Source organism: Mytilus galloprovincialis, chromosome 3, assembly GCF_965363235.1.
Source record: "Mytilus galloprovincialis chromosome 3, xbMytGall1.hap1.1, whole genome shotgun sequence".
In the NCBI taxonomy this organism is placed as follows: domain Eukaryota; kingdom Metazoa; phylum Mollusca; class Bivalvia; order Mytilida; family Mytilidae; genus Mytilus; species Mytilus galloprovincialis.
In genome coordinates, this window is record NC_134840.1 from 26,319,295 (window position 1) to 26,463,473 (window position 144,179).

Sequence of the window (144,179 nt, forward strand, 5' to 3'; positions counted from 1 at the left end):
TTTTTCTGAGTTATCATGTATTAGTTTGTGATTAGGTCAATTCAAGGGGAACCATTAGTGGTAGGCCAATGTCAATTGGTATTCAGTTGTATAAGCATTGGCACATTTCATTTCCATGGAGAATATTTGGCCTCACCCCTCAGTCACAGTCTAATGACTTTGAAACTTATCTTAGTTTACATGTATTAGTTTGTGATTAGATCAGTTTAAGATGAACTGCTAATGTTAAGTCAATGATATTTGGTATGCAAATTTATTGGCATTTGCAAGTATTGTTTCCATGGAGATTAAATAGCCCCACCCCCTCTTATTGACTTTGAAACTTTTCTATAGTTTACAAGTTAATGTTTGTATTTAGATTTGGGAATGACTTATTATAAGTCAATGGTCATGATGGTATTTGGTATGCAGTTGTATAAGCATTGGCACATCTCATTTACATGGAGATTGTTTAGCCATGTAACTCCGTCATGGTTCATTTACTTTGAAAATTTTCATAAATTGTGTAAGATGTTAAAGTATTGCTATTTTGATTTCAGCATTTGCATAATCAAAATTACAAAAAGGCGAGACATATCTCTGTGATAACAGTTTATAATGTTCTGAAGTAGATGGTTTTTGTCGAATGGTGAGCCCTCTACTACAATCCTGAATGTGTGAGTTTTCCCATTCCATTCTTTCTTCTGTATGAATTCATCTGGTGGTTTCAATTTTTAACTCACCTGACCCAGTTGTGAGCTTTTCTTATCACTTTGCATTAACTGTTACAAAATTTTTCTTCCCTGAATTTATTGGGAAATATTTAACGAAACTTGGTCACAATCATCATTCGGGGTATTTAGTTTGAAAAATGTGTCCAATGACCGTGCCTACCAACGAAGATGGCTGACCAGCTAAAAACAGAAGATGGGGATAAAACGCAAGTTTTGTCTTTTATTGTGAAAACTTATAAAAAGAGAAAATCTTAAATCGGTAAAAATGTTATGACAGTATGTTTAGCACTACCACTAGTCTATTTATATCAAAACTATGTGACAGCTTTTTGTAGGAGTTAATGCCCTTAAATGACAAATTTTACTATTTTTGTCGCAGAAAGCTAATCATAGGGATAGTGATCCAGCGGTGTTAGCTAACTTCATAAAAGCTTTATATTTTAGAAGGTGGAAGACCTGGATGCTTCATATTTTGTATATAGATGATTTATGACACGAAGTTTCCATCTGTCACATGTCCATTGTCCTTGACCTCATTTTCATGGTTCAGTGACTACTTGAAAAAAAGCTTTCTCTTATTATGAGTAATTGGATAACTACATTTGGTATGTGTGTACCTTGCAAGGTCCTCATGCCCTTCACAGTTTTCACTTGATCTTGACCTCATTTCACGGATCAGTGAACAAGGTTAAATTTTGGTGGTCATGTCCATATCTCGGATACTATAAGTAATAGATCTAGTATATTTGGTGTATGGAAGGATTTTAAGGTGCACATGTCCAACTGGCAGGTGTCATCTGACCTTGACCTCATTTTCATGGTTCAATGGTTATAGTTAAGTTTTTGTGTTTTGGTCTGTTTTTCTTATGCTGTATGCAATCAGTGTACTATATTTGGTGTATGGAACGATTGAAAGGTGGATGTGTCCAACTGGCAGGTGTCATCTGACCTTGACCTCATCTTTATGGTTCAGTGGTCAAAGTTATGTTTTTGAGTTTTGGTCTTTTTTTCTAAACTATATATGCAATAGGTGAACTATATTTGGTGTATGGAAATATTTCATAATGTACATATCAGTCTCACAGTATTTGTTTGTCCTTGACCTCATTTTCATGGTTCATTGCTCAGTGTTAAGTTGATGTGTCTATTTTTCCTGAACTGTAAGCAATAGGTCAACTTAATCTGTTGTATCTAAGGATTGTAAGCTGTACATGTCTGCCTTGCATGGCTCATCAGACCTACACCTCATTTTCATGCATCATTTGTCAATGTTAAAGTTTTCTTGGTTAAGTCTGTTTCTAAGAAAAAATAAGCAATAGGTTAACTTTATTTAGTGTATTAAATGATTGTTAGATGTACATGTATTTTTCGTTTGGTTTATATGACCTTGACCTCATTTTCTTAGATCCTGTTAAGTTTATGTAATAGTTGACTGTTGTAGTAAAGCTTTCTATTTAGGACTATCAACATAATATCAATGGTTAGTAAAGAAGGCGAGACATTTCAGCGTGTGCAGTTTTGTTTTTAGTTTTGCCTATTATTTTTGAAAACTGTTATAGAAAAGACTGCATTGTTGAAATCATCAGTCAGAAACTTAAATAGGCAAAAATTATCGACAATGCCACATCTACAATTAAGACTGGAGGAAAATAGTTCGATGACTCCTGATTGTAGTTATTTTTCTTTAATGACAATTTTGACCATTTTTCACGTTTAGACTTACATGATAAAAATTATAATAGATAAATAGACACTTTAAATCTCAAAAATCATCATAAAGCCAACATCTACTCATCAAGTATTTTGTCAATTATAAATGGCATAAGAACTTAATGAAAAATTAAAATTTCATACAAAATTCATGAAAAAGAGATTGGAAGTCCAGTTGTGAATTAACCCCATCATGAAGAGTAACAGTTCTTTATGCTTCTATGTATAAACCCCTGAAATTTAACAACATGGAATCAAATAAATTCTACAAAATGGCGTATAAAAATAAGAAGATGGGGTATGATTGGCAATGAGACAAATCTGCACAAGAGACCAAAATGACATAGAAGTTAACAACTATATCATATATAGGTCACTGTACAGCCTTCAAAAATGAACAAAAACCATAGTCAGCTATTAATGCCCTGAAATGACAATTCCAACTAGAAAACTAGAACAGTTTGAATCATGCACAAAATAGGTAAATAAGACAATGACAAATATTCCTACCAAGTGTGAAAGCCTTTTGTCAAATAGTTGCGGAGTAATTTGGTGCATTGGATGGAAGAACAAACAGGCAGACAAAGTCTTTGATTAAAATTATTTTAAAATTGCCTCTCTAAAAAAAATAACCAGATGAAAATCACACAGCATATAAATATTGTACAAATTACCCATAATGTGTACAAGTTTTAGTTTACTTGAACAGTAAAATGTTTGATTGCAGAAAAAAAGAAATGCATATACAACTGCAAATAACCTATTGAACTATACAATGAAACAAGCAATAAATAATAATCTTTTTTAATAAAATATTAACAAGTCCATCCTTTAAATCCTTCTTGATCTATTATACAAGGTAGTTTTAACATGGGTAAATGTGGGGCAAAGATGACTTCTAAGTCTCTAACACATGTTTCAAATCCACCAATCACCAAATTGTTTATGAAATGTTTTGGAATTGTCACATGCTGGTTAGTTCTAGTCAAGGTTATCCTAGTAGTCACTTGATTGGACCATGTAAGACCCAGGGATGGAATATGCTTTCTGTGCCTGTCTTTAACATCCATTGAATCTGTTACCTGTGATTAATGAAGCAATAAAGCAAATTAATACATTTAAATATAATGGTTTTCATTTCATATTTAGTATTACCACAGTTAGTATTCTCTTAATTTATTCTTTACCTATTAATATCTGAAACTTTGAACAGTAAAAATGATCAGCAACAAAGATCTTCAAATAAGTATTTGACACTGTCATACATGTTAACAACTATATGTCACTGTACAGCCTTCGACAATGAAAAAAATGAGGCAAAAAAAGGGCCAGACATGAAAAATATAAAAAAAAAAAAGCAAGACCCTCACTGGTAGTAAAGGTTGTTTAAACTTCCACTCGTTGTCAAATTTGTCAAATATATAACTATCAAAATGAAATACGAAGGGCCTGACTTATGTAAAAACAAGGTAAAATATTGAAATCTAAAACTTTACAATATACACATCAGTATTCCACAAAATAAAAACAAATATGGTGGTTACATTTGAGATGTTAACTTGCCTGATTCACACATACTACAGGAATATTATACTGGTTACTGAGCTGATGTAAACAAGCCCCCATGGATGCAAGGTCTTTTGATCTCTGAACCATATCTTTTTGGTCGTATTCACATCTGAACAGACTAGCAACTGAATCAACAACTACTAGTTTAATATCTCCTTTGGAAAGCAATATAGGTAATCTCTTTTGAATGCAGTATTTCAATCCACTCTAGAAAACAAAACAGACAGCATAAACAAATATTAGCTAATATTTTACATTTACATAAAATGTATGGAATGTCTACCGTTATTACACTTCCACGTTAGGTAGCAATAAACAGTTAGGAAAAAATATAAAAAGTTTCCCTCATAAATTTTACCATCCTCTTTTCATTGCTTTCTTGCACTTTTAAGCTTACTGTTTGTGTCATATATGTGCATATGTATGTAATCAGAATCTTCCATAGATTTTATATCCAGTGTAAAATGATAAAATATAATTTCTTTTGGGTGTATCCATGGCAAAAATCTGCATTTATTTGCTATAAAAAATTGCAAAAAGGGGGGAAAAGATGTCACATATTTCCCCAAAATTTGGCCAAAAGTAGAATTTCAATCGTTTGAAGCCATACCTTTTCTGAAACTGTTTACATATATCTTTCAATAAATCCAATGAAAATCATATGTATTTCGTCTCATTTTTTTGTAAAATTGTGTGAAAAACTTTGTGTAGAAAAATAGTGTTTGTAAACATTACATTAATTTCTGGACCGATAGCCGGTCTAGCTTAATGAAAATACGGAGAGTCAAACAGAAAATAGCCCATAAAACATGTAAAAAATAATCTTGATGTTCTTATAAACCATCTTTGAAGGCTAAATTAGTACGCAGCTGTCTAAAAAGGAATTTTATTACACAATAACTTTCATATTTGAAAAAATCCACCTGGGCCAAAATGCGAAACTAAACTCCTAACTGGGTATTGCTACCTTAATAGTAAAATTTTTTTTCAAATTCTCCCTTTTAACTAAATTTCTGTGTTCTGCTAGCTAGAACGAGTAAAATACCCTTTTATTTTTGAAAATTGGTTGAGTAATGAATATTTTATGAAGGTTAGCAGTTGACACTGAAACGCGACAACAACTGATTGAAAGAGCGGTGCCAAGTCAAAGTGTAAAATCTCATTTCTACCTCAATTTTTGGCAAAACCTTAATAAATGTACCTCTTTTGTCAGTTTTTTAATGTTGAAAATCCTAATAAGATCTCTAATGATGCAAAATTGTACAAAATTTAGCAATTTCAAGCACAAAAATGTTAATCTTTATGTTTATTGAGGGTGGTAAAGGGGGGGGGTGCTTGCACGAAAAAAACGTGAAATAAGACATAATTTCCCGTTGAACGTGAAATAATTTCTGTAATGAACGTTGCACAAAAAAATAAATACTTTTATTTGAACCTTTTGTGACCTTCTTGTATATATTAACTCTTTGTTTTACTTGATATTCCCGATTTAGTATACTCATTTATGATATAATTGGTTTACGGCTTTTAAAAAAGTATTTCTTGACAATCCCTGCCAAGTGTTTGAATTTTATTTGAAAAATACCGAGCACGCAAAATAAGACTTTGAAAATCACGATGCACGTAAAATTAAATAAGCAGAACACGTTGAACGAGGCACCCGTCTTGCACGACTGTACGTCAAATAAAAAAGTAAAAACACGTTGAACGTGAAATAAAAAACGGCGATCACGTTGCACGAAAATAACCCTTTACCACCCTCTTTATTGCATACCAAAGACTTGATTAAAAAACTTAGTAATAGGGAACCATTTTTTACAGCTGAATCAACTAAACATTTAAAATATGTCAAAATGTAACATGAAATCTTGATAAAAATAATAATTTGGTACATACGCAAGAAAAAATACAAAGCGTTTAATACTTAGGCTACTACATAAAGCGCAATCCTTCAGAAGCAAGGGTTAAGCCAATAGAATACAAAAATAAGCCTTACAAGTGTCAAAATGTCTAATTTTGGTTGTTAAGGACTGTTAACAATGAAATTGACATGTATTGTCCTTCTTAAACACTCAATTCCCTCAGAAGTTGATTTAGAATCTATATATCAATGGATTTGTTGTATGAAAAGTCTTAAATTATACAATTCTGAGCCTGGTAAGTATGCCATAAGATAGCAATAAACAGTTAGGAAAAAATATAAAAATTTTCCCTCATAAATTTTCCCATCCCCTTTTCATTGCTTTCTTGCACTATTAAGCTTACTGTTTGTGTCATATATGTGCATATGCATGTAATCAGAATCTTCCATAGTTTTTATATCCAGTATATAAAATGGTAAAATATAATTACTTTTGGGTGTATCCATGGCAACAATCTGCATTTATTAGCTATAAAATATTGCAAAAAGGGGGGAAAAGATGTCACATATTTCCCCAAAATTTGGCCAAAAGTAGAATTTCAATCGTTTGAAGCCATACCTTTTCTGAAACTGTTTACATATATCTTTCAATAAATCGAATGAAAACCATATGTATTTGGTCTCATTTTTTTGTAAAATTGTGTGAAAAACTTTGTGTAGAAAAAAAGTGTTTGTAAACATTACATTAATTTCTGGATCGATGGCCAGTCTAGCTCAGGGGTCACCACACTTCAAAATTATAGGGAGAAGTCACTTCTCCCTGGCAGCCAAACAGGGAGAAGTGAAGACCCAACAGGGAGACTTCAGGGAAAATCGACAGATCGCGTTTATACTTTTTATGAATAAAATATTCTAAGAATCTACACCTTTTTGTTACTTTTCTAATCATTTTTGCATGACAATTGCTAAGGAAGTACGTGTAAGTCCTTGTCTTGCCATGCGTGTAGTCTGAAATACTTTTTTATTTACATGTGTACCTATGCAAATTGACATTGTCATAAAAAATCATGACATAAGGACCATAAGTTAATGGCATAAGAGCTATGTTTATTCTGGTAGGTCTAAATGAATTGAAGATTTGACATGGATCAAATTATGCTGCATTTCAAAGACTTTAAAATTAAACCAAGTCCAAGAACCTTTTAAAACAAAAATAATAATCAATTATGAAAAGTTAAAATACGGTTTCACTGTCTTTCATAGCTAAAATCATGATTCAAAAATGTATCTGTTCTTAAAATAATATTTTATAAGAATTCAGAGAGAAAACTGTTTGACATGTGTTGAACAGTTGAAAACGTAAAATAAACTGTTAATTTCAAATCGTGTACATGTAATCGCACACGTTTGCAGTATTTTTAGCTATAATAATACGGAGAGTCAAACAGAAAATAGCCCATAAAACATGTAAAAAATAATCTTAATGTTCTTATAAACCATCTTTGAAGGCTAAATTAGTATGCAGCTGTCTAAAAAGGAATTTTATTACACAATAACTTTCATATTTGAAAAATCCACCTGGGCCAAAATGCTAAACTAAACTCCTAACTGTGTATTGCTACCTTAGCAATCTATATTATGTTGTTTTTTTTGTATGTGTATTTTTTTTTATGAGTTGGATGTTGATTGCTGATTGCTGATGTGAGGCATTTTTTTGGAAAATAAAAAAATAAGATTGGTTATAATTGCCAATGAAACAACTCTCAACCAGAGACCAAATGCCATAGTACTGTTTCCATTCTATGTACAACTAAATGGGACTATACAGCTGTAATAGTATTTCCTTCCTCTTTTCATTTTAAGAAGCTTCTGTGGTTTAACAGAGTTCAACATAAATATTAGTTCAATTGCCATGAACAAATGAAATGTCACAATCAGGTGACTATAAGCTAGCTGTACTTTGCCTATGTGGCAATTAAATAATCACTTCAGAAATATAGAAAAATAACCAAAATGCATTGTTTTAGGTTGCATTTCTGTAAATATTGACAATGCAATTTCCCATAGGAACTCCTTTTACGGCTAAAACTGTACCACTTTTACTATGAAGTTTTGAAAAAAATCTTATCCTAGAATTGAAAGTTCATATGCACTACAATTTTTTTCAAAGGTCAAAATATAGGGCTGTGGGGCATATTTTCAACGTTTATATGCCCTGAACTTTCAGAGTTTAAACTAACACTAATTTTCTTAACTACCCCTACCTCGAATGAAGGGTTACCACAGATTTCAATGTAAACAATATGCACATTATATTTACTGGTAACATTCCCAAGTTATGTCTCTATGAGATGGAACACAGAGAGCATAACTGGGAACCAGTATGTAAACAAAATTAATTTTCTATGAATATTCTAAATCTCTCCAAAAGAGGCGTGGTTTGAGAAACAGCTGTATTTACAAAGTGCAACCTTTAACATATTGATTCACGTGCATTCTTTCTCACACAGATCTATCTGAAGGCAGATTCTGGAAAAAATAATCTAGAAGTTTCTTGAAAACAGAAAACTGATATCAATAACATTTTTTTTATCAGAAATTTAAATTTGGACAAGCTGTTTTCCATTTTTAACAAGTAAAATTTTGTGGTCATTTGCCAGAAGGAGAAGTTGATTTTAAAAGTTATGTCAACCCTGTTTTCATAAATCAAACTGTGATACATGTACTTACAATATCAGAAATATGTTCTATGAATATGTTGTCTCCATACTGTATTTTGTTTGACAATGAATTCACTTTAAGATTGAAATATTGGATCATCTGATGAAGACGTTTGTTTGGGAACACATCTTCTGTACAAATATAGGCTGCCCCTGAAACATATTATAAGTGTAAAATATAGGATATTTAATGAAAATAAAAGATAGTGTTTCAAACAAATTAACATATCAAATATTGACTGCTTGACTATAATTAATATGTATGTACTGAATAGCTAATTAAATCCTGGAAACATCTATCTAATAACCGAGCTAATCATAGTGACCGCCTTATATTTATGTTTGACCGAAATGATAATTGACCTATTCTGCATAGTGACTGAGGAGCACATCTAATACTGAAATCTTAACTAAACCACTACATACCTGTCAACTGACCCGTATTCCACGGGTGTGACATGAGATTTTTCACAATTCTGAGGGATCACCGGGACAACTGCCGGGTCATTCAATAACCCGAGAATAACGAAAATTACCCGTTTTGACCTGGATTTCTTATCCTAGAGATTGATTTCATAAGTGATTTTCTTCTGAAATACCGGCAAATTCGTAATTCTTTCATGAACAGGAAGTTCAGCTACATGTAGCTGTGTAAACTGTCAAATTTAGTGACCCATTATGTGCATGGCTTCACTTGACAGCTTTGGTGTCAACACACCGTTAATAACACCAATTACCTTAGCTTTAAGTCGTAAATAATTTGTGTACAACGTAGTTACTTCCCCTTTTTTGTCACCATTAAAATTGTTCCTTATATTTACGTTTTTGGGGGTAAAAAAGATTAAATCTTGTACAAAAAGAATTCAAATACATATTAAAATATTACTTTTCATTATTTTCATACCTTTATACAATTATAAAATATGTAGTTGAAAATTATTTTTTCATCTATACTTCCTTTAACTGTTTAACTTTATTTTACTATACTGTAATTTCAAGACATGGGTGTTCAATCAGATGTTTAAGGGCTAAAAAGCCAGTTATTGACTTCACATAGTTCCAATTGAAGAATAAAAAATTAGCAATGATGTTTGAGGTTGAAGTCAATATCATGCATGTAATGGATAATCAAATGTATTACATCCCAGCTCCTTTGTTCTAACAGGGGTGATCTGAGCCGGATCACCCCAACCAGATCACCCCAGTTTGAGTTTCTTTGTTATGCATGCTATCCTTTGTTCTGTAACATTTTGGCGGGAATGTCAAATCCACTATAAAACTTATAATTAAATATACAATTATACGGAAAAGACTATCTATCAAAATTCACGTAGAAAAAATCCAGTGTATATGCTGGGATTCGAACTCAAGACCTTTAGCATATCAAGCCACGACACAACCACTACACCAGGATAACTGGATACGTTCAATTAGTTTAACCTACTTAAAGGAAGCAAGATATTTTTATAAGTGGGGCGAGTTGGCAGACCTTTATTCAGTGGGGTTTAAACCCTTTTCGTTAATAAGTGAGTTGTCAGTGATTGTTCAGTTTGATTTTACACTTTTTCAAAAGTGGGGCGAATCGGTAAACAAGAGTGGGGCGATTTTTTCATAAAGTGGCGATATAGGTTGGGCCGATTGGCCAGTGGGGCGAGTTGACATTGTTTGACATCTACTCATCGTGTTCGGGGGTCAAAAAGGGTATAAATCATATAGTAATGTATAAAGTATATTATAATGGTTGTGTGGCGTTCTAAACTAGATTTTATGAATTGTAAATGATTTTTCATCTAATCTAAAACAGCTGGGATGTAAAATAGTTATCCCACTCGGACTTGGTGTGTCAGTGTAAGATCACCCTCTGGCCTCCGGCCATCGGGGTGATCTTACACTGACACACCGCGTCATCGTGGGATAACTATTAAGTACATTGTATGAAGATCAATAAGAAAAGGAAATGAGGCAGTGTTACACAAATTTATCAAAAGCTTTTAAAAGTGCAATGACAAATTTTAGATTACTTAAACAAGTGAACATGTTTTGGAAACTTTGAATTATAAGAAAAATGTCCCCTAAATACTGAAATTCAGCTCGAAAAAGGATTATGACCTGAGATTTCATTCTTCAATGCAGGTCATGACCTGCATTATCATTGTCACAGGTTGACAGGTATGCTACTAGAGAATGAAATTGAGGTCAAATGCCATGCCATGTCAGGTGAACACTTGTATACTTCTCAAAACCTAAGTAATTGAAAGTGAGGCAAATCTATATATATGCTTCTAATAATAGAACAGCATCCTGCAATTACACTGAAGGGATGAGTAAATGTTAATTTCTGTTCACTTAAAAACACTTTTGAGTATTGCCTCTAGATGTCCTCGTTTAATTCCTATGAGAAGGTAACACCTTCCGAAATGAAAGCTGATTTTTTTTTTTATCAATTATAGTTAGAGAAGGAGATAAGGCGTCTGCCCAATGCTAGGCAGTGTTGTCATAAGAGAAATAAAAAGTACGCTCAGATGAAGTAAAGAATCAGATGTACCCGAACATTGTTAGGTTGATTTTCAAGGCACTTTAAATATATAAGACCCCTTTACCAAGAATTTTTTTATATACACACATATAAAAATATGCGTTTTTTATATAATGAAATCATAGGTACACCACCTTGAATTACTGTACATTTAATGTTGCCTTATCTTACCTCCACTCAATCCTCAAAGAGTAAATGGCAGCTGTACATTTAATATTGCCTACACTTACCTCCACTCAATCCTCCAAGAGTAAATGACAGCTGTACATTTAATATTGCCTACACTTACCTCCACTCAATCCTCCAAGAGTAAATGACAGCTGTACATTTAATATTGCCTAATCTTACCTTCAAGAGTAAATGGCAGCTGTACATTAAATATTGCCTACACTTACCTCCACTCAATCCCCTAAGAGTAAATGGCAGCTGTTCATTTAATATTGCCTACACTTACCTCCACTCAATCCTCCAAGAGCAAATGACAGCTGTACATTTAATATTGCCTACACTTACCTCCACTCAATCCTCCAAGAGTAAATGACAGCTGTACATTTAATATTGCCTACACTTACCTCCACTCAATCCTCCAAGAGTAAATGGCAGCTGTACATTTAATGTTGCCTAATCTTACCTCCAAGAGTAAATGGCAGCTGTACATTAAATATTGCCTACACCTACCTCCACTCAATCCCCAAAGAGTAAATGGCAGCTGTACATTTAATGTTGCCTTATCTTACCTCCACTCAATTCTCCAAGAGTAAATGACAGCTGTACATTGAATATTGCCTACACTTACCTCCACTCAATCCTCCAAGAGTAAATGACAGCTGTACATTAAATATTGCCTACACTTACCTCCACTCAATCCTCCAAGAGTAAATGGCAGCTGTACATTTAATATTGCCTACACTTACCTCCACTCAATCCCCCAAGAGTAAATGGCAGCTGTACATTTAATGTTGCCATATCTTACCTCCACTCAATCCTCCAAGAGTAAATGGCAGCTGTACATTTAATATTGCCTACACTTACCTCCACTCAATCCTCCAAGAGTAAATGGCAGCTGTACATTTAATGTTGCCTAATCTTACCTCCAAGAGTAAATGGCAGCTGTACATTAAATACTGCCTACTCTTACCTCCACTCAATCCCCCAAGAATAAATGGCAGCTGTACATTTAATGTTGCCTACACTTACCTCCACTCAATCCTCCAAGAGTAAATGGCAGCTGTACATTTAATGTTGCCTAATCTTACCTCCAAGAGTAAATGGCAGCTGTACATTAAATACTGCCTACTCTTACCTCCACTCAATCCCCCAAGAATAAATGGCAGCTGTACATTTAATGTTGCCTTATCTTACCTCCACTCAATCCTCCAAGAGTAAATGACAGTTGTACATTTAATATTGCCTACACTTACCTCCAGTCAATCCTCCAAGAGTAAATGACAGCTGTACATTAAATATTGCCTATACTTACCTCCACTCAATCCTCCAAGAGTAAATGACAGCTGTACATTTAATATTGCCTACACTTACCTCCACTCAATCCCCTAAGAGTAAATGGCAGCTGTACATTTAATATTGCCTACACTTACCTCCACTCAATCCTCGGCTGTCTGTCACTTAAAAGTGAAAAATTCCAGAACTTATAGTTTGATGCAAGAGCAAATGACAGCTGTACATCTAATATTGCCTACACTTACCTCCACTCAATCCTCCAAGAGTAAATGGCAGCTGTACATTTAATATTGCCTACACTTACCTCCACTCAATCCTCCAAGAGTAAATGGCAGCTGTACATTTAATGTTGCCTAATCTTACCTCCAAGAGTAAATGGCAGCTGTACATTAAATATTGCCTACTCTTACCTCCACTCAATCCCCCAAGAATAAATGGCAGCTGTACATTTAATGTTGCCTTATCTTACCTCCACTCAATCCTCCAAGAGTAAATGACAGCTGTACATTTAATATTGCCTACACTTACCTCCAGTCAATCATCCAAGAGTAAATGACAGCTGTACATTAAATATTGCCTACACTTACCTCCACTCAATCCTCCAAGAGTAAATGACAGCTGTACATTTAATATTGCCTACACTTACCTCCACTCAATCCTCCAAGAGTAAATGGCAGCTGTACATTTAATATTGCCTACACTTACCTCCACTCAATCCTCCAAGAGTAAATGGCAGCTGTACATTCAAACAAAGCTGTAGACACAGCTGAGTTTTACCAGCAGAGCTCTCCCCTGATATTTCAGTTATACCATGAGACAAAAGTCCACCACGTAAAGCTTCGTCAATGGATTTACATCCAGTTGTCAATTTCTTCAATGACAGCTGACTAGGACATTTTTCTTCCCATATGTCCAAAGCTAGTAGGCAGAAAAATAGATCAGATTACAGAATTGGATGAATATCAGAATTTCAAATGAAAGAAATGTTTTCACCTGGTTTTTACTGATTTATAATAATGACTGAACGTCTATGAGAACTCTTTTTTGTCAATTTAACTTAGTCATTGCAATTATACAACCAGAGGCTCATTTAGGGGTGTGCCCCCCCCCCCCCCCCCCCCCTTTTGTTGGAAAATTTTGGTTGGTTATATAGGGAATCACTGAAGCGTGACAGAACGGGCCCCCTCTTAGGCAGTCAGTGGGCCCCCACTTATGAAAATTTCTGGATCCGCAGGTGACAACAGAATAAAGATATAAGAATAGATATATCTTTAAAAATAGTTTGAAAACTGAACTTATCTTTAGATTGAAAATGAAAACATGAACCATAACATGTCAGAGGTCATATATGAATTAAAAAATATTTCATTTACTGTAAATTACTGTAATATTTGAAAAATACAATTGGGTTATTATAATAAAAACTTGCATTCTGATTATTGATACATAGATCATGTGGACCAACATACATATTTTCCTGCAATCACAATAACGAAATTCACATTTTTATTTATTTTTATAAAATCTCAAATATAAATGAATGCAATATTTTCTGAATATACAGTCATTGACAGTAATGCAAGCAAAAACCAAAATTATCCAAATTAACAAAACAAGAACCGATATTGAATTTACCAAAGGATGTACATGTAAACCCAGGCCCATCATTTCCATTATCTCCCCTTTAACATGTTGTGGGATCATGAAATCTTTGCACAATGTAAAATCAAAGATAAACCACATGCTGCATTAATTGTTCACCTGAAACACAAGGCAGTTTAGGAACTGCTCTAGCAACTGCTTTCTTTAGTAATGACACATCTCCTGAACTTAGTCCTGTTGACCTTTGAATATCTGGATTGGACAGACTCAAAACAGTTTCAAACTTTTTTATATTTGCTGAAATGAACAAAAAAGATAACAATAAACAAGGAGATAATTTATACATTTGTACCTACAATCCCAATTTAAAATATTGTACATTTTAAAGACATTTATATTGACTGTGTTGTTAGAAATATACATACAAATGAAATACACTTTGATTTATGTTTTAGTAATTTATCAAGATAATATTGTGTTAGCTTGTAAAACTGAAATTTAAAAAATACCAATCTTACAAATGTACATTTGTAACTGCATATTGATAAAAAAAAATCACCAATTTTTGGAGTTCCAAATATTCTGATTTTTCACATTCTAAGTTTTCATGTACACTGGTCTCCTGTTGCAGTCTTAACAATTAACTGCAAGGCCCATTGCCCAGGCTTGTAAACTCTACAAGCTAACAGAATCCAACTTAAATTCTTTTTTAAATTGAGTTTCAGGCTTGTTGACTCAAAAGTTAATCCTGAAGGCTGCTCGTCACGTGAAAAATTCATGTGAAATATTGTCTTTTCATGAATATAACAATATAAAAGTCTCTTTGTGCAAGTTAAAAATTTTAAAGATAAATATTTCTTACTATAAAGTGGACGTCTTTATACGATTTTTTAAACAATCTTAAGAAAAGTTGTCTCAATTGTTTGTACAAGTCATTACGATCTTCTCGATCTATACACATTCAATGTTTACATTGGGATAAGGTCCATTTGATTTTGGTAAGCAACTTAATCATAAAAGTGTCAATCTTTGCTGCAAAACAATACTCATAGTTTGTTTTATGTTAATATATCTTATTCATTCTTTGACTGTTTATAGATCTTTATAAATATACTGTTATGTATGTGTTTTTATATTCTGCCAAAAGCTCCAGTCTACAGTCACAGCAATTTTAAAATTGAGGAATAAAGTTGTGCACCCCAAAACTGTTGATACATGGGTGTTGCTAAACGGCGGAAACGGAAAACAGAACGGAATACGGAACGGAAAACGGAAACAGAAAGAATTAACATCTGTTCTTTTTGGTTATTCTATCTACATATATATGCATGTTTTATAAAGTATAACACAATATGTTACATGAAAGAAAAACAGAGGAATAAATTTAAAATAAAAGATTTTAAAGCATAAATATAAAAAAAGGAGATGTGATAGGATTGCCAATGAGACAACTCTCCACAAGAGACCAAATGACACAGACATTAAAAAAACTATAGGTTTCTGTACGACCTTCAATAATGTGCAAAGCCCATATCGCATAGTCAGCTATAAAAGACCCCGAAAAGACAAATGTAAAACATTTCAAACGAGAAATCTAACGGCCTAATTTATGTACAAAAAAATGAACGAAAAAACAAATATGAAATACATCAACAAACGACAACCAATGAATTACAGGCTCATGACTTGGTTCAGGCACATACATACAGAATGTGGCGGGGATAAACATGTTAGCGGGATCCCAATCCTCCCTCTAAAGAATTGAAATAATTAGCAGTACCGTGACATGATGAGACTTTTTTTGATATATATTTGATAAGGTCATGCTCATGCGTATGACGTTCATACGATTCAGTATAGTCTGGGTATTGGCTTCGATTCTATAGATAGGCTGTGAAGTAATAAACTTTTGAGGAAATGCTTTTCATGGTTTTTTCTTTGATTTTTTTTTACTTGCTTTGAATCAAGATTAATGGAAAGAAAACGTAAAAAGAACCCTAATGGGTCAATGGTGTATGGACAACAAACCGATAAGGAAACCCGGGAATTAGAATAGAAATTTTATTCTTATATAAAAATTGACAAAATCACTCACTATACAAGGACTTTCTTACCCGATACAATACTGAAGTACTCTGTTTGGTATTAAGATACTAACACGATACCGAATGGAATATCTCCCATTTTTTAATAATTTAGCACACTGGTACTTTCAATCGGGTTACAACGGAATATGAAAGAAAAAATAGTGGGTCATCAATTTTTTGTAATTCTGAGATAAGAAAACATCAACTTTGTCGACAAATTCACTTAGATAAATAGGGAAAATGTCTTTTTTTTTAATTAAGATTTTTTAATGGATGGCTATGTTCTTATACACGGGAAAAGACTAGAATAAAAACTGTAATACTTATTTTTATGTTAAAGTTGGCAAAATCACTCACTCATAATACAAAACCAATCTCACCCGATTACTATACTGAGGTACACTGTTTGGTATTATTAGAAGCCTATATGGATATACGATTTGCACAGTGCCTTAACCAAGTAAGTTGTAGTCATGTCCTAGTGAAGGGTTTTCAAAATCAATTTGTCCACACTGCTTTAAATATCATGCCGCTTGCCTTAAGTCTTCTCTGAAAATTCAATCATTCTCAAGTAGCCGTGAATTTAATTTCATAATATTACAATTGAAAATAGTGTCACTCATTTAGTGTGCTGTTTTACTATAGTTGAAAACATTTCAAGATAGGCGAAAGATACCAAAGGGACATTCAAAACTCAAGTCAAAAATAAATGGACAAAGTCTTTACTAAAAAGGAAAAAAAAAGACAAAAAGACAAAAAGACATTAGACAAACACGAGTACACAAAACACAACATATAAACTAAAGCTGAGCAACTCGAACCGCCATCAAAAACTGTGGATGATCTCAGTTGCTCCTGAATAGTAAACAGATCCAGCTTCACATGTGACACCCGTTAACATAGAAATTAATTTTTATTCATTCACACTAAAGGAATGTTGAAATTTAAAAGTTACTTTTATTCATATTGGTAGTTTTTAAATATTTTGATGCTATGTCAAGACAACTGAAAACTCATTCTTCTCTATCAATTTTCAAACATCCGATTATCCAAGATATAATTGATATCATTTACTAAATAACACCTGACCCAGATCAGTTCCTTGAGATACCCCAGAATCAACTGCCTGTTGGACCTTGTTGGTGTTGTCCAATTTACCACGACGCTTTGCTTGCGGGAAACATAGGAATGAGTAAACATAACATTGTGTATTACCAGGTTTCCTATAACTGTTAAATTTCGATTTTAGTAATTTATATGGGGCTTTTTCAAAATATAACATACATATATCTGTAACATGTTCATGTATCCTTATCGATGTTTTAGCACATAGTTGCAAATGCGATATTTACGTAAAGCAATGATGATATTATAAAAATCTAGCCGGTTACGTATTTTGTTGGAGTATACTATATGTTAGGGCATCTTACAGAAAATGTATTTTTGAGATACTTAGCGCAAATGCACAAATGTCTGTTGTTTTACTTTTACAAGGTATTAAGCTGGTGTTGATGATTGATAAAAAAATTGGTGAATAATGACATGATAGCCGCTTATTCATTATATATTGTTTAGACATCCTATGGCTTATTTCCGTTGGCCTTCTTATATTTGATGTTTTGTGTCCAAATTGGATATTCTATTTCTTTTCTCGACCATACTAAAGTTATTGTGTCTTTGCATTTTTGATGGAACGGTACATATTTAGTTGATGTCTAAAGACTTCTTAGTTGATACAATTATGGTGAATTGTTCATTCAATGTTGCTGCTCTGTCATGGTCGTTTTCTGCTAGTATGCCTGGTTTAATCTTTAGTGGTGGTATATTTTGAGTTTTTATTTATTTGACCTGGCCCTACAATTTGAGCTTTTCTCGTCTTTGTTAACCTTTCCAAAAATCATCTCTGAAACTATTAGGCCTAATGTTATCGAACACATTTTAGAAAGTCGTCTGACAGTTTTTGTCAACTTGGCAACAATATATTATCATTGACGTTTCTAGTTCAGCAAGTGTGTTTGATAACATGACTAAAATTAAAGCATAGGGATAAAATACAAGTGCTGTATTTTGAAAACCGCTATGAATAGCGAAAACCTGATGTGAAAAACATGTTTAGAATGATGGGCTCTACCTTATTTCCCTTCACGTCAAAACGGTCAAATGATTTCTTGTAGGAGTTTTTGCCTTTATATGACGATTTTCACCACTTTCCATGTTTGCCTATTATATTGAAATATATATAATAAATCGATAGAAATTTTTAATAGCAAAAATTACCAAAACGACAAGGTCAACATGTCCGACCGTGCAAGGGCTGTATAGCCATTCAAGGTCGTTAAAAACTTCCATTTGTTGTTGTATCATGTCCGACAAAATCTTTAGTTGACTCGTTATTGGATTGATTGATTTGATTTTTGGTGTTTTAACGCCACTTTTAAGCACCGTACTTAGGCTATTTCGTGGCGGCCAGTTTTTATTGGTGGCGGAAGCCGGAGTGCCCGAGAAACCACTGACCTTCGATAGGAAACTGACAATCCTAGTCTATTAAGATTGGAGTGGAGTGCACCCGCATGAGCGGGGTTCTAGCTCACAACCTCAGTGTTGACTGGCTAGTGATGACAGTAGTAACTACTTAGATCACTCGGCCCTTAAAGGACGACTTTTTTTTATCCTCTTTGTGTTTAGAGTTTTCATCAACTATTCAAGTCTATAATGTTGGAGAGTTCCCATTGTTTAAGATGCACATAGACCTAGATTAGTGGCACGTGCTTCTATAGCCTCTTGTATATTTTAGCTGCTATTTATTTAAAACAACTGTTTACTATTTTCTTTGATATCTAGCTACTATCCTATTGTCAACATAATTGTTGTGTCATTTCGTTATTTCAGTCTTTATTGATTTTCTTAGTTCTTTCCCCCCTTAAATTCCGTCCATATTAATATTTCTTTCCGTTTCCGTTCCGTTTTCCGTTTCCGCCGTTTAGCAACACCCTTGATACATGAAACGTGATTTTTTTTATATACTTATATTAATAGTCTTTTTTTCTTCGCTGTGAATACCACTGTCACTCTAATAAAATTATAATCAATTTAACTATTGTCAGTTTATTGTCTTAATTTTGTATACATGGTATATAACCATGTAAATGTGTTTGTGCTAATAAATATTTTTCTGTTGTCTATATAAATTTATTAAAGTTTGTTATGTCCCAGAAGACCCTTTATATCAGTGGCGAATCAATTTTCATAAGTGGGGGCCCACTGACGGACCTAAGAGGGGGCCCGCTCCAGTGATTCCCTATATAAGCAACCAAATTTTTTTCCCAAAAAGGGGGGGGGCCCGGGCCCCCTGGGCCCCCCCCTAAATCCGCCTCTGTATATTTTTAAGGTCAATGAGTAAAGGTTATGATAACTGTCACAGTAATTGTTGATAAAATTTTGGTTTCTGAATAGTTTAAAATTTGAGTGTGTGTCTCCTCCTCTAGAAATTTTAAACTGACTTAAAATAAAATCTCTTAAAAAACATATTAACCTTTTATCAATGCATGAGTAATTCTTGGATTAATGTCTAGTTGTGACAGTTGTTCTGACATTTACTGACAGTATTTTAGAAAATACAAACTCAACATTTCCCGCCAAAACCATATTTAACTTCCGTTTCCGTTTCGAAACGTAAACATTGATTTTCATTTGAGACTTTTGAAACGACAGAAATACAAACCATGTCATGCCAGCTCTCTGTATTTGCTCATTTCCAAGAAGTCTCATCACTAAGAGAATATCTCTTCCCCTGCTTAAAAGATGAATCGACACAGAAAAGTAACAGTGGTGGTGAGACTGTTTTGTAAAAAAAAGGGGGGTGGGTACATTCGTAGGTATCACCTCGGGTCCGTTTGCCCATAGACGGTTTGTCCTGTTCGACTACATTTTAAATAAGAAAATATGTTCGTGTAATTAAAATCGTGAATTTATGAGAGAAAAAAAAAACCAACATTTTAGATTTATGTCCACAGGCACTTGTTTCTATCCATTGGACTGTTGGAAGACCCACTATCAGCGTATATTTAAATATACGTTGATAGTGGGTCTTCCAATGGATAGAAACAAGTTTAAATATACGTTGATAGTGGGTCTTCCAATGGATAGAAACAAGTGCAAATATACGTTGATAGTGGGTCTTCCAATGGATAGAAACAAGTGCCTGTGTTTATGTCCAGTAATCTGACTGACCTAGAATTGGTATGGTATTGTTACGGTTTAGGAAGTAATCTGTAGGTTTGTACATACAACCCTTTCTGGCTACTCACTTCTACTTTCGCGTTCATCGTTTACTGTTAGCCAACACGTATACAGACATTTGATGAACATTGTGTATACTTTCATATTGTTATTCTATGTAAATATTGTTAGTAAGGTAACCGGGGCCAATACATGTTGAGTAAGCTTAGATAAGTCCTGTTTGTCCATTTCCCAACTCGACAGAATGTCAACATTCTGATTTTTGCTGGTATGCCTTCCTACGACGTTGAAGGAAGGCCTCTAAAAAATAATTTCTCATAATAATTTGTACTTCATGTCGAGCTGATTGGCATCAATGTATTTCTTGCCATTAGTCTGCCAATTCCTGCTATTGACCCTGCAATCAGAGATCCCAATAAGCTGTCTCCCTTAAACGCAGACTAAAAATGTTCCAAATCACCAACAATAAAATTGCCATTCCATAGGATGACATCCAACATTTTGTCCAAATTGAAAGCAAACCAAACACAACTAGTGAGTGCTTCAAGGAAAAACTCACCAGAGAAATTCTCCTTGATACTTACCCATACCTACATGCATAATTCATAATTTGTTTTTATCTTATTATCTATTATGAAAATAACAATCTTTTAATTCAAAGTTAAACTACTGTAACTATTGTTAGAACAAACAATCCCTGATTGCGAATAAAAGAAAAAAAACACATCAAACAGTTTACTTTCACATCTTGATTCCATTGATCTCATTTCTAACCAAAACTAATGGGGATATGGTACATGTATGATGGTCAGATGACAACTATCCAAAAGCCCAAAGGACAATGAATAAGGTTCCTGAACATGATTACGTGTTTAGCATAACCAATGCAAGGATATTAATACTTTTGAAATCTTTTTCCTGGCTGCAAACCTTAAAGGTCCTTTTCAATAATTTTTAATTACAATATTTATTATTTATATTGTAGCATCATGATTATACAACACAACAAACAAAAAAGAATATTATTTATGGGTAAATGGACGTGGGCATAAAAGATACAGTAAATGGGCAAACTGACCACAGTTCCCAAGGCGAACAAGTAAAATCTCATTCCTGCTTGTCATAGAATTGATAAAACTTAGGAAAATGATATGTTTTACATTTCACAGAAACATATATAGATTATGTTTTCTTATTGGAGTAAAATGTCAAAGTTGTTGATAAGAAAGGTTTTAGTAAAGGTCTCTATAAACACATTAATTTGCTATCTTTGTGTAAACGGTTTTACATTTACATCCTTCTCTAGGCATTTACAAATTCATGTATTGAAACTATAATGTTATATGTTTGTAGGAAATGATGCCTGGACTGAGGATTGGAGTTGGAATGAAGATGAACAGATGGAACAAGATGACTCGGACTCATCTCAGTCAACCGAGGAGAATAAACACAACTGGCTACAGGATTGTCTCATATCCATCTCACCTGCTAATGATCTCATGGCTGTGTCATATGGTGACAAACTTGTCCTGCTCTCACGTATGTAGTCTTTACCTGTCATCAAATTATGAACCTTAACTTTATGCTTAGAAAATACAATTAGAAATAATTATTAAGAAGGTAAACAGCAAAAATAAATTGGGCTCCAGTAGGGTATCTCTTTAATTTAAACATATGTTATTCGCTCAAAGCAAAAAGGATCAGACACAAGTGAAGTAAAACATACTTATAAAATCTTCTCCACAATACAATATATATAACAGTACAAATTGAACTTGATCATGCATTGTATAATATAAATAACATAAATATTACTAAACTATACGGAAAAAAGAAGAGGGAATGAAGGGTATCTCTTAGATCATAGTCAAAAACTCTTTCAGGTCATCAACTCACTTTAAAGCAAATTTGAAAACAACAGCACATAACAAATAAAAAAAAAAAAATATATTAGGTCAAAGGTACCTTAAAATGAGATGCCAGGTTGCAAGGTTGGTGTGAATCCTTTAAAGGTGGCAGATTGGATTTGACCATGTTGGAGCCACATAAATGCTTTTAAATGGGAGTTTATCTAACTCAAATTTTGTTTTTTGTTTTAAAAGTTATATCTGTTTGTTGCACGATTTAATCATGTTTATAGTGAAATGTTGTTTCAAGATTTGAATTGTACAAATGTACATACATAATAATTGTTAATATGAACACACTAAACAATTCCTAAATTGAAGTATCCCTGCATATTAAAGGTAACATTTTTTTTTTGAGTACATGTATTCAAAAATGAACAAAATTTTATACAAATGCCAGTGCTTTCCTCAATTTTAAAGTGAATATGAGCATACTAAATTGTAAAGTACAATTTATCACATTACAAATGTATAAAGTATTTGGACTTTATTAAGTTGTAATACTTAATTTATTTTTGCACAACAATTTAATTTACATGAACACACCAACAGTGACTTCTGTGCTTGCTTAAACCCTTCCCTGTTTTTTTTTTTCATTTAATTTTGTAGTAACTTTTTCTTCATGACTTTAATATATTTAACAGAAAAATGGGATCCTGGTGACACAGAATCAGAGACCAAGTTTTCTATGAAGTATAAAGAAAGTTTGAAACAAGATGAAGGGTATGTATTAGATCATGTAGTTTTTTCCTTTGTCATGTTATCAAACATGTAAAAAAAAATTGAAGGCTGAAGGAAAAGCTAAATATTGGTGGTTAATACAAGCATACAGCCCGTAACAGAGAAATGATCGAATTGATGTTTCTTTACCGTCAAAATTAGCTACGTTATCGACAAACTTAATTGAGTAGTGACCGAACTATTGGTACTTTAACGTTAAAAAGATTGACAATGCTGACAAACTTTCATGTGTCGATAATCAAGTTTAATACCGATAATATTGAAAATAATTCTAATAATATGAAACAAAATATGTCCATGCACCATTTCGATTGGGTGAAAAGTAGTCATTTCTTCAAAGTCAGAACAGAAAAAAAAAGATTTATGGAAGGACGTCTTGATAGTACTATTTCCTTTACAATTTTACCCAAAACTAAAAGAAATATACTGGTAAACAATTAAAAAGGAGTTTGATAGGAATGATGTCCTTTATTTTTCGGACTAAAATGTGTACCGTATGTGCGATGGATTTGAATTCAATCAATAACTTTAAAATGTTTTCTCATATGTATACACAAAAGGGAGGACTGGTATTTGTACTTCTGTTAGAATATGTCTTCGTCCGTTTCACATGCCAAACTTTTTTCCAGTACAGTTTAAACGGGAAAATTTTGTTGAGATTTTTTTTTAATATGACAAAATAACGAGCAAAACTATTTCTTGCAATGGCACACACAGAGAATATTTTTTTTAATTAAAAATCAGTAGAAAAAAAATTCTCCAAAATATACCATGGCCAGGACCTGACAGTTTTTAGCAGTGTACAAATGAAAATCGTCCTGAAAACTGCGCTTGCTGTCATTTTGATGGATCATGCAACATTTCACCTATTACCCATAAACAATATAGGTTCTCACTTACTAAAAAAAGTTCTAAAAGATAATTTCAAATCAGAGTAAACATATTAACTTCCTTATATCCAGTCGAATTTGTCTATAGGTTACACAAAGCTGGTTCTTAAAACGTTTGTATCAGGGAAAACATTTTTCTTTGACTTTTAAAACATGTAGGGGAAACGGATTTCCTAACCATTCACATATAATATTTCGTTTTTCTGATTTTTTGTTCGATAACGTAAATTATACGACTTTTTTATGACTACGTGAACTTGTGCCATTTATTTTTGCTGGTCTTTAGGGAGACAATTTACAATTGTGCAGTGAACGGAGGCACTTATACATAACCTTATAATTCTGTTTGGAAACAAAAATAAATTCCCAATATATAAATATACATGTATGAATATACATGTATTATATGTCGTGTACATGATTGGATTTTGTAGATATAACTACCGCACAGAAAAAGGGTGGAATCTCACTCCTTCTGAAAAGCTCTAAATCGCCCCAACGTGTACATACGTTTGGTCATCAAGAGATTCTGGTTTCTCTTTTTGTGTGTCATAAACATTCAATTCGGATTTGAATTTAATTTACCGAAACATTTCCGTACATTAAATCTTAGGACGGTCAGAACATTTTAAGGACGCAACAGATCGAAGTACAATTTTAAGTAGTACATAGATGTGCAATAATTCAGCTTCCTGTACATGTTCATGAAGTTCTAAATTTTGAATGTTGATTTTTTTTAAAAACACCATTTTTTTACAATAAAAAATCTCAAAATGTCCGTTAACAATGAAAAAGTTTGACCATGAAAAATCACATATCTAAGAAAAGCAGTCATTTAATTGATTATAAGAAAGTTTCAGTACATCATGTCAAATTTCTTTAATTTGAGAGTTTTCCTTTAGTTACAAATGCAGCTCCATGCCTGATGGTGAAATAAAAATGAATGTCTCAGAAAGTGGTGAATTGGTTTCCATAAATGACAGATGAATCGGGCCAAGCTTAGTAACTTACAGTAAACAGACTACTGTAACATTGACGCACTCGTCGAACTGTTTAAAAGATTTGTGTTTATGACCAAAAATTTACATACAACTTCATTTATAAATTAATCTGAATTTCATAGCGGTGGTCACAATAATGAAAGTTATAAAAAAAAATCTATAACCAGCAGATCTATACTTCTATAAAGAAAGTATTCTTGTACAAAAGAGTATTTATTATAAAATGGTCCTAACTATAGAATAGATAGTTTACCACAGAAATCTTAAACGTAAGTTTCGACAATTTTAAACAGAAGAGATTTGAAAATAAATTTAACTTTAAATAAACACTGAAATAATTTTAATACCTCAAAGGTGTAAAGAATAAACCAACAATCTCAATCTTTAAAAGTGTCTTCATTGCACTAACCGACGAGTTCATGTTTACAGTTGAAACAGTGGATGTGACTCCAATAAATTCATTATCATTGTAGTCATGAATATTTATCGCTTATATTAAATTGATAAAGATTTTATCGAGGTCGCACCAACTGTTTCTACAGCTAAGATCAGTTACATGTAACATGATCTCGTCGATTCGCACGACGAAGCCACTGTTTATGACAGAACACACATTCTAGATTATGTATTTTTGTTTCCGTCAGTTCGAAAGTATTTGATTATTTCAACTCCTTTGTATTTCATAATATGTGTCATGAACAAAGACATATGTTCGATTGAATAATGATTTCCTCGTAACAAATGATAGAAATTTCGGGGATCCCGTATTTGATCCTTTACCGTGAAAATGCCAATGACAGAGGTTGATTATAAAACATGTTTTACTGTGTTAAAAAAACTTTGACTTAAACAATGAAAACTTACACGTTGGACATGAAATATTTTGTTGATGAAGAAAATTAAATTATGTCACTTCTGAAATAAGTTTGTTGATAACGTAACTTAATCTGACGGTAAAGAAACGCGAATTCGATCTCTACTCTGTTACGGGCTGTATCTATATATTTTATATATGATATATGTGTCAAATACTTATTAGTTTGAGTTGTATGTTAAGTTTATCATTCACATGTTTTGCAATAGTTTAACGACTTTATCATGTCTTACTGTAGGACTATTTTGTTTTATATTTTTATTATAGGGAAACCATAACAGCTGTTTTGTGTTTGCCATTAGCCTCTCAGAAAAGGTAATGAAAATTGTCTTTTCCTAAGTTAAAATATTACAATGCTTTCTATGATTATATAGATAATCTCTATATGAGATCTAAAGTAGAGTATTTGGTGTTAAAAAAATAGATTCCTCAATATGTTAATGTGCTTGTAGTTGTAGTTAAAATTACTCACCATATAATGATAGACTTTGAAAGCTTTTTTAACCAGATTTCCAAAGAAAAAAAATCGGTTATTAATTTAAGGGCGGATGGGCAACCAACCTTGAGGCTGTTAAACAGTTTTTGTGCGTAAACTCATGAACCGTTCAACCAAAGCTTTTCAAATTTTGATATGTTGTTTCTGATGACAAAATGGAGGCCAAGTTCAATATTGTCGATTTTCACTTTCACTGTTCAGGAGTTATATATGGTCTTCAAGATTGAAAAAATGGTGTTTTCTTTCTTGTCTGTACTTTGACTCATGAACCATTCCTCTAAAACTTTACAAAATTTCAATATGTTGTTACTGATGACAAAATGGAGGTCAAGTTAAATATTGATGATTGTCACTTTTACTGTTCAGGAGTTATATATGGTCATTGTGATATTGAAAAATGCCTGGACACAAATAAACGTTGAAAAATCCGGTTTGCTGTCACTGACAACCTGGCCCTCTTGTTGCTTTTTTTGTTGGTAAACATGGTTAATTTGAAATGTCTTCTTTATCTGTAGAAGTACACAGGGAGCTCCAGACTGGACATGTATTATAGTAGGATTTTCCACTGGGTACATCAGGATTTATACTGAGGTAAAATTGGGGTATTGATTTATATGTTGTTGGATTATCCTTTAAAACATATAAATCTTCATTCATTCATTCATTTCTTTATTTCCTCTATCAAGAGGTTCAATGAACAACATATATGTTAACAAATTAAATTACAAAAGTTTACAAAACAAGCAACACAATACAATATTACAATATTTACAATAACTATAGCATATTACCAAAAGAACGTTTTAAGAAAATTGCTCTCACTAACGACAGTTCATGTACTAGCACGCTACTGTATCATCCTTCTCGTTACTCTGCTAAACTCAGCAACACAGAGTGCAACGTGTATGTGGCACAAACTAAAAAAACTGTCAGTGTCGATATTAACTGTTGTTATGTGCTTGCCCAAAGGAATACAGTATAACTGTTCATCATCGTATGAATACAGTTCGACAAATAATTGCAATGGAAAACTTTCAATAATGAAATCCCACTATGTATCTCTGATTGATTGAGTACCACAACAACTACAACTTGCATGTACGTATATATCTAGAAATGGTATGTGGCATAGCTGGGAAGTGCTTCCCATGTAATTAGGGATGTCAGTTAGTAATTTTGTTATGAAGTATGCGTTTATGATTTCTCTTGATGATCTTGCGCTTTTCCAGAAATCTGGGACTTTAACTGAGAGGTGAATATTTCTAAAACGAGAAAAGTTATTGTCATTCTGTATACGACTAGTCCATTCATCAGTTTTTAGTTTGTCTACCGTATTATTTACTATAATTTTCCAAGATTGCTTTTAGGGAAAACTCCATCTCGCATAAAGATTATCACATATTCATGAAGATAATATTTGTATAAGATATCCATAATTTCTTGAATGAACCCATAATGTTTACGTTCAGTGTCAATAAAATAAGAGTACAGGCGCAAAAGAAATATTTTTTTCGTCAGGAAATTACCATTAAGGCTACAAAGCTTTTGTAAGAAATATTATTAGTTACACAGTGTGTAATTGTCCTAATACGAGAATTTATCGGGTCAATAAAATTCATATCAGGTGAGGCGAAGCCAAACCCAATATGAATTTAATTGACCCGATAAATTCCGTATTAGGACAATTGAACACTGTGTAACGAATTTATCCTGATTTTGTTATATTATATATTATTATATTTAAATTCAATATAAGGACAATATCAACCTAATATATTTTAGATATTTAATCTAAAACTGTGAAAAATTAAAATATTAGGACTATGAAGCAACTCATTTTTAAATTTTTTTTTATTAGGTCAATGGTATAAGGGAGATAATTCCTATTGACGTAATAAAAAATTGTACTGAAATTTATTAGGACAAGATCAGCCAATCAAATTGCGAGAAATTACTCTAAATCAGGATAAAACTTCTTTATCTCTATAATATTTCCACATTACTCTATGGATATCTTCAGAATATCAACCTAGGTAAAACTGATATTATGAAAATGGTCATTGGGTGAATAAGAATTTTATAAATTTTACCTTTTTACACATGTATATGCTCAGAAAAATTTGTTAGATAATTTTCATTGGAGCAATCTTGATAGGTTCCCTGGATTTATCTATATATACATGTATAAACACAAGGATAAATTTTCATGCTTATGTGAGAATTTGTCATGGCTTGGTGTCACTTTTTGTTGTCTGACATATCTTTTATAAAATGTTTTCTCTGTAAACCCTTAGTCAGCCTGAATCAAAGTTGGGCACAATAATATTTTTTGGTACATGTACCTGATAAAATTAATAGCATGCCTGCCAACTGAAAAACTTGACTAAAAGTATTTTAAATTAACCACAGGGTATGCCACAATTTTTCTCGTATATAAAAAAAATTTAAAACAAGGAGTTGAAAAAAAAATAGACAAGAATTCAGAAAGTTAAGATCTACAATTAATTTATTTGACTGAGCTTTCTAATCATAGGTTTTCTAATACTTCTCAAATGTAAATCTATATAATTATTTGTTATTTTATTCATATTTCCAGGAATTGATATTCAGATAACTAAATGTTATTATGTTTTCAGACTGGTACCTTGCTTTTATCCCAGTTATTGCATACAGAACCAGTTCAAAAGATCAAGTGTAGGACTTACGAACCACCAAGATACCTTGGCCTTTCTGAACAGGTGCAGAATTACATTAAGCAGAGTATACTATTCAACTACTAGTATTCAAAACAAAAGCTGAAAAATTAAACAGATACTGTATTAGAAATGGAAATAGTCTTTCTGTAGCAAGATTTAAAAAGAAAGGAAAAACAGTATAAACTTGAATCTAGAGTGGATTAAAAGCCAGTCATATGAACTTTATTTCGGACATTAAAAGACAATTTCAATTGGAATATGCAGTTTTTAATGATTGATAATTTTTAACCGAATTTTTGTGACAAAAATGGTGGTTATTGATTTGGGGATGTACGGCGGTCAGGCGGGCGGCAACCAAATGTTGTACGTGCTTTTACTCATAAACCGTTCATCCAAAGCTTTTAAAATTTTAATATGTTGTTACTGACAACAAAATGAAGGTCAAGTTCAAGAATGAAGATTTTGACTTTTACCACTCAGGAGTAATGGTTCTTGAAAGATTGAAAAATGGTGTTTCTAGTCGTGTCCGTGCATTTAGGCATGAACTGTTCAACCAGAGCTTCCCAAATTTTAATATTTTGTTACTGATGACAAAATGGAGGTCAAGTTCAAGAATGACGATTTTGACTTTTACCGTTCAGGAGTTATGGTTCTTGAAAGATTGAAAAATGAGGTTTCTAGTCGTGTCCGTGCATTTACGCATGAACTGTTTAACCAAAGCTTCCCAAATTTTAATATGTTACTGATGACAAAATAGAGGTCAAGTTCAAGAATGACGATGTTGTTGCCTTTACTCATGAACCATTCAACCTAAGCTCTTTCAAATTTTAATATGTTGATACTGATGACAAAATTGAGGTCAAATTTGATATTCACTTTCACCTTTCATCAGTTATGGCTCTTGTGATATTGCCAGGACACAAATAAATGTTAATAAATCCGGTTTGCTGTCATTGTGACAGCCTCTTGTTGTTATTAAGACTCCAAATTGTTGATTGATAATGATAAGAATTAGTCAGCTATTGTTTTATAACCTGCAAACAATGTTTAATGTGGTGGTATTGGTATAAAGGACTCTGTCTACACTGCATTTTTATCTACAAATAATCAATCATATCTGTTAGTCTATGCTATACCCATTGCTCATCAACTTCCTGTTAATACTTATAGTGGTGGTATCATTTAATTTGTAAGCAATAGTAGTTCTCATTTAACTTATGTATAGATGGTGTTTTATCAATGTTCATTAGCATATTAAATTTATGTGTTACTGTTATATACGATTATTTCAGCATGAGGAACTTATAATACTGTTCAGAAAGGCCCTTGTGACTGTAGATGGTTTCAGTCTTTACCAGTCACTAAGAGCTTGTAGGAATCAAGTGGCCAGAGGTAAATTAATACTGTAATACACATTTATTTTCATTCTTTCTTGTACCATACTCATATGAGACTATATTATAAAATATGGATGATCTCATCAGCTTTCAGAAGTAAGTAACAAATTGCTTAGTTGTATACCTCTCATTTTCTTTACTTGCATATTGATATAAAAAATAAGGAGATATGGTATGAGATAACTATCGTCCAGAGTTCAAATAAAGTGGATGAAAGCAATTTTACTAGTAACCATAAGGCCCTCAACAATGAGAAAAACCCATTCCGTATAGTCTGTTATAAAAGGTAGTAACATGAAAAATGTGATACAATCAAACAAAAAGTTTTTCTTACACTAGAAGAAAATCAGCTATTTGTAATTTGTCTTTCATAGTACATGACTGAAGGAACAGAAACATTAATGAAAGAATCAAGTTTTAATTTTGATTTTTACTACTGGCCTTAAAAGAAAATTACATATGCTGAGAAAAGTTTTTGTATAGAAATATTGATTATAATCTCATTCTGTTGTACATTATTTTAGCTACAGCAGGAGATACATCCATACAGCCACCACCTCTAGCTTACAAAAAATGGGGATTACAGGGACAAGAAAGAATCCAGGATTGTTGTACATGTGGTAGGTTTATGTATAGATTGTCTGGTTTTCTACACATTGATATCGTAAAATATCAGTCGCGAGCCACAATGTAAACCTTTTTGGCGAGTGAGCACAGCGAACAACCTAAAAAGTTGCACTTTGTGTCGAGTGGCTGATATTTTATGATATCTATACGAAGAAAACCAGATTATCTGTTTATCGTTCAATATTTCTGGTCTTTTCCCTCTTCATAAGACAGTTTTATGCTTGACGAAAGCTTGATAACGTCTCCTCTCGCATTGTGACGTCACTGATAACTTCTCCTCTCACATTGTGACGTCGCTGATAACGCCTAGTCTTGTTTTGATATGAGAATTACAGAGCGAGAGCAGGGTGATATAGGCGTAGGGAAGGACGATAATTATAGATTATCGTTGATCATCTCAACGAGATTGATTTTCTCGCTTGAGCTGGTACAGCGAAAGTGAGAAAAGCAATCAAGTTGAGATGACCAATGATAATCTGTTTATCGCTATTTTACCTATGACGACGTTGTCAATTTCATGTCAATTTTGTTAGCAACGCCACATGGCCTCCTTAGTTTCTAGCAATAATTTTTCATCTCAAACGAGAAGCATGATATGAAAATTATCACAAAAAAAGATCAAAAGAAAAATGCACAAAATAGCGATAATAAAAAATATCATCATTACAGGATAGGTCTATCAAATTAATACATTGGTGGTACACTAGAACCTCTTTTTTATTTCGCACGTCATTCATGAAACATTTCTACATGTTGGGAGAAGAAAAGCATAAACTAGATCATTTCCATACCATACAAGTTATTTGGATTTCATTTACAGTACTGCTATTCAGAATTATTAATATAAACTATTTTATTGCAGTATTTATAAAAAAAATTATAAAACTAGAATGAAAGATGCTTAAAAATATCTTTTATATTTACTGTAGTATGTTATGAAACTGTTTAATACTGTCTATAAAAATGCTAAATGAGAGTTTATGCATAATTTTGTCTGAAAACATGTTTCTGTGAAGGTGATAGACCTAGTAACTTCAAATGTTTATATTTTAAACATTCTCTTCATTTTTAATAAAAATTCTCTTCTTTTTCAGGTATTGATACTCCTAATCCATTTGATCAGATGAAATCTGCTGCAATGACAGCACCTAATGCTACATTAAGACCTGCCCCACCAACTTCTGCCAAATACATTACGTCTGGTGTTAGCCATTATGTTGGAGTGTATAATGCTGTTGAGGTATCTATTGATAAAAAGGGGAATTGATGGGTGAATATCTATGTAGATATTTGGTTTGCACCTACCTAAATGTATCATGTTTACTTTATTAAGGGTTTGAGAAGTTTACAAAGGGGCTATCATTTACTTGCCATATTTAACCAATGTTAACCATTTCAGTTTCCAGTATCAATTAACTAAAATAACCCAAATGTTAGAAAGGGATGTTCAAAACTAATACAAAAATGTAACAAAGCCTAAATTGAAAGTTTTCTGCTAATGTATTAATGTTTCTTTGATATATTTTTTGACTTGGTACAAGGCGCTGAAATGAAATATTACCAGCAACCTATATATTTATTTATAATTTTGTAACTTATATTTTGTTAAAAACTTTCAAATTCCTGTTATTTCTTCAACTCTGTGTGATTGTTCATTAACCGAACCTCATTGTTTCTTGATTTTGAACCTTTTGAAGAATAGCAGTTATAAAGAAATGCTTGGTATTCTTTTATCACAAGATGTCCATTTGAAGAGGTCACAATCCAAAATGATTGAAAGGAGGTTAGGAGTGAGCGGCCCTACTAAAACAAAAAAAAAAAAGACATTTTTTTTAAATTTTGAATATGAATTAAAGCAGTTGTTTGTTAAATTTCAGAGAGACAGTAACCTTAAAACACATACAGAAAGACATCACCAAACAGGTTTTTTCAAAATAGAAAATTTCTCACACCAAATCACCCTTTCTATGGACAACTTCTGAATGAATGTAACAGGGACAGTCAAATATCTGACAACAAACCAAGTTCTCAATAGAGAAAAGTATGAAAAACAGTGACAATGGCTAGTTTAGTTCCTAACATTCAACACTAGCATACAATGAGGGGTTAACAAGTTTTGTGAGTAAACCATCTTAAGTTATAGAAATGAAATAACATAAAACTAAATGAGTGATAAAAATTTGAATTACAGGGCAGTACACAGCCCATATTATCAGAAGTTGCCTTTGCTGTTGCAAGCAAACTGAAGTCTGCCTTAATGTCAGCTGCAAGGTAAGAATACAAATGTCTTATACCAGGGTAGTCTACTTTAATTTTCATATTAAGATTAATAAGGGAGTTAATTTTATTTATTGATCAAACAATTTATTTGAGATATAAACAAAAATTTTAAGTAGGATATGCGTTTACTTTTCTACATTGGCTAGAGGTATAGGGGGAGGGTTGAGATATCACAAACATGTTTAACCCCGCCGCATTTTTGCGCCTGTCCCAAGTCAGGAGCCTCTGGCCTTTGTTAGTCTTGTATTATATTAATTTTAGTTTCTTGTGTACAATTTGGAAATTAGTATGGCATTCATTATCACTGAACTAGTATATATTTGTTTAGGGGCCAGCTGAAGGACGCCTCCGGGTGCGGGAATTTCTCGCTACATTGAAGACCTGTTGGTGACCTTCTGCTGTTGTTTTTTTCAATGGTCGGGTTGTTGTCTCTTTGGCACATTCCCAATTTCCATTCTCAATTTTATGTATAGTATTCCTTACTATTGTAAATTCCTAATGTGAGCATTTATTTTTGCGATGCCTTGACCACTGTCAAAAATCAGAAATCTTATTAATGTGATTTGCAAAAATTTTATGAAGGTTAATATTATGAATGTAAGTTTTTATAATTGCAAACCTGATCCTCTTGCATTTTCCCCATTAATACAAAATTTCTATATTTTCTGAATTGATATTAATTATTTCATACATTAAGCAAAACAATATGAAAATAGAATACACACCAGACAAAACATTTTTTTTTAATTTATTTTCAATTTTAATGATGATCTTTTAATTTTATTTACATATTGTCAGTTGTGAGTATTTCCTTCTTGGGCCAGTCATTTTAAAACATAAAAATACAACTATATACACAATGCCAACATAAATATAAATGTTTGTGTTAGATAAATAAGACCTAATTGTTAAAATGTTTTCTTAATGTTTGTATAAATGTTTTTAAAACAGTGGCTGGTTAGGATTTGGACAGAAACAGAAAGAAGAGGATAGAAGCAAACCAAAAATTGAACCTGTTACTCCATTAAATATGAGGTAAATTAAGTATTGTTAGTGTTCCCCTGATGATTTAGATGTGAGATACAACATTAACAAGAGTTGTTTATGTATGAACTTTGCATGAAATATAACTATGCATTCTAATGTCACATACTGGGAAAATAGCTTACTTACAAAAGGGCGACAATTTCATGAATTTCATCAGTAATTAGATCCTTGCATTTTAATACAAAAAAAAATATTTTCATTTATTATTTTCAAAGACAGAAATGAATTAAACTTATATGTTACATGTATATATTGAATGTCAAGAGACATGAATACTGACCTTGAAGTTGATAAAAGTTTATCATTAGAATAATGTTTTCCATGACTATGACATCAATTAGTGCACCTGTCAAACTAATTAAAGTATACACGAAAGATCAATAAAAGGTTCAAACTATTTTATATTAAATTCATTAAAAGCTAATTTGTGATTTAGTATACTTCATCTCCCTGTAATTAACATGTATTTGAAGTGTTAATTTCTTTTATGATACCAAAAGGAACATTTCTGCAGAACAAATTTGGTCATTACATTTCTTATGATTTTTTTTTGTTTTGTCAGCTTTGGTTTACCAGATAGGCTTCGAAATGGTGATTCAATCCACTTATCTCCTAACAATAACTATGCTGCTACAACAGATAATTTTGGTCGAGTTATTCTGATAGATATAGACAGAGGAACAGCCATCAGAATGTGGAAAGGTAGTCATAATGTAGAATAAGTACTAATTTATCTGGGAAATTAATTGTGTATTGGTACTGTAGCATTTTATTTTGAATAAAATGTTATGTCTTGTCACAAAGTAGTAATAGTTAGTCCTTGCATTCTTAATTCTAATACATCTTAGATTTTTGTTAAACAAAATGACTTATTTTACAAATAAATAGATAAAGATAGAGTGTTTAGATATTAAATGTGTTGAGTGAAATCCAATTGATTTGGATAAGAACTAATTGTATTTTCAAAAACTGATAATGTTACTAAAAGCATGTTATATACAATTGATTTAATTTATATGCTCATTGTAATATACATATTTAATCATCCACATGCAGAAACTTTGGTATAGAAATATGACTAAATAGTGGAACACATTTTAGTGTTAATCTCGTGATCACATTTTGGTTTTGAAGTGCTTTGATTTCCCGGTAGTTTACAATGATATTTTCGGACACTCTTCATAATCAGGATGACAGTATAAAAAAGTATTCAGTCATAAAATTAGATATCAATGATAGATACTTAAAGCTATTATGACACATTTTTTTAATGACTTAACTGTTGGGGACAGTAGCCATTGTCATTTTTCTATTTAGGTTACAGAGATGCACAGTTAGGATGGGTACAAGTGAAGGAAGATTTACAACATGGAGAAACACCACAGCAAAGAAGAGTAGCTCAATTTCTTATCATTTATGCTCCAAGGAGGGGAATCTTAGAGGTATAAGTAAAATGTGTAGACACATTTCATACAGCTGTATTACATCTGGTGTAAACATTTGCCACTGTTAAAGTTTATCAGCTTAATCATAGAACTTTTATGAAATTTTGAGCTATGAATGGTATTCCTCTAATTACGGGGTGATAAAATATTTGAACATTCTTTTGAATTATTTAGTGCATTATAATTAATTTATTAACCAACTAAGTACATTATTGCCAAAAATGACTGTTTATTAAAAATATTTTATTTTCTGTAATGGGCCTGTTTTTGTCAAGCGTGCAACTTTTGTTGGAGAAAGCTTGACATAAGGATAGTGATCCGGCGGCAGCGGCGTTAGCTCTCTTCTTAAAAGCTTTATATTTTAGAAGGTGGAAGACCTGGATGCTTCATACTTTGTATATAGATGCCTCATGTTACAAACTTTCCATCAGTCACATGTCCAATGTCCTTGACCTCATTTTCATGGTTCCATGACTTCTTGAAAAAAAAGTTAAGATTTTTTGTAATGTTAAATTCTCTCTTATTATAAGTAATTGGATAACTATATTTGGTATGTGCATACCTTGCAAGGTCCTCATGCCCGTCAGACAGTTTTCACTTGACCTCGACCTCATTTCATGGATCAGTGAACAAGGTTAAGTTTTGGTGGTCAAGTCCATATCTCAGATACTATAAGCAATAGGTCTAGTATATTTGGTGTATGGAAGGACTGTAAGGTGTACATGTTCAACTGGCAGGTGTCATCTGACCTTGACCTCATTTTTATGGTTCAGTGGTTATAGTTAAGTTTTTGTGTTTTTATCTGTTTTTCTTATACTATATGCAATAGGTCTACTATATTTGGTGTATGGAATGATTGTAAGGTGTACGTGTCTAGCTGACAGGTGTCATCTGACCTTAACCTCATTTTCATGGTTCAGTGGTCAAAGTTAAGTTTTTGAGTTTTGGTCTATTTTTCTAATATTTTATGCATTAGGTCAACTATATTTAGTGTATGGAAATATTTTATGATCTATATGTCTGTTACACAGGTTTTATTTGACCTTGACCTCATTTTCACGGTCCATTGCTAAGTGTTAAGTGTTTGTGTTTTGGTCTGTTTTTCTTAATTTATAAGCAATAAGTCAACTATATTTGTTGTATTGAAGAATTGTTACCTGTATATGTCTGCCTGGCATAGTTCATCTGACCTTGACCTCATATTCATGGTTCATTGATCAATGTTTTGTTTATTTAGTTAATGTTGAGTTTATGTGACAGTTGTAATAAAGCTTTATATTTAGGTCTATCAACATATTATCAATGATTAGTAAAGAAGGCGAGACATTTCAGCGTGTGCACTCTTGTTCTGTAATGGCCCTGTTTTTTTCTGTAGTGGCCCTGTTTTTCTGTAATTGCCTTGTTTTTCTGTAATGGCCCTGTTTTTCTGTAATGGCCCTGTATTAATGCCCAGATTGTCTGTATTAAACCCAGTTAGGATTTTTAATAAAGTTAATAAAATTAAGTTGTAAAGAGTATAATACCTTTTTGTATTTTATTTAATTGAGTAACCAGCAACCAACAATAAAGAACCATATTTATTCACTGTTCATCCTGTTTTTCAACACATAACTTCTTTCAACTTCATATCTTGGTTATTTGGTATATTTAAAGCTTTATCATGGTGAAGTACAAATTATTTTTTTCAAACTTAAATGTCATTAAAAGAGTACATCAAGTTGGCAGCAACACATACACTTTTATCAGTTGGTTAATAAATGTATTAAGAAATGGGTGTTTTTATAATGGCCCTGTTATATGTCCTCGGTCAGTAATAATGGCCTCGGATGTCTGTAATGGCCCTCAGCGTTGCCTCAGGCCATTACAGACTTCCTCGACCATTATTACAGACCTTGAACATTTAACAGTGCCATTATAAAAACACCCATTCATTAATACTATAGTATTAAAACACCTCACAGTCTAACCTAAAGTTTGTATTATAAGGTATGGACGGCAGGAAATGGTCCACGTATTGCAGCCTTCAATGTGAGTAAGTCATGTCAGCTGATCTGTCCAGGATATGGATACCTGGGATTGAATAATGTGACAAGTAGAGGAATAAAGACAAGATCATTCCAGTGTGCTCTCATTGACCCAGCTGGTACTATTAAAACACTAGATGTACCATTCCACTTAGCACTTAGGTAAATATATATAGATTTTTACATTGGTATCAGATTTATCAAATCCAGATAATTGAATTGTTAAATTTTAAAGTCACAAGTAAGAAAGAATCTAATGATTATCAACAAAAATCTCCTGAATGTCTAGCACATTCCATAAATTTGATAATATCATAATGTTCTCTGCAAGAACATTTCAATTCATCCAGTGGACAGATAAAGGTTAAATGGCCCTTCATGTCTGCTAACCATCTACTTTGATCTTTAGCAACCACATGTTGATAAAATTTGTTCATACAACTGTTCTATAAAGATTCCAGCAAGTTAAGAATTACCTTGTTATCATAATTCTAAATGATATTTTTTAACTCAATATTTTTCATGTTGTGAGCATACTGTCTAATTTTAAATTCCCTATATGCAAAATGATTTAGTAGAGTTCTGAAATTAACTTAAGGCTGTTCCAGAAAGTTTCATTATATAGATTATATCATTTCAGTGATAAAAACAGTAAAAGAGCAAGGGATCTACATTTGCTGAAGCAGTTAAAACTTGTGTTAAAGGACAACACTGTAGAGTCAGGTAAACTAAACTTGAAGAAAGAACAAATTTATTGTTATGGTTACTAACACTTAAGGGAATGTACCTTTTAAAAAATCAAGTTTCAATAATAATACTAGTATTCATCAAAGTTCAACTATTCATGTAAATTATGTGGTTCACATTTCTTGAAATCTTTTTGTTTTTGTCAACAAGTGAAAATAAACATATTGTGAAATTAAATGAAGATAAAAAGAGGTAGCTCTCTTTCATTTAAAGCATTGGAAACCCTCTGAACTAGTAAGAATACATGGTCAGAGAAAGTAAAAATGATTGTTTGTAAATCTTGGACATCTGGTTGTTTTATCCATCTTAATACTTAAATTGCAACATTTGAATTCATATCTTGCAATCGAAAGCCTGGATCGAAATACCACCATTTTTTGGTTTTATTCTTTACAGAGACATTGGAATCAACTGTGAAGTCACTCATTCTTGACATGAAAATCTCAAGTATTGCTCAGCAGGTAATGTTAAAATCAATTTTAGACAAGGTTTTTAAGAATTGATTCAAATTTGCAATGCCACTAAATATGGGATAAAATTTTATTAGATGGTTATAAAAATCTATTCCTGATTACTTTTAAAATTTTGAATTCCAACTAAGATTATAACTAATGTTAAATATCCCAATTGGTTCAAAAAGCTTGCTATTGTCAAGATACTAGTTTTAAAAAGTAGCAAACCAGTATGATTAAATGCATATTTGAAAAAGATTTGAACTAAGTATATCTCACCTGTTTTGTTAATAAGACATATACAGATGAGGTTTATTGGCCAATGAGACAACTATCCCTAAAGACCAAAGAATGAAAATTACTTTTGAAGATTAACGTTCAAAGTGAATTATTACAGGTCACCATAAGGCTTAAAACAATGAACAAAACCCATACTGTATAATTGACAATAAAAGGTCCTGAGGGACAAATGAGAAGTAATTAAAAAGAGAAAAAGATAAACAGCCTTATTTAAACTACAAACAAATAAGATAAGAACTATTCCTACTTCAAAATGTATCTTCTAGGTAGAAAACACAATATACTAGAGTTTTAATTGTCAAATGTGCTTGTTGTATGCAGAATGGACATTCTTTAATCTTTCAAACTTCCACCACAGTTTGTGGCTGACTTAATCATATTTACAGGACCATGTGACGTTTGTTGTCAATTTTTTAGACGATGTATACCATCTAACTTCTTTTTGTATTATTTTGTATGTTTTGCTTTTAATGTATAAACAAACAATTGTATTGTCATTCAGGGTGTTGAGAGAGTTTTATCTACAAAGTATCTGTCAGTGAATGTGATGAGAAAAATACTTCAAGCATGTCTACAGCAGTTCACTAATAAAGGTAGGAATCAGTTCTAAAACTTACCAGTAGTTAATGTCCATCCAAATAATTAGATTTTGACACTTGTTTTCCTAAAAAATAATCTTTAAACTTTTAAAACTTAATTTGTTTTTTACTTCTTGCAATAAACTTTTGGTTTGATTATTTTCATAATAAAATTATTTGACTTATTTTATTTTTTTTATGTTCCAGATACTTTGAAAATATTCATGGAATATATGAAATAATGGTATTTTTAGGGAATTTGGAGAATTTAGACCTAATCATTATATATATGATCAGTTGATTCTTTGAAACAAAATATTTCTGAACTAGAGGACACTTCTCACGAACAAAATATAGACAGATTGAAAACATGGAATTTATTGTCCAATTTGATAATTAGTTTATAGTAAATGCTAGTCTGTATCTTGTATTTAGATTGTTTAGATATAGACAGTAAGATGTTTGTAAGATATAGTGAGCTAAAGGATGGATTACTACAGACATACCAAATGTTAGTAAAAAGTCACCAAGCTATAGTGGATCAAGAGAGTAATCAGAGCAGTGAGGTATATAATTCATGTCATATTTTAGGGACTATATTGAGATATTATTACTATTATCTAAATGTTGATGACCTCTGATAAATTTTGTTATTTGCTTTGTTGTCTCATAGCAAGCATATAATGTTTTACATGTTTGTAATTCTGAAATCAAACAGTTTTTGTGAATTTTATTTTGTTATGCCTTTTCATGAAGTTACTGAAGTTACATAGTAAATTTTCTGCTGAAACTTTTATTGTATTGCCTGCAATTCTGGAGCTTATTTGGTAGAGTAGTGTATAATGACCTGAAGATCAAGATTTGGTTAGGTTGACCCAGGTTTTGCAGTATTCAAGTTTGAATTATTTTTCTTATGATCAACATTTTTCTTTCCAGTTGACAGACTATTACCATTCAACAAATACTTAAAGAATTTCTCAGTTTCTCCATATGAGACTCACTATAAACCCATGTATGTATTTTGTACTTCTCCCCTTTCAAATGAATTTCCCCCACATATACATTTTGTAATGTGGAAGCAAGAGAGTCATACTAGCTAGCACTTCATACTTTTTCTTACTGTAGTGTTTACAAAAAAACATTTTATTTTCAAGGAAATTTTTGAAAAATCTCTTGATCTGTCAGGTTCTGAGGCCACACATATAGTCTCACAACTTGATCAGTATTATTCTACAAAAAATGGTGGGAATGGAGAAAAATCAGTAAAGCGTGTCAAATTTGAGGATGACAAAGAGGGTATGACACCAGCTGGTTTCCTAAGCTGTTTCCAATGTCAGCCACACTTGGTTGAGCAGGATGCTAGTCAGCATGGAACTTATGAATTGATGAGTAACTTATCAGATGATAAAAGAACAGATTTAGGTACGAAATTAACATTATTTATACCAGGTTTAGTATACTTAAGATCTTATAACGTGTCTCAGTGGTCGATGTAGTTTATCATGATTTAATGAAATTATTTGATTAAAAAACTTCATTGAATAATTTAATAACTTACACTAATGTTACAATTTCTCAGGCATATTTGACTTTATTTTTATACGACCGCAAAAATTTTAATTTTTTGGTCGTATATTGCTATCACGTTGGCATCGTCGTCCGAATACTTTTAGTTTTCGCACTCTAACTTAAGTAGAAGTGAATACAAATCTATGAAATTTTAACACAAGGTTTACAACCACAAAAGGAAGGTTGGGATTGATTTTGGGAGTTTTGGTCCCAACATTTTAGGAATTAGCGGCCAAAAAGGGCCCAAATAAGCATTTTCTTGGTTTTCGCACTATAACTTTAGTTTAAGTGAATAGAAATCTATGAAATTTTGACACAAGGTTTATGACCACAAAAGGAAGGTTTGGATTGATTTTGGGAGTTTTGGTTCCAACAGTTTAGGAATTAAGGGCCAAAAAAGGGCCCAAATAAGCATTATTCTTGGTTTTCGCACAATAACTTTAGTATAAGTAAATAGAAATCAATGAAATTTTAACACAAGGTTTATGACCACAAAAGAAAGGTTGGGATTGATTTTTGGAGTTGAGGTCACAACAGTTTATGAATTAGGGGCCAAAAAGGGGCCCAAATAAGCATTATTTTTGGTTTTTGCACCATAACTTTAGTATAAGTAAATAGAAATCTATGAAATTTAAACACAAGGTTTATGACCATAAATGGAAGGTTGGGTTTGATTTTGGGAGTTTTGGTCCTAACAGTTTAGGAATAAGGGGCCCAAAGGGTCCAAAATTGAACTTTGTGTGATTTCATCAAAAATTGAATAATTGGGGTTCTTTGATATGCCGAATCTAACTATGTATGTAGATTCTTAATTTTTGGTCCCGTTTTCAAATTGGTCTACATTAAGGTCCAAAGGGTCCAAAATTAAACTTAGTTTGATTTTAACAAAAATTGAATCCTTGGGGTTCTTTGATATGCTGAATTTAAAAATGTACTTAGATTTTTAATTATTGGCCTAGTTTTCAAGTTGGTCCAAATGGGGGTCCAAAATTAAACTTTGTTTGATTTCATCAAAAATTGAATAAATGGGTTCTTTGATATGCCAAATCTAACTGTGTATGTAGATTCTTAATTTTTGGTCCAGTTTTCAAATTGGTCTACATTAAGGTCCAAAGGGTCCAAAATTAAACTAAGTTTGATTTTAACAAAAATTAAATTCTTGGGCTAATTTGATATGCTTTATCTAAATATGTACTTTGATTTTTGATTATGGGCCCAGTTTTCAAGTTGGTCCAAATCAGGATTCCATATCAAGTATTGTGCAATAGCAAGAATTTTTCAATTGCACAGTATTGCACAATAGCAAGAAATATCTAATTGCACAATATTGTGCAATAGCAATTAATTTTCAATTGGAGTTATCTTTCTTTGTATAGAATAGTAGTTGATAATATATGTTGGAAATTTGCCAGACATGACTATGATGTCATTTTCTATTTTTATTTGCCAATAACTTTATGTAAATAACTTCATTGGAAATTTGCCAATATCAAATGTTGATGATGAAGTTTTTTTATTGTTTTATACAATAAACAATGTATATTCACTTTTACTACCAACCAATCTTTACCATTCAGTGATAACAAGCACTTTATTTTACATTTTAATATTTTATGATGTATTTAAAAGAGTAGTTATTGTTGCAAACTCCATTAGAAATTTGAATTGATATCAGTTTTGGAAAAAAGGAAACAGGGATGTGAAAAAAAAGGGGGGGTTTAAATTTTTCTCATTTCAGATTTCATAAATAAAAAGAAAAAAGAAAATTTCTTCAAACATTTTTTTGAGAGGATTAATATTCAACAGCATAGTGAATTGCTCAAAGGCAAAAAAAATCTTTTAAGTTCATTAGACCACATTCATTCTGTGTCATTTAATTTTAGATTTAAAAAGTTTGAAGAAGAAATCTTTAATTGATTTGTAAAATCTTGACATTTGTTTTGTGTAAAAAAAAAACCATGTAATGTCAAAAATTTGATCACAATCAAATTCAGAGCTGTATCACGCTTGAATGTTTTGTCCATACTTGCCCCAACTGTTCAGAGTTTGACCTCTGCGGTCATATAAAGCTGCGCCCTGCGGAGCACCTGGTTGTCTTTTGTAATGATGGCAAGGTGATTTGATCTTTCAAAATATGATAGATTTTATCACTCCTATTTTAGAAATAGGTGGTTTATACCGTACCCAGGTATTCAATAAAACTAATAAAACAGAATCGTAGAAATGTATGTAGTGAATATTATTGCAGATTGTTATACTTGAAGTTTTTAAGTATATAGAGAGTATATGGTAAAAAGACATTCAGAATTTATGCTTTTCACAAAGTATTTTTTTTTTTATGAAATTGAATATCATAACATGCTCAATACAATTATAATAGATTTTTAAATTGTAATTCATAATACAGAACCAGAACAATGTATTATGTTTATCATTACTGACTTTTTTCTTTACAGTTAAATTTTTGTTTGAGCTTTCTCTGAGAGACAACAAATCAGCCAATGAACTAGGTATTATTCTACAAGATAGCTCTCTGTCCCCAAAGTTGTTAATGGTAAGAAATAGATTACCTCTTTACAATTTAATTTTTTTGGGGGAGGGGGGGAATTAATACATGTGTATAAAAACTTTTATTTCATTATTTTATTTTAATCACTCCAATAGTTTCCTTTTCAACAGAAAGAGTGCAGTAAAATTTTTTGAAATGATTTATTTTGGAGCTTCACCTCATTTAATAGTCTGTCTGGAATGAACAGTGACATATAGAAAACAAAGTATATGGGATATGCATCCATGACACAAAATCAGTTCATGCACAGCAAAAAAATAAACAAAAAGCCAAGAAATAGCGCTTATATTGCTGTTCTTTATCTTAAAGAAATATCTTATTTGTTTTTTACTATTGTTGTCTGAATATATTACAGCATATGTTGATATACTATTGGTTATCATATGTTGAACCCTTGGTGATTTGTATACCTGCATTGTACCACATCATTAAAGTCATCACTGAATTGACAGGTAAATCTTAAACTTTATAAATCAATCAGTTTGATAACAGTCATAAAATAAGAGAATTGATGAGATCATAAATTTAAAGGTTCATAGGTCGGCATCCGTCCCTTCGTTCGTTCGTCCGTCTGTCCTGCTTTAGGTTAAAGTTTTTGGTCAAGGTAGTTTTTGATGAAGTTGAAGTCCAATCAACTTGAAACTTAGTATACATGTTCTCTATGATATGATCTTTCTAATTTAAATGCCAAGTTAGAATTTTTACCCTAATTTCACGGTCCACTAACATAGAAAATGATAGTGTGAGTGGGGCATCCATGTATTATGGACACATTCTCGTTTTTATGTCCCACCTACGATAGTAGAGGGGCATTATGTTTTCTGGTCTGTGTGTCTGTCCGTCCTTCTGTCCTTTCTTTCGTTCGTTCATTCGTTTGTTCAGGTTAAAGCTTTTGTTCAAGGTAGTTTTTGATGAAGTTGAAGTCTAATCAACTTCAAACTTAGTACACATGTTCCCTATGATATGATCTTTCTAATTTTAATGCCAAATTAGAGATTTTACTCGAATTTCATGGTCCACTGAACATAGAAAATGATAGTGCGAGTGGGGCATTCGTGTACTGAGGACACATTCTTGTTTGTATTTTAAAATCATTTGCATCATATTAACATGAAATTAATGATACATTCAAGCAGCTGCACTCAAGAAAAATATTCTGACCAAATTGACATGCAATTAACCAAAAGGCTTCTTGTAAGGCTATGCATATAACAAATTAAGAATAGATGAATGGGAAATGGTTTTGTGCAGGAGAAAATTATGCAATTAACCGAATTATTCTAATAAGCGATATGTGATTTAGTGGAGTCGACTGTAATAGATAATAATAAAAAAAAAGTAGATTTAAAAACAGTTGTTTGTTTATATAAAAGTAATGTTTAAAAGGATCGTTTACTTGTCTTTCTTTAACAGACAAAGCTGAAGTGCTGGTTGAATGTGATAGCATATCTCCTTGGTGGCAGAAGATAAGAGATACTTGTTGTCATAGCAACAATGCAGTAGCAGCATATTTACTTAGCCTTGCATGTAGATCTGTAGCTAAACAAATGGAATATAATCAAGTCAAAGCAAAGGTAAGATAGCTATCAATAGGAATAAATATATGTTTGGATGTTAAGCTGTTTTCATATACTCAATTCATGGGTGAACTATGGTATATGATGGTCATAATCAATCTGATTAAGAAACATACTCTGTCCATGGTTCCCTTTCAAGGAGAAAAAGTAAGTCAGAACATTATTGGATGTAAGCAAGGTGTGAGCTCAAGATCTGTATTTAAATCAGACTGGGTAATATCCTGATGTCAGTTAGATAGTGGTCCTGTGACTTCCTTCACCAATACAAACTGATATAGTCATGTGTGCTGAAAGAGTCTTTAAACATCAATCAATCAATCCATCCAACAGTGATTAAATTCATCAGAACCTTCTTTGGGATGTTTATTTTCAAAATTGTATCTTTCTGAACAACAAGCATTGCTGTCTTTTGGTTTTTGTGTTGTGGGTTGCTGTCTTGTTGGCATATCCTACACCTACCCTCATATTGATGCTGTGTTGATTGATTCATTGGTTACCATGTTAATGTGAGATTGAAATGATGTAATTTTGTTTTGATAGGATCCTGACGCAGATACAGCATCAAATGATGATCAGAGTCAGTGTAACTCTGTTGACGTACAGAGATGGGACCAGTTAGTCAAACAGTTAGAAGATGTGCTGTCTTTGTGTAATCTGTTAGGTCTACAAAGAGCGGACGACATGTCACAGGCTATTCCTGTGTCTGTTTCAAAGTTAATGGAAGGGGGAAGAGGTAAAACATATATTTATTAAAGGGAGACTATTATCATTTTAAATAAAATAACATAGTTTATCAATGCCATGATATTTTTAAAACACACAAAGAAGAGCTTATCTTCCTTTTTTTTTTTTAAACAACGAAATAGAAAACTCCAAACAATGAGAAATTAGAAATCTTTTACTATGTATATTATAACAATAAATTTGTTAGATTTTTATGCCCTACCTATGATAGTAGGGGGGCATTATGTTTTCTGGTCTGTGGGTTTGTAATTTCGTCTGTTCTTTTGTCCGTCTGTCCCATTTCAGGTTAATTTTTTGATCAAGGTTGTTTTTGATGAAGTCGAAGTCCAATCCTCTTGAAACTTAGTACACATGTTCCCTATGATATGATCTTTTTAATTTAAATGCCCCAATTTCACGGTTCACTGAACATAGAAAATGATAGTGCAAGTGGGGCATCCATGTACTATGGACACATTCTTGTTAGACTTCTACAATATGACTTGGTAAAAAACTTTTCTTTCTATTTTGTAAATAATCTTTTATGCAAATTCAGTAAATGTATGAGGGAGGCACAATCAGTTGGTCCGGTCCGTTGGTTAAACTTTGTATACTATTACTTTCTATTACTTTCATTGTGTCAGTCAAGTACAAAGCAAAATGTCTATGTCACAATAACATGTTCTTATCCTAAATATTTATTAAATAATTGTTGATGGATATTATTTTAAAGCAGTCATCAATGAATATGTTATGATAATATTGGCAAAAGCTATTGTTTTAGGTTTACAGCATATTTTTATTGAGATTATGTCTTTAGAAGTTTAATAGAATGTTGATTTTGTCAGCCAGAAAAAAAAAAACATTTCTTTTGTGCATAATAATTGTATGATGTTTATAGGTTCACTATCAGAGTTGGTTGCCAAGTACATTGCCAAGACAGGTCTGCAGCCATGTGATATAGTCAAATTTGGTTTGTCTGATACTATAGAGGTTGACCATGGTAAAGAGGTTGCAGAGACTGTTACAACACTGGATAAAATACAGGGTGAATACTAGACTAATTTGATTAAAAAAAATTGGATGCATGTATGAAAATGAGTTAAAATAATTGTGTGATTACATTTATACATTCATCCATTTACTCTGACTACCAATAAATAGTAAGAATCTAAAATGTCTTGAAAATAAATAATCACTATTAAAAATAACAAGTGAAACAAATATTATAGAGGTAAACTTTGTAAACCAACTTTTATGAAAATTGATTCAGAAAGTGTTCTGTGAAAGTTAAGTTTTACATGTTGACAGATATCGATTGAGTGAAATCTCCAAAATATTCATCAGATTTTAATAAAGCTACCAGTCAAAATTTGTTTTTTTAAACTATTGTTTCTTTCAGGTTGTTTAGAGATTTTACAGCAGAGATTTGTCCACAGTTTAGACAATGATGTTCTGTATGCCAATACATCATGGGAAAATGCTGTGTATTGGTACAATGAACCAGAGGTAAAAGTACTCATTGATTTATACAAGATGTTTAACAGGTCTCAATAAGCCCTAAAACATACCTTGACCTTCATAAAAAAAAGAAAATGTGATATTGTGACAAATCTGGACTTATTATTTTTATGCCCCACCTACGATAGTAGAGGGGCATTATGTTTTCTGGTCTGTGCGTCCGTTCGTCCGTCCGTTCGTTCGTCCGTCCGTTCGTTCGTCCGTTCGTCCGTCTGTCCCGCTTCAGGTTAAAGTTTTTGGTCGAGGTAGTTTTTGATGAAGTTGAAGTCCAATCGACTTGAAACTTAGTACACATGTTCCTTATGATATGATCTTTCTAATTTAAATGCCAAATTAGAGTTTTGACCCCAATTTTACGGTTCACTGATAGAAAATGATAGTGCAAATTTCAGGTTAAAGTTTTTGGCTTCAGGTTAAAGTTTTTGGTCAAGGTAGTTTTTGATGAAGTTGAAGTCCAATCAACTTGAAACTTAGTATACATGTGCCCTATGATATGATCTTTCTAATTTAAATGCCAAATTAGAGTTTTGACCCCAATTTTACGGTTCACTGAACATAGAAAATGATAGTGCAAATTTCAGGTTTAAGTTTTTGGCTTCAGGTTAAAGTTTTTGGTCAAGGTAGTTTTTGATGAAGTTGAAGTCCAATCAACTTGAAACTTAGTATACATGTGCCCTATGATATGATCTTTGTAATTTAAATGCCAAATTAGAGTTTTGACCCCAATTTTACGGTTCACTGAACATAGAAAATGATAGTGCAAATTTCAGGTTAAAGTTTTTGGTCAAGGTAGTTTTTGATGAAGTTGAAGTCCAATCAACTTGAAACTTAGTATACATGTGCCCTATGATATGATCTTTCTAATTTAAATGTCAAATTAGAGTTTTGACCCCAATTTTACGGTTCACTGAACATAGAAAATGATAGTGCAAATTTCAGGTTAAAGTTTTTGGCTTCAGGTTAAAGTTTTTGGTCAAGGTAGTTTTTGATGAAGTTGAAGTCCAATCAACTTGAAACTTAGTATACATGTGCCCTATGATATGATCTTTCTAATTTAAATGCCAAATTAGAGTTTTGACCCCAATTTTACGGTTCACTGAACATAGAAAATGATAGAGCAAATTTCAGGTTAAAGTTTTTGGCTTCAGGTTAAAGTTTTTGGTCAAGGTAGTTTTTGATGAAGTTGAAGTCCAATCAACTTGAAACTTAGTATACATCTGCCCTATGATATGATCTTTGTAATTTAAATGCCAAATTAGAGTTTTGACCCCAATTTTACGGTTCACTGAACATAGAAAATGATAGTGCAAATTTCAGGTTAAAGTTTTTGGTCAAGGTAGTTTTTGATAAAGTAGAAGTCCAATCAACTTGAAACTTAGTATACATGTTCCCTTTGATAAGATCATTCTAATTTTAATGCCAAATTAGAGAATTTATTCCAATTTCACAGTCCTTTAAACATAGAAAATGATAGTGTGAGTGGGGCATCCGTGTACTGTGGACACATTCTTGTTATTATTTAACATATTATTTATTGTATATGACATATATTTATTTGAATATTGCCGGGTGGTCAACTTCTCGAGAGTGCATAAACACTGATAAATGCATTGACTTTCATACTCATGATTTAAACTATTTGTACTTTGCAAGCGATAAGGGTCAGTTTTATATGTATATCTTGGTAATGTTTACCTATGTAATACTTTGATTATCCCGTCATGTAGTGATTTATTTTGACAAATATCGTCGTGAGATTCAACTTGTTTACATCTGCCATGACACCGTTCTGTACTTTCACTTTGCGATCTCATATTATTATTTGTTTAAGTTAACACTTTATCAATGCAGGTAAATTGCGTATTTATTATGTTTGTGCCTCCCTTTTCATTAACATTGTCTTTATTTATCATAGAACAGGGTTTTCATTGATCTCATTTAAGCATTATATCTAATGCGTAAGGTTAGGTAAATTACACCCAAGTTCATATGCAGTATCGAGAAAGGAATTTACTGTCCGTTTAAATATAGCATTATATAGAAATGTCCTTTTAGTTTTATTTGCTTTTAAATATAATTTGGACAAGAAGGACAAAGTGAGGACAACTTAATATTGAGTCTTTATTTAAGAATAACGAAATCTGATTGTCTTCTTGAACGTTTCAAGCCAAAAGACGTAAGAAACGTTGCTTTTGATTGGACGATTAGATGTTTACTCTAACGTCATAGTAAGAGCAAAAACACATAAATAGGAGCCTGTAGAACAACTTGTCATTCTGAATCAATCTCTTGAACCGTCAACTACCTTTTATATTGACCACCCGATTTATTACTTTATCTGTTGAATGATGAATGTGTATTTGATGTTTATTATATTGAAAGAAGAAGTCAGAATACTGTTGAAATAAATATCATTGTTATGTTTATTACAAATCTGTTTCTTCACACTGCCGTCGATTCCACTCCTCCTGAATGATGGTTAAACAGTTTATAGTAACCCTAGGTTTGTTACAGTTTGGTGTCAGAAGTGGGATGACAAAAAATAATTGTCATCCAGTGATCGAATACCTCGTCTGTGATTTTTAAATTTGAATAAGAATCTTATTTTTTTTCAACGCATTTAGTGAACTGGTAATAATTTTCAATGTCTGACGAATCTGATTCTGAAATCGAGTTAAATATGGATAAACGTGAAACAGTAGAGAAAAATAATGAAGACTCTGCATTAAATACAGCAAAACAGGGACAAGGTGATATTGAAAGTGAATTTAATAACAACGTACGAGACGACATAGCTAGACAGAGAAATACAGTAGAGACGGAACGGAATTTTGAAGGTGAACCGGGTGTTTTATATTTTGAAAATGAACGAAAATGGGGAAATGCACCACGATTTTGCCGTGAACAGTTGCCGATTGCTGGACATCCTGCTACAATTCGCCCAGATGCTTATAGTGGATCAGATTGGGAAGAATATTTTTCGCATTTTCAAGATTGTGCAGAACTAGGCAGATGGAGCATGGAGGATAGAGTGTTGACACTTGCTGCAAGTTTAAAGGGCCCTTCGCGAACTTTTTATATGAGCCTTCCTTCACATGAACACCGAACTTATAGTATACTTGTCAGTCGCTTAGAAGAAAGATTCGGAAGTGCCCGTCATCAAAACCGATGGTTATCTCATTTTGAAATGAGAACGCGAAATTCCGGTGAAACAGTTGCTGCTCTCGGTGATGACCTCTGTCAGATGGTACAAAAAGCTTATTGTAACTTGGATTCATTGGCACAAGAAGTGTTGGCGCTCAATCAGTTATACAAGTCGATTCCTATAGAAATGAAATGTCGATGCATAGATCGCGAATGTAAAACAGTTGCTGACGCTGTAGATATAATTGAAAGATATGAGGCTCTTTTAGGGGAGTCAAGTGATAAAAAGAAAACTAGTGTCCGCTCAGTTTCTTATGAAAATTGTAGTGAAAATAACTTAGATATGGAATGGCAAAATAATGGTGACCCAAATGTCAGATTAATTTCCCAACAGCCAAATAATGACAGAACCATTCAAATGCTTTTAAGTAGAATGGAGAAGTTAGAAAATCAGATTCGGAATACGAACAACCGATCCAACTTTAGATTTGGCCACAGAAATTACCAAAATGGGGGCAATACACAGAATCAAAGGACCTGCTTCATTTGTGACTCGCCTGATCATTTTTATAGACAATGTTCTATGTATAATGGTCATGAATTTAGGGAGAATAAACCCCTGAATTCACAGAATTTTAGAAATGTCAGACCAAATACAACTATGGAAACGGTTCAGGGAGACAACCGTCTGTTTATTCAATAGGTCGGGCGATGACGGTTACAGAAGTCGTATTTTATGTTAATTAAATGATTTTTAAGATGTTGGAAATGAAATTCAGACTCAAATTATAAATAGCAGAATAAATCAAATAGGGGGTCAAGAAAAATAACAGATAATTGATTTTATATGCATGGTTCAGTTTATGGACAAACATAAGAGAACTCTGGCAAAATATGTTTTATGAAAATAATGTGATTATTTGGGATATTACCTTGATAAAATTTTAGAACAAGATTTATTAATTAAATTTGTGCAGTACCAGTGAATTATCGAATATTGAAGTGACAAAGAAACCAGGAAAAGTATTTCACAGAATATAATGGAAACAGTTTAAAGTGATAAAAGAAAGTGTCTCATAATCTAGCAAGAAGTAAAGTTAAAACCAAAGAAGAGGACAAGACGCCATTCAAAATTTATTGTGCTTATGTGTTTAAATGTGTATCACTCGGTATTATTATTTTTTTATGAATAAGATTATTCATGTGTTGAATGATGAATGTGTATTTGATGTTTATTATATTGAAAGAAGAAGTCAGAATACTGTTGAAATAAATATCATTGTTATGTTTATTACAAATCTGTTTCTTCACACTGCCGTCGATTCCACTCCTCCTGAATGATGGTTAAACAGTTTATAGTAACCCTAGGTTTGTTACAGTTTGGTGTCAGAAGTGGGATGACAAAAAATAATTGTCATCCAGTGATCGAATACCTCGTCTGTGATTTTTAAATTTGAATAAGAATCTTATTTTTTTTCAACGCATTTAGTGAACTGGTAATAATTTTCAATGTCTGACGAATCTGATTCTGAAATCGAGTTAAATATGGATAAACGTGAAACAGTAGAGAAAAATAATGAAGACTCTGCATTAAATACAGCAAAACAGGGACAAGGTGATATTGAAAGTGAATTTAATAACAACGTACGAGACGACATAGCTAGACAGAGAAATACAGTAGAGACGGAACGGAATTTTGAAGGTGAACCGGGTGTTTTATATTTTGAAAATGAACGAAAATGGGGAAATGCACCACGATTTTGCCGTGAACAGTTGCCGATTGCTGGACATCCTGCTACAATTCGCCCAGATGCTTATAGTGGATCAGATTGGGAAGAATATTTTTCGCATTTTCAAGATTGTGCAGAACTAGGCAGATGGAGCATGGAGGATAGAGTGTTGACACTTGCTGCAAGTTTAAAGGGCCCTTCGCGAACTTTTTATATGAGCCTTCCTTCACATGAACACCGAACTTATAGTATACTTGTCAGTCGCTTAGAAGAAAGATTCGGAAGTGCCCGTCATCAAAACCGATGGTTATCTCATTTTGAAATGAGAACGCGAAATTCCGGTGAAACAGTTGCTGCTCTCGGTGATGACCTCTGTCAGATGGTACAAAAAGCTTATTGTAACTTGGATTCATTGGCACAAGAAGTGTTGGCGCTCAATCAGTTATACAAGTCGATTCCTATAGAAATGAAATGTCGATGCATAGATCGCGAATGTAAAACAGTTGCTGACGCTGTAGATATAATTGAAAGATATGAGGCTCTTTTAGGGGAGTCAAGTGATAAAAAGAAAACTAGTGTCCGCTCAGTTTCTTATGAAAATTGTAGTGAAAATAACTTAGATATGGAATGGCAAAATAATGGTGACCCAAATGTCAGATTAATTTCCCAACAGCCAAATAATGACAGAACCATTCAAATGCTTTTAAGTAGAATGGAGAAGTTAGAAAATCAGATTCGGAATACGAACAACCGATCCAACTTTAGATTTGGCCACAGAAATTACCAAAATGGGGGCAATACACAGAATCAAAGGACCTGCTTCATTTGTGACTCGCCTGATCATTTTTATAGACAATGTTCTATGTATAATGGTCATGAATTTAGGGAGAATAAACCCCTGAATTCACAGAATTTTAGAAATGTCAGACCAAATACAACTATGGAAACGGTTCAGGGAGACAACCGTCTGTTTATTCAATAGGTCGGGCGATGACGGTTACAGAAGTCGTATTTTATGTTAATTAAATGATTTTTAAGATGTTGGAAATGAAATTCAGACTCAAATTATAAATAGCAGAATAAATCAAATAGGGGGTCAAGAAAAATAACAGATAATTGATTTTATATGCATGGTTCAGTTTATGGACAAACATAAGAGAACTCTGGCAAAATATGTTTTATGAAAATAATGTGATTATTTGGGATATTACCTTGATAAAATTTTAGAACAAGATTTATTAATTAAATTTGTGCAGTACCAGTGAATTATCGAATATTGAAGTGACAAAGAAACCTGGAAAAGTATTTCACATATATAGACTCACAGAATATAATGGAAACAGTTTAAAGTGATAAAAGAAAGTGTCTCATAATCTAGCAAGAAGTAAAGTTAAAACCAAAGAAGAGGACAAGACGCCATTCAAAATTTATTGTGCTTATGTGTTTAAATGTGTATCACTCGGTATTATTATTTTTTTATGAATAAGATTATTCATGTGTTGAGATATAGTGTATATGAAGAAGTATTGGTGCAGTGTTGTGAATGCATCCAGTGGTTATGTGATATTTCTAGAAACGTAGCCCAGATTTGCCTATAGGGACTGATCACCCCAGAGTTGGTTGAAAAGAGGGGGTTTTCTAGAAAATTTGGTGGAATATTGTGATATTTCCAAGATAGTTAATAATTATAGTTGCAGCGTCAACAGAAGTTATTATTTGATGTTAAAGTGATACTGTGTTTTTGTAGATAAGTTGAAGAAATTCGTGAATGGCTCTAGTGTTTCTCTATGGTTTTTAAATGTGTCCGATGTCATATCAGAAATTGCTGAGTGTAATAGTGAAAATTATCTACCGATGACAGAAAGATGATTTCCCTGAAGATACAGAAGTGTGGATGATATAATTAAACAGTGTGAATATATTCCATTAAAGATTGAAGAGCACAGAGACTATAAGTAAAAAATAAAAGTACTGGTATACTGTTACCTCCAGAAAATACAGGAGTATTTTAAGACTTGGGTGGGGAAAATTGTGACAAATCTGGACTTATTATTGTTATTATTTAACGTATTATTTATTGTATATGACATATATTTATTTGAATATTGCCGGGTGGTCAACTTCTCGAGAGTGCATAAACACTGATAAATGCATTGACTTTCATACTCATGATTTAAACTATTTGTACTTTGCAAGCGATAAGGGTCAGTTTTATATGTATATCTTGGTAATGTTTACCTATGTAATACTTTGATTATCCCGTCATGTAGTGATTTATTTTGACAAATATCGTCGTGAGATTCAACTTGTTTACATCTGCCATGACACCGTTCTGTACTTTCACTTTGCGATCTCATATTATTATTTGTTTAAGTTAACACTTTATCAATGCAGGTAAATTGCGTATTTATTATGTTTGTGCCTCCCTTTTCATTAACATTGTCTTTATTTATCATAGAACAGGGTTTTCATTGATCTCATTTAAGCATTATATCTAATGCGTAAGGTTAGGTAAATTACACCCAAGTTCATACGCAGTATCGAGAAAGGAATTTACTGTCCGTTTAAATATAGCATTATATAGAAATGTCCTTTTAGTTTTATTTGCTTTTAAATATAATTTGGACAAGAAGGACAAAGTGAGGACAACTTAATATTGAGTCTTTATTTAAGAATAACGAAATCTGATTGTCTTCTTGAACGTTTCAAGCCAAAAGACGTAAGAAACGTTGCTTTTGATTGGACGATTAGATGTTTACTCTAACGTCATGGTAAGAGCAAAAACACATAAATAGGAGCCTGTAGAACAACTTGTCTTTCTGAATCAATCTCTTGAACCGTCAACTACCTTTTATATTGACCACCCGATTTATTACTTTATCTGTTGAATGATGAATGTGTATTTGATGTTTATTATATTGAAAGAAGAAGTCAGAATACTGTTGAAATAAATATCATTGTTATGTTTATTACAAATCTGTTTCTTCACACTGCCGTCGATTCCACTCCTCCTGAATGATGGTTAAACAGTTTATAGTAACCCTAGGTTTGTTACAATATTATGGAAGATGAGTAAACTCTCCATTAAACTCCAAATTACATAGAAATCATATATCGCTATACAGCCTGCCTAAACCAAATGTTATGAAACTTAAACACAGTACTTAATTCCACAAAATTTAGATCAAGTACAAATTTTGGTAGCATCACTTTTACAGTTCTTCCGTTATGTCCCTTTTAACTTTATATAATATGCAAGCAGTAGCACCATCTGTGTCCCATTGACACATTCCCCATTTATTTGTTTTTATTATAAAATGAAATGGTTTACTATTTTACCATGGAAAAATGGAAATGAAATGACAGTTTTAAATTTGTATTTGTAGTTGGTGCAGAATTTGAAGCTTTCTTCTGAGTATCTAAAGCTAGTACAGAATGCTGTTCTCCAGCATGGTAAGTATGGTTTAATATACCTCTTCTGAGTATCTAAAGCTAGTACAGAATGCTGTTCTCCAGCATGGTAAGTATGGTTTAATATACCTCTTCTGAGTATCTAAAGCTAGTACAGAATGCTGTTCTCCAGTATGGTAAGTATGGTTTAATATACCTCTTCTGAGTATCTAAAGCTAGTACAGAATGCTGTTCTCCAGCATGGTAAGTATGGTTTAATATACCTCTTCTGAGTATCTAAAGCTAGTACAGAATGCTGTTCTCCAGTATGGTAAGTATGGTTTAATATACCTCTTCTGAGTATCTAAAGCTAGTACAGAATGCTGTTCTCCAGCATGGTAAGTATGGTTTAATATACCTCTTCTGAGTATCTAAAGCTAGTACAGAATGCTGTTCTCCAGCATGGTAAGTATGGTTTAATATACCTCTTCTGAGTATCTAAAGCTAGTACAGAATGCTGTTCTCCAGCATGGTAAGTATGGTTTAATATACCTCTTCTGAGTATCTAAAGCTAGTACAGAATGCTGTTCTCCAGCATGGTAAGTATGGTTTAATATACCTCTTCTGTGTATCTAAAGCTAGTACAGAATGCTGTTCTCCAGCATGGTAAGTATGGTTTAATATACCTCTTCTGAGTATCTAAAGCTAGTACAGAATGCTGTTCTCCAGTATGGTAAGTATGGTTTAATATACCTCTTCTGAGTATCTAAAGCTAGTACAGAATGCTGTTCTCCAGCATGGTAAGTATGGTTTAATATACCTCTTCTGAGTATCTAAAGCTAGTACAGAATGCTGTTCTCCAGTATGGTAAGTATGGTTTAATATACCTCTTCTGAGTATCTAAAGCTAGTACAGAATGCTGTTCTCCAGCATGGTAAGTATGGTTTAATATACCTGATTGTGTTAAAGTGATGAGAATGTGACTTAGTTGGTCAATTTTTTACTTGTTCAAGCTTGTAATAGATTACAATACTCAATGTTGTGTTAACATCTATTCTACCTTTAGTTGATACTGATATTCATTGTATGGTATATATACTTAACTTTCAGTAGCTTTCTTTTTTTTCTTTTTATATTGTTAGAAGATTATCCAAGTAGAAAAAAAAAATACTGTTGTTAAATGTAGGAAACAAAGATCTTACCTGTATTGGCAGTTAGTTAAATATAAGTCCCCTGTTTTTCTTGTTGCTTTAGTCTTATAAATTTATTATTGATTACAGGAGTAGGAGCTATGATGTGGAGTATGTTCATTTCTAAAAGATTCCAATCAGCTGCTTTATTAATGGAAAAGGTAAGATTAAGACTCCTATTTAAAAAAAGTTCATATAACATTGAAACCCTGAAATCAATTTCAGATAAAGTTTTTTCATTATGCAGACTGTCTTATTATTGTTTAAATGGTTATTTGAGAAAAATTGAATCAATAGAGATAATATGACTTGAATAAATTAAAATGACTGCTTTCATGACACTTACATATTAGTGAATGAAAATTGCAAACCTTCAACTTTAACTTTATCTGGACTTATCATCTCTATTTGGTGATATATACCCAGCTCTATTGGATTTGCTCTTTCTTTCAAGATGCTGCTGTTCTATTGATCTTTTACCTTCATCTTACTTAAAATTTGACTTTAGAAAGGGGGAAATAAAGATTTAATGATTAATGCCTTTGATTCTAGATAGAACAGTTTTAAATCCAATTTTATGATATTTTGTAGGTTGGAAAAATACCAAAGGATAGGTTAACTAGAAAGGTTAGTAGTGCATCTTGATTTACATTTATCTCACTACAAACTCTTGAGTGCCATTTTCTCTTTAGAAAAAAATATTCCCAATACTTTCCATATCCTTTTTGTGGTACTTTTTATAATTTTTTCACATTTGAAAGCTTTTCAAACACGGCTATAATCATCTTATGATACAGTGTCAAATTATCAACATGACAGATTTTATACATAAAAAAGTTTCACAACAGGCTAGGTACATTCTTAGATTTGATGGCATTCCACATAGTTTCCAAATATTTGACGGATTTTAACCATACATAATTATGCAACAGACATGTAGTATATATTTTTTTGCACTATCTACCATAAATGGGGGCATTATGTTTTTTATTCTATCAGTCTGACCATCCATCCTGTATGGTTTTAAGTATTGGTTTTAGGTAGCTTACCATCGCTTCAACTTCTGGTCACATCAACTTGAAATTTAGTGTACATGATAGAAAAGAATGGATATAAATTCATGACACAAAATCAATACATGCACAAGAAAAAACAACCAAAAGCAAATGTTCTTCATCTCAAAAGTACATGATCATTATAATGTGAGCTTTAAAATTATAAATACTATATGACAATTTTTACTCAGATTTTAAGGTTCTAATTGAAATATTATAGAACAAGAAGGCATTGTAGTATAAAGAGACATATTATACCCCAACTCTAGAAGTATTGGCTTTATTTCTTATTGGAATTGAATTTCAGGAGATTGGAATAAGTGAAGGTAAAATGGTTGACTTCATGGAAGCTGTGACAGAATTCCTGGACATTTTGATGGAGGTAACTCAATAGTAACTGTATTATTGCATTGGTTTGATTTACCAGGTATCAGTTTTCTTGCAGTGAATAAACACACCTTACATTATATCGCTTTTAGTATGGCTGTAAAGATCATAGCTTTCCTTAATTAATGTCTTGTATACATTTTGTCAGCGGCAATATGATATCAACTGCTACTGTGAAAATTTGAATTCATGGTTCTGTGAATTGCATGAAAAATGGTACTGTGGATTCATTATTATTCGTTGTATACCAATTTTTATGGATTTTCCTGAGTACAGGGGAGCCATGATTTAAATGTTAAACAAATTATAAATTTTCTAAAGGAATGTATGCCGACTTTGCCAAAACCATGAAATTAAATATCCATGAAAATATGCAAGTTTTTCTCAAACCATGAAAATTGGTACCCACGAAAATAAATGAATCTACAGTATCCCACAACGATGATTTTCTGATTTGTTGTTCTCGAGTGTAGGCACTTCAAAATTATGACATGAATATAAAAGACTTCTTCTATATAGTTTATATTTAATCTCTTAAGTAAGCAGTAGCAATATTACACAAGCGAAGAAATTGGAGACTTTTTATCTCAAAGTCATTTGTAATTAAGGTGGTGTCTCATTTACATATCATATATGATGTCAATATACTATTGATATATATAAGTCTTACGAGATATGTAATACACTGTTTGAGTATTTTTGTTTAAAAAGATTTTAAACCTTAAAAACTGTTTTCTCTTTCCTTCAGACAAAGGTAATATGTAGCAACTGTATGATGTAGTGTTATCTCCCCTTTCTTGGAATCTTGAAAGTGAATGATAAATTAAAACAAGGCGAAATATAGTTTGAGTTTTATTAGAGTTATTTCAAACCAATCTTACAGACTGTGTATATATAATCTTGTTTTATTATTGTAATGCTGTATTATCAATTCATACTATTTTATAGTTCTGACTAATATGCATGCTTATCCCCTTATGTAAAGCATGGTACAATAAAAAAAAATCAAAAGGAAAAAGTTTTAGCTGAACTCAAAATTGTGACATACTTTTTTTGACAGGTTAGCATTTATTAATTTGAACTGATGTAGTTTTAAGTCTTACCAAAAGGGTAATTGTCATAATCCTTGAATTGTGTATATTAAGTGAACTTATGAGAAAATGATAGTACTTACTTCAGGTTAAAATTTTGGTCAAGGCAGTGTTTGATGAAGTTGAAGTCCAATCAACTTGAAACTTACAATGTAGGTTAGGGAGACGGATTAATATAAGGGAAATCCCTTATACATTGTAGTATTATTGTATCACTGTATTTATATGTTTATGTCATGTACATGATTTTTTGAAATAAAATATGTTTGTTTAAAAGTAAACTTACAATGTAGTACACATGTTCCCTATGATATGATTTTTCTAATTTTAATGCCAATTTTCAAAGAAAATGATAGTGCCAGTGTGGTATAAAGAAAGTCAACAGTAGTATACCGCTGTTTAAAATTCATAAATCCATGGACAAAATACAAAATCGGGATAACAAACTAAAACTGAGGGAAACGCATTAAATATAGGAGAACAACGACACAACATTAAAATGTAACACACACAGAAACGGACTAAGCATTAGACAAAATCCTATGAGAATAACAAATATAACATTAAAACCAAATACATGAATTTTGGGATAGATAAGTACTGTGACACTTCTTATAGTCATGTGAATTCACACTCAAAAATAAGAGAAAACAAACAACACAACAGACACACAACGTTAAAATGTAACACACATAGAAATGAACTATAATATAACAATGGCCATATTCCTGACTTGGTACAGGACATTTTTAAAGGAAAAAATGGTGGGCTGAACCTGGTTTTGTGGCATGCCAAACCTCCCTCTTTTATGGCATCCATGTTCTATGTACACATTAATTCTTGTTCCTACAATATTTGGTTACATATTGAATCCTTTTTGTGTCATAATGTCTTGATAAACAAATAGTATGTTTTATACTGCAACTAGTTGTGTCTATTTCCTAAATATTGTAACATAGCTATAGTTTGTGTAATGTCAATTTCATCATGGAAGACTTTTTCGACAATCAGGGGTTCATTAAGGGATGAAAATAAGATTGACATTTGTGTTATGATTTAAAAAGCTATCAATTGATTTATTTAAATTGCGGTATAAAAACAATGTTAGGTCAATGTCACAAAAATATAAACTTTTTTGTACTCGGAGCAAAACTGGGGAAGGGCTCAGTAGAACCTAGCTCTTCCCCAGTCTCTCAGCCTCAAACAAAAAAAAATATATTTTTCTTTCATTGACGTAATATTGTATATTTATCAAATTATTCACATGTCATTATTAGTTACCTGAAAATATATCACAGTGCAGATGAGCAGATTAAAACATTATTGTCACAATATGAATATTTATGTAACCAGAACAGCACTTTCATTTATTATTTAGAATTTCTTCAAACTTAATGTCTTTTCTTATACATGTAATATAACCTTTGATGAGTTGTCTTTATTTTTAAATTAAAATTTATATTTGACCTACCAAGGAGAACATTGTAATATCTTTTGTGGAGGCCTATATAGTGTGCCTTTACCCTAGTGGTTTATTTGTTTTTATTTTGTTGTGTTGTGCCATATAATGGACGTGTACTTGTAAATTTAAAAGTTGGAAAATTACAAATCAATTGAAAAGTACATAAAATTAATGTTTGAATCAATAAAAAATAATAATTTTACTAAAGAATATCCATCATCTTCGTTGTAGGCAAACTGTGAGGCCAATGAAGTTCCTGTGTTTAACATTGAACCACTTTGGCAGGACATAAGGGGTCCTACATCTCTTGTAGAGCTAGCAGTTGAGCAGAAGACAACAAATTATGGTCTGATACATCACCATTATCATCTGTCTTTGATCATGTTAGCAGTTTTGACCTTCAATGTTAAATCTGTCAAAGTTATTTCTCTTTTTGACACAAAGGTAATTTAAAAGATATTGTAATTCAAAACTGTATATCTCCAGATAAGTGATTTCTCTGTGTTTATTTTATTGGATCCCAATAAATAATTGATAGTAATATCATTTATTATTCCTAACCTAAACAAAGGGTATAAAACAGTAAAAGTCCCCATATAAAGCTGCAAGAAAAAAGTGCCAGCTGCACAGAAATATTCAAACCAGTATCCATAAAGTATTAAATTAAATATTTTCTGTGATTTTTAAAGGTCTCTGTTGTGTAATTTTGAAATGTAATTTGGTGATTTTGTAATCTCAAAGGGTTTACCAAATGCTAAAAGTATTATGGAGGACTTAAATACTTCTGTTTAAATGTTATAAGGAGTGATTTTTTTCCAGTCCTGTATAAATTATAAGTAAGGTAGGGTGGAAAAATGTTAAATTGATCTTGCAATTGAATACAACTAGAAGATATGTGTTTTTGGTTCCCAACTTATTATCAATGTACATAAAAATTATTGCTTTAAATAAGTGTTTCTTATATTTATTTATATATTTCATAAATAGTTAAAATTATATAAAAAAAGAGATTTAAAAAAAATGAATTTTGTGGTGATTTCAGGGTAGAAATAGTTTCTTCAAGGCATTTGATCAGCATCCATTACTGCCATCTCAGAATGTTGACTCTGCTATAACTAATAACAGAAAACAGGTAATTATAACAGTAGCTTATTGAGTGAATGAACCTTTGTCCAGTGAAAGAACGGAAGAACTCATTTAAGGCAACACTGCTTTGTTGATGTTTCATCTTTGCAGTTAGGCCAATTAAAATTAATTGATAGATTTTCATCCCTGCCCGCCCCTCTGAAATCTTCCCGCCCCGATTTTTTTTATTTTTGAAAAAATTACGATTTCCGGATTTTGTTCATTTCCGTTACCGGTAACCGTCGATATTTCGTTTCGTGTAAAACTTCCTGTTTTAAATTTCGGTTTTCGTATTGCTTAAAATATTCTAACTGGATGATTAAGTCGATATATTCTGCTGATCTATGATGACAACATCATTTACCGAGAATAAATTAAAAGATTGATTATGAGAAGGGCGTGAAATATTCGCTGTGTCCAAGAACGCAAATCGCCGTACACTATGTCACAAATGACAAATGTTTGCGAGTAAAACACCTTGGATTTATTTTATTTATACAATGACTTTGTGTCAAGAAATTTGGACTGTGAAGGAAACCCAAAAGCGTCAGAATCGTGAAACACATTTGACTGGAATAAAGAAATTGACACAAGCATGAACTTTTTAGATTAATGACCGTATATTGAGTTCAAAAAATCGACAAACATACGCATTTTTAATTTATTAATTTACAGCAAGCTCTTAGAAATAAATTTATCCATGCCTTTCGTTTTTTTGTAAAAAAAAACAACCCAGCAAACATCCTCTGTCCCAATACCCACGATAGAGTCATTAAACAACTATGTTCTACATTGTAATTATATTTGCATCTTGCATATTAAGGACCAACCCTATTATTTCAACACTGTTTGAGTTTTCATTTTATTCTGTACTTATCGTACTCGTGTTGCATACCAATGGATTTGCTTCATTTTATTCGGACAACAAAACATAGCTTAGAAAGCAAAATATATTTCATGTAGGTAGTCCAACTGAAGAGAGCATTTCCTCACATTTCTGCTGTTTACTATAAAATAGGTTTCTAAAGCGGCAATTACATGTAGAACAGTGGTGGCCAATCAGAGATATATACTTGAATACGAATTAGAAAAAGCGGCACCAGCATATGGAGTAAATGTGTCTCAATATTGATACGTTACTCTAGAGCTAGCTCAAAGTACATGTACGCTGATTTTGTTGAACGAGGAATACTGCTTTCTCAAAAGTTGCTAAGACAGGGCTATGAATCATCAAATTAAGGTCATCACTCAAGTATGGTTGCCATCATGAGCTGATTGGCCATTATGACAAAAGTGTGTCAGAAATTATATCTCAGTGATATTCTTCCTCAGTCGTAACAACCTTCCATCATTACCGAACAGAACAAACAAATAACATGACAGGTGCCGTATACGGTACAGGAAATGCGTACCTTTCCGGAGCACCTGATTTCATTCCTGGTTTTTTGTGGAGTTTGTGTTGTTTCCTACTTATTATTTGTAACTGTTGGTGCAAATGTTTTTTTGTTTTATGAGTCTTTGGTTACTCCTTGTTTTTGATTGTTATTGTCTTATACACGATACCTAATGATGTATTTACATGATATAATCTTATTATTACACTTGCATATATGATCGAATAACACGTGAAAAGAAGGTTTCATATGAAATAAAATTTAAAAAATAAAATCCTCCCACCCGCCCCATTTTTTTCAAAAATTTGGATGAAAATCTACTAATTAATTTTAGTTGGCCTTATAGAAAGTACTTCAATAATGAATATAAAACTTCACATCTTTGACTAAAATCCATTTGGTTTTTTAGTGTAAACTAAATAGGCATTGTTAACTAATAAAAATGTACTTTAAAGGAACATATTTGAATGTCATGAATATATCTTCAAAGTAATGTAAGTAAATATCATAAAAACATAGCATGTAAATGAGTTGTCAAAACAACTACAAACAAAAAGGCAAAAAACATAGCATGTAAATGAGTTTGTCAAAACAACTACAAACAAAAAGGCAAAAAACATAGCATGTAAATGAGTTGTCAAAACAACTACAAACAAAAAGGCAAAAAACATAGCATGTAAATGAGTTGTCAAAACAACTACAAACAAAAAGGCAAAAAACATAGCATGTAAATGAGTTGTCAAAACAACTACAAACAAAAAGGCACTCAAGGCATCTACAACACTATGAAAGGAAGTGTAAACAGTAAAAAATAAATATTAAACTGCAACCATATCTTATATCTTAAAATATGATAAGAAGTATGGTTTTAACTGTGATCCTACTAACAAATGTGGTTAAAAAAAGGTTTCCCTGAACCCAAGAAATCTATGAAAATTGGTATCCAATGAATAATAATGAATTCACAGTAAGTATTGTAAGGCGATAGGGTAAATGGCAAGACACATGCTTTTATATAAAATTAAAAATAAATGTTGCTATCTATTGCAGTTTCTGTCCAAGATAATTACGTGTAGTGTGCATTCTGGTGAAAGAGAGGATATAGAAAAATCACAACAGTTCCAAGGATCAGAATCAGTTCGGTTTAAACCAGTGCGTAACTGGTGTAAACTGGTTCTTGAACTTGCCAAGGACTTTGGTCTAGATTTGGACTTTTTTAAAAGACATCATGTGGTTGAATTGTATTCTTGTGGACATGATAAATTGGCAGAGGAGGTATGGTATTTCAACTAAGTTCATATTGTTTTTTCAGTTATCAAATTATTTTATGTTTATCGTATAATATAAACAAAATGAGGATTTTAAATTTGATGTATACCTTTTTGTGCTTCTTCGTTACATTTGTTGTTTTTATAGTGATTTAGATGATAATACGATGTTGACTGCTGTACCCCTATTTTTTTACCTTTTTACCTATTGTGTCTATTTGTTTTGTTCACGCATCGATGACAATATAATGGAATTTGATGTGACTGTCATACAAGTGAGAGGTTTATCTAGCTATAAAACCAGGTTCTACATAAGAAAATACCTGTACCAAGTCCGGAATATGACAGTTGTTATCCATTCGTTTGATGTGTTTGAGCTTTTGATTTTGCCATGTGATTATGACTTATATCTAGAAATTTACTATGAGGGTCGGTTGAAAACAAAACTTTACAACAAAAGAGATGATTTCAGCTACAAAATTGTGTAATTTTCATTTTTAAACCAAGAGTTCCAAATGGTAAAGTTGAAATCATCACTTTGTATATTTTACGGATGCCATCACAAGTTGTTTGACCGTTATGGAATATCCGTTTCACATATGATATCGGATATGTTCCTAATGTCGTAACTACAATCACGTTCCCTCATGAATGTGACCTACCGAATTAGACTATTTACCCCTATTTGTGACATTTTTGCCTATTGTTTTTGTTTGTTTTGTTCACACATTGTAGTCAATATAATGAAATTTGATACGACTGTCATACAAGTGAGAGGTTTAGCTAGCTTTAAAACCAGGTTCAATCCACCATTTTCTACATTTGGAAATGCCTGTACCAAGTCAGGAACATGACAGCTCTTGTCCATTCGTTTTTGATGCGTTTTGTTATTTGATTTTGCCATGTTATTATAGACTTTCCGAATTGATTTTCCTCTTGAGTTCAGTATTTTTGTTATTTTACTTTTTAGTATCCATATCAAATGTTTACACATTTTGGTTTGTGAGGTGTCCATCCTTTTACTAGCTGGTACCAAGCTTTTCAATTATAGGAAAACATCAATCATTTACTTTTTCCTCAGGGTAAATCCTATATTTGGCTGACCTGTTGGTGATCTTCTGCCGTTGTCTGCCCTATGGTCGGGTTGTTGTCTCTTTGGCACATTCCCCATTTTCATTTTCAATTTAAAAAAAATAAAGAATGTTGAAGGGTTAAACATGTTCGAAGGCACCCCCTTAACCTTGGACAGAGGTGTAATGAGTTGAAAATATGTGGAAGGGGGGGGGGGGGGGGGAAACAGTTTAAATTTTAAGGATACATAAAGCAGCAGAGAATAATGTAGTGCTCTGCTGTAGCCTGAAATAAAATTGAAAAAAAATGACTGTAAAGATTAAATGTCTATGTAAGTTGGATATATTTTTTAAATGCATGTGCACCAACTGCACCATGTTATTTTTATCTTCAATTCATGGGGGAAGGAACACAAATTCGGTGAAACTCTGTTATCTTCTGTATATTTCTGCAACTGGAAAGCTTTTAAGGTATTTCAAGAAAATTTGGAAAGTAATAGTTTACAATAAGTGATGTTCAAGTACTATATTGTTGTGTAAAAATTTCTCTATCTTTTATATGAATATATAGTTACTATGTATATTCATAGGTATTAGGGACTGTTAATGATCGAGAGTCCATGGGAGCTGAGTTACTTCCTGTAGCAGGTTGTAGAGTTGCTTATCAGGTTCTAGTCAAGGACAAATCATGGGGAGCAGGACTTCTGACTAATGTCTCACCAACACTATCATCATGGTTAAGAGAACTGGTGAGAATTTATGTAGAATTTTAAAATGAAAAATATTAACAGGTGTTATGAGAGAAAGATTTTTTGTATTGATTAAGTGATATATTTTTTTGCTCTTAACATGTTGATTAATTTAAGGTCCCAATACAGAAATAGAAAATGGAAATGTGGAATGTTTCAAAGAGACAACCTCACCAAAGACAGCCTATGGTCACCCATGGGTCTGCAATGTAGCTAGGAAAACCTGCATCCAGAGCCAGGCTTCATTTGGCTTCCTAAACAATACTGAATGCTTGTTCAGCAAAAAACAAATGGAAGGCACACTTATTAACTCTAAAATATACAATTGAATCAAAATTAAATAAAACACACAAGACTTTATATTACAAAGTGTAGAGGTTCTTGCTATTAATAAAAGATTTAGGCAGTTCTATAAGTATGAAATAAAATTGAGAAAGGAAATGGTGAATATGTCAAAGCGACAACCACCCGACCATAGAGCAAACAACAGCCGAAGGCAACCAATGGGTCTTCAATGTAGCGAGGATTCCGTATTTGAAAAAATGACATACATCCTACAAGTTGTTATAAAAAATGGTTTGGATATTAAAAACAAAAAATATTATTCTACAAAGACTTCCAAATACATATAGATAATTTTGTAATTAATCTTTTTTGTTTTTTTACAGAAAACTGACCATTTGGTACAACAAGAAGTAGATGTTCAGGACATAGCTAATCTGTTACAACACGTAGCTAACTGTTTACCTGAAGGTTTTAATGACTATGAACTGGCTATATCACTAGTAGATCTTGTCCAGTCCATGAAAGGATGATGGGACCTCAACCCCATGATAAACTTATTGTTAAAGATGTTTTTGAGGCATAAGAGACTTTAAATAGTGCATGGCTTTCGTTAAAATGTTGTTAATTTTGTTAAACTGTAAGTGTGTCAATTAGTCATACTTTTCAGTGGTTGATAGCTTTCTTCGTAAGAATTATAAAGTATGACAGTGAATAGATGTTTTAAAAAAAGAAATATTTAAAATCCATCTTGATGTTTACTCTAAAGATAAATTTGATTAAAAAAAAATGTAATGGCAGTTGAGTCAAAAAGATTCAATTGTTATTATACCCCACGCAACGAAGTTGCGGAGGGTATAATGTTTTTGACCCGTCCGTCCGTCCGTCAGTCCGTCAGTCCTGTTTCTTGTCATCGCAACTCCTCTCAAACCACACAACAGAATTTCACGAAACCTTTTCAGATAATAAGGACATACTATGTAGTTGTGCATATCGACGGGAAATTGCGATTCAATTTTTTTTCTAGGAGTTACGCCCCTTTGAACTTATTTACTTTAATGTACTACTGCAACAGTTTGTCATCGCAACTCCTCTCAAACCACACAACAGAATTTCACGAAACCTTTTCAGATAATAAGGACATACTATGTAGTTGTGCATATCGACGGGAAATTGCGATTCAATTTTTTTCCTAGGAGTTACGCCCCTTTGAACTTATTTACTTTAATGTACTACTGCAACAGTTTGTCATCGCAACTCCTCTCAAACCACACAACAGAATTTCACGAAACCTTTTCAGATAATAAGGACATACTATGTAGTTGTGCATATCGACGGGAAATTGCGATTCAATTTTTTTTCTAGGAGTTACGCCCCTTTGAACTTATTTACTTTCATGTACTACTGCAATAGTTTGTCATCGCAACTCCTCTCAAACCACACAACAGAATTTCATGAAACTTTGTAGATAATAAGGACATACTATGTATATTGACAGGAAATTATTATTCAATATTTTTTCTTATACAATTTTTTTTTCTTATACTTATTTAATTTCTCCAATGACAATGTGGGGAAGTGGGGTATGTGAGCGTGCTCACTAAGGTTCTTTAATTGTTAATTTTTTTAAGTTGTTATATTAAGCTGACTCAGTTATTAATTTATAAGTGGTCATTGTGCAATCAGTCTTGTCATTAAATATTTATAAACCATGTTATGACATTACTTTTTACTCCCTGCTTGTGTTATCAGAGGTTTTGAATTTTTGTCATGCAGTTATTCAGTCAGTCTGATCTTTACCCGAGAAAGAATTTGCAATAGTGTTTCTCATACCAGAATTGTGTTATTTTGACGACTTCTTATTAAAGTGGTTAAAATCAGTTGAATATTATGACCTCTATTTTATAGTGTGTCAAGAAGTTAATCGTCCGATCTTAGTTTCAATTTAAATAAAAATGAAAAAAAAACAGCACAACAACTGTAGATGGTGAAACTGTGTCAGCCACATATTCAGCTTTGACAGTCCTTTTTTGTCTACTTTAGTCCAAAAAGCGAAACATAGCATTCCTACATGCTGTCGGAATCTGGGGCGTCATCGTCGACGTCCACAAATATTCATTCTGTGGTTAAAGTTTTTGAAATTTTAATAACTTTATTAGATTAATTTGGATTTCTACCAAACTTGGCCAGAAGCTTGTTTATGATCATTAGATAGTATCACAAAGTAAATTTTGTAAAAAGAAAAGTCCAGTTTTTCTGTATTTTACTTGTAAATGGACTTAGTTTTTCTGCCAGGATACAATACATTCACTCTGTGGTTAAAGTTTTAAAAAATTTTGATAACCTTTTTATACTATCCTGGATTTGTAGCAAACTTGGACTGAAGCTTGTTTATGATCAAAAGCTAGTATCTAGAAGAAAATGTTGTTAAAATTTTGTACCTGTTTATCTGTAATTTACTTATAAATGGACTTAGTTTTTCTTCCAGTTAATATTACATACAGTCTGCAGGTTTTTAAACATTTATTAGATTCATAAACTATCCTAGATTTTTACCAAACTTGGACAGAAGCTTCTTACAATCAAAAGATACTATCGAGAGGAATATTTTTATTGATTTTTTCCCCTCTTTTTAGCTCACCTGGAATGAAGGGCCAAGTGAGTTTTCTCATCACTTGGCATCTGTTGCCTGTCGTCGTTGTCCGGCGTCGTCTGTTAACTTTTACAAAAATCTTCTCCTCTGAAACTACTGGGCTAAATTCAATCAAACTTGACCACAATCATCATTGGGGTTTGTAATTTTGAAATTGTGTCCGATGACCCGGCCAGCCAACCAAGATGGCTGCAATGGCTAAAAATAGAACAATGGGGTAAAATGTAACTCTGAAACCAAAGCATTTAGAGCAAATTTGACACGGTGTTAAATTGTTTATCAGTAATCGATCTATCACCTGAAATTTTCCGACAAATCAGACAACCTGGGTTGCTGCCCCTGAATTAGTAATTTTAAGGAAAATTTGCAGTTTTTTGTTATAATGTTCAGCAAAGTAAGATCTACAAATAAGTCAGCATGACCAAAATGGTCAGTTGACCCCTTGAGGAGTTATTGCCCTTTATATTCAATTTTTAATAATTTTTAGCTCTTTCTCATCACTTGGCATCCGTCGTCTGTAAACTTTTACAAAAATCTTCTCCTCTAAAACTACTCTTTAACCAAACTTTAACCAAACTTGGCCACAATCATGCTTGGGGTATCTAATTTAAAAAATGGGTCTGATGACCTGGCCATCAAACCAAGATGGCCGCCATGGCTAAAAATAGACCACAGGAGTAAAATGTATATTTTGGCTTATATCTTTGAAATTAAAACATTTAGAGCAAATCTGACGGGGTTAAATTGTTGATCAGGTCAAGATCTATCTGCCCTGAAATTTTCAGACGAATCGGACAACCTGTTGTTGGGTTGCTGTCCCTGAATTGGTAATTTTAAGGAAATTTTACAGTTTTGGGTTATTATCTTGAATACTATTATAGATAGAGATAAACTGTAAACAGCAATAATGTTTAGCAAAATAAGACCTACAAATAAGTCAAACATGACTAAAATTGTCAGTCAACCCCTTAAGGAGTTCTTGCCCTTTATAGTTAATTTTAACAACTTTATCGTCATTTTTTGTAACTTGTACAAAAATCTTCTTCTCTGAAACTATTGGGACAAATTTAAACTAACTTGGCCACAAACATAATTGTGATATATAGTTTAAAGATGTGTCCGATGACCCCACCTGCCAAACAAAATGGCCGACATGGCTAAAATTAGAATATAGTGGAAAAATGCAGTTTTTGCTTTATGTCTTTGAAACTAAGACATTTAGGGCAAATTTGTCCAGATTTAAATGTCCATCAGAGTAAGATCTATCCCCTCACAAATTTTCAGATGAATCCTACAACCCATTGTTGGGTTGCTGCCCTAAAATTGGTAAATTTAAGGAAATTTTGCAGTTTTTGGTTATTATCTTGAATACTATTATAGATAGAGATAAACTGTAAACAGCAATAACGTTCAGCAAAATAAGATCTACAAATAAGTCAACACGACCAGAATTGTCAGAGAACCCCTTAAGGAGTTATTGTCCTTTATAGTCAATATTGAACAACTTTTCGTCATTTTTGTAACTTGTAAAAAAATGTTCTTTTCTAAAACTATGGGCCAAATTGAACAAAACTTGGCCACAATCATTTCTATGGTATCTATTTTAAAAAAGTGTCTAATGACCCCGCCTACCAACCAAGATGTCAGCCATCAGTAAATAAGTTAACAGGTGAGCAACACAGGCTCTTGAGAGCCTCTAGTTCTAAAATTTCAGTAATCTTTTAAAAAAATCTTCTCCTCTGAAACTACTTGGCGACAATCATCATTGGGGTATCTTGTTTAAAAAATGTCACCGGTGACCCGGCCAACCAGTCAAGATGGCCGCCATGGCTAAAAATAGAACATAGGGGTTAATGTAGATTTTGGCTTATTTCTCCGAAACCAAAGCATTTAGAGCAAATCTGACAGAAGTAAAATTGCTAATCAGGTCAAGATCTATCTGCCCTGAAATTTTAATATGAATCAGACAACCTGTTGTTAGGTTGCTGCCACTGAATTGGTAATTTTAAGGAAATTTTTGTGTTTTTGGTTATTATCTTGAATATTATAATAGATAGAGATAAACTGTAAACAGCAATAATGTTCAGCAAAGTAAGCTCTACAAATAAGTCAAACATGACCAAAATTGTCAGTTGATCCCTTAAGGAGTTATTGCCCTTGATAGTCAATTTTTAACAATTTTCATAAATATTTGTAATCTTTTACAAAAATCTTCTCTAAAACTACTAGGACAAATTTAACCAAACTTGTCCGCAATCATCAATAGGGTATCTTGTTTAAAAATTGTATCTGATGACCCTGCTTGTGAACCAAGATGTCCAACAAGGCTAAAAATAGAACATATGGGGTAAAATGTATATTTTGCTTATATCTCTGAAACCAAAGCATTTAAAGCAAATTTGAAAATTTATTAGATCAGGTCAATATTTTCAGACTATTCAGGCAACCTGTTGTTAGGTATTGCCCCTGAATTGGTAATTTAAAAAATAAATTGCAGCTTTTGGTTATTATCTTGAATATTATTATAGATAGAGATAAACTGTAAACAGCAATGATGTACAGCAAAGTATTTCCTAAAAATAAGTCAAGTGACCAAAATGGTTAATTGACCCCTTTAGGAGTTATTGCCCTTTATAATAATTTTTTAACAATTTTCATAAATTTTGTAAATGTTTACAAAATATTTTCCGCTGTCACTACTGAGCCAAGTTCATTATAGATAGAGATAATTGTAATCAGAAAGAATGTTCAGTAAAGTAAGATCTACAAACACATCACCATCACTAAAGCACAATTTTGTCATGAATCCATCTGTGCCCTTTGTTTAATATGCACATAGACCAAGGTGAGCGACACAGGCTCTTTAGAGCCTCTAGTTTGTTGAGCCTGCGATGAACAGCAAAAGTAGGTGAGACACTAAGTTCCACAGAACCCTTACAAATTTTTTTATGATAAAACACTTAATCAACATTGACGGTAGTATTACTATAAAAACACTTAATTAAGTCACAAATTCAATAGCATAAAGATGAGTGACACCTTTTTGCTTATCAGAGCATTTAACAAGCTGCCACAGATACAGCATGTGGGGTGATGCATCCATTGCAGAATGTGCTTATCCAGTTGATGCAACTTTATTAGTCTCGTCTTCGTCGATTATTTATTAACATCAATAAATCACTGTCCCATTATTACGTGTCTGATGTGGTATGTAGGGGTTAAAAAAGTGGAGTCTAAGAAAAAGAAAGGACAAAAATGGGAAGTGGAAATTATAATGAAAATCAGGACTTGAGAATAAGCATGACGTGTCACACATTTCAATTAGATCGATACGTTAGTCACATTCCAAGGCCAATATCCTATATCTCCACACAAGTTTTTGGAAATTCTACTTTCAGTTTCGTTTTCTACTGTGTGGAATTTGTTAATCGGCAAAATGGTTGTAATGAATTGATATGTAAGAAAACCCGTGGAACGGAGGCGGATTTAGGGGGGGGGGGGGGGGGGTCAACCCCCCCTTTTTGGGGAAAAAAATTGGTTGCTTATATAGGGAACCACTGAAGCGTGACTCGAGCGGGCCCCTCTTAGGTCAGTCAGTGGGCCCCCACTTATGAAAAATTTCTGGATCCGCCACTTAAGGTGGGGTGGTACCCAACACTTTCATTAAAATTTATTTGGCTCGTTTAATCATACCATAAAATTTTGACAAAGTATTTACTTTGACCCTTTAACTAAAATATAAAAATTTTGTACCAACCAATTTATCAGAAAAAATACACTGGTTATATAGCAGTTTGACAAACACCAATTTTGATCATTGAGAAGCTTAATATTCCCTTTACAACACTTCGTAATTAAAACTTTTAGTTGATTTTACAGAGTTATCTCCCTGTAGTGTTAGGTACCACCTCGATTTCTCTGTTTAAAAATAAATCTAAAAGTTGTTTATCATTGCAATAAAAGACTTCAGTTCGTTCGAATCGGTAAACGTTACATCATTTATATGAAACGTAAATTACAAATAATTGTTTTTGATGCTTAAGCATTTAATAGATTCAATTTTATTTTACGGTGAAAATTTTCACTGGGACTTTGACAGTCCAAAAAGGGTCCACTTAGTTTGTAAATAAAAACATATTCTTGTTCATATTTTACATCCTTTATACACCTATGTATCTAATGCTTATAGGAATAAACATTATTACTATTGACAGTCCAAAGTAGTACCAACATTTTGTGTGACAAATCAGTTTATCTATTCGCAGTTTTACACCGTGCTTCTAATGGGTTCAGAATAACCAGACGAAAATTTCCAAAAAATCTTTCTACTTTCGTTTTTACTTTAACAGGTACGTCAGCTATTGTGATTTAGTAAATCACAATTCTGATAGTAATTTAACATATTTAACCGTGTTATCGGTAAAGGTTAATGTTCATATTGGATTTTTGAAAACTTGCCTGACGTCAGTGTTATTATGACTGGATTACTCGAGTAAAATCTGAAACATTATCATGATGACAATCCGGAAGACGGAGAAATAGCTACACATACCTAGGTAGGTTTTCTTCAAATGTATTACATGTATACAAAATAACTACAATCCAATCAAACACATGCATACGGTACATATCTGCAGTTACTTATAATTGGGAAAGAAGACCGGATCAGTGGCGGATCCAGGGGGGGGGAGTGTTCCGGTGGTTGGAACCCCCCTTTTTTTTGGCCGATCAATGCATTTGAATGGGAGCATATAGTTGGAACCCCCCCCCCTTTTTTAAAATGGCTGGATCCGCCACTGCGGATAGTGTCCCCTCCCCCTTTTTCATATTTTCCTTCCTGTCAGTTAAAACCAGAAGGGTTCATTCGAATAAAAAAAAATGTGTATAGTAATTTTCATTTGTAAATTGAAGCCCCATGTTAACAGGGTGTGTCCATAAAACACATTTATATACCCGGGTCCTCATTATTTGTTTACAGGAAAGGGTTGAAATTTATGACATGCGCTAGTTGACACACTTTTTTATATATATGCATGTTTTGTGTTTAATTAGGGCCCCGCCAAAGGCGGGTCGCCCTATAGTGATCAGTCTGTCCGTCCGTAACACTTTGTGTCCGCTCCATATCTAGAGAACCATTATGATTTCATACTTTATACTTTACATGTTTATTAACCACCACCAGAGGGCGTGTCATGATGTATGTACAACTTCCTAGGTCAAAGGTCAAGGTAAAAAAACTTTGGTTTCAGTTGACAACCCTGTGTCCTGTGGTGAAGATCGTGTCCGCTCTATATTTTGAGAACCGTTATGATTTCAAAGTTTATACTTGACATGTATATGAACCAACACCAGAGGGTGTGTCATAATTTATGAACGACTGCCTAGGGCAAAGTTCAAGGTCAAAAACTTTGGTTTCAGTTGACAACCCCATGTCCTATGGTAAAGATCGTGTCCGCTCTATATCTTGAGAACCGTTATCATTTCAAAGTTTATACTTGACATGTTTATAAACCAACACCAAAGGGTGTGTCATAATTTATTTACAACTTCCTAGGTCAAAGGTCAAGGTCAAAAACTTTGATTTCAGTTGACAAACCCATGTCTTATGGTAAAGATACAATTTTTTATGCACATTATTCACAGCGGGCCCACAGAGATGGCTCCCATCTCAATTATATCTAGTTTTTTTTAATTTTAATTTCTTTTCTTTTTATTTCAAGTGTTCGTAGTCACAAGCATCATTCACACAGGACGCGGAGAAAAACTACATTAATTTTATACCTTATAGCTGGGGCCACACATTCGATCCTTGACAGGACCATTCCCGATTAAAATTCCATTTGCTTTAAAGACTTTATTCTTCTAAGATAATTACCAGTTTGAAAGAACGAAATAAATAATGTTCCTTGTACCTTGGGTAAATAAAATGCTTGCAACGCGGGGGACATTGAAACTCTCTTCTTTCATTTACAATAACTTGTCTGCACCTCTTTTTTGTTTCTTTTCTCGCTGAAACTGTAAATACGCGTACCATTTCCGCGATAACATTCCCCTGTTCAACCATTTTCCCTTCGAGGCACAATGTGCGATTGCGCATTGGGAACTGACGAGTAAAGGTCATATGAATAAGGGTTGGGCTTAACATCGAATTATTATCTATAGATAATAAATAAATGTAGGTGTTAAACGTTAAAAAACTTCTAAATGCTTAATGGAACGTAACCAGTAATTGTTTTAATCATAATTATTTTACTTTTTGTACAAAATCCGGCATATAGATTAAAAAAGTAATTTTAACGAAAATCGTAGCTACTATCCGTTTAACGTCCTGTGGCAAATTAAATACACATACAGGAAGAGAAATGATATGAAACACTACTTTATACTAGACCGAAACGTTCAGCTGGATTGTTAACATGCTATTTTACAAGATAAGACCAAGCTGGAAGATATGTCACGTTTCCCGGACACATTATTCTGAAGCCGAGTTGACAAACCTTTGTCCTTACTCTGCAGCGTATTTTGCGAAGGAGCAGCAAATACCAACTCTAAGCGTTTGGATCGACATGGCAGAGGATCAAGTCATTGACCTTCTGGAATGGTCATCAACGGGCGACAAAATTAAACCAGACCCTGCCGAAGTGGTTGCTAAAGCAGACAGGTTCAACTAATGACAACCATCTATTGAATCGTCACCAACCTTATAGTTTATGAAAACAAAGCAGCATGCAAAATTATAAAAATCATTTATTTTTGTATAGATGTATATACTATTTAGTATACCATAATGTATTGATTATATTTTCAGACTAGAAACTGAAGTCAACCATAGAATAGCAGATATAATGGCCGAAGGTCCAAGGTATTTAGTCAATTTTCTAAACTAACTAAATTTTCTCAAAATAGGTTTTGCAATAATTAAGCATATTAAAATTTTAATATTTAATTCAAGGTTTAACCAAGGATTTGTATAGTAAGGCCGTATCGTGACCTATAGTTGTTAATGTCTGTGTCATTTTGGTCTATTGTGGGGAGTTGTCTCATTGGCGATCATACTACATCTTCATTTTTATACAAGCGCTAAAAGGTGATTTCACCTCTTCGAACCAAGAACTAGATCTTCAAACATACGAATATAAAACATTTAAAAGGTAGAACGTATAAAAATCAAATAAGAAACAAATAGGTATCGAACATAAAGCAACAGGATCGATTGAGCACAAACACATATAAATAGGTCATAAAAAGGTCATTTTACCTCAACAAATTTAGAACTATAACCAGAGATAAGAATATAAACAATTAAAAAGGGGGAAGGATATCAAAAATCGAATAAGTAACGAATAGGGAATAAGGAATAAGTAACGAATAGGGAATAGGTAACGAATAGGTTACAAATAGGGAATAGGGAATAGGTAACGAATAGGGAATAAGGAATAGGTTACGAATAGGGAATATGTAACGAATAGGGAATAGGGAAAAGGTAACGAATAGGGAATAGAAAATAGGTAACGAATAGGGAATAGAGAATAAGTAACGAATAGGTAACGAATAGGGAATAGGGAATAAGTAACGAATAGGTAACGAATAGGGAATAGGGAATAGAGAATAGGTAACGAATAGGGAATAGGGAATAGGTAATGAAAAGGGAATAGGGAATAGGTAACGAATAGGGAATAAGTAACGAATAGGGAATAGGGAATAAGTAACGAATAGTGAATAGGGAATAGGTAACTAATAGGGAATAGGGAATAGGTAACGAATAGGGAATAGGGAATAAGTAACGAATAGGTAACGAATAGGAAATAGGGAATAAGTAACGAGTATGTAACGAATAGGGAATAGGGAATAGGTAACGAATAGGTAACGAATAGGGAATAGGGAATAAGTAACGAATAGGGAATAGGGAATAGATAACGAATAGGTAACGAATAGGGAATAGGTAACAAATAGGGAATAGGGAATAGGTAACGAATAGGGAATAGGGAATAGGTAACGAATAGGGAATAGGTAACGAATAGGTAACGAATAGGGAATAGGGAGTAGGTAATGAATAGGGAATAGGGAATAAGTAACGAATAGGTAACGAAAAGGGAATAGGAAATAAGTAACGAATAGGTAACAAATAGGAAATAGGGAATAGGTAACGAATAGGGAATAGGGAATAATTAACGAATAGGTAACGAATAGGGAATAGGGAATAAGTAACGAATAGGGAATAGGGAATAGGTAACAAATAGGGAATAGGGAACAGGTAATGGAATAGGTAACGAATAGGGAATAGGTAATGAATAGGGAATAGGGAATAAGTAACCAACTTGACGTCCATCTCCACATACTATGATACTAGTATATTATCATACTTTGTATGAAGAAAGTATTCGAGACTGTTCACACAATTCTGGACCTTTGTTTACATTGAATGGATTATAGATGTTATACCGATCGTTCACCACTTTATTTTAATGTTTTTTTTTATATTCCAAATTAAACCGAATAAGCATGTAAATCCCTACTGACATTTCTGTTTAAAAACATAGTTCGACAGATACTTTGCGGTCGTTTGATGTTATCCCGTTGTCAGCGACGTCGTCGTCCTCCGAAGACATTTGGTTTCCAGACAATAACTTGAGAATAAGTGTATGGATCTCTAATATACCATAAGTTTCCATACCACAACAGGAAGCTAGTTGGGATCGATTTTTTGTCCCAAGTGTTTAGGAATTAGGGGCCATAAGGAGCATACTTCAGGATAATGATTTAGCATAAGTGTATGGATCTCTAATCTCTATGAAATTATACCACTACAAGGTTCTATACCTCAAACGGAAGGTTGGGATTGATTTTTGGTCTAATGGCCAAACCTCCTAGGAATAAGGGACAAAAAAGGGGGGAAACTAGGATTTTCTTGTTTTCAGACAATAACTTTAGTATCATGAAGTCTATGGATCTCTATAAAATTGTATCACAAGGTTCCATACCAAAAAGGAAGGTTGGGAATGAATATGGGGGTTTTGACTTTAACCGTATTGGAAGAAATGGCCTCAAACGATACTCGTTTTTATTTTTTTGCTTTTTTCTTGAGCAATTTCAATGGGCTTTAATTCAAAGTCTTAAATTTTATGTCGTTAATATGCTGAATATAATCGTGTACCTAGATTTTGGATTTTTACCCGTTTTCAAATTGGTCCCCGTTGGGGTCCAAAGGGTCTTAAAAAAATTTTGTTTGATTGTAACAAAAAAAAAAAAATCATTGGGTTCTTTGCTAAGCTGAATCTAACCATGCAACTTATATATTGAATTTGGTCCTGGTTTTCAAATTGATCTGCATTTATGTTCAAAATGGCCAAAATTAAACTTAATTTTCTACAACAAAAACAAATTCAAGGGCTTTTTGATACGCTAAGAATCACGGTAATATGACAAAGCGAATCTACGTTCCGCCGTCGGCGTCGTAGATATACGTTCAGTCTGTGGTTAAAGTGTCAACACTTTGTCAGACCATCATTGAAGGTAACGAAACTTAACCAGCAGCTTCTTAATTATCGAAAGACATCTGTGTTAAAGTTTTATACATGATTAGCTTTGTTAAACCTTTTTGTAATAAACGTAATTTGCATATGCAGTTTTTTCTTAGAGTTTAACCATCACAGACGTTATGAAACTAAGAAATAATCATCTTCCTAATCAAGAAATAATATCTAAATGTTTTTTAAAGTCATATGATACTTAAATTAAATTTTTTTTTATATGTTTTAAATACTCGAATGGCTAAGTTTTACAAACAAAAAAAGCGTACGCGAACTTTCTTGTAAAATAAAATACTTTACCTTATTAAAATCTTATGAAATTAACTGCTATTGAATTATTGTCCTCCCGTACTCGTCATTCGCCGACGTTTTTCCATATACAGTGACCTAAACTTCGAGACCTCTCCGACAATCTGCATTCTGTTCGTAGGTCCGACCAAATGCATTGTCTTTCAATTGGTTTTTAAAAAATAAAGTGATACCATTGGAAAATAGGGTAAGGGAAGACGTTCGTGGTAACTAGAAATTTTGAATAATGCTTTCCGGAAGAATCTTGTTTCCTTTGTACGAAGCTTATACCTGTGAATTATATAGGGAAATTGAAGCTACCTAATGGTTTTTGGTCAATAGGTAATTTGTTGGGAATAATTACCATCATGCAGGTATACATCAGTAAGACTGTTGTGTATACGAATTAAAAACTGACATTATAGTTCTTATATGCAGCCGTGTCTTTTGCATTTCAAGATTTTACTATAACCAAATATTAATATAACATGCATATATTATGTCTTGTTTGAAATTATTTTCTGTATGGATGTTTTATTTTAAAAATAGCATGGCAGGTATATAAGCGATTACCTTTTTAATCATTTAACAAATTTGATGAACAATTTTACGAAGTATATATGGGTGTGTCTTTGTTGTCATTTGTCTGTATTGAGACAACTGCTGAATCTGGATGACCTAGTTGATCTTTAAAAATTAATTTGTAAGATAAAATTAAAGTTATTTCTGGTAAGCGCAATTTTTAAAGTTTTGTCTATGAAAGTAAAAGTTTCTTTTACCATCTCCTTATTATTTAAGTGTAGCTTTAAGTTTGATTGATTGATAGTGTGTCCAATATATTTGAGATATCTGTAACACACTTTATAATGTATACCTGAAATTACAACTCGCTGTTTATCCTTTGTGGCACCGTTAAAGTCCACAATTCCTCTAAAGTCCACAACACCGCTAAAGTCCACAACAATTTTCCGCTAAAGTCCACAACGCCGCTAAAGTCCACAAAATTTCCGCGAAAGTCCACAAAATGACCTCCGCTAAAGTCCACAAGAAAACACCGTTAAAGTCCACAACAACAAGTTCCGCTAAAGTCCACAAAAAAGCACCGTTAAAGTCCAAACATTTTTTTTTTCATTATCAAAAGACAATTTTCTGTTTTTTACACCCTATATTATAGATCTTATTAAAAGCACGGACTTTTGTTCTTAGAAAGTATTTCTTGTCAGCATAAATTCTATTTTGATGAATGAAAAAATTATAGTATTTGCTTTATCGATTTTTATGCAATTTTCTATCAATCAAACAGACAACATTTCTGAAAAGTTATCTAACTCTTTTTATTCTTTAGTAAATATTTGTTCATCCACAAGAAACTCCAACATAGCGTTCTCTTTATGTATATATGCTGGAGACAAAATTTGGAGCCTATATTTGATATTTAAATTTCCTTTAAATATATATCTATAAAACATAAGTAAGATTTCCATTCAGTGTCTGTTAGGTTCCACAGCAGCCAAAACGGTCCGTAAATCTCAAAAAAAGACTTGGATCCATCATGTTCTTTTTTTAAATCAAAATAATGATAAAGAATACCACACATTCATGCATTTTGTGGTGCTCAGCAGATTTCCATCACTCTTTGGTTTGCATATAAAAAAGAAGATATGGTATGATTGCCAATGAGACAACTGTCCACAAGAGACCAAAATGACACAGACATTAATATAAACAACTGTTTGTTTTGTTTTCAAAAAGGAAAATGAATTTGTTTCAGAATGAAAGATGAATTGAATAAATTATACGCGGATGTGGTTCTGTATTGAGTATTATCCATGATGAGTACAAGTATAAGTTTTTTTTCAACAATGCTACACGTATATATATATATGTTCCAGACAATATGAGTATAAAAATTATCTGATTTGAACCCTTACGCGTACAATGTGGACCATATAAGTATACCTGAACGTATACTCGTACCGTATGAGTATACTCATTTTATTTCATCTTCTAGCCATTGTTCAACTACTAAATTGTCTGTTTTACTTACTAGTACACTTGGTACAATAAAAAAACCTGATAATAAATTGTTCAAATAAGGCCTTTGAAAATAGTGGAATTAATTACTTTTGGAGTGTCAAAAACTCGTTGGAAGTACTTGACAAATTGCATGCATATATTGGTGATTTTGAATCTGTTCAAAGTTTTGATTTTTCTACCCTATATACCACTTTGCCTCATATTCTTATTAAGAAAAAATTCACATCCCTAATTAACTGGGCATTTAAAAAGTCGGAATGCGAGTACATATGTTCAAACTCTTTTAGATCATTTTTTAGTAGCAATAAACAAAAGAACTATGTCAATTGGACATGCTTTGATACTATTTATGCACTTGAATTTTTACTTGATAACATTTTTGTTCGCTTTGGAGATTCCTTATATCGTCAAGTTATTGGAATTCCAATGGGGACTAACTGTGCACCACTTATTGTGGACCTGTTTTTGTATTGTTATGAGTTACAATTTATGACTAAAATTAGCAAAGACCCATCAAAACAACATTTGATACAAAAATTTAACAATACTTTTAGATATTTGGATGATATATTGGCTCTAAATAATGACGACTTCAGTATGTATACTAAAGAAATTTATCCTGTAGAACTTACTTTAAATAAAGCTAATGATAACAATGACCACTGCCCTTTCCTCGATCTTGATATCTATATCATAAACGGGAAGCTTAATACAAAAATTTATGATAAAAGAGATGATTTTTCGTTTCCTATTGTTAATTATCCATTTTTAGATGGTGACGTTCCCTTGTCACCATCTTATGGTGTTTATATATCTCAACTTGTACGATTCGCTCGTGTATGTAACAATGTATTAGATTTTAGCGAGAGAAATTTATGTATTACTGAAAAATTATTACACCAGGGTTTTCGATATCACAAACTGGTCAAAACATTTACTAAATTTTATCACCGGTATAAGGAAATAATTCGTAAATATAACTCAACATGCAGACATCTTATACGTTCAGGTATTTCACATCCCAAATTTTATGGAAATATTCTTTATAAAGCACAAAAATGTCAGTATTCTCCTCAGAAACTAACAAAACCTTTAAATAGACTTATTAAAGGGGGACATAGTTACGATACTGTTGTCAGGTCATTAAAGATTGCATATTTTGGCTTTAACATTGATTCACTGATAGGGTCTTTGCATCGGAACTAAACACATTTATTTCTAAAAAAAAAGTTGTTGGCATGACATGGGTTATGTTCTTCTCATATATTTTATGATAGTATGATACTAAACCCCTAACGGGAGGGATTGTACCTGATATTCATATGATGAAGACATAATCTTTCAATCAGTTTAATTGAAGTCTGGAGCTGGCATGTCAGTTAACTGCTAGTAGTCTGATGTTATTTATGTATTATTGTCATTTTATTTATTTTCTTTTGTTACATCTTTTGACATCGGACTCGGACTTCTCTTGAACTGAATTTTAATGTGCGTATTGTTATTCTTTTACTTTTCTACATTGGCTAGAGGTATAGGGGGAGGGTTGAGATCTCATAAACATGTTTAACCCCGCCGCAATTTTGTGCCTGTCCCAAGTCAGGAGCCTCTGGCCTTTGTTAGTCTTGTATGATTTTAAATTTTAGTTTCTTGTGTATAATTCGGAGTTTAGTATGGCGTCCATTATCACTGTACTATTATGCATATTTTAGGGGCCAGCTGAAGGACACCTACGGGTGCGGGAATTCTCGCTACATTGAAGACCCATTGGTTGCCTTCGGCTGTTGTTTGCTCTATGGTCGGGTGGTTGTCGCTTTGACATATTCACCATTTCCTTTCTCAATTTTATCGTATGGTTTAGAATGAGGTCGACCATACATGTGCATTTGTCAAATTTATCAAGAGTCAGAAAATGAAATAAAAACTTTAACCAAATAAACTAGAGTTTCTTAAGAGCATGTGTCGCTCACCTGTATTTAGTGATCCTTTGGAAATCATGTAAAATAAGGTTAAAATCATAATTTATAGTATAAGATATCATTAGAGACTATAATAATATCTAAGATAATAGCAAAGAACTCAGGGACAGCAACCCAACAACTGGTTGTCTGAAAATTTCAGGGCAGATATATCTAAATCTGATGAACATGTTTGCCACCGTCAGATTTGCTCTAAATGCTTCAGTTTCAGAGATATAAACCAAAAACTGATTTTACCCTATGTACTATTTTTAGCCATGTCTGCCATCTTCGTTCGCGGGCAGGGTCATCGGACACATTTTTAAAACTATATACATGTACTCTTATGATGATTGTGGATAAGTTTATAGTAACACTTTGTTTAAGTAATTTCAGAGGAGAAGATTTTTGTAAAAGTTAACGACGACGACGACGACGCCGGACGACGCCGAACGCAAAGTGATGAGAAAAGCTCACTTGGCCCTTGGGGCCAGGTGAGCTAAAAAGTGACGCTACATTTTTTAGTATGAAATTAAGTTCTAATGCTCAAATTGCAATGGAAGTTATGGAAGTACATACATGTATATTTTGGAAGATAAGTTTTTAGAACATTTAGGAACGTTGTACTTCAAAAACCGATAAGCCAGTAAAGTAAAATGGACAAAAGTATTTGTCACCTATAATTAGTTGTTATATATATCATGAAATCTACGGATATTTTTCATAACAAATATTTAGGAACTATTTCATGTAAGATTTTTAATCAAAATTAGTACCAACAGAAGCAGACCTCTTATAGGTTTATTTGTTTATTTGGTAATTTATCTATTTTGAAGCGTTAATTCTCAATTTCTGATGATATAACACAAAGTTTATATCTTATCCAAAAATTTGATTTACACCAAAAATGAAAAACAAAACTAACCGAAGAAAAGTATGACCAATTAAAAAAAAAATTGCCGACGTATTTGTGTGTTGAGAAATCCAGAACTAATAAAAATAAGTGTCTATGAGCATTGGAGGGTGTGGATATAGGATAAAGACAGGATGTGGATATTGAATAAAGGCGATAGGAACGTTCATCTTGCATTGAGCCCGAACACCAACAATTGTTGAACTATCCTATAGTCATATTGATTGATAAAATGTACGTCACATCAAAGTTCACGGTATTGCTTTCAGAGTTAATTTCGTTTCTTTATTCTCTTTTAAAGATACTTTTTTTAGTATTTTGAAAAAGCTAAATGGAAGACTAGTATGAAGTTTTAAGCTGAAACTTTTACGAATTATATAATATCAAAGAATGTTTCTGTTCTTTTCAATAAATTAAATGATTAAAAATGGCGGACAGGACAGACAGGGCTTCGGAGCTCCCACAAAAAAGTTATTAGTTATATGTTTTGTGGAATATGTATATTGGATTTTTGTGATATATCATGTCGAACATTATGTCCTTGATCAACAATGGGATCAAAAAAGGGAAAAGGAAAAGTACAGAAAAAAGTACCGAATGAGAAAAAAAGGAAACAAAGTTCAAGTAAGACACCGCCACAATCAAAAACAACAAAAATGGACGCCAATGTAAACAAAGTACAAAGTGTTAACCGCAATACACCATATACACCATATACTCCAGTGGCAGATCACTTAAGTACATCTCACAACATATTATATGGTAACCCGAGTAATTTAAACCATTTAAACACATACGGTCAAACTTCAATCGGAACCCCGTATCAATCTTATCCTATGGCTCCCCCAACAACTCCTGCAGATTTTCTTATAGCGAACCAACCTCTTCAAACTCATCTCAGCTTTAGCTCGCCACAATCTCAACCAACTGAATTCTCGATGTATAGTAAATTTGAAAATTTTATGATAGACTGTTCACAAAAACTTCAGAAATTAGACATACTCGATGAGATTGTTGTGAAAATGAATGCTATGGAACAACGGTTTGAACATTTAGACAGAAACGTAACAGATATGCGACAACAAATTAACAATCACAATACATCTATACAGGAATCACCAATACGATCATCGGTCATTGAACAGAATGTAGATTTTATAAAAAGAGAAAATGATAAACTTCAAAATGAAAATTACGAATTAAGGGACAGGATAGTTGATATACAAACTCGATCGATGAGAGACAATTTGATATTTCGCGGGATTCCCGATGTTTCTGATACCAAACAACCTGAAAATACGGAAGAAAAACTTCAAACATTTTTAACAAATGAACTTGGAATCGAAAACAATATTCCGTTTCACGTGGTACATAGACTAAAACCGCGCCGAGATAGAGGTCCGAGGGGAATCGTTGCCAAATTTGAAAAAAGAAAGGACCGCGAAATGGTGATGGCGGCTGCAAGAGAAAAATTTAAAGAAAGGGACACTCAGTTTCGTGTCCATGAACAATTCCCAGCGGAAGTTTTTCAGAGAAGACGTGAATTGGTGCCGATCATGAAGGATGCAAGACAAAAAGGACACGTTGCACATTTACGTGATGATAAACTGTTTATCGACAACAAGAGATTCTTCCCGCATCCACCACCACAAATGCCACATAGACCACCGTTCCAAAACCAGTGACCAATGGAGCAAAGACCACCTCCTCCTTTTCCTGGTGCATAGGGATGTTGTGCAAGAGGAACAGAAAGAGATATCAGCACAAGTGAAAATCGAACTAACAATGCGGATCCTATTTTTTCTGAATTAAAAATTTGTTTTCTTAACGTATGTGGTATAAAACAAAAACTGTTGTGTCCTGAATTTATAGAGATGATTAAAAAATATGATATTTGTTTGTTTACAGAAACAAAACTGTCTGACATTGATATATTAAATATACCTGATGACTATATGTATTATTCTAAAATTAGAAAAAAATGTAAAAGAAAATCAGGGGGGATTGTAGTAATGTATAGAAATAAGTTAAAAGGTTATTTAAACTTTATAAATACAGATTGTGAATTTGTACAGTGGGTTAAGATTTCAAAACTTATTATAAACCAGAAAACTGATAGTCTACTAGGTTGTGTTTATATTCCACCATCGAATTCGAAATATTCAACAAGTGAATCATTCGATGAGGTAGAAAATGAGATGCTTAATATAAAAAACATAGAGAGTCTAAATTGTATTATTTTTGGTGATTTTAATGCCAAAACTGGTAGTTTACCAGACTATAGTATACCGGACGAGAATCTGGTTGATATTTTTGAATTTAACTCAGACGAGGATATACTTTCGTATATGTTTGACTACGAAAATTTACCTAGAAACAGTATTCCATTACACAGAGTTACAAGTTGTAATTGTGCACCAAATAATTACGGACACAAACTTTTAAATGTATGTAAAAGAAATAACATGTATATAGCAAACTCAAGAGTAGGTAATGATAAAGGTATTGGTAAAAAAACTTGTAATGATACAAGTGTTATTGACTATTTATTATTGTCATCTAATTTATTTCCAGTTGTTAAAGAGTTCGATATTATGGAATTTGATCCATTGGTCTCAGATGTTCATTGTCAATTACATGTAGTTATTCAAGCTCCAGTGATTTTATATAATAGTAACGACGAACTATCACAATTTTGTAGTGAAAAATATGTCAAGTGGAGAAAAGAAAAGTGTTCAGAATTTTTAGATAATGTTAAAAGTGATCATGATTGTCAGTTAGAACAACTACTGTTAGAATTGGATAATTTAGAGGTACAACAAGGGATTCATCAAAATGAGATGAACAAAGTTGTAGAGAGAATTAGTAACTTTTTTCAATCAGTTGCTACAAAAACTTTTGGTAAATACAAGCCGTTTAAAAATCGCAAACCAAAAAGCGACAATAAACCTTGGTTTAACAAGCAATGTTTTGATAGTAGAAAAAAATTTCACAAAGCGCGGAAAAGGTACAGTTTTATAAAAAATGCTGATAATCGAAAACATATGAAAAATGCAAGCAAAAGCTATAAAATTGAAATTTCTAAAGCAAATGAACTGTACCAAAGAAATATTGGAAATAAATTACGCCAGACCAAAAAATCAGATAGTAAAAAGTTTTGGAACATTTTGAATAGTATTGGGTCAAATAAAAAAAAAGGCGTAGACCCTGAAATTTCGATTGAAGCTCTCTATGACTATTTCAAAGATATGAATAGATGTGACTCAAATACTGAGGAACCAGAAGTTAATTTTGATGTACATAATTTATCAGATGAATTGTATAACTTATTGAATGGTACTGTAACCGAAGATGAGATTTTAAAAAGTGTAAAAAACTTAAAAAACGACAAAGCTAGTGGATGTGACAAAATAATTAATGAATATATAAAATGTACTGTACATGATCTTATGCCAATGTATGTTAAACTTTTTAATTTAGTATTAGATACAGGAATAGTTCCAGAGTTATGGTCTCTTGGTATTATGATTCCTATTTTTAAGAATAAAGGTTCAAAAGCAGACCCTGCAAATTATAGAGGTGTAACATTAAACTCTTGTTTAGGAAAGACTTTTTCATCAATAATAAATGAGAGATTAAATAGTTTCTCAGATGAAGTTGAACTTATATCAGAATCTCAGGCTGGATTTAGAAAGGGATTTTCAACTACCGATAATATTTTTGTGTTGCATTCAATTTTATCTATATTTTTTTCAATGGGCAAAAAATTATTTTGCACATTTGTGGATTTTAAGAGAGCATTTGACACTATTTGGAGAACAGGGTTATGGCAAAAGTTACAAAAATCTCACATTACTGGGAAAATTTTTACAGTTATTTATAATATGTATCAAAATATAAAGACATGTGTTCGATATGGTAACCAAAGTTCAACTTTCTTCAACTGTGGTGTTGGTGTTAGGCAGGGTGAAAATTTATCACCGTTTTTGTTTTCAGTATTTTTAAATGATTTAGAAAACTTTTTTGTGGAAAATGATATTAAAGATTTAGAATATATTTCTAAAAACTGTGAAGAGTTGTTACACGTATTAGTTAAAATCTTTGTAATTCTGTACGCAGATGACACTGTTATTATGTCTGATAGTAAGGAAGAACTACAACATGCACTCGATGTTTTTGAACAATATTGTAACATATGGAAACTCGAAGTAAATATAGATAAAACAAAAATTATTGTGTTTAGTAAAAAAAAAGGTACGAAACAACTTTGATTTTCATATATATGGTAATGCTATAGAAGTTGTAGATTCTTACAATTATTTAGGAATAACTTTTAATTATAACGGTAATTTTTGTACTGCTAGAAAAAGGATTTTTGATCAAGCACAAAAAGCAATGTTTGCTCTCTACAGGAAGATAAAACATATATCATTGCCTATTGATATTCAGTTACAACTCTTTGATGCTGTAATCGCACCTATATTATTATATTCATCAGAGGTTTGGGGTTTTGAAAATAAACAGAATATTGAGAAAATGCATTTGCAATTTTGTAAAAATATTCTTGGTGTTCGGAACAGTACACCAAATTTTATGGTTTACGGGGAATTAGGGCGGGTTCCGTTAGATATCACTATAAAACTTAGGATGGCATCATTTTGGTGCAGAACTATTAAAACAGAGAGCAAACTGTCAAATATCCTTCTAAGACTTATGATTAAGCTACATGAAAATAATCCTACCAAATTTAAATGGATTCAATATGTAAAATCTATATTTGATGATACAGGTCTAAGTTTTATATGGAACGATCAATTAGTTGTAAATATTGATTGGTTAAAAAGTATGGTTAAACAGCGATTAACAGATCAGTACTATCAGCATTGGTTCTCGCAGATACATAATGCATCTAGGGGTGAATTCTATTCTTTATTCAAACTCGAGTTTGGTTTGGAATCGTATCTATTGCGATTATTACCCAAGGACAGATATTACATATCTAAACTTCGATGCTCGAATTTGAAGTTACCTATTGAGACGGGTAGATGGGCGGGGATCGCTAGGGAAAATAGAATATGTACATTATGTAATGAGGGAATAGGGGATGAGTTTCATATATTGTTTACCTGTAAAAATGCTGATGTTTCTGCTCTTAGATCAAAGTTTATACCAAATTACTATGTAATGAATCCAAGCAAGAACAAGTTCACTGGCTTGTTGTCTATTTGTAACGTACAAGTTCAAAGGAATTTATCAATTTTTGTGAAGAAAATCATAAAATACTTTATCTAATTATACCAATTGTCTTTTAAAATATACTATGTATTTGTGTTTCGTTTGTCCTGTCTCGCTATGTATTATCTTAATATGTTTGTATATATTGTCCTCTTGTACACAAGTATGTGTCTGAGGTTATGAATAAAATCTATAAAATCTTGAAAAATCTTGAAATACAATTTTATTGGTTTAATACTGTAGAACAGATTTAGTGTTTTGTGGTTTATAGAAATTAATCTTGTGAGTAATTTTACATGTGATTAAAACACTTTACCAAGATAAACAACTAGTGTATGTATATTTTCTTAAGCCCCATTTATGGGCATTGGTTTTTCCTTTTGAATGGTTTTACACTTGTAATTGTTTGGGACTTTTATAGCTGGCTGTTCCGTGTGAGCCAAGGTTCCGTGTTGAAGGCCGTACCTTGACCTATAATGGTCTTTTATAAATTTTAACTTGGATAGAGAGTTGTCTTATTGGCACTGTGACTCATACCACATCTTCCTATATCGATCAACTCAGGTTTTGTTGTGACATTTTGGTAGAAACCCATTCAACGCATCGATATCTGCTACTAATCGATAAAAATATAACTTAAGGATGTACTTGGGTGAGGTTTTAATTTGGAATTTGCGTCAAATGTTCGGACTCCTTGGTGTTTTTCCATACAATACAATGTAAAATATTTTGCCCCATAACACCAATTTATTTTTTCATATAAGACTTAATAGCTCATGAAAGGTCATTTACCAAAATTTTAAAATATTCTTAATTTTCTTTCTTTTGTTTTGAGACCTAATAATACCAATGCAAATATAAGGTAAAAGTCCGAGTCAGCCTTTTCTCGCCATATTTGAAATCTCAAATATCTAGAAAAGGAGGTCCATGACCTATCAATATTTTTAGCTTATTTTTATCCTTAATTGATGCTCTACCAGCTTATAGTATCAATTTTAACTTCTTAATTTATTAATTTTCACCTAACCTGACCTAAGTACATCCTTAAAGCATAGAATATTTTCTTTTTTATTTGGAATTCATCATACTGGCTTCATTTTTCCGTTCTGAAAATCATAACAGAAATTAATAACGTTAAACGTTGGTTAAAAGTTTTGCGACAGGAAACCTTTGGGAATTCATAAACTTAGTATTTTTTTTGTTTAATGATATAATCAAGATTGTTGCATGCCGTTCAAATGTTATAGATTAGGAGGCACATTTGCTTTGTACATTAATTATGTCAAAAAGTGATTATATGCAAAGAATAAGAGAAAAAAAATACTTGTTGAATGCAGTAATAATAAATAACGAATTTACAAACTTTTTAGAAATGATGACCAAATTGGCCATCAAGATCAAAATTGATAGAACAAAATCATATACCGATACTGTACTTTTTTCATGTATCAAACTGATAAAAAAAATACTACCGAGAAGAAAGGCCAATGCTTTGTATTGTACTAACGGGATAAAAATAACGAATAATATGTTTTTAACAATAAAAAATTTGGTGTGGACTTTAACGGTGCTTTTTTGTGGACTTTAGCGGAACTTGTTATTGTGGACTTTAACGGCGTTTTCTTGTGGACTTTAGCGGAGGTAATTTTGTGGACTTTAGCGGAAAGTTTGTGGACTTTAGCGGCGTTGTGGACTTTAGCGGAAATTTGTTGTGGACTTTAGCGGTGTTGTGGACTTTAGAGGAATTGTGGACTTTAACGGTGCCACAATCCTTGAAGTCGCATTAAAAAAAGAAAATAACTTACTAAATGTTTTTGTCAATGTTACATGTTTGTATTCTTTATTTTTATTTGTGTTGTAGTAACAATCTCACTATTTTGATTCACACGAATAGAACCCGATCTTCTTTTATTGTAGGGGCCGTGGAAGAGGAAGAGGAGGTGGACGTGGTCGTGGAACAGATAAGCACCAACATGACTCACTGGAAGATGTGCCATGGAAACGTCTACTCGGATTCAGGAAATTAGAGGAATTACAGGGAAAAGAGGCAAATGCCATATTGTTAACTTTTGATAGATACAAAACTGCACTTAAGAAAGCTTTAGAACAAACAACCATTAAAGGAAATAGGGATGTTAATATGTTAATGCTGCTAGTAAGATGTCTTGCCAAGTGCTGCGAATGCGAATCTTTACCGCAGCAAGTTATAGACATTTTCACGATTGTAGAGAGTTCGAATTTCCTTCATCAGTTCATAGAGTTTGTTGACGGCTTAGTTGAGAGTGCACCTCCAAGAGTACAGCTACGAAATAGGGGTATTTTACGTGATATATTTACCATTCTCACAAAGATGAAGTCACTGCTGCCAAAATCCCGAATAACAATTCAAGGAATTTTGGCTTTCATAGACACGCCAATCAATGTGATTAAATCCGATACAACCATTATAGATGATAATATGTGGAATATGTATGAAGAACTTATGAACAAAGAAGAGACAACTCGACAAAAAAGATCACATTTCAAAGACCAAGATGGCGACGAAAGCGAAGAGGAACCGGATGATGATTTTCGTGAATATCCGGTTTTTCCGAAAACAAAAGAAGTCCAATCGGAAACTCTTACGAAGTTACGTCACAACAAAACATCCGGAGGTTATGACAATCTAAATCATTATTTAGACATTCAGTACCGTCTTTTGCGTGAGGATTTTATTGCACCGTTACGTGAAGGTATAAGAGAATATATGGCAGCAGTGCACGACATGAGACCCGACAAGAAATTACACGAATTAAAAATTTATCGTGACGTTCAAATTATAAGTCCAATATGTAACAATCATGGTTTATGTCGGCGTATAAGCTTTAATTATCCAGGAATTAACAGAATACGTTGGGAACAAAGTAAACATCTAATATATGGGTCATTGGTTTGTTTATCTTCTGACACCTTCAAAACTGTTTGGTTTGCAACAGTTGCCAATAGAGATTTGAAGAATATCCGCAAAGGACTGATAGATATCAAATTTGAAAAAGATTATGAAGAAGTGTCAACTATTCCACCAGATACAGTCTTCGTTATGGCAGAAACCCCAGCGTACTTCGAAGCTTACAGACATGTACTCTATGGTTTACAACATGTACACGAAGGAGATTTGCCATTCGAAAAATATATTGTCAAATGTCTGCCTAATGTTGAAAAACCAGCATACTTACAGCGTAGCCCGGATGCAAAATTCGACCTTCGTCCGTTAGTAGACGATAACATTAGGTTGGATGATCGGAAACAAGATGAACCGACCAATGCATATCCTTTCAGTGAAAAGTCCGGTGATGCTCGAAATATAAATGTTACAGATCAAACATCATGGCCTCCTCCTGAACTACTTCACTTAGATATATCACAACTTAGAGCACTAGAAACAGCTCTATCTAAAGAGTTGGCTGTTATACAGGGACCCCCTGGAACTGGCAAAACGTATATCGGACACAAAATTATAAAAAGTCTACTTCATAATCGACATATTTGGAATACGGATCCAGATACGGGAGCAGAAGACAACCGTCCAATCCTCGTCGTTTGTTATACTAACCACGCCCTAGACCAGTTTCTTGAAGGTATAGTTGAATGCTACAGTGGTGACGTTTTACGACTAGGCAGCAGAAGTTCAAGCGAAATAATGAAACCCTTAAGTATAAACAGTAAAAGAATGACAATGCGATTAAATAGGGAGGTACCTCTTGAAATTCATTCTAGTAAAATGGAAATTAAACATAACATGATGTCTCTACAAGAAGAGGTAAACACGATTGCTGATCGAATTGAAAAAGCAAAGAGAGAAATTTTACATGAGGACGCAATTAAACACGTAATGGGAGATTTCTATGAAAGACTTGTATCTGGATATGAGGCAATCATGCGCGATATATACGGCTACGATTTTCAGTGGGAGAAACCAAAGAAAGCCTCGGCATTACTGGAATGGCTTGGTTATGGGGAATTTTTAGGATTTGAACCTCAATTTGAAAATGAGGCCAAAGATAGTGAAGAAAAAAGACCACATGCTACTGATCCTGGTGATGTTCTTGATACAGAGGATGGTAGTGAAAACGAAAGAGCAGAAAACCCTAATGAAAATGAAAATAGACCAAATGATTTTATCAACGTACTTGACGAAAGGGATGTTGACATAGCCCAAAGGCAGACTGCAATGGAAGAATCCGACGAGGAAGAGGAAACATTTGAGGATAAGTTCAATAAGATATTGAGCGAAAATATATCATTAGTTGCTTTAGATGTATCAGAGTTAGATCTTTATTTTAGAAGACCTGATAGAGAGGGTCTTCGTTCGCACAAACCAACAAAGAAAAACAAACAACTAAAGAGTAAAATTAGGAAGTCTCTGTCATCAACCGATCGTATGATAGATATTGAAGTTGAAGGATATGTTGATGATATATGGTCTCTACTGCCTGATGAAAGATGGCGTATGTATCGATATTGGTTGAAAGTCTATTGTGACAATGTTCAAGAAAAAATTGGCGATAAAGAAATTGAATTCGAGCGAACATGTAGAAAGTATCATGAAATACTGATGCAAGAGGATAAAGCTATTATGAGAAATTCAACAATTATTGGTATGACCACGACTTGTGCAGCAAGATATCATTCTGTATTGCAAGAAATAGGGCCACGAATCATTATTGTGGAAGAGGCAGCAGAAGTACTCGAAGGACACGTGATAACAACCCTCAGTAGAAGATGTGAGCAGTTGATTTTGATTGGTGATCACAAACAACTTAAACCAAAACCAACGGTATATAAATTGGCCCGTGAATACAAACTTGATTTGTCCCTTTTTGAAAGATTAGCAAACAATAAACTTGATGTACAGTGCCTTGCTCTTCAACATAGAATGCGTCCACAAATATCCAAAATGTTGAAAATCATATACCCGAACCTGAAAGATCACGAGGTCGTTGAAAATTATGACAAAGTTCTCGGAATAGCTGAAAATGTATATTTTATCGATCATAGGGAAACGGAATCTCCTGAAAAGGATCTCAGAAGCCATTCTAATAAACATGAGGCGGAGTATTTGGTTGAGCTATGCAGATATCTCCTTTTACAAGGATATTCACCGTCACAAATTACGGTTTTAACAACATATTCAGGCCAACTTTTTGAGCTGAAATATAGAATGCCCAAAGCAGAGTTTGAAGGAGTTCGTGTAACAGTAGTTGACAATTACCAGGGAGAAGAAAATGATATAATTTTGCTATCTCTTGTACGTAGTAATGAAGATGGAACAATTGGGTTTCTCAAGGAAGAAAATCGTGTTTGCGTAGCAATGTCACGTGCCAAGAAAGGTCTGTACGTTATTGGTAATTTTGAAATGCTCTCAAGTAAGAGCACTATATGGAGACAATTTGTTGATCATGCACGGAAAAACAGATTCATTGGCAAAAAACTTCGTCTATATTGCGAAAATCACCAAGATGCCGACGAATCTATAATAAACGCAGAATTTCCTTCAGATTTCAAGCGATCGCCTGGTGGTGGATGCAGACGTCCATGCGAATATCGTCTTACCTGTGGCCATACATGTCCAAGTGTTTGTCACATAAAAGATCGTGAACACAAGGACATCCTATGTAAGAAATTGTGTACTAAAACGTGTAGTAGGGGGCACAGATGTCCACTTAAATGTAATCAGGATTGCGCAACATGTGAGATCAATGTACCGAAGCGTTTGCCTAAATGTGGACATACACAGAATGTTCCATGTTATCTAGAACCAGCTGACTTTAAATGTGAGGGAAGATGTGTTAAGATCCTTTCGTGTGGTCATACGTGTCAAAATCTCTGTGGCGAAATCCATACCGATACATGTACCGTGCCAGTAGAGAAACTTGGTCAGTGTAACCATGCAACAAAAATCCCGTGTCACTTAATAAAGACAAAGCAAGCATTTTGCCCAGAGCCTTGTGTGGAAATTTTACAATGTGAACATAAATGTAAGGGATCATGTGGTGAATGTCAGAATGGACGTCTACACAATATCTGTGATGAAGTTTGCAACAGAGTATTGATATGCGAGCATATATGCAAAGAAAAATGTAACAATTGTCCCCCTTGCAAAGAAAAGTGCAAAAATAGATGCAAACACAACTATTGCGGTAAGCAGTGTGGAGAGGAGTGTAGCCCATGCGCTGAAGACTGCGAATGGCAGTGTGAACATCACAGATGTGATCAGATTTGTAGTTCTCCTTGCGAAAGACCGAGATGCAACCAGCCGTGCAAGGAACGTATTCCTGAGTGTAAACATCCTTGCATAGGATTATGCGGTGAACCATGCTCAAACGTCTGTCGGATCTGTGAACCTGACAATGAAGCTTTTAATGTTTTTTTCGGAACAGAAGATGAACCCGATGCAAAGTTTGTACAACTTGAAGACTGTAAACATGCTTTTGAAGTAACTGGTTTGGATAAATGGATGGATGACATCAAAGATGAGCAAATCAAATTAAAAGAGTGTCCAAAATGTAAAACTCCCATTCGTAGAAATCTCAGATACGGAAATATCATAAAAGAAACGTTGCACAATATTGAAGTAGTAAAACAACGTATTCTAGGGTGTAAATCGGAAATGGAAGCGACAGAAAGGACGATAAGACAGGAGTTATCAGAATTAGAGAAAACAGATGCCAGGAAAATGAAACAAATTCATAATGAACTAACAACAGGAGCCGTAGACGAGAACACACTGAAAACAATTGTTGAACAAATAAAGATTTTAAAATACGTAAATGAATTAAAAGAGAAGTTTGAAACAAATGAAGGGAGGTCAGGTCGCTATGATGCAATGTATCAAAAAGCATTGAATCAGCTGAATGCTGTTCATGAATTTATTCTGATACGTCGACGATATTTTACAAAACAAGAGTCCCTTGATATTGAAAGCGAACTTGATCGTTTAAAACTGCTACACCAGTTAATGCGTTTCAAAGAAAGGAAGGTCATTCTTGAAACATCTCTAACCAGAGAGTTAAGTGTTAATTTAATGCTAACTGAACAACATTTAACTGATGGGAGAAAGCTTACCATACAGAGGCGACGTGAGGTGGAGACGACTTTGACAGCTCTGAAAGATGTTATACCTCTGACTTCGCTCGGTATATCAGAGGAGGAAAGGGTTCAGATTGTGACCGCTATGGGATTGACGAAAGGTCATTGGTTCAAATGTAAACTGGGTAAGTCATTTTTTACATTTTTATCAAGATAAAAACACATAGCTTCAATTACATTTGTAACACGAAAGATAAAAGCAAGGTAGCAATAACAATCAAAATTTCAAAAAGGACAAAACTCAGATGATCTAGTTAAGTTATCTGGTCAAGTGACGTAGTGTTTACTCATAAAATCTGACGAGACGTCATGTTATTGATGATAAACATCATGCAAAAGTTATTTGGAACATGTCTTTTGTTTAGCCTTTCAGTTCCAATTTTACAAACCATTAATACTGTTATATAACACTAAAACATGATCGAATTTGAAGATTTGAGATAAAAATGTAGATTGTTTTTAATTGACAATGGATATTCATGAACTTTTAAATAGAAACAATAACAACACTGAAAAATATGATTTCAAATCAAAAGTTTTATAACTCTGCACAAACCTATTAGTAATTGTATAAATCAAATCAAAATCACCAATTGCCTTGAACCTGTTAAATGGACATATTTCAGCTGGATAAGAACGAATAGAAATATATTTTAATAAATCCCCAATCACGGGTGTCATTCGGTTTAACGAGAGAAATGATCGTGAAGAAATATCTAACGGCGGTCAAGTATTGAGAGACGATCGTGAAAGTTCTTGTAACGGATCGTGAAAGACATTTAATCGAAAAGACATATGAAAGGTCAATAAATTTTCTAATTTAAATAATTACACAGACAAATTAACGAAAAAATAAAACTGTCTGTCAAAATGGTTCAACATTATGATCAGTATGTGAGAATATCTAGTTTTAAAAGTACATAGTTATTACAAAACAACAAAAGGCAGATTGCTTCTCGACATTTCAATGACATAAAAAATGTAAACAAACATGATTTTTTCACAAGTTCGACTAGAAAAACTACTTTGATCCGAATAAGGGCATTCTATTTGAATTAATCAAATAGTTCTCATAGTTATTTTGTATTAACATAATCTGAAACTTGGTAAATAAAGAACTATGTACACAAAAATTGATTTTTCGGATCGTGATAGATCACGCACCGCATTTTTGAAGATCGTGAAAAGGATCGCGAAAGATCTGATGCTACGAAAACGTTTAAATTATTCTACAATTATATCATAATTAATATTTTTTATTGATATTGAGAAAAGCTAGATAGATCAACATCCTCAATAGGTTTAAGCATTTCAAAGTATTAATATTTTCAGAAAATGAAATGTAAAATAGTTGGATGATTGTAGAATGAAGCTTTTTATTGTCATGTGAAGTACTCACTTATCACGAGTTATAGGATGCCCACATTTTGTATATTGTATCCTATAAACTACATGTCCGTCAGACAGGATTCAGCTGACCCCGAATTTGCTTCATTTCATGGATGAAGATTCATTGTTGTGGTCAAGTCCGTATCGCGGATTCCTTAAGCTTTAGGATAAGGAAAATCACAAAAATACCGAACTCCGAGGAAAATTCAAAAAGGATAACTGTCTGTTGTTATGATTGTACGGTGCAGATTTTCGACTTCTGCAAGGTTTTAAATAACATCGAACTCATTATCATGCATCATTCGGCAATGTTTGTTTTATGTTGTTTAGCCTTTTAGATATATACCTGTATGCTAACGCGCCAAGGTAATTCGTGTATGGTGTACATGTCTGTCTGCATGTTTCATATATGACCATGGTGACGTCAATTGTATTTGATATATTGAATGATAGTAAGATGTCTATGTCTGGCTATCGGTCAGGGTTCATAGACTTTTGACCTTATGTTCCGAATTAATTGGCCAAGCATAACTTTTACATTTGTCAGTTTCTAAGGCACTGTAAGGAATTTGTAGAGATCTGTATGGCATGGTTCATCTAGCATGAACTCTTTTTATGAACCATTGACAATCTTAAGCGCATTTGACACTTCTATGAAAATCCTTGATATTATAGACGTTCAACAAATATACTTTCATATGAAAAGAAGACGAGACATTACAGCATTTGCGATCTGCTATTATATAGTCTGTAGTATGTAGTTAAATCAATCCACATCTGCGTTGTGTAAAAAGAACTTAAGAAAGTACTGTTGCACAAAATGATGGTTATCGTTCAATCTCAAATTACTCATGAAAGATGCGGTTTTGCTGTAATTTTTTGTTTGATGGATATCATTTTGGTTTAAACGTTGCATATCCATATTATTGGCTAAATAGTGTCGGTCTTTCTGAATTGCACTTGCCCAATTCTCAGAGCTGAATCTTTCACACTTATTTAGACACGTTTTTAGTTGTTTTTTTTTTTAAACTTTCGAGGTAAAGTGTTGAATAAAAAAATAGTTTTAATGTTCATCCTTATCAAAATATTTACAGGCCTCAACCAGTTGCAGGTTTATCAAATGGTAAATAAATACTGATTTCTGATTACTAGTATTAAGTCTGGTCACGCATTATCTTTCACGATAAAAAAAATAATGCGTTGCCTGATCGTTCACGATCAAGTTTGATGAAATTCAACAAATTCAAGGTTTTCATATACAAGTTAATGCTTATAAGGGAAGAACATACTTTAATTTTACTGTACTATCAGATACACCAAAGATTAAATTTCAAATATATCATGATACACTGAAATATGACCATTATAGGTACACAAAGCGTCTTATTTGTAATAAATTTCTTAGACATGCATTGCGCCTTTTGTGTTTTTTCATAAAGTACTGCATATTTTCTTTATCTTATTTCACAGTTATGTTGAGGAAGTTAAACCATTTTGACAGACATATTTTTTTGTTCGGATTTGTTCCGCGTTTTGAAAATTAAACGATTTTTTCAAAGCCTGATTCCTAACTAGAATTTACATTAAATGTCTTTCACGATCCGTTACCAGAACTTCACGATCGTCTCTCAATACTTGACCGCCGTTAGATATTCTTTCACGATCATTTCTTTCGTTAAACCGAATGACACCCGTGCCAATTACGATTCTGGAAAATTTGGCGAAGATTTCAAATGTAACTTCAGGCTAAAATACGAATATGATCTTAAATTTTCTTAGGAGTTGATATTGCAACTAAAATACATAGTAACCGGTGTATCATACATAGTGAAAAATTAATGTTTTATGTATCATTAGGTTAATTTTATTGCTCTCTTACCAAATTTATTCTTCTTCTGATTTATGTTTTCAGGGCATGTTTATGCAATTGGCGATTGTGGCGGAGCAGAAGAAGAATCAAGATGTCCTGAATGTAAATCTGGAATAGGAGGAGCCCAGCATAGAATAAGGGATGACAACGCTTTAGCTCCTGAAATGGACGGAGCGGCACATGCAGCATGGTCGACACAAGCAGATCTTGGCAATTACGACCCATTTGAAGTTCGATTTCATTAACTATGAACAGAGAAGAAAAATTTTGTTATTTAATATGTGGATGCAATGTGTGTTATATTTTATTTTTTACAGTTATAGACCATTTCTGAGGAAACAATTGAAATGGTCATGGTAGTTATGTTATGGAATGTTAAGGAATACACAATATAGATATATATGAATATATTCAAATGAAATTATGATAGGTTATTTGATTATGACAACAACCATTATATCTTTATGGCGTGCACTTAAACCAAAGATACGGCTTACTAGTCGTCAAACTTCATTATTTTCATTCGTGATCAAATGTGTTGTTTTAAATTGTTTCAGTTAGGCTTTATATGTACTTTCAAAAATGATTCTGAACTTTTTATGATATATCAATACCTATATTTGTTAAGTTTACAGAAATCAATTCGAAAAACAAAATCATGAACATACTTATAAAAAAAAGTTACACTATGATATATAAAACACTTATTATCAATGTATTATTCCATATGCAATTCATTATAAATGCGCTTCTATTTTAAGATTCCATTCAATATAAACTTGCCGAATTTTTCAGAAGTGTAGTACTTTGCTATCTTAAAGCATTAATAATTAAATGAAAGAATGCTCAATAGTGATGTAAAGTTATAACATGCAAATTTCCTTATACATGGACGAAATAATATTAATTTTTTTTCAAAAACTGAAATGGTCATGGAAAGTACTGCGCTCAGATGTCATCAACAGAAAATGTCTTTGTCACATTATACAGAACTTATTTAACCATTGTTGAATTGTAAAAGTATGGAAAAGTTCATTGTAAAAAATCTTTGAGTCAGCAAAAATCATTTGATATATAGAAAAAAAATAAACCTACCTTGCATAAATATTTATAATTTTAAATTAGCTTTGTTTGAACAGTTGTTGCTGTAGATGTTTATGAATTTGTGCATTTTGAAATTTGTGTTATTGTCTTGTTATCAACGCTTTTGATATAAGTTTGCATCAATAAATTTGAAGGAAACATATGAATTAAGTGTTTTACGCAAAGAGAGAGTACCATTCACTCCACAAGCTGTAGCATATCCTCTGTGAGGCTGTACATGATTATGTTTTATGTACATAGAAACCATTCGAATGGAACACCACAATTTCTCTGATCATGATATCACGGGTCTTATTGCCTGACTAGCCGAATTCATCAGACTATATTTCTATCATAGGATTAATTTATACTTTCGTGGCTTGTACGGTACATCCTGTTGAAAAAAAAGAGAATAAAGATTGAAGTATATTTTACCTCTAGAAAATAAACTCTTTAACAAAGACCAACATAGAATTTTGTATTGCTAACCTTAACCGGTTATATGGTCATTTACAGTTTATTGCAGTTGTCCAATTTAATATTTCTGTAAAACACTGATGTTCAATAAAATCACGATATTGACACAACAGTTATATTGCATAAAAAAAGAAAGAAGATACCAAAGAAATAAGGAATAATAAAAATTCCTAATTGGAAGAAATCGTTTTCTAGAATTCCCTCCCACGAAATATTTTTGGTGAACCATCGAAATTTGGGCCTTTTCAAACGTTTTGACAGTATTTGTAAGAAATAAATACAAAGACATAAATATGCATTAAATTCAGATCATTTTGCCGAGAATTACAGCTTTCAGGTAGTGATCTTTTTGATGCACTATGAATCTAAAAAAAAAAACCACAGATTTTCAAAAGCGTTAATACGTGTCTGCCTTGCCATGTCAACTCGTTTCATTATTAAAATTAAACGAATGCGTTTGACGGGACAGTGGGGTACATATTTCTAGCGAAGTATACATCTGTCTTGCAAGAGATTCCGTATAAACGTATGTTGTGATTTTATAAAGTACGACTTGTGTTTCTGGAGTATTATTAAATAATACGATTAAAACAGCCCTAATACTACCAAAACGGAATGTGTCGTACTGCATGGTGACGTCGTCCTAATCATATAAATCACGTGATCTATATTGCTTTTCGTCTCGGTCCAATATTTCCAATACGGACTGGCAATGAATCCTGAATAACGTGTAAACATATATAGTGCACGTAATTCAGGATTCATTGCTAGTCCGTATTGGAAATATTGGCCCTATATTCACCTCATTGCCAGTCCGTATTGGAAATATTGGCCCTATATTCACCTCATTGGAAATTTTGGCCCTATATATACATTTGATGTACGAAATAAGCATTCAGAACAAGTCTGTATTCAAAAAGTTGGATTATTTAATAAAAGTGTTGTAAACTGGCAGTTTCTGTATTGGCACTGATATAGATTCACGGTCAGCTGTATTGGCCCTCGACCCTACGGGTCTCGAGGCCAATACAGCAAGCCTTGAATCTATACGAGTGCCAATACAGAAACAACCAGTTAATTACACTATAATATTGATCAGGAACGCTAGTGTTCATAAAAATAGAAATAAACGGGAGCACCAATACCATTAACAGCGTAAACAGAACAATTTGATTGAGAAAGTTGTAAAAATACAGCTAACTAAATTTACAATAAAAATGAATCATTGTAAACAAAATCCAAAAGTAAAATATATACATGTACGTTGCTTATTTGCATAGATTATTGTGCTGCAGATGTTAAAATTGATATATTTTGTCCTCCTTGGGAATTGGTTTGGTGAATAAAACTATTCTGATCTTCACCTTTCCGTCAAATCCATTCAATTAAACTTCATTCAACTACACCCAACAACACTGCATTCAGTTCTGTTCCGTTTCATTATTTTCTATTCTATTCTTTTTAATTATATTCACTTGACTCTGTTCCATACCATTCACTGAATTACATTTCATTCAGTTTCACTTCACTTCATCATTCCAATATCATTTCTATTCCATTCCCATTCCATTCCCATTTCAATTCCATTCCTCCAATTCCATTCCATTCCCATTCTCATTCCCATTCTATTCCTTCAAGTCCAGTCCTATTCCTTTCCCATTCCTTTCCCATTCCTTCAAGTCCAGTCCTATTCCTTTCCCATTCCTTTCCCATTCCATTCCCATTCCATTCCCATTCCATTCCCATTCCATTCCCATTTCATTCCCATTTCATTCCCATTCCATTCCCATTCCTTTCTCATTCCGTTCCATTCTATTCCATTCCAGGGGCCTCGGTGGCTGAGGGATCTAAGTAGTTACTACTGTAATCACTAGCCGGTCAATCCTGAGGTGAGTCTGAACCCCACTCGTGTGTGTGCATCGACTTCAATCTGAATTGACTAGGAATTTCAGCTTTCCTATCGAAGATCGGTGTTTTTCTCCGGGCATTCCGGCTTCCTCCACCAATAAAAACTGTCCGCTACGAAATAGCATAAATGCGATGCCTAAAAGTGGCGTTAAAACACCAAAAATAAAAATTATATAAAACCATGCTATTCCATTCCATTCCCATTCCCATTCCCATTCCCATTCCCATTCCCATTCCATTCAATTCCATTTGTATTCCCATTTTTATTCCCATCTCCGTTCCTATTCTATTCCCGTTCCATTCCATTCCATTACCGTTCCATTAATAGTTATCCCACGATGACGCGGTGTGTCAGTGTAAGATCACCCCGATGGCCGGAGGCCAGAGGGGTGATCTAACACTGACACACCAAGTCCGAGTGGGATAACTATTTTACATCCCAGCTGTTTTAGATTAGACGAAAAACCATTTACAATTCATAAAATCTAGTTTTGAACCATTATACTATACTTTATACATTACTATATGATTTATACCTTTTTTGACCCCCGAACACGATGAGTAGATATCAAACAATGTAAACTCGCCCCACTGGCCAATCGGCCCAACCTATATCGCCACTTTATGAAAAAATCGCCCCACTCTTGTTAACTGACCTACCCCACTTTTGAAAAAGTGTAAAATCAAACTGAACAATCACTGACAACTCACTTATTAACGAAAACGGTTTAAACCCCACCGAATAAAGGTCTGCCAACTCGCCCCACTTATAAAAATATCTTGCTTCCTTTAAGTATGTTAAATTACTGATAGTTCGTATCCAGTCGTCCTGGTGTAGTGGTTGTGTCGTGACTTGATATGCTAAAGGTCTTGAGTTCGAATCCCAGCATATACACTGGATTTTTTCTACGTGAATTTTGATAGATAATCTTTTCCGTATAATTGTATATTTAATTATAAGTTTTATAGTGGATTTGACATTCCCGCCAAAATGTTACAGAACAAAGGAAAGCATGCATAACAAAGAAACTCAAACTGGGGTGATCTGGTTGGGGTGATCCGGCTCAGATCACCCCTGTTAGAACAAAGGAGCTGGGATGTAATTCCTATTACATTCCATTCCCATTCCCATTCCCATTCCCATTCCATTTATTTTATTTGATTCTGATCTTTTTCATTATATTCCACATTATTCCACTCCACGCCATTCTGTTTCATTCTAGTTCACCTCACTTCACTCCACTCCGCTCTACTCCACACCAATCCAAGTCAATACAAGTCTCTTCATTTTCTTGTCCCATTCCTATTTTTCTTAATTTTAAAATCTCATTTTCATTTTGTTTCCAATACTTCATGTTTATATTTTTATTATAACCTATTTCATATATGTATTGTGCATCATAACAGCCATCAACAATTCATTAATAAAGAGTAAGAGAATAATTGCAAAATGCGTCATTAAACATTGCACTTAGGTAATACAAAACCTTGCAACAGATATTTAAATTCATTTGATAAGGGAATAGTTATGTAACCCTCGCTACAACTCAACAGACTTTCTGAAAACTACTGAATAGGGATGTTGGCTACCTTCCAACTTCGATATTGTATACAGGTATAGGTAAGACACAATAGTATGACATTCTTGGGTTTTCAAAAAGTCAATATCTACGTTTCGGTATCAAGGTTATTGATCCATTTGAATCGATACCAGAATCATATTGAGAAATAACGACATGCAGGTAAATATGACTTGTATATTTCGTTTTATAAATTTAAAGTCTTATCCAACATGGGATAGACCTTATTGTTTTTTCTTATTTCGTCTCTTCTTTTAATTAATATTATTCTCCCAGCAGATTTTTTCCCTCGTTTTTATTGTCGAGCCTGCAACTTTTGTTGCAGAAAGCTCGACATAGGGATAGTACTAGTGATCCGGCGGCGGCGGCGGCGTTAGCTAACTTCTTAAAAGGTTTATATTTTAGAAGGTGAAAGACCTGGATGCTTCATACTTTGTATATAGATGCCTCATGTTACGAAGTTTCCGTCAGTCACATGTCCAATGTCCTTGACCTCATTTTCATGGTTCAGTGACCACTTGAAAAAAAAAGTTCAGAATTTTTGTAATGTTGAATTCTCTCTTATTATAAGTAATAGGATAACTATATTTGGTATGTGCGTACCTTGCAAGGTCCTCATGCCCGTCAGACAGTTTTCAATTGACCTCGACCTCATTTCATGGATCAGTGAACAAGGTTAAGTTTTGGTGGTCAAGTCCATATCTCAGATACTATAAGCAATAGGGCTAGTATATTTGATGTATGGAAGGACTGGAAGGTGTACATGTCCAACTGGCAGGTGTCATCTGACCTTGACCTCATTTTCACGGTTCAGTGGTTATAGTTAAGTTTTTGTGTTTTGGTCTGTTTTTCTCATACTTTATGCAATAGGTCTACTATATTTGTTGTTTGGAATGACTGTAAGGTGTGCATGTCTAGCGGGCAGATGTCATCTGACCTTGACCTCATTTTCATGGTTCAGTGGTCAAAGTTAAGTTTTGAAGTTTTGGTCTTTTTATCTAATATTATATGCCAAAGGTCAGCTATATTTGGTGTATGGAAATATATTATGATCTATATGTCAGTCCCTCAGGTTTATTTGACCATGACCTCAATTGCACGGTTCATTGCACAGTGTTAAGTTTTTGTGTTTTGGTCTATTTTTCTTAATCTATAAGTAATAGGTCAACTATATTTGTTGTATGGAAGCTTTGTTAGCTGTACATGTCTGCCTGGCATAGTTCATCTGACCTTGACCTCATTTTCATGGTTCATTGGTCTGTGTTTAGCTATCTTGGTTAATGTTAAGTTTATGTGACAGTTGTAATAAAGCTTTATACTTAGGACTTTCAACATAATATCAATGATTAGTAAAGAAGGCGAGACATTTCAGTGTGTGCACTCTTGTTGAAGTTATCATGACCAAATTAGGATCATCGATAAACCTCATCATGAAGTATTACCTGATGACCCTGTGTAGAAGTTCATCATCCCATATAAGAAGTAATCTCCCTGTAATCATTACTTTTCTTCGACATGCTCCCCCTTTTTCGTTGCTTTTAAGCTATCATTACTTTATTTGAACACCAAGGAGGTCTGTATATGAATTATTACCAGGTGGCACTGTGTTGGATTTCAGCACCGCACTTTTAAGTTATGTGACCCTACAACAGTTACTTTTAATTGCGTATACCTTAAGATTATTCACCAAAAGTCTTTAGTTCATGCGACCTTTCATTTGCAACCAAGGTCAACTGTCATTAAGTGCAAATACTAAAACATCTTAGATGGTAATGTTGTCGCATATCATTTGCAAGTCTATATATAAAGTGCACATTTTAAAGAACAAATTTCTGGACCGTAAAATTGTTGGTGGGGTCATTGAGTGCAAAAAATGAATTGTCTTAAAAGGTAAGGTTCTCGCATATCAAATGAAAGGAAGTAAAGTAGACTTTACTTATATTATTAATCGAATATTTTTAAGGATTTGTGATTCATTAAAACTTGATCACATGTACATTTGTATTTACTCAGATTGCACGCCAATACTGTACTGTTTAGCTTTTCGTAGGTCAAAAACAGCATACTGCACAGGGCATACAGCATGTTATTAAAAATACATTCTAGAAATCCCCAATTTTACATTGTTCATGCAATAGTTGTTAATTAATACTAGCCAATGCAGAAAACTAAACGCATAACAATACGCACATTAAAATTCAGTTTAAGAGAAGTCCTAGTCTGATGTCAGAAGATGCAACCAAAGAAAATAAACCAAATGACAACAATACATAAATAACATCAGACTACTAGCAGTTAACTGACATGCCAGCTCCAGACTTCAATTAAACTGATTGAGAGATTATGTCTTCATCATATGAATATCAGGCACAATCCTTCCCTTTTAGGATCATACCATCATAACATATATGAGAAGAACCTAACCCGTGTCATGCCAACAACTGGTTTTTAAATAAATGTGTTTAGTTCCGATGCAAAGACCCTATAAGTAAATCAATATTAACGCCAAAATATGCAATCTTTAATGACCGGACAACAGTATCGTAACTATATCCCTTCTTAATAAGTCTATTTAAAGGTTTTGTTAGCTTCTGAGGTGAATACTGACATTTGTGTGCTTTATAAAGAATATTTCCATAAAATTTTGGATGTGAAATACCTGAACGTATAAGAAGTCTGCATGTTAAGCTATATTTACGAATGATGTCCTTATACCGATGATACAATTTAGTAAATGTTTTGACTAGTTTGTGATATCGAAAACCCTGGTGTAATAATAATTTTTCAGTAATACAAAAAATTTCTCTCGTTAAAATCTAAAACATTGTTACATACACGAGCGAATCGTACAAGTTGAGATATTTAAACACCGTAATATGGTGACAAGGGAACGTCACCATCTAAAAATGGATTATTAAAGATAGGAAATGAGAAATCATCTCTTTTATCATACATTTTAGTATATAAGCTTTCCGTTAATGATATAGATATCAAGATCGAGGAAAGGGCAGCGGTCATTGTTAGCATTAGCTTTATTTAAAGTAAGTTCAACAGTCGACTTTATATATGTTTTGTTTGGGCTGGTATAATGGTTGCCTCCGGTTGATAAAGAAAGGTAAGATGTTTCCCTTAATAATCCCTTTTCCTTTCGTCTAACTCATATGGTAACTAATTAACCATTCAAAGTGTTGTTCTTTACATTAAACAAATCTTATTCCTTGATTATTATTTCTTTTTTGATTTTCAGACGACGGACCCGATATTTTCCTGAAATGGCGCAAAGGTAAAAAAAAAAATACCTATTAAGTTTATCGAAAAGTCTCATTAAAATGCCAAAATAGCCATCGTCATTTGTATATTATTTGGACGTGGGACTTAAATTCAAATTATTTATAAAAATATTTGCAGAAACTTTGCAGAGCATGAATTTTACATTGTTATTGATATTTGTACATAAGACACAACGTATAAACTAAACACTAAGCAACACGAACCCCACCAAATCTTGGGGTGATCTCAGATGCTCCGGAAGAGTAAGCAGATCTTGTTCCACATGTGGCACCCGTCGTGTTGCTCATGTTATAACAAACCCTGTAAATAGTCTAATTCGGGAGGTCACATTTGTTGTGAAAAGGGAAGTGGATTGAAGTTACGATATAAGGAACATATCCGTGAAACGGTTATTCCACAACGGTCAACGAAATCGTGATGGCGTCCGTAAAATTAACGACGGGATGATTTCAACTTCACCATTTGGAACTCTTGGTTTAATAGCTTCCTTGTGAGCAGCAACCCTGTACCAAGGAAATCATGATAGGAAATACAAGCCTGGGAATATCGTACCAATTAGGAAATACATACTCCATATGCAGGCGCTACTAGAATGGTGCTACATAGAAATGAAAAGTTCACAATTGGGAAGCTGAAATCGCCTGAGCCTCTCTTGTCGTAAAGTTTAGTTTTCAACCGACCCTCATTGTCAATTTCGAGATGTAAGTCAAGATATGAGGCAGACTTAACTGTATCTATTGTATCCTTTATCTCTAGTTTAATGGGATAGACGCGTTCAACATAGTCACCAATTTTTGAATTATTTAGTGAGAGACCATCATCTTTATAGCGGAAAGTAAAGTTAAAGGATATTGATACCTTCTTATCTTTCTTCCTAAGAAGTTGCTGTATGAAGTCAGCCTCATAATTATAAAAAAAACAAGTCGGAAACAGGAGGGGCATAATTGGTTCCCATTGGAATGCCGACGGTTTGTTGAAAAACACGTCCTCCAAACGTAACAAATATGTTGTCAATCAAGAAATCAAGCATCTTGATAATATCAGTTTCAAAGAATGTTTTGTTTGAATCAGAGTGTTGTTTCTGGTCTGTGTGTCCGTCCGTCCGTTCGTTCGTTCGTTCGTTCGTTTGTTTGTTCGTCCGTCCGTCCGTTCGTTTGTCCGTCCGTCTGTCCCGCTTCAGGTTAAAGTTTTTGGTCAAGGTAGTTTTTGACGAAGTTGAAGTCCAACCGACTTTAAACTTAGAACACATGTTCCCTATGATATGATCTTTCTAATTTTAATGCCAAATTAGAGTTTTTACCCCAATTTCACGGTCCTCTGAACATAGAAAATGATAGTTCGAGTGGGGCATTCGTGTACTGAGGACACATTCTTGTTTTCAAAATGTTCTGGGGATTTCAAAAGGATTTGACGATCCTCTAAAAAGGATCCTTATTATTCTTTAATGAGTGACACTCTGTCAACTAATATATATGACTACACATAGTTTAAATAAACCATTGATAGTGCATTAACTGATAAAGTACCTCAGTAAACAACAATTTACTTTTACCATTGAAAGAAAACAAACTAAAAAATATATATCACATCAACCTACGTTTTTTTCGTGATCGTTTATAGATCTCATATCCTCACCATTTTTTGGGTCGCACAATAAAATTGAGAATGGAAATGGGGAATGTGCCAAAGAGACAACAACCCGACCATAGAAAAAAACAACAGCAAAGCAATTAAAAAATATATCGACATTCAGAACCAATATTTGCGGCTTACTTAGTGCTTAACTGTGTTATAGTTTCGACCAATCGTATAGAGGACAAAGACGAGGAAGAGGTTCTGGAAGGGGTAGAGGTTATGGAAGAGGAAGGGGATATCAATCACGAAGCGAATATGATTGCCGGTAAGTGTTTGGACAAAATATTCAAAATGTTTAGATTACTATATGTGGCTTACATGCTTACATCTACGTCATTTTGTCTCTGGTGGATTGTTGTCTCACTGACTATCACGCCACATTTTCTAAGTTTTGTATTAATAAGACTCAAAATTCATGAACCTTAGTCAAAACAGTGTTAAATCAACATGCGTATTATTCTTGTAATGTTGTGTGTAACCAATCTCCATCAAATGTGCTAAATTGAAGGTTAAATGAATACGTATTCAGTCAGGTCGAATTATTCGCCTGCAAGTGAATAATTGATAATTCACTGTTGTTTCCTTGATTATTTTGACAAAATTGAACCAACCTTGCTGCTAAAAGCGAATTGAATCATTGAATCATATTAATTTTTTCATATCTCGTAACTCATGCCCCTTTGATAAAATAAAAGATTAAAGCAAATAAATGTTGAACGAAAAAAACCTGGAACATATGTTTCAAAAACGTTTTTCTTTTCAGTGGTAATAAGAACAATTTATAATCCTGTGTTTTATGATAAACATATCTAATAAAGAAGACAAAAATGTGAAATGCAAATCACGGTATAACATTCGGTAAATTTAATTAGTAAGGATGATATTAGATTAAGAAGATTAAATTAACCGTGTTCGTATTTTCACACGTAACAGACTATTTCGTGTGTTTTTCTCGATAGCAGCGAGAATAGAAAGTGCAAAAACTATTTCGTGTGTTTTTCCCGATTTTGTTTTTTGTCCATGGATTTATGAGTTTTGAACAGCGGTATACTACTGTTGCCTTTATTTGATTTGTGTAATCTTTTTAACTGGACAATATTTAAGATACCAAAGGTAGAAGCGCGACCTTTTACACTTGGTTATACACACTTTTTATACCTATTATTTACCATCATACATAAAAAAATTAAAAAAAACCAGCACATCATTGTACTTACAAACCAAAGAAATATCAAATATTATTCACAGCCATGCAACAAACAATGTTTGTTCTCCATATGTTATGATTGCAAACTTTTTTCAGGCGACCTAATAGCAGTTCTATCGGACCAGGAAGGAAACCTTGGCGGATATTGTTTGGATTCAGGAGGCTTACTGAGTTGAAAGATAAAGAATCAAACGAAATTCTTCTTCACTGTACTTCAAACAAGGACTCTCTGGAAGATGCCTTTAATGAGACGGACCACGACGAAGAGATGTTTCGCCTTATTTTAAGATGCTGTGCTAAAGCATGTCAGTGTGAATCATTATCACAAAAGCTGTTGGAGTTTCTTGTAATATTAGAAGATTCCAAATTCCTAAAAGCAACGCTTACTGACTATATGATTAGACTTCAGAATCTACCTTCATCAGAAATTGAGTTACATGAAGACAGACTATTAGACATTATGATGATTTTCACCCAATTGAAAATGAGAGTTCCTCATGCAATGTTGCTTTCTTTAGGAGTATTAGCTATGTTAGAGGGAGTTCTCCAAGCAGTCGAAAATGAATGTGGTGGTGTCAGTTATAAACTTGCTGCTGCCTTCAAAGAATGGAAGGAAACAAAACAAATTGTTGTTAAACAGAATGCATCGAAACAAAATAAGCGATATATGCCTATTGCTGAAGATGAGTGGCTGCCACCTGAAAACTTTAGAGACATTCCAGTCTTTCCCGAATCAGTTGACATTAATGTACAAGATATGCCGTTCTTACGCCGCAACAAAGTTGAGGGTCGTTATCTTGACTTGAATCACTATTTAGATGTACAGTTCCGTTTATTAAGGGAGGATTTTATTGCTCCTCTTAGGGAAGGTGTCAAAGAATATATAGAAGCTGTAAGTACTAATGGAAAAACGACGAGGTTGCAAGATGTAAGAATATACACAGATGTCCAAATAGTTAGTCCAACTTGTAGCAACTTAGGATTATGTCAACGCGTCACATTCTTGTGTCCTGGTTTTAATCGTATACGGTGGGAGTCAAGCAAGAGACTTATTTTTGGTTCATTGGTTGTTTTATCCGCAGATAAATTTGAAACGTTCTTTTTTGCTACTGTTGCAAACCGTGATTTAAAAGATGTTAGAAAGGGACTGGTTGACCTTCAGTTTGAGTGTGATTCACAGAGGTTAACATCTGTTCCTCAAGGAACCATCTTCGTCATGGCAGAGACAAGTGCATATTTTGAAGCATATCGACACGTACTGCTTGGCCTACAGAACATGAAAGAAGGAGACTTGCCTTTTGAGAAATATATTGTACATTGTGAAGTGAATGTTCAGCCACCAGCCTATCTTTGTCGACAGCCATCTGCTCGGATGGATCTGCGTCCTTTGGTTGATGAAGATATGTGGTTGAGAGACGAGAGTCACCAACCTGGCCGACGCGTACAAGATGCTTCAAAGCCCGTATATACATTCAGTGCCAGGGCCAACATGGCGAATAATATCAAAGTTACAGATGAAAGATATTGGCCAGATCCAGAGCTATTACACCTGGACAATTCTCAGTTCGATGCCGTTCGCACAGCTCTTTCAAAGGAATTTGTGATCATCCAAGGACCACCAGGTACCGGAAAGACATATATTGGACTAAAGATAGTAAGAGCATTGCTCCATAACAAGTCATTGTGGACTACAGACCCCATTACAAGAGAACATAACAACAAGCCGCTTTTAGTCGTGTGTTATACGAATCATGCTCTTGATCAGTTTTTAGAAGGAATTATTAACTTTTACAAAGGTGATGTCTTGCGCTTAGGTGGGCGAAGCTCTAGTGAGATAATGAAAAATTATAGCATCGCCAATAAACGTGAAACACTGAGAAGAAACCGGAGTATACCTAGAGACATCTATAAAGAAAGAACTAAAACGAGATTAAGAGTAAAAGCCCTTAGAACTAGTATCAATTTACTAGCAGCGAGAATAGAAAGTGCAAAAATGAATATATTACACGAAGAATGTCTTCAAGCAATTATTAGCCAAACACATTTCAGAAATTTGATTAGGGGATATGAACTTGTTAAGCTGCAAGACAACACCAGAGACTTTCGGAACGCCAAAAAACGAAAGGAATGTGCTTTAATTGAATGGCTAGGATACGCACAATTGTTACAACAAAACACCAAAGAAAGGATAAGCAAAAACAGAGAAACAACAACCGAAGACGATTTAGTAAACGTTATCAATGAAATTGATGCAGAAACGCAGCAAAGGCAAACAGATGCTTACGACGACGAGGACAACGTCAATGAAAACGAGGCTATTGCAGAAGTAACCAATAGTCTTTCCAGCTTAGGAATCGGTGATAATACTGTTGCTATTAATGTATCTGAAATGGACGACGATGACGCTATTAATCCTGAAATGTCTTTTCGTTCAAAGAATAATTTAAATGAATGGGAAATTCAGGGTCAACAAAAGAGAAGCATGAAGAAAAATCTTAAACAACAACTTCGTTCTAATGATTCGATGAATGATGCAGAAGTTTCACAAATCCGTGATATTTGGAATTTGTCTTCAGAAAATAAATGGCGGCTTTATCGACATTGGATTTTTCAGTACTGTAACATTATTCATAGAAAAATCGATCAAAATGAAGAGGAATTTAAGAATGCATGCAAAGCTCATTTAGAAATACAGATGCAAGAAGATAAAGATATAATGAAACACGCCACTGTAATTGGCATGACAACTACATGCGCAGCAAAATACCAACCAGTACTTAAAGAACTTGGACCAAGAATAATAGTAGTAGAGGAGGCGGCAGAGGTTCTTGAGGCTCATGTGATAACTACTTTGAGCAAACAATGTGAACATTTGATTTTGATTGGCGATCATCAACAACTTAAGCCTAACCCAACAGTGTATAAACTTGCACAAAATTTTAACCTTGATTTGTCTTTATTTGAAAGAATGATAAAGAACAAACTCGAATATAATTGTCTCCAGCAACAGCATCGCATGCGTCCAGAAATAGCAAAAATCATGAAAATTATATATCCAAGTTTGTTGAATCACGATATTGTTCATACATATGAGGATATAAAGGGTGTTTCAAAAAATGTATTTTTCGTCGACCATTCTGAAAAAGAGTCTTCAGAGGAAGAATCCAGAAGCCGCTCTAACCAACATGAGGCCGAATATATCGCCGGACTTTGTAAGTACTTACTTTTACAAGGTTATTCTTCCTATCAAATTACAGTTTTGACCTTGTACTCAGGACAACTTTTTTGTCTTAAACAACAAATGCCAAAGTCAATTTTTGATGGTGTCAAAATAACAGTAGTCGATAATTTCCAAGGAGAGGAAAACGATATCATAATTTTGTCCTTAGTCCGGAGCAATGCAGAAGATAACATTGGTTTTCTTAGTATTGAAAACAGGGTATGCGTAGCATTATCTCGTGCAAAAAAGGGATTTTATGTTGTAGGAAATTTTGAAATGCTAGCACGAAAAAATCAATTATGGAAGTCCATAATAAACCTTGCTAAAGATGATGAGTTTATTAGTGACGGTCTGACGCTATACTGCCAAAATCATCCTAATGATAAAGGAATATACGCAAGGTTGGGGAGCGACTTTAAGAAAGCACCAGAAGGAGGTTGCATGAAACCCTGTGATGTACGTCTCAGATGTGGTCATACTTGTACAAAAGCTTGTCATGTAAGCGACAGGAAACATGAACAATTCAAATGTATGAAACCTTGCGTTAAAAAAGCATGTGATTTAGGACACCGATGTCAAGGCCGATGTAGTCACAAATGCCCTCCATGCATGTTTCTTATCGATAAAACGTTACCAATATGTGGACATATTCAAAATGTTCCATGTTCTATGGATCCCTTAAAATGGAGTTGCACAGATAAATGTCAGAAAATTTTAAAATGCAATCACCTATGTGAAAACCTTTGTGGGGAAAGTCATACAGATAGATGTCAAGTTTTAGTCAAAAAGGACTGGTCATGTGGACATTCTGCAACAATCGAGTGTTACATGTCCAATATGCAATGTCCGTCAATTTGCAAAAGTGAAATTGGTTGTGGTCATTTATGCAAAGGAACGTGTGGCCAGTGCTTCCAAGGAAGGCTTCATAAAGCCTGCAAACAGAGATGTAATCGTACACTGCTTTGTGAACACCCGTGCAAGAACTACTGTTCAAATTGTCCTCCGTGTATTTTTAAGTGTGAAAATCGGTGTATTCACAGCAATTGTCAGAAAACTTGCGGCGAACTGTGTATACAGTGTATCGAGAAATGTGAATGGCAATGTCCACACTTTCGCTGTACCAAATTGTGCAGCCAGCCATGTGATAGACCAAGATGTTATCACCGATGTAGTTGTCTATTAAGATGTGGTCATCGGTGTATTGGGGTTTGTGGCGAGCCCTGTCTAACTTTATGCAAAATATGCAACAAAGATCAGTTAACCAAAATATTTTCGGGATTAGACGACAAGCCTTATGCGCTTTTTGTTCAGTTGGAAGACTGTTCTCATATTTTTGAAGTAGATTGGCTTGATAAATGGATGGACAATGATAGCCAGACTCGTGAAATAAAAACACCGGTAAAGTTGAAAGAGTGCCCAAAATGCAATAAGCCAATTAGAAGAAATGTTAGATACGGTAACCTGATAAAGCAGACTTTGAAAGACATTGAAACTGTAAAACAAAAACTAGAGCAAAGAAAATCCGAGCTAGAGTATTCCGCGCTGCGAAAATCTAGATCATTAGTTTCAGCTGACCGAAGGATATTTAATGAACTTTACTCTAGAAATCAGATATCATCCCAAAATAAGTTTGCAGCTGTAGAAAATCAGATAAGACTTTTAATAACTTTATCAGAAATTAAAGAGAAATATCAAAACGAAGTTGTTAAATCAAGAGCTGGGGGGATAGAGTTATTAAATGCATTGCAACAAATAGACGAGTTGCACGATTTCATCATCAAAGATCGAAGCTACTTCACTCTCCAGGAGACAGATGATATATTGAGAGAAATAGAAAGATTCAATCTTTTACTAAAATATTCACTTCTCAAAGAGTGGAAATTAAAATCTGACGTTAAAATGGACGCATCCTTTGATGTAAATCTAAGAAGAGTTGCGAGATACCTGACAGATGGAAATCCACTTATCGATCGGAGAAAGGTCTTTGTTACTAAATTTCTCAAGGTCGTTGAAGACCTCGTACCTCGATTAGGTCTTGGTTTATCGGAAGGAGTGAGAACAGTATTGGTAAATGCAAAGCAGCTGTATAAAGGTTATTGGTACAAATGTAAAAACGGTATGTAGAATTAGTATACAACCAGATACTTTTATACACTTTTATATAGTATAGTGCATGTTTTTCTTGTTACTGATTAAGATTTCACGAGCTGATTTCCTTCTTACTGCTTTTTCAATTCTATCGTGAACCTTTCAGTTAAAAAAAAAATCATATAATTGACATGGTGTATGCGTAAGGAAAGAAACATGCGCTACTTTGCTTCTCATCTTTATTGCAGTTCGCATATACCTTTGAAAGAAGTATGGCTACTGAAAATTATGAAAACAAATGTTTTTTTTGTATTTTCAATAACATTAATAAGTATATCCATTTTGCATATATATATATATATATATATATATAGATTCTACCACTGCATCGAGTGTAATACGATATTTATCCTCTCGAGACAGTTAAATTTTCAAATTTAAAACATGAGGCTTGCCCGAGTGTTTTAAATATTTAAAATTTAACTGTCGAGAGTGGATAAATATCGTATTACACGAGATTTGGTGGTAGAATCTGTTTCTCTAATGATTTTCTAACATTATGCAGGCAAACTTATTCCTTCTTTTCCAATGATCTGAAAAAAGATGTGTTCTTTCTATGTGACGTCATCAGGCATCCACCTGTCGCCTTTTTTCATGCCGTCACAATAGGAATTTCAGAGGAAAGCAAGAAAATTCGACGTCATAATCGGATTTTAACCAATGACGTACTGAGATCAAACGAACCACACGTTGATTAATTTTTTTTATACAATGGTTGCAGAAAGGGATAAATTGACGAAGAATTAGAGAAATATAAATATATATATATATATGCAAAATGGATATACTTATTAATGTTATATATAAATATATATATATACAGTACAAAAAAATAGATTGAATTCCAATAAGAGGAGATGCGGGTAATTAAGTCAATGAAAGCAATACAGCGACACAAAACTAAAATGCTTCCAGAGGTCACATACTGACATGTGTCTTGAAAATATATCGAGGTCTATATCGTTCATAGCCTTTATACAAGTAACGTTTATGATTTGGTGTGTTTTGATTCCAATAGTTAATTAGTGATTGTAGCCATTTCTATCTTCTTTAGATTGATAGTAAAAACCATCAGACAACAAATTTGAAATACATCACCGAAGATCAAAGTTTAAAAAGCTAAAAATGAAAACACACACAAAAAAACCCGGCAAATACGTTTGAACACTATATTTGACTCATACAACCAAAATTTAGTATATATATCTTAATAATAAACATATATGCGGAAGAATGGGTTTATAAACAATTCATCTATTTTCACCATTGATTCACTTATATTACAGCAACATCTCTATTTCGACTGACGTATAATAAAAACACACTTTACGCTTTTCGTAGACTATAAAGCCCTTAGCAATAAATATCAAGATAGGGGATCAGTTAGTTTTAGATATAGTAAACTAGTTCAAATAAAGTGCATTTTTGTTTTCTTGTTATAAAATCATCGAATGTTACTTATCTTATTCGTTTTTACAGAGAATCATCATCTCTTTCCTTTCTGAAGTACCAGAGTTTCTCCCGTTTTAAAACTCTTCTTTATGTTTTGTTCATATTTCTTAATATTTAGTTTTTGCTTGGTAGTCTGGACTGTTCTTTGTATATTTGCGTTTTCGTTTCAATTGACCTTGTTATTATTTGTTTTTCGCAAACTTATTTATTTATTATGCTATCTAGAGTTTAAAAATTTTTCAGATTGTACAATATTTAGTTAGTCGACCATATTAAATGAAGCCAACTCGTGTTTATGTTTCCCCCTCCCCCGTAAGGCATGTAAGTTAGCCCCTGTCTCAATCTTTTTGCCAATATTGATAAATCGTGACTTGCATATGCGTATAAACAGATCAGAGGTTAAATTTTTAATTAGATATATATTTCCTATAAATTATTAACTTTACTCGAATGCGTTTGTGGTATAGTTAAAAAAATTTGACATTTTAACAAAAAAAATTACTAATGACACTGACGATCCACCACAAAGTAATATAAATAGAACCATACAAATAGTAAGCAAAAACATATAAAATGATTGGTATGATTGACAATGAGAAAATTCTCCACAAGAGACCAAATCGACACAGAAATTAACAACTACAGGTCACCGTACGGCCATCAACAATGAGCAAAGCCAATACCGCATAATCAGCTATATAAAAAGGCCCGGAAATGACAAATGTAAAACAATTCAAACAAGAAAAATAATGGCATTATTTATGTTAAAAAAATAAACAAAAAACGAATATGATTGTAACACATAAACAAACGACAACCACTGAATTACAGGCTCCTTATATCATGTTCTCAAATCTAGATATCATCTCCCATTTAGAAAAAATAAAAAAACAATTATGTGTTGCTCTCCTAGCTACAAAATGTATCCAAAATCAAAGATGTAGAACATATTCTATCATAACCATTTGGTAACTAATGCAATTACTGTTTCCTCCATGCCTCATAAAAAAGGATATTAAATAAATAACACTCCAAATGCTCAGATTGGTTGTCATCGTGCAACACAGTTAATAACACCATATGAAAAACATAGAACTCCTTTTGTCATACAGTAAAACACTGTCAAACATCCAAATATACTATCCACACTTATCTGTGTCCACACTTGTATAGTTAATAATATAGTAATTTGGTTTTCTCGATTCTGACTGGAAAAGGCGAAAGGAACAGACTTTAACAAACAAAAACATATGAACTATTTATATATGTTACATGTATGAATAATGTATAGCAAAGACAACTATTCTCCCTTATTAGGTCATGTGTATGCAATCGATGCCAGTGCAGGCGAAACTGAAGGAAGCATTTGTCCAGAATGCAAAACGACCATTGGTGGAAGGATCCATCGATTGAGAGAAAGAACGGAAACGATGTTGTAATAAAAATGGATTGCTACTCTGCTTTATGATTCGACTCATGCTAAAAAGAACAGAGAAATTATACGTTGTTTTGGCTGAGAAGGGGAATTCAGATTTAGGCATGTCTATCGTTGTGTAAAAAAAAAAAACAGATTTCTGCGTCAATTTCTTTTAAATTTTGATAGCTGGATAATGTTTTCATGGTAAGGTGGTATGGGTGTCTTTCGCCATCTTGGATTGTAAAAAACAGAGAATCTAAGGTCCAGATTTTCAATCAAGTTGATACAATACTAGTTTGATTGACAACTGTGATTATCAACAAACAATCAGAGACAAGGTAGACCTTTAGTTACAATGCCCCACCTCCTAAACTGTCAATGAAATCGACCACATTACCTTTCAACCTCTGTCTTACATAATTATGCATATCCATTAATATACAATTCAATATACAAATATTTGACCTTATAATTGAATACACAAATGTATATATTAGATGTTTGATATGTATATAAGGATGATAGATTTATTTATTGCCTATTTCTTTTGATCTACATTACATAAAGTGATTCTGTAAATTATGTCTGAAAGATAAATGATTAATGGATTAACAAGATCTTAAAAAAAATGAAATATGAATATAAATATACATATATATAAAAGGTATTCAAGTAAGGCCTATAATTTACTTAATAAATTTCCAATAATCAACAATTTAGATTAGTTCACTTATTTTTTTTTATCAGGATTTGGCTTGAAACAGTTTTAAAATTTTAAAACTTTTAATTATAACAAACCATTAATCATAATGTCTATTTTAATCATTTGAATTTTTATTAGAGAAGTGAATATATATTTTTGCAATCAAGAAAGAATCCACATTTCAATAAAATAAGTTTTTTTAATTTGTTTACGTTGAAAAAGTACATTTTCCATGCCTTGTGTTGAAAAATATTTTAAAAATGCCCCAAAACAACACTTTTAGATTATTTTTGTTGACACTGTAAAGTTGTTAGCTGTTGCTCTAGATTTTATGTCTTACAAGGATAGTTGGTAAAATTTACTAAGCAGAAGAATTTTTGATTTGCATTTTTTTTTTTTTTTTTTTTGCAATATGTTATTTGGATAAGATATAAACTGCAGTTTAAATAAAATTGTGCAAATTAAGAGAACCATATTATTTAATTTGAGCTCATTTTATCCTCGTACTAGAAAAAACACTTTTCCTTCTAGAGACATCCTTTTAATGCAATTTTTAGCCATAGTGCTTTATAAATGTTCATTTTCCACCACCATACCTTAATAGGAAATTATTCAAACTACTCTTCTAATCTTTCCTTGAGTGATTTCCATCACTTTGATTAAATTTTGGTTTGAACTATGTATATAAATAATAAAATTATACCTCACTGATGGATTCAAATAGATTTGTACAGACATTCAAGTATCATTTGTAAAGACCCGAAATATACAACAATTGGTAGCCTTCGGCTGTTTTCCGCTCTTTGGTCGGGTTGTTGTCTCTTTCACACATTCCCCATTTTCATTTTATCAAATAGGTATTTATAAATTGTACAACATGATCTACCGTACAAAGACCTGTCTATCTTATTCATTATTAAATATCGAGATAATTGCCTAAGAAGTTTGTGAAACCGAAATTTAAGCAATATTAGTCTTTGCTCAATATCTATAAAAAAAAATGGAAAAAGTTATGTTTATATAAAGGCTCTTGCAAGTTACTAATTTATGTGTTCACAAAGGACCTTAGCATTTAAAAATTTAAACAAGACTGTGTCCCCAGTACACGGATGCCCCCATTCGCACTATCATTTTCTATGTTCATTGGACCGTGAAATTGGTATGAAAATTCTTTTTTTTGGCATGAAAACAGGAAAGATCATGTCATAGGGATCATGCGTACTTAAGAACAACTTACAGATATTTTTACAACAAAACAATTAAAGAAAAACAAATATGACAGACAATAAAATAAACAATACACAACTGAACTACAGACTCTTGACTTGGGACAGGCAAATATAATAGAATGTGTTTTGGTAGCCTACTGTTTTCGTCGTTTGCATAAATGTTATGTTTTATATCAATTAAACATTATTTTCATTACAGTTTATCAGAACGTTTTTTTTAATGATTGATGTCTTAATAGCGTCCTTCCTAGAATGGGAATTAATTTGAAAAGATAAAGTTTTTGCGGTTCACGGGGTGGTAATGTTTTGACGATATATTTCTCCTGGATATGAGCTTACCAAACAGTGCCAATATTTATTTTATAAGATAACACATCGATTGTTGATAATATCAAGGATAAAATGATTTGCTATAATTAAAAGGACACAATAATTTTTTTTACAAAGGATAAATTATCACAACTCATCGAGCACCTACTTTTACTACATTTCATCATAAACAATGCAATTTTATTAACAAACAGAATTTTTTTTAAATAAACTAACACCAAAATTTCTCGAGGTCCTTTTAGAAACGATGATTGTCATTTTCGTTGTTGTAGCAGGATATTTGAAATGGAGTATCATTTTTTAAATTCTAAACGTTAAATGTCGCTGCATTGTATCGCCGTTGTCGGTCTTTTTGTACTCGTTTTTGTAGTTTCGATGTTTTCCAGTAAGAACATACATGAATACACGACAATTATTATTTGCTTCCACGAACTGTTTGTGTTCATTCGTATTTGCAACACTAACTGTGTGAACAGGAAAATATTTTTTTACATTGTCTCTTAAAATCGGGTCGCTTCCAGCCATAAATAAAAGGATTCACAACACTGTTGAAAATGCCCAGAAAAACTAACCAGTTACCTATCTCATTCAAAAGTGGTGATCTCCTTTCACCAGATACTGCATCTCGAAGTTGTATTGCTTTATAAGGCAGCCAGCACAGGGAAAACACCAAGGCTACAACGCCTGTTACCTTTGCACTACGAATATCCTTTTCCATGGCCTTTGTTTTCATCTGATTTTGATGGTCAGTTTGCTGTGGTTTGATCTTATTATGATATCGCCATGCTGTTTTTAATATGGATAAGTACATCAAAAAGGTCATAGCACTAATTGTGTAAATAATGACACATGTTGTTCCATACCATAATTTTGAAAACAATAAACCATAAACGCATGACATCCCTGGAAGCCAATTGTTCCATCCCAAAAATGGTAGAAGATCAAAAATAGCCAGTAACCATGGTAGTATACACATGACGTTTGATGTCGTTTCGTTGATGAACTTTGAGTATTTATGCGGATGGCAAATAGCTACGTATCTATCTAAGGTTGCCAGCATGACGGTGAGTTGTGAAGTTAATGTCATATAGCTGATTATATTATAGCGTAAAAAACAAACATATTTGTCGGTGGCTATGTTTGGATACAAGAAGTAAAAGACTTGTATCCCAGACGCAATGCCTGTAAAGGAATCAGCTACAGAAAGGCTGACGATAAATTTATTAGTATTTGACTTGAACTTCAAGTATTTTGTAAAAACAAAGATGACTAATCCGTTACCAACACAGGCCGAGATAAATACCGTCTGCTGGAGAGAAATGAAAAACATCAACATTGGCGGGAATCCACCACTGGATGATGGGGCTGGAGTTGTAACATTTGTCATGTTCATTTGTTGGTTATTTTTTAGAATCTGAATAATAAATTCGCTTCAATAAGCAAGTTATCATATATAAGCAAAACAGTTTAAAAAAAAGGCACCAAATAGTGTATGGGAAATTGTGTCCGATACAGACAAACACCATATGATGCAAAATTCAGAATCAGAAGTGGACTCCATTTTGGTTACAACAAACTTATCCTTGGTGAATGAAACCAAAACTGTGGGAACTTGAAAATGCAAAACTTTATTACGTGCATGGGATGTTTGATTCAACTGTTTTGTTCTTTAAACATGTATAAAGAAAAAGCAACACTTCACATGAATCAAAAAGCTTTGTGTTACTCCAAACGATGACACTTGTAGTGTTTTTTCGTACTCTTATTTTTTTTTAGTTTTTGATTTCGTTCATTCATTTCCAAAGGGTAGTTTAAAACGTTTTACCTCTTTTAACTCATTAAATGTACCAGATAAAGAATAGTGAGACTCATCGGTCACTGAAACCCATTAAAGGTTTGCAAAAAGCTCTTGAAGACAGACGTTACTTTTGTATCTTAGAAGTGCATAACTAAATTTGTGACCACATGATATCTACCAGTAGGAAATGAAATTTAAGCCCTTCCATACAATTATCCATATTTCTTCGTGTTTTAATGAACTTTCAAATATATTTCCCGTAAAAACCAAACATACAATAATTGTATCTTAACAGCTGCCTAAAAGTACATTAATTGATGTTAATTAGTGAATAACCTCAAACATAACTCTCTAAAAATATGACTTTCAAGCAAGGGTCGTAATGATGCAATGTGATTTTTTTAAAGAAGGGAGGTAACTGGTTTTAAAGATTTGACAGCACATCATCGTCAATTAGTTTTGAAATATGTTATTTACACTGGTTAATGTAAAAAGTATTACAAAAAAGATCGTACTAATATATAAATTAAAATATATGATGATATTCTATTAATGCCTAGCACGTGTAAACAAAAGTTCTTGGTGTTATTGTTGCATAATTTTGAATATCGGCATTTTGTAATTTTGTTATTCTTTCTTTAATACGGTGGCGTACACTGAAATATACCGAAGTAAACAATTATCTCAAATCATGGTTTTAAGAAAGACAGAAACAAACAAACAAGCCGTTAGTTTTCTCGTTTGAATTGTTTTACATTGTCTTATCGGGGCCTTTTATAGCTGACTATGCGGTATGGGCTTTGCTCATTGTTGAAGGCCGTACGGTGACCTATAGTTGTTAATGTCTGTGTCATTTTGGTCTCTTGTGGACAGTTGTCTCATTGGTAATCATACCACAACCTCTTTTTTATAAACAAAGCAAAACTAAACAAAACAAGATAAAAACTAAACATAAAAAGAAGAAGAAATAAAACCACAAACAATCTGGTATAACACAATTAAGGATTTCAATAATTCAATTTACTCAAAACTTTTTCAAAGTAATACAAAAAATGAAAAAACTGTGCGTGAAAAGATTGTTCCAGATTTTGACAGAAAAGTTGTTAAGAAACATTTTTACAAGAATGGCCTTACAATCATTATATTCTGCTTAAAACACACTATTATGGCCATAAAGAAAATATATAGTTAAGTTTTTAAACAGATTATGAAAAATACACTTACCTGGGAATAGCCAAACAAATAATGGAGAATCAACTTAGCAAGCAAGCAAACCCTTACCGCGAAAACAGACATCTGTGTTTATATACTAAATATGTGCATAATCGATTTTGAGCAAATGATCATTTTTGTAAGAAGGCGGATCTTATTAGTGGGTCGTAAACTTGATTGTCGAACAAAGTGGCTTCAGAGTTCAGTATATTTTTCATAGTCCAATCGGTTTTAAATATTGAATGACAGCGTTTATGATGATGTTAATTCGGACGAACAATATTAAAAAAAAAGAAAAGTTCCTATTTTGATAATTTTCTGGCAACCAGTTATCTGCTTGGTTGAAATTATATACTATTTCCCCCTACCCAATACGACCAATACCAGGTCTGGACATGCTTCGCTGCAAAAAAAAATAATTTAGGTAAAATTTAAAAAGATGCATTACTGACCATTCCATTTCATTTAAGGACACACACAATGTAACGAAAATTCTCCTTATACAATGAGTTCTTTGGAATTTCAAAAAAATAATCTTCTACAGTGAGTGTTATAAAATTTCAAAAGATCGGCAATTGAGCAGGGATAAGCTGGACGGTGAATGTACACATTGCATGCTAGTTATAATTATAGATATTATAAAGTTTCAGACCAAATGTTAGAAATTCTCTTTTATTATAAACAAAAAAGTTTAACGACGATTTTTAGATGTTAACATTCAGAAGGTAGACAAAAAATGTCTAATAAAATATGACCAAAAAGTCATAAAATTACGGGGTTTGAACATATGCTCCTTTGAAACCGTCAGATATCTATTTAAAGGAATTATAGGTTTTTTTTCAATTTTTCATTTTGTCTATCTATTCCCATTGTTTTCGATTCATTTGAATTCATTATTAAAAAAGTAGCTGGTAAGAAATGTCAGAAATATAAAAGAACTGTTTAATATTAAAATTCTATAAACAATGTACGACCTTTTGGTCGTTTAAAATCTGACTAGTCTTTTTCACTTGACTAATCGCTATTGGATTAATCAAACTGTTGTTTCCATCTACATCCATCAATGATGAGATCAAAGCACTTTGTGATATTTTAAAAATAAATATGAATTGATACAAATATATATTGACGAGCAGATTCATATCATTTATAATGAGAATTATATATAAAGTGAATTTTTCAACCATCATTAATATACGTTTACAGTATTGACTTAAACCACATATCTTTGATGCTTGTATCATCATTTTAATAGGACATGAAGGGAACACATTTTCGTATCAATTATAGATAATGACTACGAAAATTGAATTAATAATGAATATTTCCATTATGGAATCCTTAATACATTTTTTTCGATTGTTTTTTTTAATTTATAACCATATTACATAAATATACTTGCAACCCATAAACAAGAAAATTGAAAGCAAAATATCTTTGGTGTTCGTATCCAAAACGCATACAGCGGACACATTCAAGTCTAGTTTTCATATTTCTGTTCTAAAGGAGTCTTCAAATGTTTTGAATTTTCATAAGTTGTCTACATTTAGAAAAATATCAAATAAAAAAGAGAAGATATCAGGCGGCACTCAAAAAACTTAAGTTGAAACATTCAACGAAGGAAAAAATCCCAATAATTAAGAACTGCCGAATGTAAAATTTATAAAAAGGTATTAGAAGTATTCGAAAGATACAAAAACAAAGGCCAAGACAATAATATAAAACAAAACCCTAACAACGAGAACCGATTTTAACTGATTTTCTGTATGAAGATACTATGAAGCTATCTAGAAAATATTTGAATTTTTATTTGAGAATAAGTTTAAGACCTGGAAAAACAGACATGTACATGTAATTACTTAGAGTAGATAGAAATAAGCATAGTCTTATTGTATGTTATTGGCTTTGAACTAGCTGTTAGTAACTTTGAGCACTCTCAGATCTGCATTAAATGCCTTTTGGTTGAGGGGATGTACAAATACCCTGCAAAGTCCGGTCTTTGTTTAGGTAAGATATTCTGAATTGTTTCGATACTACATGTAAGGAGGAGAGATGTTTTGTTAGCTGGTAAAAACCTGTACATTCTGTATGTGCCTATCCCAAGTTAGGTGCCTGTAATTCAGTGGTTGTTGTATGTTGCTGTATGTCATATTTTCGTTCACAAATTTTTACATGAAATAGGCCGTTAGTTTTATCGTTTTTTTCGTTAAATTGTTAACATAATTAAGGCCGTTTGTTTCTCGTTTGAAATATTTTCCATTGTCATTTGGGGTCTTTTATAGCTGACTATGCGGTATGGGCTTTCTTCATTGTTGAAGGCCGTACGGTGACCTATAGTTAATTTCTGTCATTTTGGTATCATGTGGAGAGTTGTCTCGTTGGCAATCATACCACATCTTCTTTTTTTATATTTGAATTTGTCATTTTGGGGCTTTTTATAGCTGAATATGCGGTATAGGTATTGATCATTGTTGAAGCCTCTCCTATGACTTATACTTAACTTCTATGTCATTTTGGCATCCGTTGGAGAGTTTTCTAACATGTAACGTCTGGATACCATTGTACTGACACATTATATCTCTGAAACCAAAGCATTTAGAGCAAATCTGACATGGGGTAAAATTGTTTATCAAGTCAAGATCTATCTGCCTTGAAATGTTCAGATGAATCGGACAACTGGTTGTTGGGTTGCTGCCCCTGAATTTGTAATTTGAAGGAAATTTTGCCGTTTTTGATAATTATCTAGAATATTATTATAGACAGAGATAAACTGTAAACAGCAATAATGTTCAGCAAAGTAAGATCTACAAATATGTCAACATGACCAAAATGGTCAGTTGCCCCCTTAAGGAGTTATTGCCCTTTATAATCACCTTTACCAATTTTTCATAAATTTTTGTAATCGTTTACAACAATCTACTCCTCTGAAACTACTGGGCCAAATTTAACCAAACCTAGCGACAATCATTATTAGGGTATCTAGATTACAAAATGTGTGCGATGACTCAGCCAACCAACCAAGATAGCTACCATGGCTAAAAATAGAACATAGGGGGAAAATGTAGATTTTGGCTTATAACTCTGAAACCAAAGCATTTAGAGCAAATCTGTCAAGGGTTTCAATTGTTTATCAAGTCAAAATCTATCTGCCCTGAAATTTTCAGATGAATTGGACAACTGGTTGTTGGATTGCTGCCCCCATTTGGTAATTTTTTAAGAAAAGAAAAGTTGCCGTTTTTGGTTATAATCTTGAATACTATTATAGATAGAGATAAACTGTAAACATCAATAATGTTCAGCAGAGTAAGATCTACAAATAAGTCAACATGCCAATGATCGGTTGATCCCTTAAGGAGTTATTGCCCTTTATAGTAAATTTTTAACAATTTTCATTAATTTGGCAAATTTTGGTAAATTTTTACAAAATATTTTAATCTGTAACTAAAGGGCCAAGTTTATTATAGATAGAGAAAGTTGTAAGTAGCATGAATTTCAGTAAAGTAAGATCTACAAACACATTACCATCACCAAAACACAAATTTGTCATGAATCCATCTGTGTCCTTTGTTTAATATGCACATAGACCAAGGTGAGCGACACAGGCTCTTAAGAGCCTCTAGTTATGTGTTATTTGTGCTGCTCTGTTTAATGTCTGATTTTTAGTGGTTTGTTAGCCTTTTTTCTCTGGTTCTTCGTTTTCATATGTCTACGTTGTTTTCAGTCTAGTTCGACAAGTGGTGTTTGATTTGAAAGCGTTTGTACAGTCTTATCCCTTAATTTAAGACCTAAAATACGGTCTATAAAACACTTCTTAAAACATTTCTTCCACTATTGATTTAAAAAAAGTTTTTTTGATAAAATCTGCTTAAATATAACATACTAACAATAAAGAATCAACTTTCGCAAGAAATGTACATTTGTTTTAAGAAATGGGGTTTATAACATTACATCATTATATATGTGCATGTCATGGAGTGTACATAGATTGAGTTTAGCTTCATTTTAAAAGATAATAATTTTCTGTATGCAAGACGAGTTCGTTTTTACTGTTCAATGATTGTCTAGCATCTTTTGATAGGGGTAAATCAATTGACAACAAAAAACTTTAAGAAATTGCCCCGTTGAGTTGCTAGGGGCAACAAATCTCTATAATCACTTTGAATGGAAATATGCACATATGTTACCTTTAAGTCCAATTTTGGTTACGGAAAAAAGACTTGATATTGTTTTAAAAAAAAAGAAAGAAAAAAAGACAGTCTAAAAAGATTTCGGATTTCTAAACACTATTTAGTTGTAGAGATAGATAGATATAATAATACTCCAAGACATAATACATTATATCAAAGATGTTGTAGTAATGAGGTCGAAATAATTGGCCTACTATTTAAAGAAGTTTTATATTTTTAGTCACTATAAAAAAAAAAAAAAGACAAGAATACAAAAATTGACAATAGCACATTAACACAACAGCGGGATTCATAAGTACCGATCCACGACAAAATGATATTACCAAAAATGGACTATTCCGTAATGGTTATTAATTTACAGAAACAAACAAAAGAACACTTTAGCACGTAATTGAGATGAAAAAAACAACGTAAGTATCTAGAATCTATACATCAAGATCATCATAAGTACTGACCCATGTGATCCACGCAAAAAAGGATACTACCGAAAATCGACTAAACAGTGAAGGTTGATAATTTGCAAAGACAAATAAAAGAACACTATAACACTTAATTTAGATGAATTTTATTTACTGCAAGATCATCATGTCTTATTGCGAAATTGATACGAGAGTATTTATCAACATTTCGAGGTAAAAGTTAAGAATTAGGCGGCGGAAGCCGTGCCTGTTGTTTAATTTCTAGTTCTGGAAGAAATATTGATGGAACCCATTGAGAAAACTTTGGATTGTTAATGGAAAGAACATCATAAACATATCTTAATATGAAATTAAATGATCTGGCTACTTTTTGTTTATAACAAGGAATAACCGTCGGTTAAGAATAACACTTTACGACAAATGGAGGTAATTTCAGCTTCCTAATTGTTAACTTTCCATTTCTATGTAACAATAAACTGACACGTTATTCCAGAGCTTGCGTTTCCTAAATAAAGAGATGCTGCTTACAATGAAGTAATTGAAAAAAAGGATTGTTAGGATAAAGTAGTAGTCTATCCTTTGAATGTTGAATGTTTTTGTAACAGATGGCCACGTATAATTTCCAATTGTCGTAAGAACGACCACGTCTTTTTTGTCTTCGAAAGAAAAATCCTGTCCATTTTTCTTCTATTGAAGCTAAACTAGATTAGACTTATATACGTATTTGTTATTACCATTAGCACCACTTGTGGAGCAGTATAGTATATACTTACACTCCAAGACCAGTTCTTGGGAGGGGTTCGTGTTGTATGTATTGTTAAGCATGCAGTTGTTTTTGAATGCACCCGGTGTATCGAAGATCAATTGTTGATATGTGATAGACAATTCAATCTTTAGTTTTAAGTATCGATGCCAAAATATTCAATTGGAAGTCTCAAGTAAGCATTCAATGTCGAGAATGGAAGTTAACGAGTTATTTCACAATTGAAATTATCAAAATATACCACAATGGGAAATCCATATAAATCCAAATCAACTTGGTAACGGTTAGTCTCTGGAATGATATATGCCATGAAAATAAGAGCTAGAGACCTTGCTCCGGGCACTTTATTTCATAGTAAATACCTTTCCATTAACTATCCAAATTAATACATAATTAAAGTAATTTACTAGTTTGTGTAATGGCAGTTTATAATGATGACTATTTGCATTACAGGTGTTTTTGAAATGTAATTTGTTAACTTAGTTTAATTTCAGTCAGTACTTACATCTCATATATCTTAGTGAACTTGAAATTATGGATACTACTGATACTAGAAGGATTGCTTCACATCTTGATCCTTTTCTCAATATTGACACAGATGGACATTTCTCAACAGAAACATACCCTCTACCCCATCGAATATTGTTTAGATATCTCAGCTGCTACGTTATGCTGGCGCAGATGCACACTATACGAACTTCATATACAGGAGTGTGTTCCTTACGCAAATACTGGTCCAACAAAGTAATTAGGAGGAACGATTGAAAATAACATTCTTAAATTTACCCCCATTTTTTGATGGGGTTCATGTTGCTTAGTCTTTAGTTTTCTTTGTTTTGTCTTGTGTACTATTATATTAGTCCATTAGCTAGTTTTCAAAAGCGCTCTAGTTAAGGAGTTTGTGTTACACCCCAGGGTACCGCGATTTTTTTTGATAGAATTCAACTTTATTATCTTATTGATAAAATACAAGGTGTTAGACTAAAGAAAAAGTGTCCAAAAGAAGTTTAAAAACGTCCCTTTCAATGGTCCCCTCATTTAGCTATCACGACTAAGTAATTTTGGTTTAAAATTTTTAATATAAAGCGATTAAAAGAAATTAAAGTATAGGTATAAACAACTAAAACAGATATAAAACTATCCTATTTAATGTAACACTGAAGATTTTTTGTTTAAAAAAAATGTTTATTTACATTACAAACAATCCAATTTTTTGGGTTAAAATTAATGCATATTTTCTCATTTCATAAAGAAATTCGTAATACAATTAATTACCCGTATTCGTGAATAATAAAATTGAGAATGGAAATGGGGAATGTGTCAAAGAGACAACAACCCGACCAAATAAAAAACAACAGCAGAGGATCACCAACAGGTCTTCAATGTAGCGAGAAATTCCCGCACCCGGAGGTGTCCTTCAGCTGGCCCCTAAACAAATATATACTAGTCCAGTGATAATGAACGCCATACTAATTTCCAAATTGTACACAAGAAACTAAAATTAAAATAATACAAGACTAACAAAGGCCAGAGGCTCCTGACTTGGGACAGGCGCAAAAATGCGGCGGGGTTAAACATGTTTGTGAAATCTCAACCCTCCCCCTATACTAGAATAAATGTGTTTAGTTCCGATGCAAAGACCTTATCAGTGACTCAATATTAACGCCAACATATGCAATCTTTAATGACTTGACAACAGTATTGTAATTATATCCCTTCTTAATAAGTCTATTCAAAGGTTTTGTAAGTTTCTGAGGTGAATACTGACACCTTTGTGCTTTATAAAGAATATAACCATAAAAAATTGGATGTGAAATACCTGAACGTATTAGAAGTCTGCATGTTGAGCTATATTTACGAATGATGTCTTTATACCGATGATAAAATTTAGTAAATGTTTTGACTAGTTTGTGATATCGAAAACCCTGGTGTAATAATTTTTCAGTAATACATAAATTTCTCTCATTAAAATCTAAAACATTGTTACATACACGAGCGAATCGTACAAGTTGAGATATATAAACACCGTAAGATGGTGACAAGGGAACGTCACCATCTAAAAACGGATAATTAACGATAGGAAATGAAAAATCATCCCTTTTATCATAAATTTTAGTATTCAGCTTTCCATTATTGATATAGATATCAAGATCGAGAAAAGGGCAGTGGTCATTGTTAGTATTAGCTTTATTTAAAGTAAGTTCAACAGGATAAATTTCATTAATATACATACTGAAGTCAAAACTTTAGAATTGACCAGTATGTAATGTTTAAACTATTTGCAGTATTTATATATCGTCTAAGATATGAATTATTCAATAAAACATATGTACGTGCAAATACTCGAAAAATACCGGAAATCATCACATTACCGTCTTCGATTCAGTCGACAATTATTTATACCTGAGTGCACACATCAGCACTTCAAGCTTATCAATTTGCAACTGAAAACACACAATAAATTGCCGATTATGTTGTTTTTGTGAGACAAATTATTTTATAAAGTAAATGTATAACAAAAATTTTTATGAAAAAATGACAAATTAAGGTTAAATTTTTGCGTTCTGAAAGGGTGCACTCTATCGAACCCAATAAAGGTGTGGTTGTTTACATTTTGTGTTTTAGCTATGTGGTGATTGAGTTAAGATTGTAAAGTCATTCAATCGACAAACATTGCTTTGAACGAAAGTCTAATAGTCAGTTGGGGAATTTGCTCAGACTTTTTACTTTCTTTGGCACAAAAATATGTCGATTTGACATACCCTCTGGTTACTATTTATTTGCTTTTCGTAATGTATACATTGTTCCTCATTTGATAGTGTTTTTTCTCGTTTTCTTTCCTTCTTACTTGGATTTATTGCCTCACTATTCAATGAATTTAGTCTTGTTTTATAAATTTTGCACATATTGTCAACTGATTTTGTTACTTTGTTTGCATTCAGTTTTTTGCATATGACCGTTAAAACTATTTCCGATACATGTCAGTCTATTTGCTTCATATACAAAATCTGCCAAATACCCATCCTGATGCGCATCAATATCTTTCATCTAGTTGTTTTTTGTGTTCAGAGAAGCTCTCATGGATTTTCTAGATCTCCAGTTGACCAAATAATCGAGTAACAATTAAACAGAGATACAAAAACAAGAGGGGCATTGTTGGTTTCAGTTTAAATAAAAGTTTTGTTAATTGTTGGTTTTTAAATGCACATGAAAGAGCTTCAATATCATCAAAATGTCATGATTAGGCAGGAATAGTTAACCCTGAAACATCTACACAAAAAGAACTTGGCAAAACTCAAATGAAGCGAGATAAAACTGACGTTTTGAAATTGGTTCAAACACTGCAAAGCTGGACAAATCCATTTGAGACATCTGAGCAGTTATCAGGCTTGTCATCGGCTACTGTTGCTTCTTCTTAATTAATGTGCGACCTTCTGAACGCGTATGGAAGGAGAAAGTTGGTATCAGACAATTTCATCAGCGGACGGCTTGATCAAAAGTCAATCGACATTTTCAAACCAATCAAAAGACAATCATTGCTTACATTTTCAACAAAGGAAATAAAAGGTTAGCAGTTAATGGCTGATAAGGACAATAACACATTGAAAGCAGATAGAAATATTTTTGATCGCCTGCTTGTAATAGCCCAGACAAGACAGTTGGATACGCGAGAGGTCCTTCAGTTTGAATTAGGTCCTCTTCCATGGTCTCTTGCAAACGTTGATGGTACACCTGTAAAGACAAATAAATCTGTCCTGGCTGTTCTTTTAGAAAAGGGCGTTGAACAAATCGAAGCTATTCCTGAGGAAAGCATGTGGATATTTGATGGCATGGCAGTCATTCAATCCATCACAAGGATACCAAGTACTTTTTCTGATTTGGCAAATGTTGTTTTTGAAACCATCCCCGCATTGATTTTGTCACTGGTCAGTATCCCACATTATCCATAAAAAATTTAAAACGGGATCACAGGTCCTTGGGAGGGTAAATCATAACAATAATTTCGAGACCATCACAATCGTGTCAGTTGGTAGAAACAAAGTTGCTCTTTTTGAATTCTTTGTGTCAGAATTGAGTAACAATCCTATAGATTTACACTTGACGGAATTGATTTATTTGTATCACATGGAAGTATGTGCCACAACATTTCTGTTGAAAATGAAATAGTGACAAGTGTAAAATGCAATGAGCTTTTAAGCAAACAGGAAAAAGCCGACACAAAATTTGGGGAGAATGTTTGTAGAGCACTGCCAGGATTTCACGCTTTTAATGGTTGTGATTCAGTTAGTGCTTTGTCCGGTAAAGAAAAAAGCAAAGCATTCGGCGTTTTGACACGTTCTGTGGAGTTTTAAGAAGGTCTATCCCGTCTTGGTGAAACTTTTGAAGAGATAGGCGAAGAACTGTCAAAAACACTCGAGAGGTTTTTGTGTGCTATATATAGCTACGAGAATAATAACATCAATGAATTAAGATTCAGAATTTTTTGCAATGCAAAAAACATTCATTGTCATTTATTGCTCCCAACAAAAGATGCAATGTTAAAGCACATCAAACGAACCAACTTTCAGGCAAAGATTTAGAAATCTGCTCTTCAACAAAACACAGTTCCATTGCAAACAACCATGGTTGGATTGTTAAGAACGATTTGATCAACATCCATTGGCTAGACCAACCGCCAGCGTTAGATGCTATATTGATACTGATAAGCTGTTCATGAAAAACTGGTTGTGCCACCAAAAGATGCTCATGTGTTCGACAAGGTTTATCCTGTACAGATGGCTGCAAATGTACGAATGCTTGTAGCAACAAGAATAATCAAATCGTTGATATGGCTGACGATGACGACGAAGATGATGAAGATGATGGTGATGATAATTCGGTAGATGGCGTTGACGAAATTGAAGATGATTGATCATTCTATGGATTGACCTTCTTCATGACCTTAAAATGTGGTGATTCTGTTGTTAAAAGAACTTTAATATAGATCTTGAAACCCTGACAGTTCTTTTATTTTTTTAGTACTATGTGTGTTTTTTAATGACTGTGATGTACATTGCTTATGTTTGTGTTTGTCATTGATTCCATGTTTTTTCCCTATCTAACCTTTGAATTTTGTTCAAATGCCTTTAGTTACTTGATGCTCTATGATTCAATGTAAAAAAATATACCTTTTTTATCAAGAAAACTAGTATGTGTGCTTTGTTTCATTCAAAATCATGGATTTTAGATATAACCCTCTCCCTTTTTTCTTGGTCTTATACGATTTAAAATTAAGTAAAAATTAGCCTCCTTATTAATAAGATATGATTTGTTCAATTTAATAAAAGAAAAAGTACCAAATACTTGGTTATTTTTTCTTTTTTCTGTATAAATGTGTTAAACAAAATTTTTGATATACTCTTAAATAAGACCCCTTTTAACCCCTTTTGGACACTTTTTGAAAGTCTAACACCTCTTAAAATATTCTTCAGACATTACTCTTTAGATTTATGCAAACAAATTGCGGTACCCTGGGGTGTAACACAGAACTGAAGTTTTACCTTACTAGCTGATGGACTATATGTCTTTTTTCTTATTTAGTCATGGCGTTGCTAATTATTTTTCGATCTATGAGTTTGAATGTCCCTGTAGTATCTTTCGCCCCTCTTTTAATGGACACCATCACAAATGGGTTTATCTTTACCATGTGTCTATGTCTTAACTAACTAACGACCTTTTTGCCACGTTGTGGTTTACTATCTACGTTGTCTGTTCTGCCCGAACGACACCTATTCCCGAATATGACTTGAATTGTGAATTAGCATTGGTATCAGACGTGTCTCGGTATTTTTACATCCAAATTTAATACATTTAGCCATGTTCGTTTGTAGGTCTGGTTGGATATTGTGTTATGTCTTATTGTTTGTAGGTCTGGTTGGATATTGTGTTATGTCTTATCGTTTGTGGTTCAGATTCTAGTTTTATTTTCTGTGTGTATGTTAAAGTTCAGATAATTAATTAGCTAGTTCATTTCTATGATTTTTAGATTTAAGCACATATATGCACAGGATTTATTACAGTTTTGAGTAGAAGAAAACTTGATACGGTTAGACAATACACAAATATTTACAACATGACTAACACAATTCTATATTAATATTCTTGTATTGGTTAGAAAATACCTAAAATAACACCATTACAAACTTAATCCCAAATTTATATTATGCTTCTAGAAATTTACATTTGACGTCACTTTTTGTGGTGTTGATACATTCGTGTGACGCAAATTTAACATTCAATTGTGGTGTATTTGTGGGATGTGTTCGTTGTTTTTCTCTAGTTTGCATGCTGCTATGTACTATTATGCAATTTATGTATGTATTTCTCTGTCCTGAGTGTTCATGAGTTTATTTGTACTTATTCCTGTCACGTAATGTTGTCATTTTTGGCGGTATTGTAAAATTGCAATATATGTGAGAGGTTTGACTGTCCATTAAACCAGGTTCAATCATCCATTTTTTTCTTAAAATCTTCTATACAAAGTTAGAAATATGACAGTTATTATCAAATAGTTCGTTTCCATGTATATAAGCGTTTGTTTTTGTAGCAGGTCGGTGTTTATGTTGGTCTGTTGTTTTCCACTTTTAAGTGATGTGTTTCCATCGGTTTTGATTTGTTTCAGTTTTATCGATTTATGACTACTGAACAGCGGTATACTGCTGTTGTGTTTATTTGTCATGCAAATTTGCTCACTGTGTTATGTAATATTAAATTGAGAATGGAAATGGGGAATGTGTCAAAGAGACAACAACCCGACCGAATAAAAAACAACAGCAGAGGGTCACCAACAGGTCTTCAATGTAGCGAGAAATTCCCGCACCCGGAGGCGTCCTTCAGCTGGCCCCTAAACAAATATATACTAGTCCAGTGATAATGAACGCCATACTAATTTCCAAATTGTACACAAGAAACTAAAATTAAAATAATACAAGACTAACAAAGGCCAGAGGCTCCTGACTTGGGACAGGCGCAAAAATGCGGCGGGGTTAAACATGTTTGTGAGATCTCAACCCTCCCCCTATACCTCTAACCAATGTAATAAAGTAAACGCATAACAATACGCACATTAAAATTCAGTTCAAGAGAAATCCGAGTCTGATGTCAGAAGATGTAACCAAAGAAAATAAACAAAATGACAATAATACATAAATAACAACAGACTACTAGCAGTTAACTGACATGCCAGCTCCAGACTTCAATAAAACTGACTGAAAGATTATGATTTCATCATATGAACATCAGGCACAATCCTTCCCGTTAGGGGTTTAGTATCATACCATCATAACATATATGAGAAGAACATAACCCGTGTCATGCCAACAACTGTTTTTAGAATAAATGTGTTTAGTTCCGATGCAAAGACCTTATCAGTGATTCAATATTAACGCCAAAATATGCAATCTTTAATGACTTGACAACAGTATCGTAATTATATCCCTTCTTAATAAGTCTATTCAAAGGTTTTGTAAGTTTCTGAGGTGAATACTGACACCTTTGTGCTTTATAAAGAATATTACCATAAAACATTGGATGTGAAATACCTGAACGTATTAGAAGTCTGCATGTTGAGCTATATTTACGAATGATGTCTTTATACCGATGATAAAATTTAGTAAATGTTTTGACTAGTTTGTGATATCGAAAACCCTGGTGTAATAATTTTTCAGTAATACATAAATTTCTCTCGTTAAAATCGAAAACATTGTTACATACACGAGCGAATCGTACAAGTTGAGATATATAAACACCGTAAGATGGTGACAAGGGAACGTCACCATCTAAAAACGGATAATTAACGATAGGAAATGAAAAATCATCCCTTTTATCATAAATTTTAGTATTCAGCTTTCCATTAGTGATATAGATATCAAGATCGAGAAAAGGGCAGTGGTCATTGTTAGTATTAGCTTTATTTAAAGTAAGTTCAACAGGATAAATTTCATTAATATACATACCTGAAGTCGTCATTATTGAGAGCCAAAATATCATCCAAATATCTAAAAGTATTATTAAATTTGTTTATCAGATGTTGTTTCGATGGGTCTTTGCTTATTTTTGTCATAAATTGTAACTCATAACAATACAAAAACAGGTCCGCAATAAGTGGTGCACAGTTAGTCCCCATTGGAATTCCGATAATCTGACGATATACGGAATCTCCAAAGCGAACAAAAATGTTATCTAGTAAAAATTCAAGGGCATATATAGTATCAAAGCATGTCCAATTAACATAGTTTTTTTGTTTATTGCTACTAAAAAATGACCTAAAAGAGTTTGAACATATATATTCACATTCTGATTTTTTGAATGCCCATTTAATTAGGTGTGTGAATTTTTTCTTAATGAGAATGTGAGGCAATGTGGTATACAGGGTAGAAAAATCAAAACTTTGAACAGATTCAAAATCACCAATATAAGCATGCAATTTATCAAGTACTTCCAACGAGTTCTTGACACTCCAAAAGTAATTTATTCCACTATTTTCAAAGGCCTTATTTGAACAATTTATTATCAGGTTTTTCATTGTACCAAGTGTGCTGGTAAGAAGAATAGACAATTTAGTAGTTGAACAATGGCTTGAAGACGAAATAAATCTATATTTGTAAGGGTTTTTGTGTAGCTTCGGAAGCCAATACATAGTTGGGACTTTCATTGTATTTGGCTCTGCTTGTAAAGCGGTGGCTAAAGTTTATGTTTGTTACAGATTTCGTTTTCTGAAAATGGAGTCAGTTGGAATGTTGGCGAATTGGTGATTTCCTTTTTCAGAACCTCAATGTAAAATTTACGTCAAACAATAATAATATTATTAGCAGCTTTATCTGCCGGGACAAAAACAAATTCCTTGGCTAGTTCTTTTAGTTGATACGAGATATAGGTTTATTGTGGTTATTGTTTATAGTAAAATGTTCTTTAAAATGTTGAATACGTACATCAACTATCTTCATTACTGAATTAAAACAAGAGTCCAAAGATTTTTTGTCAGCTTTTTCCCGTTTTATCCATTTCATACAGTAAGTATGGAGTGAGTCGTGGATGATATTACGACACTCATTCCAATTAATAATTGACGGGGGACGACAATGATTTGCCAAATTTTGTTTGTAGAAATGCAGCAATCACGAATTGGGTTAATATTTAATCAAACATACACATTTGCTATTTTAGAAGGCCCTTAACTCCCAAAAAGGAAATTTTGAAGCTGCTGGTGTAAGTATACATATTACGATAAAGATATGTCTACTTCTTTGCATGGTAAGATGACATTATAAGTTATATACAGTTTAGTGAAAACATCAAGGTACGTTGATTGGGTAAATACTAAGTAAAAGTTAACCTATTATTAACATATAGAGATAAAGGTAGCTCATTTTCTTGTAACCTTATTATTTTTCATAATGAAAGGGAACAAGTTCCTTAAAATAATTTAAAATGATAGTTACACTCTAGGTTTCATACGACACATTTTGTGTAACAAGGAACTGTATTAATGTTGGATTACTAAAATAACGAGATTGCGTTTCAAAAAGATTCTTTATTAAAGAGAGGGACGAAAGATACCAGAGGGACAGTCAAACTCATAAATCGAAAATAAACTGACAACACCATGGCTAAAAAGGAATAGGACGATCAGACAAACAATAGTACACATGACACAACATAGAAAACTAAAGCATAAACAACACGAACCCCACCAAATTCTAGGGGTAATCTCAGTTGCTCCGGAAGGGTAAGTAGATCCTGCTCCACATGTGGCACCCGTTGTGTTGCTTATGAGATAACAAATCCAGTAAAATAGTCTAATTCGGTAGGTTACATTTATGAAAAGGAAGGGTATTGTAGTTACGACGTAAGGAACATATCCGATATCATTTGTGAAACGGTTATTCCATAACGGTCAACCAATGCAACTCATGATGGCGTCCGTAAAATTTACGGAGCGATGATTTCAACTTCACCATTTAGAACTCTTGATTTAATAGCCACCTTGTGAGCAACAACCCTCTATCAAGAAAATCATGATAGGAAATGCAAGCATGGGAATATCGTATCAATTGGGAGATATATACACCATATGCAGGTGCTGCTGGAATGTGAAATCTAAGGATGCTTTGAACCATAACATTTCAATCTAGAATAAACAGTAACATTTTTTGTTCTTACTATCTTGGATTAAAAATTCGTATATAATTACTTAGTTCACGTGGGACATATATACTATGAAACTTTAGAAGGTAAATTCAAAAAATTATAATAAATTTTATCTTTTAAGTACAAACATATTTTATTAGTATCAGTACTATCCTACTAACTTGCAATATTGCCACTTTACAGTTTTCAGAAAATCAATCACCTGTACATAAACCTAGATAATTGGTGACGTATGCATACGTCATAACAACGAATGTGAAACTTGCAAGGTAAGCAGGAATGAATGTATAACAATAGCCACTTATATTATTATAATGATAGTAAGAATTATAATAATAGTGATATTTATCTCACTTAAATAATATAATCAAAATAGAAACAAGATTGATATATTTTTCATAAAAGTGTATACCATTGTAAATTGTTAATTGATTGACAACAATTTCATTGACTGACACTGAAGTCCAATGAAGCACAACATGCAAAATGCGTGCAATCAAACAAAGAATTGTTATGTTTAATAAGAAATGATTGTATCTGAATATAACTTTATTTACAAAAGATTAAGAAATACGAGGAAATTGCTTGACTGAGCGAAAGCAATTTTTTACATACCTAGTAAATATCATCTATTCCGCATACATGTTACGTTATTCTCCCTATAAGGAAAGGTAATGCACGGTTTAAAAAATAAAGTCATACTATTTAACTATCTAACTTTTTGCAGGGATTTAAATGAAAACACTATTTTTTCAAATTATACAAAGGGCTAATTATCATTTATGTGAAAGCCTGTATTGTAACACAATGGTTCACAATAATTTACCAAATCTCGAGTGTAGAAATCAGCAATAACGATTTGGAAACTTTACGGTTCATAAATCAATCAAACAAAAACATGTTTTTAATAAGGTCCTGGACTCCTAAAAGTGTAGCTATTGTTGCAAGTAAACATATTACGATAACATATGTCTACTTCTTTGCATAATACGATGACAAAATAAAGTGGCAAAAACACCCCAGGAATATACAATTAAATGAAATTGGGCGTTCTACTTGTTTTGAAAAAAAATAGAGCATTGATTAATTTGTTAAAAAAACTATAGCTATACGTCATTGATATAAAGCAGGAGTTTGCATCAAAATGGAGGCAATCAATAGTTCAATAATATTATTACATTTAAAAAAAAAAGCAAACCTATGTTTCTTAAGAACATTTAAAAATGATCGTCACTATCATCCTTTGATGTGACATTATTATTCCCCTTCAGATATATTATAAGTCCTCATACAAAGTTGCTTGAATTTCACTTCACATACCAATTTTTATAGAACACACTTTTTTTTATGTACAAAGTATCTGAATAATGTTGATGATAACATTAATGAAATTGCAATATAGAATATTCGTTAAATCCAAGGATTTTTGGGACCCAATATTTTAATCTAGAATAGATATTGTGAAATTGTTTACAAACTTAACATGCATTCTGAATACAGTATATTAGAATTACGTCCTTGTGGTCATTCATAAAAAACTAGTACACGAGGGTAATATGTACATTTATACATAGAAGGTAAAATCAAACAATTTGATTGGACGAGGAGTTGATAAAATGTGCTAATGATGATAAATTGTATCTTTAAGAAAGAACATATTCTATTAAAATCAATACTATCCTACCAACTCAAAGTACTGTCAGTTTTCAGAAAAATCGATTACCTGTTTTTTAAATCAAGTATTGATGACTTATTATGCATACGTCACAATTACAACTTGCAAGGTAAGAATGAATGAATGAGCATAACAAGTTATATTTATTATAATGGTAGTAAATATTATTAATAATTATATCATTGAAATGAAAATAGAAACAAAATTAATATATTTTTAAAGAAGTATGTACCATGCTGAATGTAAGATGTTTCTTAACAGTTTCAATGACGTACACTGCGGTCCAGTGAAGTACAACATCGAAACATTGCGTGCTATGAAAACAAAATAGCTCTGTTTTTAAGAGCGAATTGATTGTGATTTACATAAGACTAAGAAGAAAAAAACAGGTATCATTCTAGACATTCTAGACTGAGCGACTGCAATTTATTTCACGCCAAGTAGAAATGATCTTTACCGGATACATGTTAAGTTATATCCCTTTAAAGGTGTTATACCACCAATGATTTTCCCCTATTAGTCTTTGTTAAATTTGCACTTTTAAAAAATTTCTGCAGAATTTGTCTTCGTTTCAAATAAAGAAATATTTGGCATGAGTAAAGTAAAAGTTTTATTCTGTCCAATACTATAGAAAAATATCACAAAACATTTCATTGCATATAAGAAAATAACTATCTTCTTCTTCTCTGGATCTTTACACCCTTTATAGGGTAACCATACTTTGTATGTCGAACAGTTCCACCACAAAAAAAATAAAAAATTAAATTAACAATCATAACACAACAACATTACATACACTATTTACATTTTAACTTTATAAGTTTTTATGTGTTTTTACAAGGGAATTTCACAGGTTATTTTTAACTTTTACATGGAAAGTTTACAGTTTTTAAGACTTTGTACATGCAAAGTTAGAATTTTTCGTGATTTTCATACTTTGAGCAGTTTAGATTATTTTGGTCTACTGATATTTAATGTGATAACATTTATAGATTGATTCACATAATTACTTTTAAGATAATTCACAAAATGAAAAAGACAAAATTTATGGTCTGTGACCTTAAAGAATGCACCTTTATATCTTTAAAGTTAATTTGACACTAAGTTATTCACTGTGTACTATGAGAGTAAATAGAAAGATGATATTTTTAAAACTATTTACAGTTAATTCACAGAATATTTATTAACGGAGACTCTTAAGATTTAATAAAAAGAATTATACTGTTAAGAATAGTATTAAGTAGACTAAATTTTAAAATGTTTGATTAATTATACATTGCTGCCCTTCCCATCCTTACACCCACTCTCAAGCAACATTTTTCTTTGCTTGGTCTTTCATCACCAGTTGATATCGTGCATTGTGTAAGAGGAACACTAGCCTTTTTGATTGGAGTTCTATTTGAGACATCAGGTCAGATGTGGCTCTGTATATCTTTTGTACTTTTGTAATGTCCATTAATACATGAATTGTCATTTCACATGTGAGGTTTTCTTCACGCACATTCGCATTTGTGGTTATAAGGTTCTTAATTGTTTGTAGAATTGGATCTCGACGGTAATTCCAAGCTTCAAATTTTATAGGCAAATGTTCTAATTTTTCTTCTTTACAGTCGCACGCTATACAATAATCTTTAGTTCCTTCTTTGTATATTTTATATCTTTAAGGTTGTAGTATATAAGTTCCAGTTAATAGTTTGATCTTTTCTCTCAAAGTACTCTCTTGCTGTCTCTTGGAGATCACTGGAAGTTAACCAATCAAATTTTCCCCCTTATTTAACCTATGTACAAGTTTTAGTAACCATGTGACTGTCAGCTGAAGTAAAATATTCTATAGAAACCCAAGAGAAAAAAATAATGGTGCTCTGAAATACCCCTAGACATATGTTTATGACACGGAAAATGTTTTACTGCAATAAAATGTAGGATTAATTACCTACAACTGTCAACTTCATGGGAATATTTT

General features: G+C 32.9%; 4 protein-coding genes and 1 long non-coding RNA gene across 5 annotated transcripts; 3 read left to right on the forward strand and 2 right to left on the reverse strand.

The window, feature by feature from the left end:
* Positions 1-3,211: 3,211 nt before the first annotated feature.
* LOC143067554 (DNA repair protein XRCC3-like) lies at positions 3,212-19,905 on the reverse strand. Its single transcript, XM_076240896.1, has 6 exons — positions 19,792-19,905; positions 14,332-14,469; positions 13,276-13,488; positions 8,584-8,726; positions 3,987-4,199; positions 3,212-3,505 (listed from the first exon to the last, which is right to left on the reverse strand). Exons 1-6 carry the CDS (start codon positions 19,850-19,852, stop codon positions 3,239-3,241), a joined length of 1,035 nt encoding a protein of 344 aa, XP_076097011.1. The 5' UTR covers positions 19,853-19,905; the 3' UTR covers positions 3,212-3,238.
* On the forward strand, positions 19,906-69,008 carry LOC143067553 (rab3 GTPase-activating protein non-catalytic subunit-like). Its single transcript, XM_076240894.1, has 34 exons — positions 19,906-20,090; positions 21,852-22,037; positions 23,050-23,128; positions 26,179-26,226; positions 26,923-26,998; positions 29,044-29,145; positions 30,396-30,495; positions 31,025-31,120; positions 32,222-32,367; positions 33,319-33,398; positions 34,359-34,442; positions 35,017-35,156; positions 35,772-35,896; positions 37,886-38,085; positions 38,564-38,646; positions 39,067-39,131; positions 39,925-40,015; positions 40,436-40,566; positions 41,155-41,422; positions 44,026-44,123; positions 44,494-44,590; positions 45,552-45,712; positions 46,256-46,448; positions 47,340-47,486; positions 47,841-47,947; positions 56,220-56,286; positions 57,504-57,574; positions 58,005-58,040; positions 58,776-58,850; positions 61,640-61,852; positions 62,451-62,540; positions 64,978-65,202; positions 66,856-67,014; positions 67,683-69,008. Exons 1-34 carry the CDS (start codon positions 19,982-19,984, stop codon positions 67,827-67,829), a joined length of 4,095 nt encoding a protein of 1,364 aa, XP_076097009.1. The 5' UTR covers positions 19,906-19,981; the 3' UTR covers positions 67,830-69,008.
* A 5,359-nt stretch (positions 69,009-74,367) lies between these two features.
* Positions 74,368-101,229, forward strand: LOC143067566 (NFX1-type zinc finger-containing protein 1-like). Its single transcript, XM_076240908.1, has 4 exons — positions 74,368-74,505; positions 76,758-76,811; positions 91,825-97,160; positions 100,337-101,229. The coding sequence occupies exons 2-4, from the start codon at positions 76,795-76,797 to the stop codon at positions 100,537-100,539; spliced, it is 5,556 nt and encodes a 1,851-aa protein (XP_076097023.1). The 5' UTR covers positions 74,368-74,505; positions 76,758-76,794; the 3' UTR covers positions 100,540-101,229.
* A 4,187-nt stretch (positions 101,230-105,416) lies between these two features.
* LOC143067556 (uncharacterized) lies at positions 105,417-119,750 on the forward strand. Its single transcript, XR_012975972.1, has 5 exons — positions 105,417-105,504; positions 108,590-108,625; positions 110,429-110,533; positions 111,572-116,811; positions 119,613-119,750. It is a non-coding gene; the product is annotated as an uncharacterized LOC143067556 (long non-coding RNA).
* Positions 119,751-122,110: 2,360 nt separating this feature from the next.
* LOC143067555 (adenosine receptor A2b-like) lies at positions 122,111-123,384 on the reverse strand. The gene has a single exon (XM_076240897.1). The coding sequence runs from the start codon at positions 123,365-123,367 to the stop codon at positions 122,435-122,437; it is 933 nt and encodes a 310-aa protein (XP_076097012.1). The 5' UTR covers positions 123,368-123,384; the 3' UTR covers positions 122,111-122,434.
* Positions 123,385-144,179: the final 20,795 nt, after the last annotated feature.

Bases quoted from the DNA above. Each gene is read 5' to 3' on its own strand.
- LOC143067555 (XM_076240897.1), bottom strand. From the start codon at position 123,367: ATGAACATGACAAATGTTACAACTCCAGCCCCATCATCCAGTGGTGGA.
- LOC143067566 (XM_076240908.1), top strand. The intron at 97,161-100,336 runs GTAAGTCATTTT...TTATGTTTTCAG, and splicing joins TTGGTTCAAATGTAAACTGG to GGCATGTTTATGCAATTGGC.
- LOC143067553 (XM_076240894.1), top strand. From the start codon at position 19,982: ATGTCATGCCAGCTCTCTGTATTTGCTCATTTCCAAGAAGTCTCATCA. The intron at 23,129-26,178 runs GTATGTATTAGA...TTTTTATTATAG, and splicing joins AGTTTGAAACAAGATGAAGG to GGAAACCATAACAGCTGTTT. The intron at 39,132-39,924 runs GTAATGTTAAAA...ATTGTCATTCAG, and splicing joins TCTCAAGTATTGCTCAGCAG to GGTGTTGAGAGAGTTTTATC.
- LOC143067554 (XM_076240896.1), bottom strand. From the start codon at position 19,852: ATGTCAGAACAACTGTCACAACTAGACATTAATCCAAGAATTACTCAT. The intron at 13,489-14,331 runs GTGAACAATTAA...TCTGCCTACTAG, and splicing joins TAAACTGCCTTGTGTTTCAG to CTTTGGACATATGGGAAGAA. The intron at 4,200-8,583 runs GTAAGTACATGT...TTTGTTTTCTAG, and splicing joins TAGAACATATTTCTGATATT to AGTGGATTGAAATACTGCAT.